This window comes from Aythya marila, assembly GCF_965140915.1.
Source record: "Aythya marila genome assembly, chromosome: 1".
NCBI classification, from domain to species: Eukaryota; Metazoa; Chordata; class Aves; order Anseriformes; family Anatidae; genus Aythya; species Aythya marila.
The window spans coordinates 192119388-192230313 of NC_139042.1; the positions used below are offsets into that span (position 1 = coordinate 192119388).

The following is a 110926-nucleotide window of genomic DNA, read 5'->3' on the forward strand; positions in this document are numbered from 1 at the left end:
TCAGATCATAAGCTATAAAGAGTGACCTCTAAAAATCTTTTGCTTAAGTCTCATAGCAGCTACAGCTTTGCAGATACTGGAAGAAGTCAATATAAACTGAGACTATTTGCATTCATTTTGCAAGAAAAAAAAAAAAAACTTTACATCAAGAAAAAAAAAACATTTTTCAGTCATTCTTTGTGCTTGCATTAGTGGTTCTGCAGGAAATAAAAACATATTTCAAGTGCAACCAATCCATTTAATTCAACTCATTTTTGCTTCAGCCCAGATGTAATGTGTTCCACACATCATAAACTATGAGTCACTATTTCATAACGCTATCTCACATTCATGTTTGTTTTCCAGTGCTTTAGAGAGGGAAATACTAGCTCATCATTTAACAAATGCAGTCCTAGTTAGTAGACTATAATTGGGATGCCAAGACAATAGTTTCTTTGTGCAAAAAAAAAAAAAAAAAAAAAAAAAGCCTGAACTATTAAGGCAGCCATGTCCAAGCTTTTCAGGACCGATACACCAAGAGGCCAGGGACAGTTCAACCAGCTCTGTGTGGATTCATGGGCATTACTGAACACTTTCTTAAAGCTTATTTTGAGAAGCTAGCACTGTGGAAGTGCTGTTCAATGAACGACATGGATTTCTAACAAAACACTGTAAACTAAACAGAAGCTCCAAGTAAATCCATACTCCTACCATGATCCTCCAAACTGAACTTTTGTCTAATGAAGTCCAATTTAACTGGAAAGTTTATTCCCTTAATTAATACTTAGGTATTACAAAGGGCATGCCAACTTCTGTATAGCATATCCTACTGGCATTGACTTTCTAACCAAGTATTTAAAGAGGTGTCTGGCAACCTCAAACCCACATACCACTCTCTCAGAAGAGCAGTGAGGTCCCACAAGCATTGCCAGGTTACAGGAAGATTGCATCAACCACAAGTGAAGCAATGCACCCGCAGAGCGGGAGAACTTTCGTATCTCAGAACAGCAACCTCTCACTGTATGGCTTGGAGTGAAATTTTACTTCCAAATACAACACAGGTCTGTTTTAAGCAAACCCACAAAGCTATCAGAGCCCGTAAGGCCAAAACACTCATGAGCATGGAGCAAGGGTCTTCCTTGGGCGAGGTTAACCCAAAGCTGGTGACCCCAAAACTGGTGATCCTTCAGCTTCACCTCAGCTGCCTCAACCCTCGGGAGAGGACACAGCTCCTTCTCCACCTTCCCTGGCCCACCACAGCAGGAAAAAGGACCCTACATCATGCAAGTAGACCTCAGGCCCTACTGTCTGCCCAGAAAGCCTCACACATCAGCTACATATGCTCCCTTTTTTTTTTTTTTTTTTTTTTTTTTTTTTTAAGGAAGAAGAAAATCACACCCCAACTTTGCTTCCCACCACCCTCACCTTAGGCGTAAGGGTCCCCTCCAGGCCCTATTTATACCCTAGGCACACTAGTGGGCGGACCCCCCGCTGCACCTCTGCCATCCTATTGGGTGTCAGCGCTGTCAATCTCCACAAGCGGGCGCTCTGCCAGCGAACCGCGCGCGAGTGCCGCGGGCGCCCCCTAATGGCGGCGGGTGGGGGGGCTGAGGGAGGGGGGGGTTCCACGCCCGGCCGCGACCGCGTCCCGGGGCGGGAGGCAGCAGCGGCGGGGAGGGCGGCTCAGGGCGGCTCGGAGCGGCTGGGCGGCGCTGCCAGCGGCTGCGGGACGGGCCCGCGTCGTCTGCTCCTCGTCCCCGCGGCGGATGGGGTGAGGCGAGGCGAGGAGAGGCGAAGCGGCCGCCGCGGAGGGCAGCGGGGCCGCCATGGCCAGCGCCGGCCCTGCCGAGGAGGAGGAGGCGGCGGCGGCTGCGGCGAGGGAGGAACAAGCCCTGAGGAAGCTGGTGGTCCGGCTCCAAAACGTCCAGGAGAGGAAGCGGCTGGAGACGCTGGTGCAGACCCTGAGCGACCTGCTGGAGCTGGCGGCCCGGCAGAGCGGTAAGGGACGGCCGCCCTGTCCAGCCCTGCCCGGCCCTGTCCATCCCGGGCCGCCTCACGCGCCTTTAACGCGGCTTTTCTGTGTCCCTCCCCTTCCAGCTCCACGGCTCTTCAGCGGCAAAAACATCCACGTCCCCGTGCTGCTGGTGGTGGACATGTACGCGGGGGCAGCAGGCGTGCAGCAGGTAAGCGGCCCCGAGCCCCCCCTGCCCTTCCAGGGGGCTGTGTGAAGGAAAACGCTGCTCCCCGGCAAAAGGACAGGACAGGGGTTGGGGCTGGGAGTCCCAGGTCTCTGCAGATGCAAGCAGCAGCTCTGAACGGCAAAAGAAAGTGGAGTGATGAGCGTAAACGCAGTGGCGTGGATGCAGCGTGTCCCACGCTTCTGAGGTACAAGTAATGCTGTTTAATATAGCTCTGACGTGACAACGTGAAATCCTGCCATTCAATAGAGTTCCGACATATCGACATTAAATCCGGCCTTTAATATAACTCCAGCATATCAACATTAAATCCTGCTGTTTAATGTAACTCCAGCATATCGACATCAAATCCTGCCATGCAAACATGAGGAGCGGCACCATTTAAGACACCTTCATCCATACATAGCCCCATCCTGTGAGAGTTGCACGAGGCCACTTTTTAGGGGAAAACAGTGCTGTAACTCAGTGCAGCTTCTGCAATTTGAGGCTCTGCCTGGCTGCTCCTGTGACAGCACTGGCCCACTTCAAGGAGGTGCGGCGCTTGCACAACTCGTTGCTGTGCTTATGGTACAGCTGCCAGGCTTGTCGTATGAAAGAGCTCCTTCCTGGCAGGCATAGATTAAGTTTCTGACTACGTTATGCTCAAAGGATGTTTATGAAGTCCAAGTTCGCGTGCCACTTGCTTGCTTTCTTTATTAAGCAATTTTGTATCATTACAAGCTTTTTGGCATCTTTTTTTTTTTTTGGAGTCACTAGAAAGCAAAACATAAATGATGTCACATAAATAATAGTGTTTTTTAAGATTTTTTTAATCTACTGGATCTTAAACTGTAGATCACAACCATAAGATTCAGATTAAAACATGAAAGTTTCCTTTGAAGACTAAGTAACTTGTACAGAGTCTGAACTTTTAAGTTATTTTACTATTGAATTGCCATCAAGAAATACAAAAGCATTGTTCATTAAGAAATACGAAAGGATAAATCAGTATTTTTTTTCAGAATAAAGCATATTACGTATGTAACAATTTACAAAACCACTGCCCAGAAATTAAGTCTAGGAAGTAAAAAATATGAAATCCAACCACAACCAGAAGCAGGTCTGAAGTGATTGCACAGGGCTCCAAGACGCGTGTAAGAGGACTGTGATCGTTTAATTTTTATTTTAGTAATGTTAAAAATCCTCACTTTGACTTAATACAGAATTTAAAAATTAGTTTTAATCTTCTCTCTGCCTACATTTGCAGTCGTACAGTGCTTCAGTTTAGAAGTTTGGGATTTCCTTTGCAGTACTACATTGTATTCATGTGTCAAATTCACAGTCAGTGCAAAGCTCTAATCCAGTTCCTCACAAAGTGCCATAGGCAGCTTGTCCTTCATATTTTGTTATGATATTTACCAACATCCCCAGCGTGTTAGTAGACCTCTGTCTTCCTTGCTTCATCCACAGCAGTTGGTTTACAGTCTTTGTGAACACACAGCTCTCCCTGGCAGCAGTGAAGTGACATAGTCCTGACTTCGGTGTAGTCTCTCTCTACTACTAAAGAATTTTCATTGAATAAATTGATTAACCAACCAGTTGCCTCCTTGGCTTTTGGCATTGGAATAAAACTGACCCATATAAGAAAAAAAACTGAGTAGGAGCCATACCTGAAATGAAGATTTACTTTTTTGTCCTATGCTTGCTCAGAATAAATTAGCTTAATAGGTCAATATTGCGAGTACCAGTGCAAGTTGGACTACAGGCAAACTTCTTTATAAATAGGAAGATGCTGAGCTGCAAAGTCAGTAGTGCCGCAACAGTAAAATAGGCATCTTTTAAGTAAATTTGATAGTGTGGTGTTTTGTTTTTTTTTCAGTTGCTGGCTGACAGTGATTGGAGCAGGTTAGAAACAGTAGAGCAGAACTTGTTTACAGTTCAGGAAAGAGCAGGGAGCAGTCAGTAGAGCTTTGTCTCATGCAGAAGGTGTGAGCTAATGTAATATAAATTCATTGCATGCCAGAAATGAAAAGGGGCTGACAAAAATAACAGGGTTTCAGTGCTGCCGCCAACTGTCCCTGTGTGTCAGGACATGTTAAGTGTTTATAAGAACATCTTTGTTTACTGCATTATTTTTTTCCTTTCCCTGTAGCCTTTAGTATCTCTGTTATTTAAAAGACCCTTACTTTCTTACGTAATTATTAAAAGGATAACAAGGTCTTTGTTACCCCAGGCTTTGCTTTTAATATTATAAAACAAACTACATTATCAGCAGGTCAGATACCTGCTTCTGTCTTTGCTGGCTCCACAGTCCTTACAAATGTTTGTCAGTGCTTGGAGTCACAACAATCCAAATAGAATCTTTAACAGAAATATCAGTTTCATCAGAGACAGTAAAAAAGTGACTTTTCTAAAGTCATTAAGCTAATTTTAATTGGGTTCTAAGTTTTACAATTAGCATGGTGGGAAGTGGCAGTTCAAAATCTTATTTTTAGCAATAAATAGTGTTTGAATTAATGGTCACCTCTACAATGTCCTTGCCGTGCGGATTGGAAATTTGCTGCTTGAACATGGAAAATTAGGTAATGCATAACCCCATCTTTGGGGGATTTGGTGGTCACTAAGGCTGTTCTTTGAAATTATGCTTGATCAGGAGTTGATCCCACAGCCCAGACTCATCTTTCTGAATGTCCATAGTAGTTGGTTTGCACTCTCACGTAGGACAAGTCAGCTCGCTGTCTAAGCAAGGAAATTGTCTTCTGGTCAAGCTCAGTCTGCTGATTGAGGGTATAATGGGCTTAAAACATTTAAGATTCTGGAAATCTGCACTGCAAGAAAAGCAAAGCTACCGCGGATAGCGTGAACGTAGTGCCTGTGACCTGTGAAATATAAAAGCAGAATTCCAGTTTCTGGGGATTTACATCACCTTTTCCATAGACTTGCCAAAGCTATCATAAAAGCTGCCTGCTCTCTAGTCAGTGCTGTTCCTTTGGGTGGCTCTGTGCTACCCAACTTCCAATTTCATTCACGTCTCTCCTCTGTCACGCTGCAGGGTTAGAGGTCATGCAATTTCTATGAACTTTGCAGTGAAGCTCCTTCGAAGCAGCTGTTTACATTCCTGGTGGTGGTGGCTGTCCTCTGCTGACCCCTTAGCTTTGCATAACTCTTTCCTGAAATGGGATCTCATTATGCTTGTGGTTTTTGAGCTACACCTAGGTTATCTTCTGTCTTGACCCTATTCCTACAGCACCCAGGCCATCTTCCTCCTTTTGTTCTTTTTTTATTAATATGGCCAGGGAGAGTTTTATGCTTTGTTTTAATTTTTGTAAAATCTACTTTGTCTTGAACTTTTGACATTTCTCAGATTACTTCCTCTCTTTCAGTACAGCGAGGTTTTCTTCTCATCAGTTAATTCTTTCTACATTTTTTCCTCTCTGCTCTCATTCACACTGCAGCACATTCAATTTTATCAGCCTGCGGGCCGCTACGCCCAGCAAGCTCTCATAATAATAAAGAACATTGTTCTAGGGAACATGGGGGAACAGATTTCTCCAGTATGGACATTTTTCATTTTTGGTATTATTTACAGATATCTAAAAATCAAGGCACTTGCATAGGCTGGAGCAGGTAGTTATTAGAATAAATATATTTTCAGTTTGTCTTTCATCCCTTGTGCTCTCAAGACTTTCACTGCCCTTTTTGCATTTTGCAAGCACGCAGACACTGAGGATTGATGGCAAGAATATGAAATATATAATATCATTTAGGTATCTCATGCTATTTAGAACATTTACACTTTTAACATGACCACCTTTGAAAACTACCCTTTCTCATTTGCAATTAAATAGCAAATTCTTATGGAGACAGCAATGCTTCGGTGAAGTTGGACTAGCTGTAATAGTGCAGTGGTCTTCCATGGCCCATGATGGCATATTATTGATCTCATCTTATTTTTCTCACTGTCAGCATCTCTTTTAACTGTAAGTATGTCCCCTATCCTCAAGCGGTGCTGGAACACATTGTAGGTGATACAATGCTACAAGAAATGATAATCATTGGCATGTTTTAGTTCCACCTCTTAACTTTTTATATCCCTTGTCTTGTGTAATTATCCCTCATTTAGCTAGATAACTATTGAGAACATCCATCTTCTGGTTGCCATGAATATTGGAAGACAACGTTTAAGTTCCAAATAGAACATCTGTTCTGAAATAGCTATATTTTTATTTTACAGATGGGTTGGTCACTTCTTTGTAAATTGATAGAAATTTGTCCAAGTACGCTACAGAACATAGCTCCTAGGGATGTTGGGAAGGACTGGGAAGCCCTGGCTGTTCACCAGTAAGTATGTTGTGTGCCAAGAGTCTTCTGGATATCATGGCAGCATATTTATGCAATAAAATGTATTTATATACTTATTACATCAGCTTCTACATGGTTAAAGATCTTTTGTGGGTTTCTTCAGCTTCCAGAATAAAAGGCGCATACAAGCAGGGATCTTAGAGGTATCCATAAATACCTGATAGGAGAATAAAGAAAACTGAGCCAGGCTCTTCTCAGTGGCACCCAGTGACAGGACAGGAAACAAAATGAAATACAGCAAATTCCACATAAGGATTTAAAAAAAAAAATGATTTTTTAAAAATTATTTTAAGGTTGATCAAACACTGGAACAGGTTGCCCAGAGAGGCTGTGAAGTCTCCAGCCTTGGAGATACTCAGAACCTGACTGGACGTGACCCTGAACAATCAGGTATAATTGGCCTTTCTTTGAGCAGGGAAATTGAATTAAGAGAACTTCAAAGGTCCCTGCCAAACTCAGTGATTCTGGGACTCTGTGGTTAGGAAGATGTTTTCTTTTAATAGACAGATGCAATATAATAGACCTGGCAGGTTTTGTGTGTGTGTGTTCTTTATGCTGTATTAAATCCACAAGCCTAAAGTGGAATCAAGAGAAGGGGTATTTCTTAGTTGTCTAAAAATTAAGTATTTAAAGTAGTCACCTTAACTACCTGTGCAGTCAGTGGACACAATTACCTTCAGAAGGTGGTTCTTTCCTTCTTTTTAGTAAGCCTGGAACTAAGTGTAGTTTGATTTGACTATGCCTATCTCTCCCGTTGAGGGAGCCTAAGTAAATGGCTTCTGCATGGCTGTGGTTAGATGGGACAAAGACTGGCAGAGGGTAACTCCAAAGCTGTTCTGTAGCACAAATGCTAGCTGCAGATGTAAGTATAATATGAATAGGAGAGAAGGGCTTGGTTGGAAGTTCTCTCTCTTGGACAGATTGCCTCATTCAGGGCTGATAATGACAGCAAGGAGCTACAGCTTAATAACTCTACTAGTAAGTCTGCCTCTGCTTTTATAGTCCTAACCTGCCCTTCCTTAGAAAGGTTGCCATTATGAGATCACTTGCGTGAAGATGCAGTATGTTTGTGATTTTGGTTGCTTTTCATGAGCAAGGAATGACTGAGCTGTACAAGCTAGTTAAGATTTCTTTGGCAGTTTAAAGGCTTGCTAATTGACTGATGCTTATTCTTAGGTCCCAGAAAATTACTCCCATTTGGGGTGATATTTCCCGTAGTTTCCCGTTGTGGGTGTGTGAGATAAAAACGGTTTCATAAGTAAAAGAAACAAAAATCAGCAAAACAAAGCAAGGGATGCAAAAGCTCTCATTTACAACCAGCCAAACAATGCTCAGCCAGTCCCTGAGCAACCCTGGTAAACTTCCCCCTGGTTTTATTGCTGAGCATGACATTACGTGGCATGGAATATCCCTTTGGTCAGTCCAGGTGAGCTGTTCTGGCTGCATTCCCTCCCAGCCTGTTGTCCACAGCTGCTGATGGAGCAAATAGGTGGAGGAATCTGCATCCCAGGTACAGTTTCTACACGTGCATGCATGTGCACACACACCTGCAACCACACAATAAAGTGCATTAGGAAGGCTTAAAACTAAAACATTTTAATCAGGACATTAAAGAAGTGCATCTAAGGGTGTCTGTTTAGCTACTCTACCAGCTTGGTTAGGGTGGCTCCCTGTTTTCTTTGATTCATCACCCTACTACTTAGTCCATACATCTGGGCTGTGTGCTGGGCCAAGAATTAGCCTGGGGACTGAAATGCCAGTGCCTGTCCTTGTCTGTGGACTTACTGGTCCAAAGCGTTCATACAGAAGTTTCAGGGAGGTATCTATTCTCAGTTTAAAATAATAAGAAAGAATTAATAATAATAAATACATTTCTCCTAGTTTATAAAGCTAGACCTTAGCAAGGCACACAACATCATTGCTCTATCTTGGGAATGAAATTTGGATGAAGCTTTCAGTGCTGTTTTTGTTTTTCTAGACAGGTCAAGAATGTCTGTTAACATTGCCAGTTACTTCACGATCCCTTTTGATTAGATATCTGTACAAAGACACTCTCATTTGAAGATCATTAAGACTGCAGAGTCTGGCTCTCCAAAGTTATGAGTATCAACAATGAAAGTTTCTTGATTTATTTTTTTTTTGAGCCTCTCTATTTTTATTTAGTTTTTAATTACACGGTTTTGGTTTTCCCCCATTTTAGGATATGCTTCATTAAATACAAAGTCAATGCTCATTTATTTTCTGCCATCATCGAATGTGGGGCCCACCGCCTTATTTACTGTACATTATTGATACCTTATCTGAAAATTGGCCTATTAATTTCTTCTCAGTTTTTCTTAGTGCTTTTCAGTATTGTCTAGAGATTTAAAAAAATTGTTTAATGAGAAGGCATTACAGATTTCAGGTCACTGTCTTAGAAGATCACGTTAAAAGTACCAACAGATCTTTGGGCACACAGCTGGGTACATTCAGTGGATTTTTCAGAGCACCTAGCATTGTTTGGCTCTCCTTGTGTTTAAGAATTCAACTTTGTTTGACTCTGCTTGCAACATTTCAGAGGTTACTATCCCTGGGTCTTCTTTTCAGTGATTTGTCCAACATCCAACATTTGTCCAACATCCAACATTTGTCCAACATTTGTCTGTAAGTGCTACATGGTGGAACTTACGATAGGATAGAGGCCTTCAAGGTGCTGTTCAAGTTCTTTAGCCTGGAAACTGCTTTGTGTCTTCCAGCAGACACTTGATTGTTCACTGTAACTTCACTCTTGCAACAAGCAGTACACTGCCTTACCACCTGCAGACTGCTGCACGCCCCAGCCCTGGTTTCTGTAGAGTAATTCCAGCCTGGATGTAAGACTTGCCTCCTGTAGAATTAATATATGCATATAAAATTAATTTAAATTTAAATTGGTAAATTACACATCATTACTTTCATGTAATCTAAAAATTGTTAGAGTAAGTAATTTAATTAAAAAGTAATTTAATTGCTAACTTGAAAAAAACATAAGCTGAAAGAAAAGTGAAAAATGAATGGAGAAATGACAAAAATGGCTTTAGAAAGCTTTTACTAATTTCTGTAGCTACTTTGTATTTTTTTGTTTTTTTAAAGTAATGTTTGAAAAAAAATTAGTTTTGTTAGTATTTACTTAGCCCTAACTCTTGTTTTCCATCTTTTAATTTTTTAGGCTGATCCTTAAAATGCTCACAGTTCACAAAGGAAACATAAATCTCTCAGTAATAGGACTGAAAACATTAAATCTTCTCCTCATGTCAGGTATTGTCTGTTTCATTTTGAGCCTTTAAAAAAAAAAAAGAACTGTGATACAAAGTGCATGACCATACATTTTGGACCCTATTTGTCTCTCCGTTTTATTCTGTAAAGTCATTTGTGCTTGTATACAAAGGTGCAGTACTGTTTTACACCTTTTTCTATCCAGGTAGAAAGGAGTCTCCAAACTTCAAGGCTATTAACAACACGGCCCAATAATTTTGCCAACTTGTTATTAGCATAGGCACAAATACTTGCTGTACAGTAAGTTAAATAAGTGCTGTGCTGTGCTGTAAGTTAAATAAGTAAGAGCTTTTTCTTAGCAAGGTATAAAATTGGTCACATTCTGACTTGCTTCTTTAGTACTGGTTTATATATTTGAAAAGAGTGAATTGTCTCTGATATATTTCTGTTATTCTGCTCTCTAGAGACTTGATCTTATCAGGTACTGAGAATGTTTTTCTCGATCTTTTGTTGAAATTAAAGAGACGGTAAGGGAAATATCTGCTAGCTTGGTTCAAGGTAGCATATAATAACTAGTACTAAATTACTGTCGAAATAGGAGAGTTTCCACTGGCTTTGAAAGGCCTTGTAATCAACCTTACAAAATAAGGCTTAGACTTTAGGTAGTTAAAGCTGATCTGGCTGTCCAACTTCCTGCTATAGGCAATAGAGTGAAACAGGAACTTTAAGAAGATGGTTCATGCTATTTATTTGTCTATTTTATAAGATCAATTACCTCTTGAATCTGCTTTCTTCTCCCTTTTAATTATTTGTTTAATTATTTAATTATATAAAGTATTTGAAACTGTACCTTGTCAGAAAAATCTCTTGGTATTCTTTATGTCTGTATGTCCAAAAGCTTAAATTGCACTACAGCTGGAGGTGGTAGGCCACTGTGAATGCAGAGTGGTAGCCATACAGAAAGATCCTTTCGTTAAAAGAAAAAGAAAAAAAAAACAGCTGCAGCTTAAATACCAGATCAGGCACTATTAATTTTACTGTTACTGATGTAAGCTTGAAAAATTGTCATGAATATGATTTTCTTCCTTATACATGACATAGAGACAGCAACTTTTTTCAGATTTTTTTAATTATTATTTTAAGAGCAACAGTGACATTGGCTTTTTAGTTCATTTTCAGGTAGCAAATCTTTCCAGGCTGAAAGAATGGCCAACAGAGTGAGAATAGCATTTCATGATACAGATGGGTTAATTTCATGGTTCACCATAGCTGAAAGGTAGATTTCAACTCCCCCTGTGCTTTCTTCTGGCAGTGTAGTCCTATCTTTTTTCTTTTTTTTTTTTTTTTTTCCACAAGTTTAGTTTCTTAGTGAAATTCTTCAGTTTGCAAAAAGTGCAGTTTTTTTGCATTGATTATTTTTCCACTGGTTTAGTGAGGTGAGCTGTCTCTGAGAAGTCAGACAAGTACCAAAGCCAGTGGGAGCAGGAGTGGAGAGAGGAAACTGTCTTTTTGCCAGTAATCTTTTAGAACACCTCATTTGTCTTCTGAAATACTACCTTAAGAGATAACAGCCTCATAATTTATATAAAAGCCTGGGTGTGAGCCACCAGAGTAAATTTGAAGGACAATATTAAAGACTTTGGGATTTTAATAGTTAAGTACAGTGCTCCAATTAACATGTTGAGAACACCTCAGCACAACATGTAATCTCTTCTGCTTTTTAGATGTAGTTGCTTTCCTGCTCCTGGAGGAAGAGGTGGATGTGTTTTCTTTGATATTTAATGCCATGCACACCTTCCCTAAAAATGAAGAGATCCAGCAACACGGATGCACAGCATTATACAAGCTTTTTGAAAAAGGTATTATATCATGTGGGCTCTTAAGTTAGAAAAAAAATAAAAGATTGGGAGGGGACTACAGATATTTATTTAACTGCAAAAACATGAATTCTTGCATTCCTTTTTTTCTTTTTTTTTTTTTGTATTATATCTGTTCTCAAAACCCATTAGCACAAAACAGGTTTTCCAAGCAGTATCATAAATTTTCTGAATCAGATAAATGAATGTGGAAAATGTCACTACATTTCTGACTAGAGTTAACGGGAAAGATGGGATTCAAAGTTAGTCAGTAACACTGGGACAAAGAGTAGTGACACTTGATTTTAATTCTCAATAACCAAAGCTGCGTCTTGAAAGACTGGTATATTTTAGGATTGCCAGGAAGTTGTGAGCAAGTCTAAAATCAAGCAAAATGTTTGCACTTTCAAAAAAGTATACGATTCAGCTATTGATCCTGACAACACTGAAAGGCTAAGATTGTATCTCTACAATATCCCTGTGTTTCTTTTGTGGAATGATGTCACCATGTATTAAATTTCTGCAACATTTTTAGGAACTGTCTGTGTATAATGGCCAAAAATCCCAGTATTGTGACAGTTTATCTTTGCATTGAGTTTCTTGCTTCAGAATAACTATTGAGAAATTCTAGTACTCCTAGAAAGTCCACTATACTCCTTTGCTTCAAAGATAGTCTCCAGTTCTTCAGATTCGTTCTTCCTGGCACCATTTTATATTGCTTTTTTTTCTAAGTCTTCCTACCACACGTGTGCCTGGAACTATTGTCTGCTTTTCTTTCCCTTTTCCTCTCTCCCTAAATACTTTTGTCCTGCCATGTTTTCTCTTCAGTCTCCACAAGTGTCTCAGCTTCTTGCATTTTCTGTGTATGCCTTTTATAAAAAGTGCCTGATTTTTACAGATTCACAGACATTTCAGGTACAGACCTGCATGCCTTCTTCTTGACGGCAGCATAACAAGTTCCTAGGCTGTCCCTGGATATGTTTTTCTTGCCTTTGAGAAACCTTCTCAGCTACTGCAATGTGAATTTTTGTACCCTTATCATGAACCAAATTCAGATGATCCTGCTTACAAAATTTGAAGTGTGGGATTCGTGCTCAAGCTGGATCAGTTCCTTTATCTGGTTCACTGCACAACTGCAGTGATGTCAGCACAAATGACGGGGGACAGTGATTGAAAAACCTTATGCTATTATTACAGTGAAGGTAGGGTATTATTAAAGCATGGCTGTAGTCTTTATGAAAAGAACTCTATTATCAAAAAAGTTGAGAAGTAAAATAAAATAATGGAGTATGTGAAATGCATTCCATCAAATTGTTTTCACTGTGTTCTTAGCTTTTCCTTCACTTATATGCTGTCTTGGTGAAGAATACCTGAAGGTTGTTCTGTGGAAAAGACTAAAAGACTTTTTTAAAAAAAAATACTCGTTTTAAAAAAAAATACTCATTCACAGGAAGGCACTTGAAAGTCAGAATTCATTTACAGAAAATGTGGGCTAGAAAAAGGTTTCTGTAAAGTAGCTCGGTTTTTGGTATAAGAAGTCTTAACTGTGGAATATGATCTCGGTGGAGGAGACTACCTTAGTTTCTGTGGAATATACAAAATAAATATAAGGAAACTTCATTAAAATAACTGTATTTTCTCACATTTTATCAGGATATGAATTACTTCCTCAAAACTTACTGTCTTTGTCTTTCTTTTTAATTTAGTTCCAGAAGAGCAGCTGACTGAATTTGTTGAAAGCAAAGATCATATGATCATACTGGAAGTATTTAAAGAGTTTCCAGAGAGAGAAGAGGTGATTCTTCCTGCACTTTACTCATTACATTCCTTAGCTGGACCATGTAAGTGCACTACTGGAAATCATTTTCAATTCTTCACCTCCCACAGCTTGCGTCAGCTCACCCGAGTGCATGGTAATCTTTCAGTGACTGTGAAAGCAAACAAAACTTCAGAGTCTCTCTAGGGAAAAACAGTTGGTAGTGCTGCAAAAATAGTGACACATTTTGACAGAGGGAACAGTTTTGAAATGAGAATTGGTTGGGAGCTGCTAAACAAATCACTTTTCTGTTTTCTGTGGGAAATACTGACTTGTAATTTTTTATGGGAAATTTTCCTATTCGGTCATACTTACAAGACTGGAATCTCTCATAAAGTAGGTAAAGAGTCTTTCTTCTGCTCAGAGTAAGTGTTAACTAAGATGCTTATCGTGGCTGCAGAGGTCAGATTTCACGTCCTTGCTCTTCCTTTTTAAAAGTTTGAATAATAAGTTATATTTATTGACTAAATGAACATTCAGTGAGTTTGGGTAGCTGGTTAAGAACATCGTTGGCAGAGGCTGTTCCACAAGGGGAAAATTTCCCATGCAAATCCAATGGCCAGAGCTAAGACAAGGTGTTAGGGCTCAAGCACCCCACTCTGACCAGTCAGTGGTGGCTGCAGTGAGGAGCACAGGTAGTATTGAGCACATTTTGGAGCCTCATGGTGTCCTCAGGTGTTGTGCAATAGGGCAGAAGAAAATCTCATTGTGTCTCGTTCTCTCATCACAGCAGTCCCTATTATGGGCAAAATCAGGCTCCAAGAAGAGTCCCTGGTAATTGGTGTCCCTTTATTGACTTGGTGCATGATGCTGTTGACACAGAGGCAGCTCTTGCACCTTACTGTTGGCAAATTCAGCAGGCATCAAGCTCTTTGTCTCTTCCACAAGATCACAGAATCATCTAGGTTGGAAGAGACCTCCAAGGTCACCGAATCTAACCTCTGACCTAACACTAACCAGTCCTTCAGTAAACCATATCACTAAGCTCTACATCTAAACGTCCAGGGATGGTGACTCCACCACTTCCCTGGGCAGCCCATTCCAATGCTTCACAACCCTCTCAGTAAAGAAGTCCTTCCTAATATCCAACCTAAACCTCCCGTGGCGCAACTTTAGCCCATTCCCCCTCATCCTGTCACCAGGCACGAGGGAGAATAGAGCAACCCCACCTCACTACAGCTTCCTTTAAGGTACCTGTAGAGAGCAATAAGGTCGCCCCTGAGCCTCCTCTTCTCCAGGCTGAGCAATGGTTGTAATCTTGCAGAAGTGTTTCCTCACAAAGCCTACCTCATACGTCCTGTCCATTCGTATAGGAAACGTGCTGGCCAAGGGTGTGCCACAAAACAGGAACTAGACTGCAGTTTTCCAAATTTCATCATTCTCCAAGCTATTTAATTTCCCTTTCACAAGCTTCTTGCTGTTCCAGTTTGTCTTTAAAAATAAAGCATTCCTTGAGACAGAAATAATTTTACCATAGCCTATTTCCATTTTCTAAAGCAGAGAGTGCTAAGTGCTTTTTTTTTTTTTTTCTGAAGAAGAGAGTGCACTTCAGAGAGAGCCTGAAGTGCTCTTTAAAGAAAGTAATTAGAGAATGTGTAACAGATCCAAGAGGAAGCCATGACAAAGACTTGCTCTACAGCAGGCGTTGTTTTTGGAGTTTGCACTTCCCTTTCTGATGTGAAGTATTGAAAATAGGGAAACAAAGATAGTTTCAGCGTAGTTTGAGTAGTGTCCCCATATCCTGAAGTCTACATACATCATGGATTTGTGCCTCAGGATGCCTTCTTACACTAATACATACGTAGACTTTGCTCTGGCTCATATGTCGTGAGAAATCATGGGCGGGCAGTTTATCCCAGTGCAGGACAAGAACTCTCTTAAATTTCAGTAGTCTTGAGTGAATGAGAAAATGTTTTGCTGACAACTGTCCTTCAAAGTCCCCGGGGAAGCGATGTATCACATGATGTTTGCCATCTAAGTGTTAGTCATAGGCAGTGATCCAGGCTTCTCCTATATTTAATGGGGAGAAACAGGCACCTCCAGAGGCAATTTCACCTCACCCTGAGAGAGGTACCTGTTATTCCATGAATTACAGAGTGCTCAGATCTCCTCATCAGTTTCTGTGAGAAGCTGGATGTCCGAGTTCTAGTGGTAAATATTAAATGAGAGCCATTCCACAGCACTGCTTCGTTCTTGCAGGATCTAAATATACATTTGATTGCGCTCTCTCTGTAATCAACAATTTTAGAATGATCTGAATATTTTAATATGTTGATAATTATCACCTGTGAAGTGTGCAAACCTTTACAATGAAAGGTGTTTTCAGTAGTGAGTGACATTAATAAATCACTGTCATCTTAAAGCATTGTGAAAAGAACCGTCCTACACGAACAAACAGAATGATTCAGAAACGCTTCCCACTCACAGCTTGCTTTTTCAACTTAATATCTTTGTATACAGGACAGCCAAGCTGTTGAAAAGAATATTAAGAAAGTTTATAGACCTCAGTAGAATAGTGCTGAACCTCTTGGAGGCAGTGACAGGACTTTCATTCACTGGAACCAAGATTCTGTCCAAGATTTTTGGGGTTCTGTATCACGCCCTGTATAGACACGTACTGCAAAGATGCTTTCAAGCACTGTGTTTCTAACTACCATGATACTATTTTGTTTTAAATTACTGGGTGTGGGATCTCTGATCTCAGTAGGAAAGGTTGCATTCTGTCTTTTTACTGACTAATGTGAATGCCTGTTAGTTTCAGTATCTGACCTGCATAATATACAGTGAATAGGGTGAAGGTGACCGAGCCCTGGCACAGATTGCCCAGAGAGGCTGTGGAGTCTCCATCCTTGGAAATACTCAGAAGCCACCTGGTCGTGGTTCTGGACAACTCGCTCTGCTTGTGCAGGGGAGGTTGTTCAAGATGACCCCCAAGGTCCCTTCCAACCTCATCCATTCTGTGATTCTGTGAAAAATTTCAGGATCATGAGGTGAACCTTTCTATACCCTCAATATGTAATAGTCATAGAGGAGAACTAGTTTAAACCAAATGATTAACTTGCTAACTTGCACCCTAAAAAAGAAGAAAAACACGATTTTTTTATTTGAATTTAATTACTTTAATTATTATAAATTATTACCAAGTGTTGGTAGTCATTAATATTAGAACCCAATTACCATGCTTCTTTTTGTGTTTTCTTTTTATTTTAATCTTAAGTAATTTTTGTTTCTGTTTCCCTCTTTAGCCAGCAATGTGGAAGTGCTGATGTCTGGAAATGTTCGCTGCTACAATGTTATAGTGGAAACCATGAAAAGATTCCCCAGTAGTGAAACCGTTCAGGAAGCCTGTTGCTGTTTGTTGCATAAGCTTACATTGGGTAAGTTCACAAAGCTGGTGTTAGTCAGCTTACTTTGTGTAAGAACTGGAGGTACTGACGTGAAATGTTAGGCCAATTAGAGAGCTACTGTTCCAGTGAATCCTCAGGACAGCGTATAGCTCAATTTTTCTACTGATATAAAGGTCTGGAGGCAACACTGGCAACAACCAGCATGGAATCCTTTCGTGATAAAGGCTAGCAACAATGACAGAAACAGTCATAAAAAACGAGAGTGAAAAAGTGAGAAAAAAGGAGTATATCAATAGATCTCCCATTCTTTGTGATGTTATTAAAGAATGGAAGAAAATTCCTTCTAAATTTCTTCTCTGAAGTGGTGGTGCTGGATGTGTGAGGTCCTGTTGGTGCTACTGAATTATCTGGGGCATGCTCTCCAAGACTGTGTTTTTCCTCCTTGCAATGCATCTACCCAAAGGCCTGTGCTGCATTCCTGCTCAGGTATGGTGCCAGCCTTGGGGGCCCTGGCCTGCAGCAGTGAAAGAACCAGTTTGCTGGACTTCCCTTGGCTTGGGTAATAGTACTTCCATTGTCTGAGTTGACATGGGCTAATGCCACGTCAAGCCAAATAATGGCAATGTCTACAAGGATTTTGTTGTGCCTCTTCCCAGCTCTGTGCTCTTACCACTATAAGAATATGATCTGAGCAGTTGCAGTGGACCAGGTAATAGCAAATTCTAATGAAAATAAATACATTTTTTCCCCCGTTGTGTGAAAAAAAGGCTGTGAGTAGAGTAGCTGGAATAACCCACACTACATGGCAGGTTTTTCATCACTCCGCCAAGGTCTTTCTCATGAGTTAGACTTCCCAGTTCTTGCAGGTGGTGGCCTGAAGCTGCTGCAGATGCTGGTGCCATTGCATGACTCCTCTTAATCAAATCAGTCTCGTCCTGTCACCATCTGTGTCCGCTCCTTCATGCAGATATTGTAGAGAATACAGATCAACCTTGAGTGCAATGGAGTGCAACTTCCAGTTCCCCTTCAAAAAGCCAAACAAACATTTAAAGAAAATGTGGCTTCTGAGGTGGTATTTGCAGTTATTTGGCAAGAGGTGGTGTTAAGCTTCAACAGCTTCCTCTGCAAGGCCGACGGAAGGCATGGTAACCAAGCACTTGTGGGGACACAGCAACTTTGTTGGCATGCTTCAATCCTGCCCTGTGTGCAACCAGCCTGACTTCATGGCCTCAGAACATGCTTTTGTGATTTGTGTTTACTGACCAACAAGTAATAGTGGCAGTTAAACAGACATGAGATCTATTAATTCTTTTTTCAGCTCCACAGGTCCCTTTCATCTTGATAAGCAGACACTTTAGGAGGAGATTGGGAAGGTGTGCCCAGAGCACCAGACAGTTAGGTAGAACAGGTGTGAAATTGCTAGGTTGTCCATCCTGTCCTTCCATGTGAGACTGGAAATAGTCTGGAAGATTTTCTTATAGCCAGTGTGGGTTCACAAATTATTCTGATGGACACTGTTTTCCTAAACCCAAGTTAATCGGTAGTGAAATTGTAAAGTCAACATCTATTAGCTTCCAAAATCACTGTCATGTGTTCTTGCTAATCTGGTAATGACTATTCAAGATGAGAATGTCATCTGAATTTTAACTGACTGCAACCTGTTTAAGCAGCCACAAGTCCAGCATAATTACTAGTTGCATAGCCTAAATTTCTTACTTTCTGTGAGATAAGTGGCATATTTACACAAACATGTCATTTTCAGTAAAATACAGCAAGAAACAGCTACGCTGCTACAACATGACAACACTAGTACAGACTAAGAAGAAAAATGCTGTTTCCATTTGCACTTGTGTGGGTGGTAAGGCCAAAGTTTTAGAATGAGGGATCTGGAAAGGACTTGCCTTAAAGTCTGTTCTTCAGAGTTCTGTTGACTTGGACTAACCAGGCTTAATCATCAAACACTGGGAGAGGTACTTATTTCCCAGTGAACAACCTAGACATTGCAGGTAGCCAGCACCTATATGGCTCAGGACCAGAACTGAGGTAAAGAAATTAAGTTAGCTTTTCTTCTGCTTCTAATTTTATTTTTCATGCCCACAAATCATACAATTCTTAATTTTGTACCTTATCTCAAGCGCTTGAGAAACATCAATACAGATTTGAATTTCACTTTTCATGTGGTTAGTATGATTCTCATTTTTAGTAATTGAGAATTAAATAAAATTAAATATCAGAATAGAAACTGTATCTATCAGACTATATTTTACAAAGTGAGAATAGCCATATTATTGTATGCATAATTCTTGTTTGCACAACAAATGGAGAAGTTATCTTCTTTTGCTTGCTTTCATTTGTAGAATTTCTTACATTCAACCTTATATTCAAGTACATGTAATGTATAGCCTTTGATAAAAGCTGTCCTTTAAATAATACATTTATCATCAAAAGCTAGTTCTTTCTACTGTTCCAAAATGTATGTATTCTGTATTTATAAGGCTGACTTTGATCTTCTGAACAAGGAGGACAAAACTAGAGGGCAAAACAGGTTTTAAACACTTGCTTGGCAGGATAAATCAAATCATTGCAAGAATTCAAGACCAGCACTGCTTTGGTTTCCTGGCAGGAAGTCTGCAAATGATATATAGATGGTATCTTATTTTGCTGACACTGTGTATGTCATGTTGCATTAAACCTCAGTCTTCATATTAAAAATAAAGAACCTACATGTAGATCCCAGATGCTTTTTATCCTTGTCCTCTTCTTTCCACAAATAAAATACCGTTGTGTGAAGCCCCCTAATAACAAATCTAATGTTTACTACAAACAAAGCTTATGCATTATGTGCTGAGAAATCTATGCTAAATGTGTTTAAAGCTATAGATGTGTGTTTACATTCATTTAATACCTTTATCTATTTTCAGGAAATTTTTTCAATATCCTTGTGTTACATAAGGTTCCAGAAGTCATTGTGAAGGCTGTGAAAACGTATTCTAAAAATGCAAAGTTACAGGCTGCAGGTCTCAGCTGTTTAGCTCTTCTCAGTAAGTAAATTCATTCTTAAACACATAAATAAATTACTTATGAAATAAACCAGTAAATGTTTTCATACTGGTGATTTCCTGTAATTATTCTTAATTCTGTTTCTGTTTTTAATGTGGAAGCCTCAAGTAAGGTAGCTTTGACAGAGCTAGATTTCCTGCACATTTATGGTTTAGTATGACAATCCTGTGTTCATACCAGATTCCCAGATACTCAGAGCTGGGACGTTATGTTGATAGATCTTAACAAAGCAACCTGTTTGTTCATAGGCAAATATTGGATAATCCCTGATAAATATAAAATGTCTGCAGACAGCAACATGTATTTGATGCCATGTTTGCCATGTGTGGCAGTACTCATTATGTACTGCCAGTAGATTGCAACACCAAGTTAATGCTTGTGCCTGAGTTCTGAAATCAAATAAAAGGTTTAACCTTTTCCTTGAGTACGCTCCAGTTGTTATTTTTAAACAGAAATTAGTTACCTAGTGGCACAAAGCTAAAGATCAGATCCTGTTAGTCTTTGAGTAGTACAAATGTCAGTAGAAAGGCTGTGTAACAGTCCTCACAACAGCAAATGTTAGTAATCAGCATACACTCCAGTAGACTTCAGATACTATGGTCAGTGTTGATACTTAAACTGTTTTCTTAAATGCTGAAAAACACAGGTATGACATGATTTGTTTTACATTTCAATGCACTTTCTGGGACCTACTGTTTCTCTCAGCAATTGCAATTTATATTTTTAAATGTCATATCTTCAGAGTGAAGATGGCTCAGCGATAAGTGGTTACGTGCAAATGAACCACAGTTATATTTTATGTGTGTGATGTTCTGTATGTAAATGCATAACAGAACAAGTATGTGCTGCTCTTTTCAGAACCTGACCATTGACTGATCTGTAACTATCTATATAACTGGCTACACTAAAGTACTACATAGCAAGGGGTTTTCTTATTCCTTTTATAACCTTGAAGACATCTCAGTTCTGTCACAGAGCAAAAGACTTCTCCCTTCCCAGAAAAGACTAATCCTCCAGCTGACTTTCCTACACAGGCAATGGGAGCACCTCCATGACTACAGTTAAGACATAAGTGTTTTGTCTTTGCAATAAGAATTGATTGTAAATATTTTGTATTTCAAGCTGAAACAATATTCCTAAACCGAGACTTAGAGGAAAGAAAAGAAGAGGAGGAGGAAGAAAAATTATGCTGGTTGGAAGCATGCTACAGAGCATTAGAACTACACCGAAAAAACACAGATGTACTGGTGAGAATTTCTGGATGATGGGGGTGTAGAAAGACAGCATTACACGTTAAATAAAACATTTAGCAGCATAATTTTCTCTCATATATCCTCAGACAAACTAGGTCTGAGGGACTGTATTAGCCTTGGAAAAAAATTCCCTTTCATTCCATCCTTACCTTTGTTCACCCCAAGCAGTTTCAGTCACTCCTTTGGATCAAATGTGGTTAGGTAGTTGAGACTTAGTGCCTGGAACTTCGGCCACCCAAAAGCTTGTTGCTTTGTATACAAAAGCTCAGCTGCTCTGTATACAGCAGCAAAACACAGGCTCATCAGCTGAAGAATTAATGTTGGCCTAATGTAGGTAACAAAATGAAAATCAAATAATAAGAACGTGGCACATGCTTGTAACTGAGTTCTATCCCAGATATAAAAACGCAGCAGTCCATACTTTGTTGTATTTCTACATAAAGCAACTAACACCTTTATCATGGACAGAACAAGTCTCAAACTTTTTTTTTTTTTTTTTTCTATTCTGAAGGTTTATTTCTTCAATCCTTTTGTTTCCTCTTTTTTTGTATTTAGGAGGCTGCATGCTGGGCTTTGAAAAATCTGTTCCTGTATCAACGCAACCTTCATGAAAAGATTGGAGATGGAGATAATCAGTCAGTATTAATACCTTTTACTGTATTTTTGGAAATGAAAAAAAAAAAAGTGGCCTACTATTTGGCCATTTGGGGGTCTCATGTTTCAGTTATTTTTATTTCTTGTTTTCTAATACATGATGAATTGCATGACAATCAACATAGAAAGTTTCTTTCTTGAAAAGTATTCTAATCTCCACATAGACCAAATTGTTAGTGTTTTAATAAAGAGTCAGGACACAGTCTTAATAGAGTGAATTTATACAGTTTACAAGGAATTTCATTTTCAGTTGAAAAAAAGGATAGGGGGGATTAAAGAATGTAAGAGTAGGGAAAATAGAGGAGATTCAGATTAAGTAGGTAGGAAGAATAGAAAAGCAGCACACGTTTTCCCACAAGTCAGATGAAAGGGCATAGCAGAGGGAGCACTGGCCATCAAGGAGAATCTAGGCATGGATAAAACAGAATTTCCCTTAAACTCTTTCTCAGAGTTGTTTAAAATTTTAGTCATGCAAATTTTGGTAAGACTGTTTTTTTTACTCATTTCTGCACCTCAAGTCACTTGGAAGTCATGACTCCAAGTGAATTCGGTAAGATTCAGAGTTGGCTTACACACATAGTATGCAAAGATGTTGCTGTAGTGAAATAGCCAAGTTCAGTCATCTAAAAAATTAACTATGTCACTTAGTGGGTTTTTAGTAAACTGAACTATGGTTACGAAGTAACTGCTGTAGTGTGGTCCCTGTGCAGTGATTCGTTTCTCTCTGTGAAAGGTTCCCAATAGACAGAGCGGTGATGCTGTCCATGCTGATGCACTCCTCTTCAAAAGAAGTGTTTCAGGCAGCTGCTAGTGCCTTGGCAATTTTGTCACAGCAGAATGGTAAGGGAATGTAACTGTCTTTGCTTTCTGATTCTGCAGTCGTTGCTATAATATTAAATATTGATATTAAAGAACATACAAAATGTGCTAGGGTATGGATACCGTATTCCCTGTGATTAGAACATTGTAAAGTTGTGCTCAATAGGAGGTTTATTCCTTGCTTTGAAAAAGGTATTGTTAGCTAGGAGCTAGACCGACCGATGTCATCTACTTGGAGCTGGGGATGTTCAGCCTGGAAAAGGGAAGGCTCCAGGGAGGCTTCATTGTGGCATTTCGCTACTTAAAGGGGGCTTATATAAAAGAGGGAGAGCGACTCTTTGCTCAGTCAGATAATGACAGGACAAGGGGGAATGGTGTTAAATTAAAAGACAGGAGATTTAGATTAGATGTTAGGAGGAAATTCTTCATTGTTAGGAGGGTGGTGAGGCCCTGGCACAGGCTGCCCAGAGAAGCTGTGGATGCCCCATCCCTGGAGGTGTCCAAGGCCAGGCTGGATGGGGCTTTGGGCAACCTGGGCTGGTGGGAGGTGTCCCTGCCCATGGCAGGGGGGTGGGACTGGGTGAGCTTTAAGGCCCCTTCCAACCCAAGCCATTCTGTGATTCTAGTACTGAAGAATTCATGTCCAAGGAAAGAGATCTTTGCCAGTTTATATGCTTTAATTGCTGTTTTTTTTGGAGCAGGAGACATGAGAAGAGTCTGTTCTCTCTGTGTGCTTGTTTAAATGTTTATCACATTTAAATTTCATCAAGACGGGGATTTGTCAAAACTCACATGAGTAAGGATTACAGCCTGACAAATAACATTTTGTTAATAATACAGGGGATCTGAACAGCCATGTTTACTTCAGTAAATCAAATCTTATGTTGAAAGTTAAGCATGTGCATAACAATTTTCAAGATTGCTTTAGTCCTGATTGTGTCCCATAGCTTTTCCTAAAATTTTTCTATTTGTGGACCCCTTCAACATTTTTCAGTGGCAGTGTGGACCTCTGGCTAGACTATTTAAGCCTACTTTGGCCTTCTTTTGTCAGATAATTTTCCCAGAATCCTTTGAAATGGTTATGGATCTCAAGTGGTTTGTACACTGTGCATTGAAAACCACTGGCTTGATATGAAGATAAGGACTAACTTAATTACCATTCTCTAGGTGAGAAAGCTGTGGTTTATCACTAGGTTACTGAGCCAACCAAGAAAATGACAAAAAAAATGGTGCTAGTTACCATGATAATATAGAATATTTGTATAGCATTCGGAGCTGTATTAGCTACACTTAGAGCTCTAACATATATTTGGGTATTTGAATTTTTAAAAATGTGTGAACAAAGTAATTAGACTGGGTTAATATTTCATTTTTGAAGTCTTATTTTGGAATTTAGAAGGTTTTTTGAAAGGTAAATTCTCACTTTCCTACTGAATCACAGAGTGCAATTCAGAGAAAAAAATGTTTAAAAATAAATATTTTTCAAAAATAAAATTAAAGTGGTATATTCTCCTTCCCCTAAGCTAAAGGTGCTAGTAAAAATACAGATGTATTTAAACTTATTAGGCACTTCAGGAATTTTAATGCTTTTGATTAAGATATGGAAATAAAGTCAGCTTCAGCTTGAATCATTTCCTATTTTAATTTACAATGCTATAACACTTATGATTTTGAGGGAAAAAATCAAAATGAGAAAAAAAAAGTTAGTTCTGTTGTTTTTTTAGAACTCTTTATATAGGGAGAAAGAGATCTGCTTATGGGATGCTTGCTGTTTTGTCTTGTAGGAAATATTAGGAAGACACTTCTGTCTAAAGGAATACACATGAATGTTTTGGATATAATGAGGAAACATCCGCATTCCCCTGAAGTGGCTGAAAGCGCCTGCAGAATTCTGAATCACGTTTTCAAAGGAAGGTAATACACTTAGAAATACGTGACCACTTTCAAAGCGAAGGTTTGTGAGATTCAGTGCTGTTAATTGATTACATTTAAATTACTGACTGTTTCACTTATGTTAAAATTGACCACAGTCTGACAGCTCTATTCAAGACACTGAATCATATCTAGCCCCTCCTGTTAGCCACACTGATTTCCATTGAGAGCTAAGAATTTTCACACAATATTAACAATAATTATATATATATATATATATATATAAAAGTTTATTTTGTAATGGCTTTTGCAAATGCTCTAGGACATGGGTGGAAAACAAACTTGCGACTCAGAAAGAAGATCTCAAAATTCCATAAACATGTTTACAGGAATAAAATGTATTATAAAATAAAATAAGAAAGTGACCTTAGAAATAAATTAGTAGCCTTTGGCTACTACCATTTCTAAGTTAATGTCGTTGTGCTGTAGTTGTTTTTTTTCCTTCAAGATTAGAAACTGACACGATTGATATTTTTCTGTTTTTTCTGCAAGTATCTGGCAATTCATCAATATTTTATGGCGACTATGGAACAGTAAATTAGAGAAGATCTATCTTCTCATATGTCTGCACTAGAATCAAAGAGAAATACATGAATCCACCATTCACCCTGAGTGAAGTACTATACTGCGTACCAGCGTTCTGGACTGAATTGAAAATTACCTCTCAGTAGTGTCAAATTGGATTAATTACATACTCTACATTCATGAAATGACATGAAAATAACATGTTTGCTATGCTAAAAAAAAGAACCATAGTTGAGTTTATATTTTGTAACTAAAACAGATTTGCATTGTAATAAAGGGATGTCACACCGTACTAATGAAAGAAGCAAATGTATAAAATCTATAAATGTTTTTTTTTTTTTAATTTAAATTATTTAAATTTTATAAATAATATTTTCAGTTTCCCTCATCTGGATATAATGACAGTAGCTGCATCAGAAGTTGTAAAAGCCATGAGGAAACATGAAAAATCACTCTCTGTACAACTGGAAGCACTTCGAGTCCTTTTACACTTCATGATGCCTGGTAAGTCATTTAAAAATATAATTGGTGTGACTTCATATGTCAAATCAGAGAATTTAATTAGATAGCTTGGTTTTAGTCTTATCTAATGAGACAGCCTTTAATAGGACTTAAAAAAATACCAAAATTCTGTATTTGACAGAGCAACTGTAACTTTAGAATGTACAAGATGGAGAGTCCATTGAAAATAACAAGCCAAAATTATCACTGCTGATATCCCTTTGATTTCATCAGTAATGATTTAGCTCTGCTGCTTCTGTGGAGCCACTACTGTGGTTGCATACTCCTACCATGATTTCATGATTTTTAAGTGAGAGCAAGCAGTGATAATGATATCAGCATGGTTTTACCACAAAATACAATTGTTTTGATAGTATCTCTTGGAAGAAACATCAAAACTAGACCTCTGACACTAAGAAAGTGATTCAAAGATATGAAAGCTACTATTACATGCTATTTTCTCCAGCAAAGGAGAAACCAAACTGACTAGCTTAGGAATTCCTTTTCCCCCCAAAAAAAAACTCTTTAAAAGCAATCTACATTATGAAAAAAGTGTGTGTTTGTTTTTTTTTTTTTATTTCCATACCTTTAATAGAGTATGGGGGAAGTTTTATCTCTTCTTTATCAGTTTACTGCTGTATATCCCATTTTTCTTTCCCCAGTGTTAAATGTGAGAGTATAAACATGCTGATTTTTTTCCAAACAGGTTTTTGCAAGTATCTTTCATGAATTTTAGTTGCATATTACAAAACCAATAGTTTCTAATCTAGTCACTCCACTAGCATGCAGATTGATTATAGATTTCCTTTTTTTTCCTATCCATTTAATTATAATTCCAATTCTTTCCTACTTTTTCAATAAACAAGAGGATTAAGACTTTATACATATATTCTAACATGTAGGCAAGAGTATTTTTTGGTGAGAATCCTTAAAGTGAGGCCCTTCTAGAGTGCAATGAAACAAACAATACACAGAGCGGATGTTAAAATATGCATGTTAATTAGGGAATAAATAGTCATTTATGGGAAAATAGTAATCAGAAAAATACGAATGCTGAATTGACATTTAAAGGATATCTAAGTACTTTCTGTAGTGCCATTTGCCTGCAAGTGCTAATAGCTACTGGAAAGGTAAATCTGAAAGACCATTCTGTGTTCTTTAATTTGTACTCACCTTTCACTTATTTCATCTGTTGGTAAAAGTCAGCCTCTGATGTACTGCCAAGTGAAAAGGAACAAATAGTTTATGGCTTCCTTATAGAGTCTCCTTCCCAGAAGGAAGAAGCATTCTGAAGTGGTTATCTGGAACACCAAGAAACCATATAGCTCAAGGAAGTACTAATGTATTGCAGTGTACCTTAAGCAAAATTCTTTGGCATGATTTTGCATTTTCACAGTAAGTAGCGAGCAAACATATGGTGAAATTATCATTTCAAACACGATGTACCCAATGCTGCATTGTAAATCTGGAAGAACTTCAGTCTCTATCACTGCAGCGTTCTGAAAATGTCCTAAGATTAGAAGTATGCCTGCAGAGTCATTTAGCCTGTGTGTTCAATCTGATTGTAATACTGTGTTAATAATACTGGGTTAATAATGGGGAGAATATTAAATCTGTTCTTCTGAAGAAGCCTGTTTTCCATTGTTTCAGATACAAAGAATGACCAGAATGGTTCTTTGGGAGATATGGGAGATGCTGCTTTCACACTTACTGTAAAAGTCATTAAAAGCCAGTGTCTGTTGGAGGGAACTCATTCGTTGGTGCTTGGTGCTTTGAACAGGGTATGGTTAAAGATTTATCCTAATGAATATTATCACTATTTTACATGTGCAGTGAGGAATCATTAATAATTCTTAGTTCCATGATGATTTTCCTATTGATTGGATAAAATCAATCTCAACCTTGAGTTTCATTTATTATTGGGTGTTTCTTTTCTACTTTATAGTCTAGAGTACATTAGATCATCTTTTACATAGTTTTACATAGTAATTCTAGGGGATACTTATACAGTGCTGATTTTTTTTCAAGCATTTTATTTGTGATTTTGTTATGGACCATTTATACATGAAAGGTATTCTTGTGTCTTTGCCTCAGCTATGCATAGAGCCAAGTGGTTCTTTAGTATAGCTTTCATTGATACATACTTCTTTGTTTTCAACAGAACAGTGTTTCTCACTTGTCTCCATTCTTTGCATTGTTCAGTTCCATGACTTTCTCCAGCCACTGGAAGGCAAAATGATCACAGTGCCTTAAAGTGGAATCTGAAAAGTGAAAGGCATCACTGCCAAAGCAGGCCCAGGCTAAGCAGAGATAGTACTTGGCACTTTGCACAGCAAATTAATCTTAAATCCTGGTGACAGGAAATTTTTAACTTCCTGGCCTTCAGAAGATTCCCACTGGTTTACAGGTTTCACATGACCACAGTCAAAATGGATACAGCACTTCATGATTTTCTAGAAGTCCGTCAACAGTTTTAGACTTGGCAAAAACCTTCAGTCAAGGAGATATGTCTTGAACATCTGTTATAAAAGAAATGTCCTTGAGACTTCAGCATTTTTTTGCTGATACATCATTTGCTCTTTCTTGACCTGAAGTTCTAGGATACAGGAGTTAACAAGGCAAACAAAATAATTTTTTACTTCAGACTGCACCAAAGTTTTCAGTGCTCTTTTACCACCTCGATGACTTTTTTGAACTTGCTGGTTTGTGATTTGGGGTACTACATAATCAAGCAGAAGGGCTAGAAATTAACATATTTTTATGAAAAAGTAGAGAAGGAATAAGGAAGGAGATGGGCACAACTCCACTAAAACAATATTGCAGCTTTGCAAGTCACTGTGATGTCCACACACACTTTCAGATCTAGGCCTTATCTAGGTTTCCTCCACCTAAAAGTGGGGAAAAATTGTGACAGATAATAACAAATAAGCTATTGAATTACTTTGTGATGGAAAAGAAAACTTAAAAACTTGATGTGGTGTGGCAATAGGTATCCTGCTTCATACCTTTTTCCTATCCTAACTTTATCAACAGCCACCACATTTGTCACTTGTCTCTTGCTTCACAAAACCTCATTTGGTTACATTGAACCACAAAGGAAACACATTTCCCCACCCTCCTTTTCCTGGCAAGATCATGTAAACTTGAGTGGTTGTAATGAAAATTAGAAAAAAAAAAATCATAGAATGATTTGGGTTGGAAGGGACCTTAAATATCACCCAGTCCCACCCCCCTGCCATGGGCAGGGACACCTCCCACCAGCCCAGGTTGCCCAAAGCCCCTTCCAGCCTGGCCTTGAGCACCTCCAGGGATGGGGCAGCCACAGCTTCTCTGGGCAGCCTGTGCCAGGGCCTCACCACCCTGAATGAAGAATTTCCTCCTAACCTCTAATCTAAATCTTCCCTTTTTTAGTTTAAAAGTATTCTCCCTTGTCCTGCCATTATCTGATTGAGCAAAGAGTCACTGTCCACCTTTTTTATAAGTTCCCTTTAAATAGTGAAATGCCACTGTAAGGTCTCCCCAGAGCTTTCTCCAGACTGAACATCCCCAGCTCTCTCAGCCTTTCTTCATCGGAGAGGTGCTCCAGCCCCTTGATCATCTTTATAGCCTTTCTGTGGACTCACTCGAACGTGTCCATATTATTTTTATGCTGGGGGCCCCAGAGCTGAACGCAGTGCTGCAGGTGGGGTCTCACGAGAGCAGAGCAGAGGGGGACAATCCCTTCCCTGGACCTCCAACTCCTCTGTTGATGCAGCCCAGGACACGGTTGGCTTTCTGGGCTGCAGGTTCACATTGCTGGCTCATGTTGAGCTTCTCATCCACCGACAGCCCCAGGTCCTTCTCCCCAGGGCTGGCCTCATTTAGTTCTCTGCCCAGCCTGTGTTTGTGCTTGGGGCTGAACTTCATGAGGTTTGCACGGGCCCACCTTTCAAACCTCTCAAGGTCTGTCTGGATGGCATTTCTAGTCAGCAGAAACTTCACTGGACTGCCAGAGCTTCTCAAACATGATGAATAGTGGCTTAGCAAGTACATCTGCCAGTTCCCTCAGGACCTGTGGATGTATCTCATCAGGTCCCACGGACTTGTACGCCTTTAGGTTCCTTAGATGCTCTCAAACCTGATCTTCCTACTCTCTGGTAGAAATCTGAGGGTATGAGCAACTGAAACTTTGATTGAAAAGGAAAACTTTTTGAAATTGTAATTATTGTTATTTGTTGTTACATCGGCTTTAACTTGACATACTTCTTTGAAAAATTATCACTATCAACTCTTCTATTGCCATTGTACCAAAGCAAAGTGTTGATCTGATTTTATATTCATTTCTCTGTTAGTTTATTGGAAATCCTAGCATTCAGAGGTGTGGATTGAAACTGCTTACTTCTGTAGCTGAGTGCACTGGTGCATTAGAAATTTTAACCCAACAAGGAGCTACTGACACCGTGCTTCACACCCTGCAGATGTATCCAGATACACAAGGTATGGAAGTTATTTTGTTAGTTCAACTTGAATGATATAGTAGAAGGGGTTGATTAACCATATAATCTGTAGCCTATTGCACTCTTTAGTGCTCGATGTGAAGTAGGTTACATGGCAATAAAAGGCAGCAGTACTGTGTAGTCCCCAGGTTTATCCAATTTCTAGTTATGCTTGGCCCTGTAATAGGTGATGCAGATAACTTTCTAGCACATTAGCTATATGACACTCTATTTAGGTCATGGGTTTATCCTACTCAGAATGTCTGAATAATCAACATTATTATTTTTTCTTTATTCTTCAAGACATACAGTGTTTGGGTTTGAGTCTTCTGCGCTCTTTGATTACAAGGAGGAGTTTGTGTATTGCAACTATGCATGTCCTGGCAACAGTTCTGGTTTCTACTCTGCGGCGATTTAAAGAGGTCACTGAAATCCAGATGCATGTATGTGTTATTTCTACTTACAAAGATAAAAGTGAAAGGCAAAAGTTTATGAAATTATTTTAATGTAGCTGTATTTGAAGTATAATTCTTTATTTTAATCACTTCATTTTTATTTTGTTGCAGTTACTAGGTATAAGCCTTTAAAATTAAACCAATATGATTGCCAGAGAGATGGGTTTCTTGGAAGCATATATTCAATTCAGTCCAAAATATAAAAGCACAAGTTTGGTTGTTTATCTAGCAAACTAGAACAAATTTTTTGGTCACAGTCCATTATTCAGTCAATCCAGAATCATGTAGTGAAGCAACCATCATTATAGTATAAATCACTCTTTTTTTTAAAAAGTGAGGGAAAATACCCTAGTTCACAGCCCTGTCACTAGCAATAGGCTCTGTTTAAGAATTTTTTATTTAAGAAAGACATCTGTGTCAGAGTGACAGATTTTGAATCTACTTCTGAACATGGAAGTAGAGTTCTCCTTATTCTGTCAGAGAAATCATGTTCAGACTTCCTCATGTGAAAGTTCTGTTATCTCTGCTCTGGAAGCTTTCCCTGTTTGTTGCCAGTTTCACTTTCTGGTGGAATGAAGCTTGCCTGTGAGATCAGCTTCTTGTCAGAGTTTCTGCACTTCTGTTTCAGATCAGTCAGAACTATCACAAGTACAGCCTCCTATTTTTACTTCTGTTTTTTCCACAGTGCTTCTAAGTTTTGCTTAGGAACCAATATAAACTAGCATAAAGAGAGATCAAAATAATGTGGAGGAATAAGGAAGTTGCATAAAATCATTTAGTCTTAATGACATTTGGACAAGAGTCCATGATTTACCCAGTTCACCCTTCTGTGTGAACTTTACTTGTGGAATCACAGGATAATTTTGTATTATTTTTTTTTTTAGTTTCTAGATATTCTGTTTTTCGTTTAGCCTATATATATATTTTATTATTATTATTATTTTTTAATTCAAGGATTCTGGAGCAACACACTGGGTCAGGCAATGCATCGTCATCCCATATCCTTAGGAGCAGATTGTTTCCTCTGTAAATTTTCAGGAAATCACAAGTACATGTGCCAGGCAGGATGCTGTCAGATATTACTGTTCATAACTGCGCTTTTCAAAATGTCAGTTCATACCTGCTTTCGTGGGTCAGCTATGCAAGCATGAGATTACAACTGTATTAAACACTGAAACACCAGGGTGTCTTCCTTCTTTCCTAATGTGTTATAATTTGCGAATTATTGAATGTTTAAAAGCAAAACAAAAAATGAAATTGCAGTTTAATTTGTTTCATAACTTGTTTTAAAATGACCTTGTACTTACAGTCTTTTCATTGTGCTTGTAGGGATTTCATGCAATCTTGTCAATTCTTAGTTTGTCACCTTGCTTTGCCAAGCTGCTGGTACACGAATCCTTTGACACAGTCATTTTCCACCAAATGTCTATGTGCTTCACTGACCAGCGAGATCGACAGGTATCTTCTTTCTTTTAACAGCTCAATATCTGAAAAACTTTGGTGCTTTTTCAGTCCTAACTTGGATTGTTTGTGTTCCCTTTCAGTTTCAAAGCCTGTGTTGTAAATGCTTTGCTAAAATAGCAGAAAATGATGATTTAAAAAGTATGATGCTTGAAAAAGCATGTATGGAGTGCAATAGTATTATGGCTGAATGTTTAATTCTACTGGGAGCTGATATTAATAAGAAGACAAAGACAAGCTCTTTGATCTATCAGGTAATACATGGGAAGATATGTAGTTTCATTGCTATAAAATACCAGCATTTGGGTTCCTTTCTCTTTTTGTGTATAGCTGTATAAGCCAGAACACAGTTGTACTCTCTAGGGCAATCTAACTGTGACTTAAGTGTTGACAACCATTGCTATTCTTGGTGATTTCAGGCACAGTCTGATACTTTTTTGAAACACCCTTCACTTCATTGAGGCTCATAGTTATTGTCACGTAGATCACGCCTGCGCTGCTAGTTTGGTTCTGATGCAAGATTGTTCACCCTGCTCATGTTCAAACCAGGGTTCACTCAAGTACTGACTTTGCCTTAGCTTTAGAGTAGTTTTGAGGAAGAAGACTTAAGCTCAGGCATTGCAACCTCACAGCTGTTTCTTCTGAACTGAACAGGCATAGATAGCATCAAGCCCATTAGAGCTCAGTCCTTGAACATTCAATCTTCCGATTCAGCTTTTCCCAAGCACTCTGAAGTCAAAATGCAGACAGACCTGCATGCAAAACTGTCCATAAATAAGTTTCAGTGTGCCACTGAAAAATACCACTCTATCCTAGACCTTGCAATGAAGACTTTGCCTAAAATGCCTGCCCTGGAGTGGTGGATCTTTTTTACTTTCTGTTGTTATTACAGATCAATACAGTCATCATTTTTTTGTGCTGTTTTAACTATTAAGCTAGGGTTCTGACTTTCTATCAACATAACCAAAATAATACATGTAAGAATGACGAGCTGCAATGAGTTTGATCCAAACAGTGGCCACATTCAGAGCTTGAACTATCTGAAATACATTTTACGACAGCCACAGGCAAACATCCCATCTGGATTCAAGTGTGCCAACAGATGAGATTCATACCTGATCATAAGTATTCCCTGCTAAATGTGCCTGTCTTTAAAACATTTGGAGAAACTGTTTGTATGAGTGCTTCTTAATTTTGCTTCAGTGTCACAATTTTAAATGCTTGGTCTGAGATAACCCTACCAAGTACTGCTTGAAGTAAATTTGGAAGTGAAGAATGAAGATTTCTGCCAGCAGAGCTGGCTGGGTGATAAAGCACAGATGGATTTGGAACAGGCCGTGAAGTCTGAGGCAGGCAAATCAGTGTTAGTGAACCCCAGTGGAAATACTGAAGTAACTGGAAGTATTTCTAAAAAATATTTGTAATATTCGTAATCAACTCTGCTGTGTTTAGCAATGCAAGTTGAGAGACTGAAAGGAGTGGAGCTGACTGAAACCAGTGGACTTGAGCTCCCTAGCACTAAGCAGAGCTAAATGAGTCAGTGTTATTGGCTTTTCATCTGGTATCCTGATAACATGGCAAAATAACCACAAAGTGTTTTTTCCACTGAACCACAGACCACATGCAATAACCAAATTACATAAATTACCATTCATTTTTGTCTAAAAATTGGGTGTACTCATGGCAGAAATTGCAATTACAGAACTCAGGCATTTGCTATATTTTGGTAAAGACTTAATGAAAGTGGGAGTTGGTACTCAAATGCCTTAAGCAGGCATGTGCCCTGAGGTGTAGGGAATTGTGTAATTGAAAAGGGGGCATGAGCCTAAAAATGTCATGAATCTGAATTTGAGAATGTCTGACTGCAGTCTCAGCTATTGTTTGAGTCCCTCACATAAACTTGTTTGTTTTTCTATGTTAGGTTTGTGAAAAAGGAAGTAGTCCTAAATTGGTGGAATTGCTGTTAGCCAATGGTGCTCGGGAGCAAGATGTTCGGAGTGCTTTGGCCATCAGCATAAAGAGAGGAGATAGCCAAATCATCAGCTTGCTCTTAAAGAAGCTTAGCCTTGATGTTGCCAACAGCAGTATATGTCTTGGAGGATTTGGTATAGGGAGACTCGAACCTTCCTGGCTCATTCCTTTGTTCCCAGATAAACTTACTCCGTTAAGGAAACAAAGTGAGTATACACAGAATTTGCTATACTTCATGTGTTTATATCTATTGATGGTATTAATTAAGTGTTTTTTATCACGACTTTCAGTTGAGAATCTCTTTATGGTGCTTAGCTGGTTGTAGAAAGATTGCCAAGCCTTGAAAATGCACCAAGTATTTCTGTTACTATTGTAAGCTATATGAATTTCTTGGAGAACATGTTACCATCTCGATTTCTTCTTCATATAGATGCAGGTTCTGTACTGGCAAGAATGGTGCTTAGATACCAGATGAAGAATATTTCAGAGGATAGATCAGGAGCCTGCTCTGATTTAAACTTCTCTGAAGATGGAATGGATAAAAACTACGATTGGAATTTCATTCCTGACCCACTAGTGGACAGTGTTTTTCCTTTGAATGATGATATTGATAGTGAAGGTAAATGTTTTCTTTTTTTAATTTTTTTCCTATTATAGTCACAGTGTAGCTTACTGGGGTTTGGCAATAACTATGAATTCCTTCAAATTATATAGGAAATTATGAAACCATCAGCTGAGGAATAAATAATGTGCAAAAAAGAAATCATAAATCAGGTCCACTGGAAAATTGTTTATGGTTAGTACATTCTATATCTGTGAAATTAGCACCTTATTTTTTTTCAATTATCCATTTAAAATCAGTTCTTTCTGAACTGAAATGCATTCAGTTGCTTTCTTGTAGAAAGGGTGGAATTCATCTAACCATATTCAGATAATGAGTATTTTACTATTTTGATGCCTGTTTCTGGGCTAAGCTTACATCAACTGTTTTGATGTCTGTTTCTTAGCAATTCTTGTATTCTCCCTTTATAGTCAATGGCAAAAAGCAAGTGCTTCAAAAGCACATTGTCTCATCATGAAGTCAGATGAATTGTGATTCAGAAATGCCCTGTTCCCACTGTTGTCAGTAAATGAAGAAAACACAACTAAATTCGGTACAGAGGACTATATTATTAACAAATAAATAAAGTGAAATAAGCTTCCCAAAGATATCTCAAAGATATCTAACTGATGAGAAAGTGTAAGTGACAAGTCTATGTTCAGTCCAACATTGTTCTTGGTAGCCATGTCAAGAAATCTGAATGCCTTTAACATATGAAAAACAGCATTTCTGTCTGCAGCATCAGTAACTTAATAGCAACAGTAAGTGTTCTTATCTTATAATGTGCCTTTTATTTATTCAGGAGTCACTGTTGTATTTTAGAAGTGTTAGATACTTAAAATCATCACAGATGAAGAATTTGAATTTTGGAATCAGAGAACCATAATGATTTTTTTTGGTTGGCTTTTGTTCTTTTCGTTCAGCACCATTTTCATTTCTGTAGGACCGTGGCACAGACCTATGACACTGATAGGTACTATTTTCACATAGAAAAGCTGTTAAGTCTTACATAAATTATGGTAAAAAAAAACATAGGTTTCACTAACAGGAGTGCTTTTAGGAGTTAAAAAACTAGCTTTGAAAGGAAGAATACTAAATGAGTCTAGATGACCCTAAATCACCAAAGCCAGAGAAGTATTTGATGTTTGATTTTCAGTAAGGGTGTGAGTGCAAAAGTATCTATTCAAATACATTTTCTTTATTAAAAAGTTACTGATGCTGCAGTAGTACAAAGGTGTGTCATAAAACATGTATAATAATACAAACCTGATGGAAATTTTAAGCAATAAAGCACCAATGTAACAACCTACAGTTTATATGTAGAACATACCACGTAAGTATGTTAATATCATTGGCCTATTGCACACACAATTAACCATTTAGTTCCTGCTGTTATTGATGCTTTTGAAATATATCTCTCCTTTGTGTGTCAGCATCTACGTTACAGTTGAATTCAGCTTTAAATATATTTCCTTATTTACCTGTCTTCCTGTGTTGTTGCTTTGTACTAGGAAGTGAAGGTTCACTTTTTACAAAAAAGAAGTCCAATTCCATTGCAGTTGCGGACTTATATTGTAGGGAAAATGCCTTTCAAAGAGGTTCTTCTGCTTTGCCGCGACATTCCTACTCTCTGGTAAGTCAGATCCTTATTCGTACCAGGTTCCTTATAAATCCATCTGTGTTGCCTACTGTGAAACTGTTAATAATCAAGTGTAAGGATAGGTCTTGAAATTACATGGGCTCTTGCCTGAATGTTGCTATTTAATGCTCCCTTCTATTGCTGTGTAATTACTGTGCTCCAGATTACCTGTATAGATGAGAGTTTATTTCAGCAAAAATTTATGATCAATAAAAAAATGTGTTCTTCCAAGTTGCTCAGATTTCCGGTTGGATGTTCTGGTACTGTTCAAATACAAACACAAAAAATAAGGTTCTGTTCACAAAGACTTAACTATCCTGTAGCGAAGCTGATCTCTGGAGTGCCTCTGTGGTCAATGCAGAGACAGATTTCTCAGGATGACAAATCAGTGAAGTCAAAGTCAAGTTCCCTTGAAAGGAGTGTGTCTCTTTCCATTGTCTGCAAAACCAGAGAGACTGGCTTCCTTGGAAAAAATTAGTTTTTGCAATATATTGCTTCACCCTCTCAGCCTACCCAGGTGGAAGTCATTTTAGGTTGTTAAAAAACACACTATATCCATTGCACATCAAAATCTGCTCTTGTTTTATATTGCATGGATCAGTAATTTTCATAAAAATGTGGCCTGGTGGTATTTTTAGAGTTTAAAAATTCAGTCTCTGTGTTACCGTTGGGAAATCTGATAAAAAGAAATGACAAAAAGAAATCTACTGTATTTAGATCATTTCATATGTCCACAGCTGTTATTTCTTTTTTGTTCTATTTTGGGGTTTTCCAGGGACCTGGCACAGAGTATGAACCATCAGTGAAACAAAGAAGGAAACTATTGCCTTCAGATGAATCTCCCAGTAAGTAAACTGTACAGTTTAGGATATATATATGATGTTTCATCTTTAATGCTTTCATAAGCATAGCACACAAAGGTTTTAGTTAGATTATATGTTTGTTTACAAAGAGGAAGATACATATTGAAATACTACCATGGAGTACAAATACAGTATATATAGTGAAATATTTTTTCCTAGGCTTCACAAGTAATTTATGTAGAGTTTTACAAACAATGTAATTTCATGGGTGCCATTACTGGCTTTCAAAACCCACTTTTGTTGTGTAATGCATAAACCTATTTCTCTTCCCTACTGTCTTACAAATTTGTCTTCTGAAAGAAATATTCATGGATTTTGGATCTTGTTTGGATCTTGAACCAAACATTCACTGTCTTCTGCTTCTTTAGATCCTAAGTTGATTCATCGTAATTTATGCATTCAATTAAATCATGCTATTTTTCCCATGTTTTTGTTTTAATAGAAGGAATCTCAAAATTCTCACCATATTTAAGACCATCAGACAGTCTTTCTTCATTGATCTCAGAGAAAGAATATATTAAATCACTAGATCTTTCATCAAACGAGCTGGAGAACATAGATGCCATCAGCCAGAATAGCAGCTTAACTAGTCATTTGGAACATCTTGAGAAACTGGAGCTCCACCAAAATGCTCTTACAAACATTCCAGAACAACTGTGTGAAGTAATTCTGCATAATTTTATATAACACAAGTCAAGATTAGTTACAATTAGTTGTTTGTCTCTAACTCATAACAGTAGGAGTCTACTATTAACAGTACTACTCTTGAGTGTATCTTTGCATGCTTCATCCATTCTATTTGTTTTCATTTTAGATTTATGTGCAGCTAGAAATAAAAATATTTTCATGGGACTGTTTTAAAGCATTAACTTCAGAGAACTGCTCTAGAACATGTTATATTCAGTAACATAGTAACATAAATGGAAGGGAGAACTGCAGGCAATTCATAACTTAGATTTTATGAAACTGAGTTAATTAATTTTAAAGAATGCTTTATATTTTAATCTTTAAGAGAAATATTACAGCTTACATTATTATGAATAATATTTTCTGCTATTTTTCCTAGTAAGACAAATACAAGTAAATTGTATAAAACATAACTCAGCTTAAAAGATATGGATTGGTATTTTCATTACATTCTTTTTTGAAACAAGCCTTTTTTCTTTCAGAACTTGAAATGCTTGAATTATTTGGATTTGCACAGTAACCGATTTACTTCTTTTCCTACTTATTTATTGAAAATGAATTGTATTGCAAACCTTGATATCTCTCGAAATGACATTGGACCTTCCTTTGCTTTGGATCCATGCTTCAGATGTCCAACTCTAAAACAGCTTAATCTTTCATACAATCAACTGGTGTGCACTCCTGAATTTCTTGCAAATGTCGCTGAAAACCTGGAACAGCTGTTGCTAGAAGGGTGAGAGTAACATTTGTAAATAGACTGTAGCATAACAAAAATAGCAGAAATAATGCATTTGTTATCCAGAATGGTGACTGCTGTAGCATGGAAAGGATCATTTGATCAGCAATGAAACATTGACATTGTTTTACAAATGTGTAAATTGCTACAATTTTCAATGTTGTGTTACAAAGTACATTACAACATCTGGGAACCTTGATAGAATCTAATAACATTGCATTTTCAGTAATGTACTAAAAGTGTTGTAGTTCAGCGTTTTTATTTTGTCACACTCCATATCCACAGGACTGTCCATGTTGTCTGATATATTTAGGTAGCTTTTCAGTATGAGAATACAGTTTCCACCGTATTTTATATTAACCAAAGTTTTTTCTTTTGAAATATGATGCTTGTTATGGATATATTTCAAATAACAGAAGAGAAAATAGGTATTTTTTTAGTTTACCATCATTTTTATTATATTTGTTAGTGAATGAAATAATTCGTACCTATTGGGAATTTGTAGAAATGATAATGTTGATAGTTCTGTAAACTGCAGGTGCTGTCTCATACGTTTCCCACGATTTACATAAGGGTATGATATTTCTTACACAGAAATCCACACAGACTTAGTAGTAGCAAGATACAAATCTAAACCAGGCAGTATTAAGTATTTGAAGCAAAATCACAAAAGCGGTATTTTGAATTCAAAATCCTGTACTACTTTATTTTAAACTTTATTAGCTTTATTTTTGTCAGCTTTATTTTCAGCTTTACTAGCAACATTACCCTTACAACACATTGCTACGTGGTTCTTATATCAATGTATTTTCAGTATCATTGTCTTTTTCTCTTTCCTATATTTTTCTTTTTGGAATACGTTGTCTGTAGCATCAAATACCACCTACATTATATCTCCTATGTGGAATTTCTGTTGTGTTTTTTGTTTGTTTGTTTGTTTTTGTTTTGTTTTTGTTGTGTTTTTTTTTAACAGTTTTTTCTGTGATTGTAATCACAGAAACAAATACACATCTTTAGTAAACAGAACTATTTGCAAACATGGCAATTCTCTTTGGGTGGGACTGAGCTTACATAATCAGGAAATTATGCCTAGAGTATACTCTGACATCTGCTTTCCACATTAATTAAAGTAAATTTAAGTCAATCATGTTATTGCATGTTGCTACATGTACCAGTATTTTTGCTGACTGGTCAATCTAGATAAGATATGTATTTTTTTTCTTTACCAGCGTAAGGATAACAAAGTCAGATTAATACTCTTTACATTCACTTTTTAGCTAACAGTTTCTGAATAACACGTTTTGTTTTTTTTTATTCTTGTTACTACAGAAATAAAATTTCATGCATATGTTCACCCATATGCTTGAAAGAGCTGAAAATTTTAAACATCAGTAAGAACAGTATTTCCTCCCTTGCTGAGAACATCTTCGTGGGCTGTACAAAACTGGAGCTGTTCAATGCTAGGATGAATGCTCTTGGTAAGTATCTATGAAAGTAAGACCCACCTTCTAGAAACCACTCCGAGTCACAAAATGCCTCAGCCACTGGCATTTGGAGTCTTGGGAGAAGAGTCAAGGAGAACATCTTATATGCTTGTCCTTATTTATATTGTCCCTAAGCAGCTTTTGATCAATGTTGGAAGCACTATACTTCCAGTAGAGCTTCATGGACATTTGATCTGACTTTGTAACTGATACTACTCTTATGTTTGTAATGGAAGCTATGAAAAAGGTTGAATGAAGCTGGGATGTTATATCCTGTTGGGGAAGGCTCAGGGCAGAGGAAGTTCTTCAAAGTTAGCTTGAAAATCTGTTAGTAATACAGGTCTGACTATGTACAGAGAGGCATGTCAAGTATTACCACATTATATCCAGCATAGTGTTCTGAATAAAACAGGGTATTTGATTAACTTGCCTAAACACAGGTGACATTTCAGTTGCCCTGAAGTATTCCACTTAGCCTACAGCTTCAGATCCAGGACAAGCAGGTCTTCCATAGCTCCAGTGTGCATCTCCAAGTTGTGCAGATAGCTAAGGTACCACAGAGTAGCTCACCTTCTCTGGACCTGTGTCTAAGGAATTTAATTCAATCCAGAATGTGTTTCTGTGGCTAAGTATATTTTATGCAAAGGTTCCAAAGTTATTTTATGAAAAAAAAAAAACAAATTACATAAGTGCACTTTTAGTGATATTGCAGGATTTCATAAATTACTGCTAGCATTTATTTCCATCTTCAAAATACAAAATTTCCATTTTGAAATAATTGACACAGTACTTCAGGAAGTAGCTCTTATACTTTCATTAAATACAGCTGCAACATTAGAGTCATTTTTGAATGTGTAAGACCTACCACTCATATGGTGAGTGGTGTGAACGTCATGTGTACTGGCAATACAGTTAAGTGTAAGTAAGATTATTTCAGTGTTTAATGCCAATATGAAATAAAGTTTAATAGAATGCAATGTGATAGAAGCAAATACATGAACTATTGTTCTACACTTCTTTTATTTGGGAAAGTTAGTTTTAAATAAGCCTTAAAAAAAGGATACAGTTTCCGTCCAGAGCAGTTTATTTAAGTATGTGTGTATAGATGATAGACTGACATTTTAGTCTCTGTCTGATTTTAGAAAATTCCAATATTAAAAATAATGTCAATAGTTCTGAAAAATAATGGTATCAACCTCTTTTTCTATTCCAGAGATAATGCCTGACTTGTCATCCAGCATAACAACCTTAAAATTATCCCAAAATAATTTTATTAATGTTCCAGAAACAATTCTTCTTTTACCACAGTAAGTTAATGTTTTTCTTATTAAAGTTAGTGACTAGTTTTTGATGAAGAAGATCTTGTGTCAAGACCTTTGTTAAGCAGAACATTCAGCATGTTTTAATGATTTTCAGGAAATCCTTTCTCAAAGGTTAAATGTTTAGTAGTATCTTTCAACGGAAGACAAATCAGTAACATTTCCTTCATTATCTTGAGAAGCATTATTCCTCAGATTCAAATAGAATCACAGAATCACAGAATCACAGAATCACAGAATTTCTAGGTTGGAAGAGACCTCAAGATCATCGAGTCCAACCTCTGACCTAACGCTAGCAGTCCCCACTAAACCATATCCCTAAGCTCTACATCTAAACGTCTTTTGAAGACTTCCAGGGATGGTGACTCCACCACTTCCCTGGGCAGCCTGTTCCAATGCCTCACAACCCTTTCAGTAAAGAAGTTCTTCCTAACATCTAACCTAAAACTCCCCTGGTGCAACTTAAGCCCATTCCCCCTCGTCCTGTCACCAGGCACGTGGGAGAACAGGCCAACTCCCACCTCACTACAGCCTCCTTTAAGGTATCTGTAGAGAGCAATAAGGTCGCCCCTGAGCCTCCTTTTCTCCAGGCTGAACAAGCCCAGCTCCCTCAGCCGCTCCTCGGCTAAGAAATAGTTATTATTAAAAATGTGTTGCTTGACTGCTGAAGCTGACAGTTCTGAGAAGACTAGAATTAATTTATTACTTCCTTGAAACCAACATAGTAAAAAGATACTGGCAGTTTTCTTCCTTTTCAAGAAGTTCCGCAGCTTCTTCAGCACAAGGCTACTGAAATGAGTTTTTCACTTCCCAAATATCACAAGATGTTTATTCTCAAAGAGTGATACTTCCGCTGTATGGAACTGTGATGAAGATGCATGTGACATTTCTTTTGCTATACCTTCAAAGCATTACTCACGTGAAAGTCAGGACTCCCCCTTTTTCTATAGAAGTTATTGACCTTCACAGGTCAGCAGAATCAGATGGTGGAGGGAGCACTGGGAGGGGTGATGGATCAGGTGTCTGATAGATGTGGGTAGGTGTGAGTGCTGAAGGCACTGTGGCAAGGGAGTAAATCATTAAAGAGCACTGATGCCTACAAGGTAATGAAAGGTGAGATGGAGGGGTAGGAGGAAAGAATAAACAAACTCTTGTGCTCATAGAAACAATCAGATGTAAAAAATGTTGCTAGGCTACGTATGTAGCAACTCTAGTACTTAAGGAAAACACTTTTGGACTTGCATTAATCAAATTTACATACAGCATGTCATTATTAATATGGTGTTACACTGTGTCAGCATGCTGATGTTTGAATTCACAACAGCAGATTTAATGGATGGAGTGAAAAAGATGCATCCTTCAGGTTCCACATCTCCCAGTCCTAATGAGTCAACAAGGAGTTTCATGGATTTATTGTATGGTTCATGCTTCACAATGACATAAACAGCATATTTGTCCAACAGATGACTTAGAGAAATTAAATGTTCTTTATTATATGGTTCTTAAATACACACACAGTTGAACTACATAATTTATGCATGTACTTTTATATACAAGCATATATTCATAGAAACATTCTGATAAAAGGGTAAAGTATCAGAATCATCGATGTTAATCTCCTAAATTAGGAGCAAGAAAGAAAGCAGTTCAGATTACTTGTGTTAACTAATCTCTATAGTTTGTAAATGGAATTGTGGTTTCTAGAATGTTGATAATACCAGAAGCTCCCCTATTACACTTTTTTAATTAATATTTTGAAAATTATAAAACACATGAATATGTATATTACTGGTATGTTAGACTGCACTTAACTTTTAAAATACATTTATTCTAATAAGTTCAATGTTGTACTCTGTAGTCCTGCACTCAGCTGTTACTGGCACCCTGAGCCTAATCCTATTCTCTGTTGCCTGGGTGTAAATCATAGTATCACAGAATCATTTAGGTTGGAAAAGACCTCTGAGATCATCTAGTCCAACCTTTAACCTAGCAATGCAAAATCTACCACCAAACTAGATCCCTAAGCTCTACATCTACACATTTTTTGAAGACCTCCAGGGATGGTGACTCAACCACTTCCCCGGGCAGCCTTTGCCAATGCCACACAACCCTCTAAGTGAAGAAATTTTCCTAATATCTAACCGAAACCTCCCCTGGCGCAACTTAAGCCCATTTCTTCTCATCTTATCACCTGGCGATCACTTGGAGCCTGGGAGAAGAGACCAATCCCTACCTTGCTATAGCCTTCTTTAAGGTAAATGTAGAGCATGAAAAGGTCTCCCAAGCCTTCTTTTCTGCAGGCTAAATGAACATTGACTGTACTGTTTACAATTGAATTACAGAATACATGCACTACAAGAGTGTGAACCATATTTATCTGTCTCCTACTAATCTGAATAGAGCCATGCACATCTGCACATCACAGAAAAAGGAAATAGTGTAATGTTATCCCAATATACACGCTTATTTAAGTTGACTAAATTAAACTCTTTAATTAGAATAGGTCCAGAGGTGGGCCATGAAGATAATCAGAGGACTAGAGCACCTGTCTGATGAAAACAGACTGAGAGAGCTGGGGGTGTTCAGCCTGGAGAAAGCTCCAGAGAGACTTCATTATGGCATTTTACTACTTGAAGACGACTTATAAAAAAGATGGAGAGCAACTTTTCACATGGACAGATATTGATAGCACTAGGCAGAATAGTTTTAAATTAAAAGAGGGGAGATTTGGATTACACGTTAGGAGGAAATTCTTTACTCAGAGATGGTGAGGCCCTGGCACAGGCTGCCCAGAGAAGCTGTGGATGGCCCATCCCTGGGGGTGTTCAAGGCTAGGCTGGATGGGGCTTTGGGCAACCTGGTCTAGTAGAAAGTCTCCGTTCCCATGGCAGGAGGGTTCAAACTAGGTGATCTTTAAGGTCCCTTCTGACCTAAACCATTCTATGGTTCTCTCTTTTACTATCTGAAACATATGTGCACAGTATAATGTGAATGTTTATTTTCATGACCAGGAAAATTCATTCACTGGCAATTACATTGAAAACATATGATACTGTATTAATCATATGTATTTTTGTATTATTATTTTCTGATATTAATTACTTTTGATCATGATAGTAATTCTCTATCTTCCCATCTAGATTCCAGACCATAGAAACCGTCCATTCTGATATCTAATCTGTTTGTTCATTGAAAATTCATACTGTTCTAGTTAATCTCAGTTTTATTTATTGCATTTTCTAACTTTTCTCTTTTGTTTATTCATGTCTTTAGTTTGCGATCAGTAGATTTAAGCCAAAACAAGATCATAAGCCTGCCGGGGCCAGTGCACTGGAAATCATTAAACTTAAGGGAGCTGTTATTTAATCATAATCAAATCAGCATCTTGGACTTGAGTGAAAAGGCATGTGCGTGGTCTAGGCTAGAAAAGCTACACCTGTCCCACAACAAGTTAAAGGAGGTAAAGTACAAGACTCTGCCTAAAGAAAATGAACTCACTTTTTAACTGAATACAGTTTTTCAATGTTCAATTGATTTTCATGTCACTGCCTCATATCACTGAAAATTCTATTAGTGACATGGTATTTAACTAGAAATAGTATTTCCTGTGAAGGAGAATCCCCATATTCTATTAAGCTTTTCTGTCTGGAATGTGACATATAATCAATTTTTATAATTAATTCATTATGAGGTTCTTTGTCTATTAGTGAAGGATATTAGATCTGTTTATTTAAAAAAAAAAAAAACTACAGCTGTAAAAATTACACCTATTTTTATCTTTTGTTAAATACTTATGGTATTCTTGTTTATACAACATTATGTTTTTATGTTCAGTCATCCATTGATATTTTTTTTATTTTTTTTAGATTCCACCTCAGATTGGCTTCCTAGAAAATTTGACTTCTCTGGATGTAAGTTATAATCCCGATTTGAGATTCTTTCCAGATGAAATGGGAAGGCTATCCAAAATCTGGGATCTTCCTTTGGAAGGACTCCATCTTAATTTTGACTTCAAACATGTGGGATGCAAAGCCAGAGACATTATCAGGTTTGTTGCCCTTTAATATTCTTGGTTTGTTTTCTTGGGATATGTGGTGAGCAGTAAGAAAACAACATATCCTTTTGAAAAGAAGTGCTGGTTTGTCATATGACATCCATATGATATGCTTCTCTATTGAAGGTAGGCTTTATCTCATACACATAAAACAGATTATAGTCATAAAAATATGATTTGAATGCTTCTTGAATTTGACATTTCTATAAACAATGCAATAAATTGTATGGTTTTAGATTTCTGCTTGGTCTTGAGTTCTGGTGGTGTTTTAATTTACTACACATTTCTGTGAGTTCTGAAAATTTATTTCATGCCAGATTTCTTCAGCAACGACTGAAGAAGGCGGTTCCTTATAACAGAATGAAGCTAATGATTGTTGGAAACACGGGTAGTGGGAAAACTACACTATTACAACAGCTAATGAAATGCAAACGATCGGAATTTTGTTGCCCAAAAGCTACAGTAGGCATTGATGTAAAAGACTGGATTATTCAAGGGAAAGGCAAAATGAAGAAAGAGCTTATATTAAATGTCTGGGATTTCGGAGGTATGTTTAGAGCTAATTGTCCTTTATTGTTGTCTTCTCTAACACATGAATGCATTGCTTATTCTTAGAGTCAGCCTGTGAAATTTCAAGCTGTAGACAGTAAAATCATACAAACTTACTCCAAGAGTCATGTGGCCACCGAAGTGGCAGTGAATTCTGCAAATTGGCAGTAAATGCTTCAAATTTAATGTAAAGCTTCAGGAATTTTTCATCACCAAATGCAGCCTAATCATTCATTTCAGCCATTGCACTCTAGAACTGTAATTTCAGAATAATACGAAATTACTTTTAATCACCAGAAAAATCATCTTCCACTTAACTCTGTTTTTCCCTTTTGCAATCTGGGTCTCTCTAGGCTGCACAGTATCACGATTTTGTAAGATCACAAAACAAAGCACTTAGGGAGAGACTTGGGACTTTAGAAGGTAAAATTTTCTAAGTCTGGGGATTCCAGAAGCACTTCTAAAACTTAGGGGTGTTTTAAAATATAGAAGCATTATTTTTAAGCATTGGTCTGTGATCAGCTTAATAGAATCTATATCACAGTGTATATACACAGAACAGCATTCATGTTCAATGTCCGGCTTTATCTGAGACACCTTGAGATTTTAGGTGCTTAAGCGTGTGAACATGACTGTTTTGAAGTTGCTGAAATGATGGGAGAAAGGGAGGGAAGAAGGACAGAAAGGAAAAAAGAAGGGAAGGAGCATGGAAGAAAGGAGTTAAAATTTTGGTGATTAGGAATATTCAGTATTGGATTTTTAAAAGAATCATGACCTTTCAAGTTCTGTTTGCAGCAACTGTATTTATCTCCTTACACTTCTTGATTTAAAACTACCTTACATGTTTCAACACTATACTTCAGTCAGTGAGATACCACAGAATACCTACTTAAAATGCATAGTTTTTACAGATTTCCTGTCAATATAGACGATTTTATGTGAGTGTTAATTTCATTTGTGGATTAGTGATGTGAGAATAAGTGTTCTGCTGCCTTTTTTGTGATCTGAGTTGCTCAGTGAAGGAAGTACTAACAGTGGGATTTTTTTATCATTAGGACAAGAAGAGTTCTACAGTACCCATCCTCACTTTATGACCCAAAGAGCTTTATATCTGGCTGTTTATGATCTCAGCAAAGGACAAGCAGAGGTGGATGCTATGAAGCCGTGGCTTTTTAACATCAAGGTATTAAGCCATAGATATGTACAGAATGGATTGCCACTTTCAGGGGTCTGTTGTTGAACACAAATTATCCACAAGTGTTTTTTAGAGAGGGGAATAAAAAGGAAGCTCTTCAGCAAATAAAATGATACATAAGATGAGATGTGCTGAAATACATAATAAATTGCATATGAAAGATTAGCACCATTTTGCACTTGAAATGGTTCACTGATGTGCAGAACAGTTTGCATGTTCTGGCAATATTTTGTGTTGACTGATAAAAATAAGAAAGGGGTGGTATTAAAGGATAACAAGAGTTAAGCACGCTTTTTCATCCACACCATTGTAAATTCTGGGCAGATCAGAATTTCACTAATTTAAAACTGACTAGATGTTGGTTTGAAATCATGCTTGTAAGTTAATGTTTAGCATCCTGTTAATAGGAATGATCCCAGGACTGTATTGGGAAATTGGTTTCAGAATCTGCCTGTGGATTTTTCTTTTGCTGAAAGTGTTTTGTTTGCCCTGGGTGGAATCACCCCATGTTGAATATTGCTTGTCTTTCAGCTTTCAGTCTGATAGTTAGCCATATCTGGGCTCACATCAAGATTTTACATGCTGTTTGTTAAACTTTTTTTTTTTTTTTTTACTCCTTTTACCTTGAGCAGTGGTGCAGGACAGAGGGTTATGGTCAGTTAAGTGTTGTTGAAGCTGATTTCTGATGTATTCTCTTCTGCTATGCGGTGCTTGCTGGTGTTCCACTGATGCACTGTTCCTATGACAACTGACATAGTACCCTTTGCTTTTCCTCTTTGTTGGGCTCTGTTACTGCTGATACTATTAATCTACAAAGAATGAAATCCAGATCTAAACTACTTCCTTTAAAAAGCGTAATGTTTAGATTTCTGTTTTGATTTAGACTTCTGTCTTTATGTTAAAAAATATGTTTCGTGTTTGTAGGCTGATGCATTTTTATTGCCTTGTCCAGTCAAGACTATTGGATGGGTTTGCAGCTTAAAGTTACTCTGAATATCAAAGGCTTGAAGTAGTATTTCAGATTTAGATCTATCCACTGCTCAAATGTACTTAAAAGAAGTATATTTAAGAAGAAAGAGGAAGAAACAGTTGCTCTTTTCATTGTATTGGTTGTTTTAACTAAATTGTTCACATTTTATGCACATGTAAAATAAAATCAACGTTCACTGTTGAATTAATGGGTTATATGGATCTTGCTGACAGGCTCGAGCTTCAACATCCCCCGTCATTCTGGTTGGCACTCATTTAGATGTTTCTGATGAAAAGCAACATAAGGCCTGCATGAGTAAAATTACTAGAGAGCTGTTAAATAAGCGAGGCTTCCCAGCTATCCAAAATTACCACTTTGTGAATGCTACAGAAGAATCGGATTCCATTATCAGACTTCGGAAAATCATAATAAAGGAGAGTCTTCACTTCAAAGTAAGCTGCATACAGTTTGTAACATTGAAAACATCCTAATTTTAGTGAAGTAAATGTATTTTGAAATGTTTTTAAACACATAATTACATTTTTAGTTTGATAGTATACTCATTGTGACTTCTCTAAAGCATTAGACAGAACGAGTCACCAGTTTTGTATTCGTTTCTTTTTCTATCAAAAAATCAACTTAGTAAAAAGCTCAGCTAAGTTTAATTTTCAAACACTAATATCATACACAGAATATTTAATTTAAAATAGGCTGTTCTTTTTTTGTATGAAGAAATCTGGTCAAAAACCGCCCGTTTTTGTTGGTTTGAGATCAAGAAATGAGATTTTGTAATTTCTGAAAGCCCACTAATTCTCCATTTACTGATTTCATTTTACATTGTGTGATACTAATCTTAGAAAGAGGAAAGTGAGTGAAAGCAGGAAAAGAAGACACCATGGTCTGAATGATCTTCCTAAACTGGATAGTCTCACTATCCAGTAAGTAAGACTTTCTGAACTGGAGTACTGATAGTTCTGTTGTCTCCAAAGTCATCACTACCACTCATCATCTGCTGTCTACTTGGCCACAGCATCCAAGTGTGAACAACTGCAAAGAGACTAGCCCAAACATGGAGCTTGTCCACTCAAGACAGAATCCAATGTATAGCAGAAAGAATATATTTGCTTTTATTTTTCTATTTATGCAATATTGATCATGCATTCAGTGTCATAAGATGTTGAAGGGAAAAGGTGATGTTTTATGCTACTAAAGTCAATGTCACAACTCCGTAAGTCACAGCATAGTCAAAATTTCTTCTGAATTACTGCTCTGATGACCTTAAAAAGCAAATGCTGTGTTTACGACTCGCCTCACACTGTTGTGCTACAAAGGAAGGGAAGAGTGCACACTTCTCTTTTTTCTCTCTGAGAAACCACCCGCTCAGCCATATCCATGGTCTGCCTAACTTCATTCCACAGTTCAAGGGATAGTTAACCAGTGCTAAGTGGCAGTGAGGTGGCCTTAATTAATTTTGTTTATAATACATCCAGTAGGCATGAACAGAGCTGGCATTATAAAGGTATATGTACTCTTGTACTCGCCATATGTGTTCAGCACTCAGGAGAAATACTGCTTTTTCAGAACATTTTGCTCTTAGATAACTAAAAATTGTTCCTGTAACACCCACATCTCTTGCGACTATGATTTAAACCAGTATTTGAACTTACACACAAAAGTAAGGTAGCCTGAAGGAACGGAGGTAGTTTCCCTAAATAATGCAGACACTTTGTGAAAGGAGAGTTACAAGGTACCTGCTTAGAAGTTAGTCATAGTGAATTAAGTATTGAACATGGTCATCAAATGCTCTGAGTCTTTGAACTTAAACAAGGTAGTGATTACATTTTTGACAAATAAAAATACCGCAGTGCATTGGTATTTATCTTCTTGGAGAAACTTGAGAAGCCAATTTAGAAATGTTGGGAAAATCATTTCCCATTTCCTCCACAAAATGGCTAGCTCAGCCTCCTCAGTGGAGAACGACAAATCTGACTGGTTGCTAGCCAGTACCGAAGGTCAAAACATGTCTCCAGGAAGAAACTCAGTCTACAGGAAACGGGGACAAAGCTCCTGGCTGTGTTTCCATTAAGTCTCACTAGCTCTGCTAGAATTATTCCTTCCCCTCCTCTCATCCACTGACTAGCACTACCAGTTGACTGTGGAGTCTTACTTGAGCTACTACCCTTTTCTCCCTAGCTTGTCTAATGATATCTGGACATTACAGATTACAAGGAGCATTTTTTTTAAATTTATTCTTTTATTTACTTATTGTTCTCTGTTAACCTGAGGCGTGTGGCATCATCTGTTCATATAGTGAACATTTTCCTTTTACTTCAAATCAAAGCTTCTCTTTGTACTTCTCAGATGTCATTTTGTATTTTTCTGTAGATGTACACGCATATAATATGGAAATATTCTCTTTTATGAGTATTAATTTATAGAAAAACATGCAAACTTTAGTTCTGAAAGAATTAGTCCCATCGACATTTCAGAAGCCATGTTATACAATAAATGAGTGTTCTTGTTCCTTATTGCCATTACTATTGAGTGGTTATACCCATCTTACATCCTAGTTGCATTATTGTTTGCACTTCACATGAATAGATTAATATATTTTATACTATCATCCCTAATTATACAGATCCGAGATCAGCCTGTGGTGGGTCAGCTAATTCCTGACAGCTATTTGGAGCTAGAGAAGAGAATTTTGCTGGAACGTAAAAACGTCCCCGTTGAATTTCCTGTGATTGACCAGAAACGATTACTAGAACTGGTACAAGAAAGCCAGTTGCAATTGGATGAAAATGAACTCCCTCATGCGATTCACTTTCTGAATGAATCAGGTAAGATACTACCTTTAATGTATGTTGTTAGCATTTTGTTGCACATCTGCAGCAGACAGGACTTGTATGGATTTTTAAATTTCAGACAAAGTTTTTGTGGAGCTGAAATGCTAACCTTGGGCGATACTACAGTTGGATAATCCAGATATTTATTTCATAAAGGAATTTCATGGTATAAAGGATCACTGCTGTAACAATTCACGTCCTGACTTACTGACATAAAATCAATGACTGTAGTTATTACTCAAATTGCTTATATCAAGTCACATAAGGAAGACAGCCCAGAGTGGGGTGTATAGTTTGTTTAATACAGAGCTTGAAGAATACGTTGCTAATTATAGTGTTCTCCATGCAGGTGTACTGCTTCATTTTCAAGACCCAGCACTACAGCTCAGAGATCTCTATTTTGTAGATCCTAAGTGGCTGTGTAAAATCATGGCACAGGTTAGTCTCTGATTACTTTCTGCATCTACATTCATGAAACTTTTTCCCCTGTTCCAAACAACTGTAACAACTGATTCTTTTTCACAAGTTATTTAGAGTTTTGTGATCTAGTATTTTCTCAGGGCCCAGGTTGATTGACCTGGCTCTTTCTGTTTTTGCGTTCTAGACAAGTGTCTGATTCAGTTGTTCCAACGATTGAGAAACATTTTCAGACTTTTTGATATATATTCATATAACCTAATCTCTGAAACTTTACCTTTCATTCAGTAGAAGAAATGGGATGGCAAAATATGTTTGAGCATACAAACCTGATGGGAGTAAGAGTGAGAAAAGACCTGGAAAGGTCTTTCTTCTGTGCCAGTCTGCATGTGTCAAGTGCTGATCTGAAAAATCACTGTGCTCATAGGTTCTTTTCAGACAATATTTTCACAAATTAACTTACAGAATAATTTTCCATAGAAGATGAAACAGTGGAAGCTACTGAAGAATGTGTGGCAAACTAATGTCTTGGACAGGTTACATGTTTGCACTGCTCTCTTCTTGCTAGCTAGCATTGTGGAAGTGTTTGGTTTCACTGTGATATGGAGTCCTTTTTTCTCTCTAAACAATAGGCTACCAAATATTTCAGGGAACAAAGTTTGTCAGGAAAATGCAGTCTAATGGTGACTCTATACCTCAGGTTGTTTTTCTTTTTTGGAAAGATTCTGACGGTGAAAATGGAAGGCTTTTCTAAGTATCCTAAGGGGATTGTAAAGCGCTCAGATGTGGAAAAGTTCCTTTTAAAGAAGAGCAAGTTTCCCAAGATCTACATGTCACAGTACTTCAAGCTTCTGGAAAAGTTTCAGATTGCTTTGCCATTAGGAGAGGATCAGCTCCTAATCCCAAGCAGGTAAGCAGAGCCCACAAATATGCCACAGAGATCAATCAAAATAAAAACCTCCCATCAGGCTACCTAGCTTAACTGATCACCAGAGCAATTTGGGATATGAAAGCATGATACAGACTTAGTACAGTACATTTTAGTAATTGCTTTTGGAGACATGTTAAACTGATCTTATAGCAGATAAAGCTTACCATTATAAATAATGAAAGGCTTTATGGGAAAAATACTTCTTTTACAGTTATCATGCCCTCCAGCAGAAGATTATAACGTAGCCTTACATTGTGGGCCAACATTACAGATATTTACTGCAAATTGTAACCATGAATTCTTACAGCCTATTTGCTTGGAGTCAGAACAGCTGTCACATTACTTGGAGGTAGAATCTCCTCCAAACAGTCCAATGATTAAATGTGTAAAAAAAAAAAAGCGTTCTGAATGTGAATGTGGTCTTTTTGGTTTATATGAAGCCAGTAAGTTTCTCTGCTTCAGTTACAGATTTCCCAAACGTGTTTAATAATACTTATTTTTGTAATGAATGAGAGTACTACATAGCTGAATTGATAGGAGTTTATACAATAAACTTCTAAGTGCTGAATAAGTAGATTTTTTCTGAATGCCTGTTGGTTGCCTTATATATATTTCTTTTTTTTTTCACACATTATCTAATGATTGTTAGTGAGGTTGTGATGGGTTTAAACTACAGCAGAACTTTACTTTAGCACAAACAAACAGAATAAGCAAATATACTGTCTGTTCCCTGATTGTTTGAATCATTCAGTAATAAATAATACATTTTATATAGTAAATAATGTATGCCATCAGTCATTTGAATAAAGTAAATCATTAAATGCTGTCTAATGTTTTTATTCTTTCAGTTTGTCTGATCACAGACCGGTTATAGAGCTTCCTCACTGTGAAAATTCAGAAATTATCATCAGGCTCTATGAGATGCCATACTTTCCTATGGGATTTTGGTCCAGGCTGATCAACAGGTTGCTTGAAATATCACCTTACATGCTGTCAGGAAGAGGTACAAATCTTTGACTTCAAAAGCAATAATGAGCATGTTTGCTGTGAACACAAACACCTGTGTGTTAAAGCTCTTATCTGTGATATTGTTTTGCTTTAGCTATTTTCTGGCCACTTCATAAATGTGAGAAAAAGAACAGTGGTCATTTTTGTAATTTAGAAATATCCTGGAGCAATTGGTGCCAGGTCTTCACAGTGATGTGCAAAAGAAAGTGAAGGTGTAAGCAGCCTATTCACATGCCAGAGAGGTAGAGGAACTCCTTGTACTTATGCAATATTGCTGTTTGGTCCTGTATTCTGAAGGGAATACAGGAAAGGATAAGTCATCCACAAAGAAAGACGGGTTTGTCTGTTCTCCCTTTATGAAAATCCGAAAGCTGTGCTTTGGTCAGAAGTGGAGATTTTTCTCTTACTTTTTTTCTACCATTTACATGTTTTGACATGAGATCTATCTCCTGAACTTTGCAGTTTCATTCATCTTTGTTTTTTTAATGTGTGATTTATGAATACTGGTGACAGGTGAAGTATGCAAAATATGCATTGCCAATGTACAAATGTGATTTATAGCTATCTCCTTGGTATAGAATTCCAGTCGCATTCTATATCATGATTGTGTGATAGAAGGAAAATATAAATCACTGAGTTTTTTTTCACACAGGTCTTATGTAATCTATATTTGAAGCCAAGTGTACTTAAGCACTTGGGTAATCCCTACATGCATCACCTGCTGCATTACTTAGCATCTCATGAAATACTTAGTTTATGGATTTGCCTTGTAGAACTGATGACCAGTTGATACGTTTTCAGCTTTTGTGGGGCTGTTCCGACTGCAAAGTTGTAGCACTCAATTTGTTTGTTGTTTGGGTAGGCATAAATGTACAATAATACTACTGATTATTCCAAAATTTTAAAAAATAATACATTCATATTTGAGATCAGATTTTTAATCAAATGTTTTATTTTCTAGCACGAGCTCTTCGTCCTAACAGAATGTATTGGAGACAAGGCATCTACTTGAACTGGTCTCCTGAAGCTTATTGTCTAGTGGAATCAGCAGTATTTGACAACAACCCGGACAGTTTTTTGAAAATTACGGCACCTTCTTGCAGAAAAGGTTAATTATTCCTGAACCTGATTTGTGCTCCAGTTTGATTGCAGCTTGGCATTTTGGTTTGTTGTGCTTTTGCCTTTTGGAATGTAGACTTCAGCTTTGTAATTGTAGCTATAGCAGGTAGAGGCTGTAACTTTCCTCCTTTGTTTTGTTAAAGGTTGCATCCTTCTGGGACAAGTTGTGGATCATATAGATTCTCTCATGGAAGAATGGTTTCCAGGTTTGCTGGATATAGATGTATGTGGTGAAGGGGAGACACTGTTGAAGAAATGGGCTCTGTACAGCTTTGAGGATGGTGAAGAACACCAAAAAATACTACTTGATGACTTGCTTAAAAAAGCTGAAGAAGGTATATATATTTGTGCTATTTGAGCGAGATAGATAAGTTTTACATCCAAGGAATCGATTTTATAATATTTGAATACTTCATGTTATTTAAAAATAATTACAGCATGAGTCAAAAGCAACTTGTTCTTTTTTTTCTCCAAGAGAAAAAAAAATAACTGTATAACTATATATAATATGGGTCAGTTTGCAGCTGCCTAGTATATTCTTGTATAAATGACAGTAATGAAGAGTTTTTCTGTCATGGTACTGGTAATGCAACTTCATTCATGTAGTCAAACCCAACACGTAATAAAATTGATATTAGATATTTTTGTTAGGACCATGTACAACAGTAATTTAAACGGCAATATTCGTGATGACATAGCGCATAATAAGCAAATTCTTTATTTTTGTAGACAGAAAACTGATCTCTGGGTTAGTTTGGTACTGTGACATAGCAACAGTTGCTGTCATGTTTGATTGGTACACATACAGAACCTTGAAAATATTTAAATATGTCAGATACTGTAGAAATTGAATAGGATAGTTAATTAGTGTTCTGTTGTGTATGTATGCACACACATATATATGGGAATTTCACTTTAGCTATATTCATCATGTGCACTCACAGAGATTCATGCCTTTTTTCTGCATCTTTCAGTACTGTCTCATTTATTTTTTGCAGGTGACCTCTTAGTAAATCCGGAGCAACCCAGACATACCATCCCAATAGCTCAGATTGCTCCTGATCTGATACTGGCTGATTTGCCTAGAAATATTATGTTGAACAATGATGACCTGGAATTTGACAAAGCTCCTGAATTTCTCTTGGGTAATCATTATTTTGTAGGTTTTTTTAAAAGAGGTTATATAAACAAATCTATTGAAATCAGTTTGGCAACATGGAAACATTGGGAAAAGATATTAGAGATTTCTCCTTATTGAAAATGTATTTTTAAGGTACTCTGAATTTCAGGTTATTGAGTTTTGAATTTTCCATTAACTTTTATATTAGGACACTGCTTTTTATGTGGTTAGATTGCTGTTGATAAAGTTTGACACAGTGGATGATCCACATGTTTTAGAATTGGACCCTTTTGGCAATATTTGAGAAATGGTTGATATCCCTTTGTTTTTAATATTCTTTTCAATTTTATCTTTGAAAAGGTGATGGTGGCTTTGGATCTGTGTACCGTGCATCCTATGGTGGAGAAGAAGTTGCAGTAAAGATTTTCAATAAACATACTTCCCTCAGGCTTCTAAGACAAGTAAGAAAAGTTGCTTTTTCTGCTGTAATGCTGCTTGTGGAATATCACCAGCCCTAGAGCTGGTGAAGAGCTTAAAAACTTAAGTATTGTGCAATGCTTTACTTCAAAACATTTCGTAGTTCACCTCAGAGCTACAGAGGTTATGCTACTTGTAGTGTTTCATCTGATTTTACAATTTACAGGAGCTTGCAGTGCTTTGTCACCTCCATCACCCCAGTTTAGTGTCTTTGCTGGCTGCTGCAGTCCGTCCCCGAATGCTGGTGATGGAATTGGCCCTTAAAGGATCTCTTGATCGCTTGCTTCAACAAGACAAAGCAAGTTTAACTAGAACACTTCAGCACAGGATAGCTCTACATGTAGCTGATGGCTTAAGGTAAATGTGACTGGTATAGAAAACAAGATTTTGTTACCTGTTGTGTTTTTTTTTGCGTTAACAAGTGGTGCCTATATAAGTAGAGAAGTAGCAAAAACGCTGCTTGGAATTTGAAAAGTGGCTGCTGATTCCTTGTAAAAGTGTCAAATAAAAGAGTTTACTGTGTTTTTAAAGTTCTGCAAGTCCGTGAATGTCTTCAGGAGCTATCACAGTGTGACTATAGAGCCACAAAATCTTCAGAGGAGCTCAGGGACAAATGAACCTTCAGCTTGAAATTCAGTTATCGAACAGCCAGTGACACTTCAGATAAGAGCTGGCACTAAAATTGCAGTGTATGAGTGCTGGTAAATAGTATGTCAGAACAATTCTGAAGTCATTATTCAGTAAGGCAGTATCATGTTGTTAATATGTGGCTTGTTACCCAGTATATAACACTTGAAAGCACAATTTACTGTTGTGGGAATAGAATATTTACCACTTGTGTGCACATGCATCCCTTAATTATGAGTGCTTTTAATAAATACCTTTTTGCTTAACAGGTACCTGCATTCAGCAATGATCATTTACCGTGATTTAAAGCCTCACAATGTGTTGCTCTTTACCCTATATCCCAATTCAGCTGTCATTGCAAAAATAGCTGACTATGGCATCGCCCAGTATTGTTGCCGAATGGGAATAAAAACCTCTGAAGGCACACCAGGTAGGGAAAAATGCTTTGTTCTACATTGTGTCAAAAAAAAAAAAGTAGCTAATACTTTTTTGAGTTAGTGTATAAGAAGTAACTCCAATGTATGCTTCAGTTGAAATCCTAAAATGTAGTCGTAATCATATTATACATTGTGATGCCAAATTAATACCCCTAGGCCTTTCTTCCTATTCGTGCTTTAACCCCTTTTAGAAGAATTGAGAAGTATACTGAGGGGCTAAAAGGAGAACAAATTGAATTACATGCACTAATTTTGATTTTTTTTCCCTGTCTTGTTTTAGTATGGTTATTGTGGTAGTGAAATTAAACTGCTGAAAGTGTTTGTTGTTTTAATTTTCAGTAATGCATAGGTAGGTCTTTTTTTTTAAAGGCAATGAATACTTGCACTGTTCCCTGACCTGAGAGAAAACTTGTTAGTATCCATTTTAAAGCACTACACACTTCTTGAACTTCACAGAGAGCCTTTAGGTCTTTGAAATTGTGTGTAAGCGTGTGACTACAAGTGTTAAATATTAGGCCTTCAGTAAAGACTGTAGAATTGTGTAGAATTGTTCTTCATTTTCAGTATTCATTTATAAATGAATTATTTATGTGTAATGGTGCAGGAGCTTTGTAACTAACGTACTGTACCCTTCCTTTGCACTGATTGCTGATATTTTTGGTAGTCTGCCACATGCCCAGAAGTAGTGTGCCATTTTTGGTTCACTTCCTGTGATATTTTCATCAGTAAGTGGTTATTCTTAAAAGGATAAAGATGGCTTCAGCTTGGTATGAATCATAATAACTATTAATGATTTATTTGCAGGATTTCGAGCACCAGAAGTTGCCAGAGGAAATGTTATTTACAATCAGCAAGCTGATGTTTATTCATTTGGCTTGCTCCTGTATGACATTTTAACAGGAGGAGGTAGAATAATGGAAGGCTTGAAGTTTCCAAATGAGTTTGATGAGTTAGCAATACAAGGAAAGTTACCAGGTATGCCTTGTTTCTTCCAGTTTTAACATGAAAGCGGACAATTTGTCCTGCCTCCTCTAAAAATAGCACCTCCTGTTTTGTGTTGTAATCTGACAGTGATCAGGGGAAGAGGCTAAATAATAGCAATTTTTAGAAACTTTTAATTTCACACAGTCTTCAAATTGTGAGAAATAGGCATCTATTCATCATTATGTTGGTTATAATTTCAAGGGAACAAGCTGGTTCATTTTATAAAGAAGTAGAGATTTTGTGTACTTGGGATTTTGTCCCAAATGAATATTGTCCTAAAATGAATATTGCTGGAAGTACCTTCTAAGACAATGTCTGGCCTTGACCCTTGTGTATTGCTTTGATTATGCTTATCATGTACCAAATTTATATATAAAAAAAAAAAAAGCTGCTTTTAATTAAAAAGACTGTAGCCCTGTGACTCGCATTATCCTGTAATGGCAGACGAGAAATTCCAAGCTGATCATACTGACATTTTACCTAAGACTATAGTATTTCTTAGAGCAGCTTCATAAGAAGTTAGATAAATTCTTAAAATACAGAGAAAGTTATTCAGAACTTACAGTTCTCCATTATGGTAAACATTGGCTAAGAAGTTGTGTGATTTTACATTTTAGATCCTGTCAAAGAATATGGGTGTGCCCCCTGGCCTAAAGTTGAAAATTTGATTAAAAAGTGCTTGAAGGAAAATCCTCAGGAACGACCAACATCTTCCCAGGTACTGCTTAGTGTATTTATTAGTATTTTTGTCATAAATGATACCGTGAACTTATTGTGCTTTCTAAAAAGAAACGGCAAGATTATATTAGTAAAGGCATGGTGTTTTTTCTGTTGTTTTCTTTTTCTGGAGCAGAAACAGCCATGGAATATTGCCTGGATTTGCTATCCAGAATAAATGTTTCCATTCACATTTCCCAACCATTTATTGGTAACCTTCTGTTTTTCTCTGTGTGATGGTATGCAGTGATGGTATTGAAACAGAATGCAGATCACTTTGTCTTTTTTACTAGAGTTATGCAGAAAGGACATTTTTGTGTATCAGTGAAGCTACCTTACACTGTTCCATGCACATGAGAGGAGGAACAGTGGGGTGGATGTGAAACCTACTGGTATCACACATCATACTACTCTTTGCATTGGGTGAAATTTTGAAATCTGCCTTAATCCCAGTGATTTCTGGAAATTTTAATTGAAAAATAAGAAGAGTGAACTTAAAATTGCTCAGTGAACAAAAGTGGTATACAAGTTTGCAGATCTGCTGAGAACCTGTGCTGGTATTCCATAAAACATTGGTATCCATTCCTTGTCATAAATGTATCACTGTAAAAGCCATTTTTATTACCATGAGCATTTTGTGGCTTTCTTTGCAGGTGTATGAGATTTTGAATTCTGCAGAGCTTATCTGTTTGATGAGGTACGTTTCAATACCCAGCACTTCCACAGCAGAGTGCATGGTAGCTGCCAATCAAAGCTGCAAGAAGGCAGGAGTCTGGATAGGCAATGGGAACACAGAAAAAGCACAACTCTCATTTGTGAACCTAAATACAGATGGACATACTTGTGAGGTATGTGTGGAACTTGTCATTTATTCTAAATTTTTCACACCCAGATGTATTTCAGAAGAATAAACTGTATCTGAACAGTAGGATATTGCTTTGGAAAGCTCAGCTTTGGGAGACTTTTTGAGAGAACAAAGATTACTTATGTGTCAGTCTTCCTTCTCTTCCTGCTGTCCAGCCTGAAATTTTGACTAACACTTTGTCTTTCCACTACTGTGGTTCTTCCTTACACTCAGATAGAAGCTGTTTCTGACATGGAGGCTAGGACAAGAAATAATAGTTATACAACCCTTTGTATCTCTGCCTCCCGTAACAATCCAGCTAGTCTCTTATCAGTTCTCTTCCTGTGGATGCCACCTCCTTCTCCCACTGCAGGCAGGTTTGCTTGTTGTTCATCCCAGTCCTGGGCCATCAGAAAAGGGAAAGTTTTACTCAGGCTTGAAGTGCTGTGATGTAACGTGTTTCTCTTTGGCTGCCAGGGCTGAGTATGACTCAACATCAAAGCTATTTAAATTGTATTTCCACAGAGTATCTGCCATCTGTTGACCATGATACATTTGAATTAGTGGATTTGGTTTAAATTTTATGGCTTGTTTTTCTAAAACTAAAATGGAAAAAAGGTTTTTAGACCAGTAGTTTTACTGTTAGCAATTAAACTGAACCTATACTGTGTAGTTCCATTTGCTTAATGCTCTGACGGCTTTGAGACCTTCATTAAAATAGATAAATTTTTTTTATAGTATTCATCTTAAAGATTTTCCAGTGTACTGTTTGAGGGGCCCTTCACAGCATGCTGAAGATAGATGGTACCTCTGAAGATAAGTTCTGCTCATCAGGGATTAGATTTCATGGAGAAGATCTTCATGGGAAGATCCAAGGCCCAGGGTCTTCCCCAGTACAAGACTGTAGTTTGTTTTTATTACCAGCTATTTGCTAGTATTTACCATTGTTGAAAATATAACCATATCACTGGGGTTTTTTTGTTTGTTTGTTTGCTTTGTTTCTGATTCAGGATATTGCAGACAGTAAAATTTTAAGTTTGGCATTAGTGACCCTTACTACTGAGAAAGAAAACTGGATTGTAGCAGGAACCCAGTCTGGTTCTCTGTGGGCAGTTAACACAGAAGATGAAACAAGAAGGCATCGTCTGCAGAAAATGTCAGATTCTATCACCTGTTTATACTGTAATTCCCTTTCAAAGCAAAGGTATGCATGATTTTTAAATATTTTGGGTTACGCTTTGAAAATACCACTAACGGGGATGTGCAGAAAATAACAGCTGTACATTCATGCAGACAGCTTTCTTCACACAGCTGGTTATTTTGCTTATGTTTTCACTTAGTTTTGCACCCAAGGTAGCTGGAGACTCTACTCCTGACCACAGCTGGTTGTTTTTGCTCTTAGTGTTCAGTGAAACTCTTGAAATAGCAGAGTACAAATTTAATTTTTTCTTACCTGATCAGGGCATTTCTGGAATTAATTATTTTATTTTATTTCAGCAAACAGAAGAATTTCTTTCTGGTTGGCACAGCTGATGGCAAACTGGCAGTGTTTGAAGACAGAGCAGTAAAGGTAGAATTGTTCTTTGCTGTCCATTCTACAAAAAACTATCAGCAATATGGATACAGCTACTGGCAGTGGCTTTATTTCATACATCTTATTATTTGTAAATTACATCTCTAAAATTAAAAATCACTTTCTGTGCAGTCTTAGAGGAAATGCATATGTTTTACAGTAAATGTTTTACAACAGACTTAAGAGGGGGAAATAATTTATAATGAGAAAATAAGTCTTTGACAGGCGTGGCTAGAGAGTGACATTAATGGCTACTATTTAACAGATATTCTTTTATAGAATATATATAATATTCTAACAGAATCTCCTTTATTTATTGCTGCTATAGCTCCTTTTTCCTTTCAATCACACTACTCTGTAGAACAAATACCTGCAAAAAATACATTTATTGTTTAGGTTCCCTCTAGGTCAGAGTTCTGCTCCCAGAACAAAGAAATGCCAGTAGCTGTTTGTATCAACTGGTTCCTGAGGGTTAGCTCCTGACCATATGTACCTTAGAGCAGTTACACAGTTGCAATCCATTGCAGAACTAGGATATAGTCTAGTGTGGGATGTCTTTAGGATATTGATGTGACTTTCTTCTCAGTTCTTGAACTGGGCCTCTGGTTGCAAAAAGTAGGAGTCTGAGCTCCATACAGTTTCTGCTCACACAGCCTGTTTTTTTGGGGGCGTTTATAATGATAGTACAGTGCTTCTTGGTCCCTAACTTTCTCGAAAGAGACCACAATGGTTCAGAAAATCTAGCTGGGTAAATATTCTGCAGGTTGTGTGGCCTTGTTTTAACAGTTTCTACTTCATGTGTCTGCATACTCCTTGTTTCTAATGGAGAGTCTATTTCTTTTTGCAGTGTAAGGGCGCAACACCTTTGAAGATACTAACTATAGGAAATGTTAACACACCACTAATGTGCTTAAATGAATCCTCACACTTATCTGAAAAAAATATAATCTGGGGAGGCTGTGGAACAAAGCTCATAGCCTTATCTAGTGATTTCTCTGTCCAAAAGCTGATTGAAACAAAAACAAGTCAACTGTAAGTTTATTTTTATGTAATGCTACTTGGCTCTTTTCTTGTTTTTATTAAAGATTTCTAACAGTAATTTTATATAATATCTTGTTCTAGAGTTGTTTTTTTTTTTAATTTTGTTTCCATTATTTTCCTTCCATAATACTGATGAACTATAATGTGCATTAAAATAAGAGCACTGAGTAATGTTTGAAATATTCATGACTGCTTTTAAAGAAGGGATGTGCCTTTTTACTATATAAAGGATTTATGAAGTCAGTATAATGAAGTCAGAAAATGTATAAATGCTACTGCTCAGTTTTTCTCCCTTGATGACATTTGTCCAAGCTCTGGTTACTTTATTAAGAGCTACACGTGCATGCTTTGCACAGCATTTGTCGTTACGTGTTTGCTTGCACAGTATGTGTGCACATCTTTGCTGACCTCATTATATAGAAATCAGAGACTGAAGTGTTTGGAACACTTCCTGTAATTCATACCTGGGTAAATCCTGCTCTGAAGTTAAGGGGAGTTTTTCCTGAGCAGGTGATACAGTGTTTGATTTTATACTCATAGAGGTCATTATTTCAGGAAATGAATCTGCTTTGGAAAATAACAAGTTAATATAAAGCAAGAAACTAAAGCTTCAGTAAAATTCAGTTCAGTGGCAAGATGAAAAGCCAATGCTATTAAATTGCAGAGCCAGTAGTACTTTGATATGTACAGGCACAGATCTGGCAGGAGAGACGTTCAGATGTAGAGAAAACCAGACAAAACGGCTGTCAGCTGCAGTGAAACGAGCAGAGCAAGATGAGCTAAATCTCACTGCTGCTTTTTAGGCTTAGTCATCTTTGTTGAGTGACCCTTTACGGTCCTGTGGGCCCTGTAGGAACTGTCGGGTGTCTGCAGACACCAAAAGGTGGGGTTTGCCCTGCTGTGATGTGAGTGTGTGTGATCTGAGCAGATAGATGGCAAAGATTTCTGAGCAGACTTGGGGCATCGATACATCTCCGGGGATAACGTAACTCCAGCTCCACTACTGTGAGAATTCAGGTCAAACTGCAGGAAGATCACAGCAAACCTTCTCAGTTGTATCCTAGCCCACATAGGTGTCTCAAGGCTGAATCTCTTAACAGTTACAGAGAACCTCACTCATAATATTCAAGTTTTTTCTACTGGATATTGCCTGGGATTCTAACTGGAGTTCTTCTCCCTTCTAGGTTCTGCCATAAGGCTTACAGTGATGCAAACATAATTTCAATAGCAGTAGATAAATCCATCTACTTGGCGAAGAAAAACAGTCATTTTGTGGAAATCTGGGACAAGAAGACAGAGAAGCTTTCTGAACTCATTGACTGTGCACATTTCCTTAAGTAAGTATCCTGTTTCAGATTGCTGACCTGATGCACGGAGAGCTGGCTAACAGATCGCCTTCCCTAGCACAGCACCTCAGCCCTCTGGGGAGAGGGAGATAAGAGACCTGCCCAGCTCTTTGGGCAAATGCGGAATTCCTCTCTTCTGGCCCAGAACTTCAAAACATCCCGTGCAGAATCTCAGTTCTTTAAGACCCTTACTGTATTTCACAGTTTGGGATTATGAGAGGATTCATTAAATAAAGAAGAAAGTATTTTGCTGGCCTTACCTGATGCGATAAGGTACTGCTGCTTTTGCATCCAGTTACTTCCTGCATCCCCTGATTAAGAATGCCTCATCTCTGCATCAGAGTTTTAGTAACAGTGACAGTGATTTACATTTAAATTGTTCTTCCTTCATGTGCTACGTCCATTTCATTTTTATGGTGAAGCTAGGAGCAGCTCTAGCTGTGCTCCTCCCACTTGGCAGTGACATTATTCTCCTGCATACTGGGAGAAAACAGAGAAATGTACCTGTCTACTATTTAAAGGTCTTTCCAAGCATGCCAGCAAGTCTTAGAAGTCCAATAGTTTTCATCCCAGATTCTCTAAAGTAAGACAACTTATTTGCATGATTTTTTTTGCACTTTGTCATGATGAATGATCATTTAAAAGGCTGGTATTGCGGGAGTCATTTTAGCAGCTGTTGAATAGTGTGTCACCAAAACTTAATGCAAGTTCTCTCCATGCTTTTAGGGAGGAAGTAGAAAAACTAGATAAAGAACTAAAACAGAAAGTTGCTTATTCTGGAAGAGTGAAGACAATTTGCCTGCAGAAAAACACTGCGCTGTGGATAGGGACAGGAGGAGGACATATTCTGCTGCTCGATTTATCAACGCGTCGCCCTGTACGAGTTATAGATAAATTTTGTGATTCTGTTCGAGTCATGCTAACAGCTCAGCTAGGTAAGTAAAGCCATTGGTGAAATCAGCGCCAAGTTTAGGATTGCTGGCTTCTGTTTGACACGGTGTGCCAGGCACAGATTAGCATTTTCCACATCCTGTTCCTTCATTCTATTCTACTGCTGTCATCTCCCCTCAGTGTCAGACAGGCCAGTGTTAGCTGAACACCAGCAGCCTGTCCTAGCCGTGCCCACGTAAAACAACAGCTCTTCTCTGGCTCCTCACTGATCAGCACGTGAATGCTCCCCACCCTCACCTCGTGCAATGCTTCAGCACAGCTCTCACTGTCCTCTGTCTGATAGTCTTTATCTTGACCTGTGTCTGCCTGTGTTCTTTCTCCATCTTGTTTTATGCTTTTGGCTTCTCTCTCCATGGAGCTCGCTAGGTTTGAATTATTTTTCCTTAATTGCTAATTTTCTAGTCTTCTCCCAGCCTTATTCAGGAAAAATAGAACCACAGAATTATTTAAGTTGGAAAAGACCTTCAAGATCACCAGGTCCAACCACCAGCCTGACCTACCAAGTCCCGTCACTAAACCTGTCCCTTAGAGACGTGTCCACAGGTCTCTTGAATACCTCCAGGGATGGGGACTCCACCACTTCCCTGGGCAGCCCAGTCCAGTGCTTGATCACCTTCTCCATGAAGAAATTTTTCATAATGCCCAATCTAAACCTCCCCTGGTGCAATTTCAGACCATTTCCTTACATCCTATCACTTGTCACCTGAGAAAAGAGACAGACATCCTCCTTGCTGCAACCTCCCAGGGAAGTTGTGGAGTGAAATGAGGTCTCCCCTGAGCCTCCTCTTCTCCAGACTAAACAACCCCAGTTCCCTCGGTCACTCCTTATGAGACTTGTTCTCTAGTCTCTAGTCTCGATAGTTTTCTCATTACCATTGTAAACCAAATTTGGGGGCTGCTTTTGCCTTTTTGGCACCAGGAGTGTCTGTAGACTAGCTCACGGTGCTGACAGTCAAAAACCCCTCCATCTTCCCGTGATTTGCTTCTGCCCGAGACAGCAAGTTTGTGGAGTCTGTTCAACCCCCAGCTGTTGGAGAGCCAGCTGTAGAGCCCGGCTGCCCACGCACAGCACTTTGAGTCCTTCTGGTCCTGATAGCTGCAGTGTTAGTGCTGTAAAGGGACTGTTTTGTTTTCTAGTATTTTGTAAAGAATAGTTACTTCGAAAATAAGATTTCTGCCTCACATTATTGTCACTGATAGGCAAAATGTGTTGGATAAAATAATAGAGAGTGACTTAGAAAGGCGTGAGTCTCATAGCCTCAGTTTCCAGCCAACACAGCATTTTTAATCAAAATGTTTTATACAGAAAAGTTAGTGCTCCCTGAGAAATAGATGAGTTGTGTTTGCACAGAACTCACGGATGGCAAGTGAGACTGATGCATGCAGTTTGATGTGTGCATCGTCTTTTGATCATTTTCTCCCGGTAATTATTTATAAGGGTTGGGTTTTTTTCCTAAATTTGGGCTTTGGTTCCACTGGTATATTCACAGAATTACTGAAAATGGCACAGAGGCTGCTGAACACGTCTTTAATAGTAACACACTGCATCTCTGAGGGGAGAGAAGATAGAGGGAAATATTTTTGCATTAAAAAGTTTCAGTTTGAGATTAAAACATATAACGTCAATCAAATGTAAATGCTTTAGGGAAAAGAGATTACTGATAAAACTGATGTCTCAAAATCTGGCAGTTTGTGTATGAATATATGAATATAATGTCTTTTTCTAATTCTCTCACCTAACAGTTGACATATAATCGACAAGACATCATATGTAGAGAATCATTAACGCGTAAATACATGTAGTTCATTCTGCAAGGGGAAAGGCAGAGCTTTCAAAGCAAGGGCCCTACTCTGAATAAGAAACATTGCACTTGAGTTCCAATCCATTTGGTACAGAGCTAGAGCTGGTTGCAGAAAAAAAGGTAAAGCAATGAAACATCTGATCAGGAAGGATGCACGGGGTTCCCACCAGGCCTCTGTGATCCATCCACTTGTGTCTTCCCACTCTGTTTTTTTGTGTTATTTGGGATTTACCTCATTATGTTTCTACATCCCTGCTAACTCTCCTTCCCTACCTACGTGCCGTGGTTACTGCAGAACACTTTTAATTAGTTTGTACCACACTTGGTTGTTTTATTTGTTTGTTTTTTATAACCAGACTGACTGCTGGCACTTTCTGCTGTGCACTGGGACTCCGTTCGCAACCTATCCCTTCGCTGTGACATCTGTTTTCCATGACTCTGCTACCTCTGCATGTGGTAAATAATAGGGTGCTTTGTTCTTTGGCTTGTTCAACAGGCTGGCCGGCTGATCCCATGCTTACAGCTTTGAACTCTGGCAAACCCCTGCATTAAATGGAGACGTGAACTGTATTGTTTTTGTGTCCTTTTTTTCATGGTTAATGACTATGAATAAAGATAAAAACTCCGGTTTTTATCCTGTTAATGGCATCATGTAAGCTACTCTTTCTTCCTTAAATTACCAAGTTCCTGTTACAATTAAAATGTGACATTTTGTTTCTTTGAAAAAGGGAGTCTGAAGAATGTGGTGCTGGTTTTGGGATACTGGTATAAGAGTGACACCGAAGACGACAAATCTCACAAAGGTACCTCAACTGTCTTTTATTAATTTAGATTATTAGTGGAGTAGACACTATTGTGCTTGACTACCCACTGAGATATGTTTGGAGAGGTGGTGATTAGCAAAATATTGTCACTAGTTTTTGTAGTCTGTTGCATTTCTGGGCTCCATACAAGCTAACAGGAACTTCCAAAAATGGATCGGATGAAGCTACTCTTTGAAGGGCATGTAATTTGGTGGAAAACTGTATTTAAAGAGTAATAGCCCTTGTCTAATGGGAGAATGCATCGGATGGATTTCCAGAGGGGTTTGTGCTAAACCAGGAATGCTCAGTGTTTTCATGAGTGATGTGGAGGAAGGAAAGGTGAATGTGCTTTTCAGACAACACTCAGCTAAGAGAAGCCACGCTGGAGGACAGGATTAGCATTTGAAATAACCTTGACAAATAGAATAAATGGTCCCAAAGGAAATAGCATACAGTTCCCTAAGGACAGATGCGAGACCTTTTGCTTAATTAGGAGTGATCCGTTGTACCAACATGAGGAAATGGCCAGCTTAAACAGCAATGCTGCAGCAAAAGGTTTATAATTGATCACTGGCTGAACATGAGGTAACAGCATCATGTTCCTGTGGAAGAGGCAAACACCTTCTCACACCAGTAGAAAAGTGGCTTCTCTAAGATGTGTGAATTCCTGTGCTCTGCTGAGCTCTGGTGAAGCCTCTGTGGGAGGAGCATTTCCATCTGGGACACTGCCGAATGATCTGAACTGCTAGGAACAGCCCAGAGGAGTGAAATGCAGCCTGTGGGGAAATACTGAAGACAAAGTGGTTAATATAAAGAAAGCATAGAAAGGACGTGATGATAGGCTCCAAATATGTAAATAAAGGGGAAGGGAATAAATACTTCAACACATTCCCTGTGGGTAGGATAAAAGCTAAGCAGTTTCTGTTACAATAAGGGAGATTTAGTTCAGGCATCAGGAAGAGCTTCCTGACAATTAGGATGAGGAAGTGTTGGAATAGGAAGATATGAAATCACCATCTTTGTGTGTTTTTTTCATAGTGCAGTTACATTTGATGCTCTGATGGATGCTCTTTTTCACATTTCTTTGATCCCAATTTCTGAGTTTCTTGATAATATGGCAGTAATAGTAAAAAGTTAAAGGTGGCAAGCGTAGGTGAGCCGACTGGACTAAAATAAGAACCAGACTTACAGCTGTGTTTTTTACATTATGATAGTTCCTGATTGTTACCATAAGAGCACCTATTGCCTTTTTAGTTTTCTAATTGTATTTGAGAATGCCATAAATTATACAAAGAGTAATCAGACTCTCAGGAACCTTCAGGACCTTAGTTTATGAGTCCCTGCTCATGTAAGTGTTCTCCATTTTTCATTAAACATAATGTTTTTCCAGGAGCAGAGTTGTTTGCTTGAGTGGAGATTGAAGAAGTGACCTTTTTTCAGTATACTTACTACCTTATGAAATCAATTTTCATTTCTGGTTTGTAGTGAATGGGTTTTGAGTCTTGTAAGCATTTAGGGTATATCTGCTCTGGAAAATAAAGATGAAATTTTATGCAGGCACCTCACTACTAGCATTGGCTGCAGCTCAGGTAAACACCGTATGGTCTACAGGCACCAGAAATGTTTTTTTGAAGTGCTTTTAAATGGTTTGGGAAGTGGAATCCAAACTACTGTGCAAGTAGAAATGGCTTGTAACCCGTATCTTCATCACCTCACACATACGGTGTCACACAACTTGGCCTCCAGGTCCTAAACACTATGCCTCTGAGAGGCAATTTATGAGTAATTAAAAAAAAAAAAAAAAAAAAAAAAAGCAGATAAGCAAAACCGCTTCTAATTATGCAATAATAATTCTCACTGTTACCATTTTCTTTTTCTTTTTCTTTTTTTTTTTTCAGAATTACAATCCTGTTTGTCAGTGTGGGACATTAACCTCCCCCACGAAGTGCAAAACCTGAAAAAACATGTAGAAATGAGACAGGAGCTAGCAGAAAAAATGAAGAGCTTTCCTTTGGACTGAAAAAAAAAACCACCCTGCAAGTGCTATTCCCTTTTCTAGACTGCTATCCTAACTCACTGTGCAATATTTACTGCTTCTTGTTGCTGGGCTTTTTAACCCAAAACCAGGAAAAAAAAGTGCCATGGGACAAGATCTTCCCAAATCATGGTATACCAAGCAGAAAGAAGGTTGTTAGTTTGTAGTATTTCAAAGGACAGAAAATCGTTGAGAAATTAAGAAACTGAAGTGTTCTCACGTGTCTGTTTACTTGTTAAATCCTGTTCTGAGCAACTCTGGCTCAGCTTCAGGATAACTTTGTTCATCCGGTTTTTGATCCCTGTCAAACTGGTAATAAGCCAGGAGCCTGGAAATGGCTCTTGTTTACTTTATTATCTCTGTTGAGTTGATGCTGTAATAAGGAGCAAAATCTAAGCCTCTGTGTGCTTATTGCCGTTTGCATGTGTGAGTTTTCTCTGATGATTCATATTTTCTTAGCAAGTCAGAGCTCATGACCTTGGGCCTGTGAAAGAAAACATTCTGTTTTATATAAAGAGCAGTGTTTGAGGGAACGTGTCGTGGCTGCATTACTGCTGCTGAAAACAGCGGGCAGAAGTGAGGCATTGCTGAACAGTAATGAATAATTCCATGAATAATTGACATTTTTCATTGTGATCAGGAAAAAAAAATTATGCTAAAATAATAAAATAATAAATAATAATAGTATTTAATAATAATAATAAAAAAAAATCTCAGAATTCAGCATTTAAATACATTAGAGATACAGACCAGCTTCTGCAAGGTGGAGTCCTCTTGCAGTGCTGCAGTCTGCCCTGTTCCAAGATGCAGTCACAGCTCCGAGCATTACCAGTCGTCTGTGTCTGTTGTACAGGTGTAAAAGCCGAGAGAAAACAGACAGCGAAAACTCTTGATCTAAATGCTGCTGCAACTCGTACCACGAAGAAAGAAGCACGCTGCTGCATCCAGACTGCTAGTCCTTAGTACGATGTGCTGCTTTGATTTAGTCTTGTTTTAATTTATATCATTATTTTGGCGGTAAGCAGTGAAACCTTGAGGAGTGGAAGAGTTCGCTACCTCTTGTAACTCCACAAGAATTTGTTGCCACACGTCTTCATTCAGGAGCTGTATCTCGTTGTTCCCTGGCTATTAGTCCAAGCTGCTGCTTACAGCCTTCGCTCACCTGCTCTAAGTGCCTTCTTTCTGTCCACCAGAAGACAGAGCTCATTTTCTTATTGTCATACCAAAAGAATCTATAGAGTGCTCCTGAAATCTCAAGCAGTACCCAGAGCCACTCCTGAGTTTATTTCTATGGAGCTGAACGAGGGTTAGTGCCACCAGAAGGTTCTTGGTTCCAATTCTACAGTTTTGGAGAATTTGTATATATATCCAACCACTGCTCCCTTCTTCTGTTTTCTGCCCATGGTTGTGTGTACTCAGGATTCCTTTCAGAGATGTACCCCGGTTTTGTTTGTTTGTGTTTAATGTATTCTTGTATTCTTCATACTGAGAATAATTTGCTATTTATATGGGATTTTATAACTCAGAAAATATATATTATTGTATAATCAATACTTTTTTAAAAAGACAGAATACATGTAATGTGATTATGTTTATTTGTAAATCATTTTGACATGTAACTCATATCTTTTTATTAAAACCCTGCTTTGTTAATATCATTGTTTACTTTCTCATTACTGAATTTCCAAGGAGGAGCTTTTGTGTGCAGCTTTTGTTGAGCTTAATCCCTTACATTAAGATCACAGAACAGTAGGGGTTGGAAGGGACCTCCAGAGATGAGGGCAGACACTATTCCTTCATCAAGGTCATCGATGAAGATGTTGAACAAGACCGGACCCAGCACAGACCCCCCCCAGGGAACACTGCTAGCCGCAAGTCTGCAGTCCAACTCTGTGCCGCCAATCACCACCCTCTGAGCTCAGCCAGTCAGCCAGTTTGCAACCCACCTTGCTGTCCACTCCTCTATCCCACACTTTCTCAGCTTTGCGAGCAGGATGTCGAGGGAAACAGTATCGAAAGCCTTGCTAAAGTCAAGGTAGATGACACCCACTGCTCTCCTCCCATCTACCCAGCTGGTGATGCCATCATAGTAGGCAACGAGGTTGGTCAAGCACAATTTCCCCTTTGGTGAAATTTTTCCACATTTCATAGACCTTCTTCCTTTTGGTCTTGTCAATGAGCTCCTTGCTCATCCATGCAGGTCTCCTGTCCTCCTTCCCCGGTTTCCTACGTTTAGGGATGCATCGATCCCAAGCTTGGAAGAAGTGCTGTTTGAATGGTGCCCAGCTCTACCACCTGTGTCAGAAAATTATCTCCAAGGTATTGTAGGAACTGCTTGGACTGCATGTGCCTGGCCGAGTTGCTAACCCAACAGCTGTCTGGATAAATAAAGTGCCCCATGAGACCCAGTGCCCAGGATCTTGCTGCTAGTGGCCTTCCTAAAGAGGCCATAGCCCTCAATGCTCAATGCCAGCGTTCTAGTCATGAGAGCTGTTCCACCACATCTCCATGATCACAATGAGATTGTGGCCCCATGACCGTACACAGATCTCGAGCTCATCCTGTTTATTCCCCATGCTTCGTGCATGGGAATACAGGGACTTCAGGGAAGCAGCAGGAGCAGTTGCCCCTAGAGAGATGCAAGAGGCCAGACGGCATATCAGGAACATAACACAGACGTACCCAGAGCTAATGAGACAATCTACGTTATGATGAACTCTTCAGATACAAGAGGCATCAGAAAGCAGCAAGAAAAGGGAAAAAAAAAAAAAAAAAGTTATTGGCCTAGGAAACGGAGAAGGGCTCAGTGAGTGAGTGACTAAAAGATGACATTCATATTTTTCTATCAGACTTCAGTTAGACAATTTTACAAACAATTCCCCTTGTTACTTTTTTCCTCGCCTGTCAGTCATTAAAAAGCTGAAGACAACTTCCATTACTTGTCTTAAGAGGATGAATTTTTCTGCTCAGAAAACTGTTGTTTTTGGTTTTTTTCTGTCTGAGTTAGTTATGCAGCTGTACTATGAACTAATCTCAAGACTACTTATTTTCTGCCTTTTAAATAAAACCTTCTCCAAGTCATTTCAACAAGTGTAAAAAAAAAAAAGTTCACCTCTATTGACTGTCCACTGTGGCCCTTTTGTGACCTTACCAAATCACTTTTAGTTAGATGGGTGCCTATCTTTTTAATAATTTTGTTTATAAGTACATTGACACAGCAAGGTGAGATCTGAGAGTCATACTTATCGCATATTTGTATTTTTAAATCCATGATTTTTAAGAAAAAAGCACAAACAACTGCTGTTGTATTAGCAAAGTGAAACTTGGTTTAGCAAATATTTAGAAGAAAATGCAAGTAAAATTTCCAGTATTACCCTTCAAGAATTTCTTCTCTATATTTATGGACTGTACACCTACAGTATGAAGACAGCAGTGCCCGTATGTGCACAGACTCTTTAACACAAACTAGTTCCTATTAGATTAAATAACAGAATTACAAGAATAATCAAATTATGATTTATTTTTTTTTTTGCCTGCAGAGTACACTGTGATGAATTTATGGCTCCTGGTATCTACCATTTATTTGTACTGGGGCAGTAAACTGGAAATATTTTTGGAAGTTATTAAACATTACAATATACCCCAGCTTGACTGCCCTGGCTGCAGCGTGCGACAGCTCCTGCCTGCCCTCCTGCAGCAGGACATCACATCACGGACTCGAAGGACAGGCTTTGGGCTCACCCACAGGTCCTGGGTCCCCAACATGGTGACAGGAGCGCAGTGACCCAGACTTCCGGCATCGCCCCCTCTTCTGCTGCCCTTCATTTCGACAGCTCCCGCCAAGCTCTGCCCACGCAGGATCATAGTAGGGAACAACTGAGCTGCAAATAAATGAACTTTGGGTACATTAATGCTTGGTCCTGCTGCTTTTCATTGCCTTGACATCTCTGCAGTCACCTTGATGGCATCTGTTCACCCTCACCGCTCCCCAGCGGGGCTGAGCAGCGCTCCCGGGCTTTGCAACTGAAGCCTTAAAGCAAATGAGCTAAGGCCAAGGGGCTTAGAAAACAGTTGGTTTCACGCTGTCACCTTCAAAAGTCACAGTAAATACATAATAGCTGCAGAGCACCTGCCGAAGCACAAGTAACAGAGGCTCAGCAGAGGGTTGGGGTGGCTTCGTGTGGTGAAGCCCCTGGAAGACATATGGTGGCGGTAAATGTTGGACATCAACCCAGCCACCTCTCCCCCATGCAATGGGCTGGGGGCACAGGCAGCAAAAATAGTAGCTCCTGTCATCATCCCACACCCGTGCCTCCATCCCAGGACAGTGCTGTGGGTGTGGGGACAGGGATGAATCCCTGATATCCCTGCATGATCCTCCCTGGGGGGCTGACAGCGCTCTGGGCTGCAAAAGGCAATCACCACATGAGCAGTGTGAGGTGGCGGCCATCTTGTGAAGGGAGCCCCATATGTTCCCAGCACCTGCCTCAGGCCTCTCCTCTGGGCCGGGACAGCAGCAAAAGTGGGGTCCAAAGCCAGAAAACACCCCTAAATCCTGCCGGGCTTGGGCAAAACCTTACACAAATGTCTGGGGAAGCTAATTACACACAGTACCTGTTATATTACTGTAAGCATTTCCTGCTGAGCACTTGCATAAAGCAATGCAAACATTGCCGTTTTTAAGCCCTCTACCTTGATGCCTAGAGCAGGGCTGACCCTTCTCCACCTTGTCCTGACCAGACCTCTCTGGGAAGAAGGGCTCTTGGTCTTCCTTCAGAGCTCCAGCTGCTCGTGGTGCTGCTGGCCAGCTGAAGGGAGATGTTCCCTCCTGCCCGATGGCCATGGGCTGCTGCGGCCACAACTTTCTGCATTAGTCTAACACTGTTGGGTTTAGGCAGCTGGTGTATCTCAAAGGAAGCTGTTAAAACGTGTTGCACAAGGTTCAGTGAGTTTGATAGCACTTGGAAGAGGTCTGACTTTGAAAGGTGCAACGGCAGCCCCAGCTGGGTGGAGACAGCCAGGCCCAACTACCACAGTTGGTCACACTTGTTCTTAATAGCTAACTGCTAGCCAGATAATTAAGCTTTGGTAATCAGTAATTCTCAAATATTTTCCATGCATCAAAACTTATTTTTTTTACCCCCTCCCCTCCATAATAATTAGATGTGCTGAGCATTCACACTTCATTTTCCTTGCAAATAATAATAGTAATTAAAAAAACCCTTTCAATTCCCAGATATTACAGCTAGATCCAGGAGGGGATGCAAACACCTGAGCCCTGCAGGGGCTCAGAAGTGCAACTCTCTGGTCCAGCATCATGAAGCCTGAAGTCCCCATAGCTGAAGCTGGAAAAAAAATAAAAGATAAGAGGGATGCCCAAGGTGGGTGGTTTTGCAAGCAATGTCACTCTTAGGTGACACCAGCACTGAGAAGAGCCCTTGGAAAAGGCAGATGCAGACAGGGTATCAGGGTACAGGGGGAGACACCTGCTTACAGGATGCTGGTGGCCTTGGTCCTGGAGACAAGCAGGGATGGTCCTTCCTGAAGGAAGCTCAGAAAGCCTCTGGCTTCCATAAATCCAAGCCTAGAGATAAGCACACAGGCAGGGAATCTGCACAGTCTTGCCCAATTTGCCTTGTCCACGGTGAGGCTCCTGGGTAGTTACTACAGCCCACAACACCTCTGGTGCTGGCAGAGCAAAGCTGAAACAGCTTCTTCCTGGGACAGCGGGGACCTGAGCATGGCTGCCCCCAGGGCCTCTGCTCACCCAGAGCCTGCCAGGCACCCACTTGCAATTGCCTCTTGCCCCTAATACCAGGAGGGTCATCCTCAACGCAAGCCAGACGTGCTGTTTCACACCTCAAATGGCTGGCTCTCAGACTCTGAGCATCTCTCCCTTTACATTTAAAGAAAAAAAGTCACAAAACCAGATTTTGCTGCAGACAACACGTGTAAGAGAGCAGCTGTGGCTTGAGCCACACAGCAGAAGAAGGAAGCACACCCCATGCCACTGCTCTACTCTGTTTGTCACCACAAGGACACTTGGGATGTCCTCCCTTTGTGCCCAGGTCCATCTCCTCCCCAGCCCCTGCACCAGCACCCAAGGTGCCCCTGCACTGGGCAGCCAGGACAGGATTTTCACAGTTAAAGCACCCAGAGCAGGTAATTAAGCCTTAGCTGAAGGCCTGACGCAGCAGCGTTTCGTTTCTGTCCTTAGCAGGACTTTGGTCGAGACCTTAGGAGGGCAGAACAAAAACACCACGCACTTGGGGTCAGCCAGCATCACCCCCTGAATTCAGCACAGCTGCATCCATCCCTGCCAGTGAGGGACCCCCTGCTGCTGGGGAGAGGAAATGGTCTCAAGGGTAAAACTGAGTAAAAACTGGGTAAAACTGAGTAGTGGAGACATTGCTCTAAGCTTGCTCCCTTAGCAAAACTGTCTTGTAAGGGCCAAAAAGGGAAACTTCTGCTTACCAAAGCAGACAAATGTACAGGGACAGGAATGGTGCTACCACCTCAAAGCACCTCAGACTCACAGAAGACTGATCTGGAAAGACAGGAAAAGGTGACACTGCCTTGCTCCTGTGCCAGGAGGAACTAGAAATGCTCAGGAAAGGACACCGAGCCACGGCAGAAGAAAAACATGAAGCACCTCAGAATGCTGACCTGCGGCACCAAGCCTCCTAGGGCACAGGAGGCAGCGGGCAGAGTCCCGTAGGGCTTCGAGAAGCGTTAGCAGCTCAACACCAGCTGCATATGCAGGCAGGGACATTTCCTCTAGCCAAGAGACAACCACCAAGTCCAAAACACCAGACATGGCTTGCACGAACCAAGTGCTGGTAGGAAAAGCATCTTTACAAAAACGAGGTAGAACAGATGCACGTAACAGATGTAGCCCGGATACTCCCACCTTCTGCGATACCTTTTAAAAAGAGGCCAAGGTCTTTGCAGGCATTCAACCAGGCTCTTCAAATTTCACATCTTCGCAAAAAAAAAAAAAAAAAAAAAAAAAAAGCCAAATTTATCCCCAATGCGTGTCTGCCTCTGACAGTTCCTAGGCAACGGTGCTGGCTGCTCAGAGCTCAGCTCATCACATTGCTCCCTGAAGAGCTCAAAGGGATCTCCGTGAGCCACCTCCCGGCACAGGAGGCACCCAGGGCAGAGCCAGTGGCTGCAGAGATGCTGCAGGAAACCAGGTGGGTGCTTTTCGGGATGGGAAGAGTTGAATATAGAGTTCAAATTACTCAGCCATTTCTAGTATGAGAATTTCAAGGGGAGCATCATCTTGTTTTTTTTTTTTTCCTAAGAAAATCTCCTGCTTAGGTTAACACAATCCCTCTTCTACTTCTGAGCATGAATTCATCTTTATTCATATCTACTCCGGAGTGTGAATTCATCCTCCTCAATTCCACGCCAGCAAGAGCCCCAAAACATCTGCCAGGAAAGCCAGAAACAAAGGGAAGGAGCCCAGGGAAGGGAAGTTTCCTTCCCCATTCTCACACCCACTCTACTCGCATTTCACCGCCTGTCCTGCTACAGGCGCTGCACGCCACAGAAGGTGGTGAGAATGATGGATCAACACCCAGTGCTCCAGCTGTAGCCACAACAGGCAGCAGGAGGCTGTCGCAGGAACCTCTGTGGGTTCCCTGTCACATCACCTACCTGCACACATCCTGCTCCTCTTGTGCTCCCACGATGCGGGGAACACATCCACGAGCCGAGTGATGTGCTCTTACCACGATTTCACGAATTTACTCCCTGTATCAGCTCACAATCAATCCTCCCTCCCCAAAGAACTCTCAATCGTGGATTGTAATGTTTAAAAAACAGCTCCCTGCATGTTTTGTGGGCCTCCCCCTGCCCCTTCACACATCTGCTTCCCAGCGCTGTACCATAAAGCAAACAGGCCCCCAGACTGAGCTCCTGCAGGTAACAGGGCACGCTACATCCTCACCTTCTGCCTTTCTTTGAAGTCTTTTTGTGAAATGTATCAAGAAGCACAATAGTGAAGTGTGACATCCCAAATTAGAGATTTTATAGTGATTTTTCAATGCTGTGCCAATCTGTGCAAGGTGATGGGACCTGAAGGTACTCTTCTCTCTTGATTTAAAAAAAAAAAAAAATAAGCTTGTTGTTTTATCTTGAGCCCTAAAACCAACAGGTTACTTGAGAAATACCTGCTCACATTGCTTCCCCACTTTCTCTTTTTGATCATTGTTCCTCACCCAGAAAATGATCATATTAACTTACTACCCCACACACACCACCATCAGGATTTTATTTCCCTTGGGAAGCCCATTCCTTTCCTTTCTTTCCATATTCCACTCACTGTTTGCCCACAACATAGATAAACACAACCAAAAAAAATCATTTCAACGAACTGTTTTCTCGGGAACCCCCTTGCACATCCTGGCTAAGGTAATTAAAATGTGTGGCACCAGCTGTAACGACCAAACCCTCTGCAGGGTGATGGCAAACAGCACCAAACAGCGAAGTTGAGCTGATCCTGCACTCAGCCTGCAACACAGTGCCTCAGCCCTGGAAGTCAACCCCAAATCCTCTCCCGCTAGCAGCCAGCTGTCACGCGAGCTCTGCTCTAGACAGAACACCACAAATACGCCACACGAGGATTTAAGACACACCAAGCCACTTGGCTGTTTTATGTGAGAATAGAAAATAACATTTACATTCTGATACAGAGTCAACTGAGATCAAAACCTCCGCCGGTGCCGTCTGTTCCACACAGCTGAGAAATGAGTGTTAGGACAGAGCCCAGAGCAGAACCAGCCTGGGAAGTAGGCAAAAAGCCTCGGAGGGAAATGCCAAAGAGATTCGGGAACCCAGAACTTACAGCTTCTGACCTTCTTGCTCACTAAGAACGAGATTTTGTTTCTCAAGTTGCTGGAGTTTTAATTAGTGTTAAAAAAAAAAAAAAAAAAGTGAAAACCATAAACTCACAAAATATAAAAAGACCAAACTTGGCTGCCAACCCCAAGGACCTGCCCTCCTGTCTTTCTCAAGAGGGAAACTGGACAAAGGTCTTTCCTCATGTCCCGCATTTTATTTTAGCATTTCGTGTAATTTCTCAATTTCAGAAGCCCTTTGCTTTGCATAGCAAATCAGCTAAATTATTTGTACTGTGCTCATCACCAATACCCAAGTGTCCAGTAAATTACGCTAACAGAAGTCAGCAAAAATCTGACAACACCAGAGATTTTTATTTTCCATAGTCGGTCCTCTTTTTTTTTTTTTTTTTTTGTTAATATCCAATATGGTGAATAAGGCCAGGATCAGCATCATCTCCTAACGCATTATTAAACCAACTTTGCTGAGAAGGAATCACACTGATACCACTTTTCACCCTGGTGGAGTAACTGTTTAACCACAGGTGTGTGCCAGTAGCTCAGCAGTAAGCGGGTGTTCTTCAGTTTCTCCAAGCACCGTCTCCATTAACAACATTCACTCTCAGTGGCGTATTTACAATATAAAACTGATATTGCTCTTTTCATTTATTTTACAAAAACCTTCATGAACAACCAGGATTAACTCCACGTCATCACTTCTCATCATTTTTCCACAGCTAAATGGTTCAGATTCCTCAAAGTTGGGCCTAATTTGGGGACTACCTCCACTGCTCCCTGTCTGGACTAGCAGCCTGGCCAGCTGGCCTGAATCCTGTGTTTTTGCAGTATTTAAGTGAACCAAAGCAAGGCAGTTTCTTGCTCTTGCTCTTTTTCCTTACATGCTAGCAGCAGGGGTACAATGAAGATTGTATCAAAGCAACTTCTTTATTTAAGAAAGGGGTGTATGAAGAGTTTTCCCGATCTTTTGCTAGGGAGCCAAGACTATGTTCAGAAACCTTATTTAAAAGGTTTCTGATTCCACCTCAAAAACCAGCACCAGGCACACAGGAACCCATTCTCAGAGGCCTCGAGAACATCCCACTAAGCACCAGGAGCAATATTGTCACTGCTGGCTAAGCGGTCGTGTGAGAACACAGAGGCACAAACCTGCTCTGCGTTAAGGAACGGGGAGACCGCAAAGGCAGCGGATACAACCAACGTTATGGCTTGGGCTCCATCTTACTCCCTGAGTTCTCTCTCAAGCAGGACTTCCCAAAATCACTCCCAGCCTGTAAGAATGGCATCTCAGCCCCCACCCTCAGCCATCGAAGAAGAACAAGAAAACCCAGAGCCCTAGAAGAAAAAAACAGCTTTGCTACTGTCCATCTTTGCCTACTGCCCGGCTCTTCCACACATCCCACGTGGTCTCTGTCTTCCCCGGAGCCTGCTAGCCTTCCCCGGCACAGAATCAAGGCCCTGAGCAGACACTCCAGTGGCTGATGGCAGTCATCACAAAGACATTCAGCTCGACCATGAATACTGTACTGGCAGGAACACTCCTTTAATCCCCAGCTGGTCCACGGCACCACTCCCAGACCTTCCTATGACTCCATACGTGCTTAAAAAGACAAGAAGTTACAGAAATTTTGTTGGTTTTGTTGTTTGCTTTTTTTTTTTTTGTAGAGGCTTCATTTTTTTCTGCCGCCCATCAGTACTGTCTCTGCATATTGCACAATGTTTTCTTTATTATAAAAAAAAGTCTTCTGTATCAGGCAGGACGAAAGAAAATTCTCTCAGGAGGCGCTAATGCGTGTTATTGTCTGTACTTAGAGGTAAGTGGTTGCTTGTGTGGCCATCGGGAAGTGGGACCTAGTTAAACGAAAACCAAACATGATTAGCGGCTTGTCTGGGAACATTAATCCCCCACTGCCACCCCAAAACCACATTTCTTCTCCAAAAGTTGTACAATTTTTATTCTACGAGCCTATTTACCTCCCTTTATTCTCCTCCCACTCACGTAACTTTACCAGCTGGCAAACTTGAACAAAATTTGAAGACAAGGCTCCCTACAGGCTACATGGAAAAAATACAATTAAAATGGAATCAAGTCGTTTCGAGAGGAACATCACTACTAATGTCCAACGTAAAAGACTGCTCAGTTCTTCCACACTGCGTAACAGTAGCCCACAGGCTGACCAGCAGTAGCACTGGATACTTATTTAATACCTATCAAGTAGTTTTTCTTACCGCCGTAGATTTGTAAGAGCCCAGTCTGAACCGGCAAAAAATAACTTCTGCTACAAATCTTCCAAAACCGTGTAAAATTCCTGCAACGTCAAACAAGATTTAAATCGTCACAAGAAGTAAGACTGAAGTACTTATGGCAATATTACAGCAAAGCTCTACAATACCTAGATACAGTGCAGTGCAATAGACCAGTATGTGAAATGCTAAGAAAAGAACTACCAAAATAAAAGTGGAAACATCAAGGAAGGAAACAAAGTTCTTGCATTCTGAAATGCATCAATAAAAACAAAAACAAGGCTATCCAAACAAATTTAATACCCCTGCCTGGCTTTAACAGGTGAAAATACACTCCAAGAAAAAAAACTACTTTGAAAGACAGCTCTTTTACAACACCCTCTTCAAGTGAAAGCTAGAGAACAAATAACAGGGCACCTTGGTTACAAGTTATGTTGTGACTAACAAAGCGAATTGTGCCCTCTGACTTGGTTTATTTCCTCTGAAGACCAAATCCTGCAGTACGTTGATAAGTTGCATAAGGAAAATCCTCCCAGCGACTTCAGATGGAAATGTTATCTCAATTTTTGGCACTGATTTAGCACAAGAATCCAGCTACAGAAAATACACAGAACATCAGAAGAAAACAGCAGCCCCCTCCAGACAAAGCATTCTGGAACACTGACAAGGAGTAGCTTTTATTGCATATTTCTGGACTCCCTGTTATTTATCCAAAACATACTCACAGTAACCTATAAAAAAGGATCTAATAGGGTGTAAGAAAAAGGGAGAGTACTGACAGTTACCTGTAGTTGAAAAAATTCCCCCAATAATGCCACAGAGACGTACTAAGAACTGCCAAAAAGGCATGTGCTCTTCTGTCACTGTCACCATAAGTGAACTGATATCGTATTTCATGAATATTCCTGACACCCCGTGGCTGCCAGCTGCGTGGTTAATTACTCTTTCCTGAGAGATCGGAGAGAAACCCAAGTTAGTTGCACCTTATTAGTCACAAGGAAAACTATCTGAATAGATGTGATGACAAAACTACTTCATCAGAGAGATGAGGGTCGCAGTCCTGGTCTAGGCTGTGAAATCAGGAGCATGCAGTGGCGTAACGCAGTGCCCCAGCTCTTTATGCACTGCTGTTAACCACTTAACTCAGGATGAGAACTTCAGGAAAACATTTATGTTGTTGAACAGCCTGAGCTATTGAAGTTATCTCTAGAGGTACATGCAAATCTGCAAACAGCATCTACAACTTGTTAGGCTTCATCCTTCTTCCTTTGAAGCACATCTCTGGATTTACGTGCCACAGAGGATTTAAGTGCTGGTTCTTAGAAAGCATCAGGGAAGATCCTAAGCTTGAATATACCATAAAAATTCAGAAGCTTTACTTAAATTAGACCAACACTTTTTTTTTTTTTTTTTTGCTCATTGTGTGCTTGCTCTGCTTCCTATGATGCTCACCACTGGCTTCTTGCTGCGTTCACATTTTAGCCATGGCTAGCTGGCCACCTTTCTCTGGGTCTGCACACGTGCCTACTCTTATGCAATAAATGTGTTGATTTGTCCAGTGAATAACTGCTCTGAACAGCTTTTTGTTAATAGCTCATCTGCTGGGGAGTTGGTTTCCAAAGGTAAACACAAGCAAACTGTACAAGCAACAGGACTACCTCCTGAGAGAGACTGAGCAAGTACATAATGCCACTTCGCCTCCTCTATTGACAAGTTTTTCTCCCTCCCAACTTGAAAGTGTGGCAACCTTCCTACTGAAAAAAACTGCCATCCGAATCTCTGAACTTCCTTTTAACCCAAGGCTTCCTCCACAACCTTCGCTTTAGCTGCTGGTTTTAATTCAGCTTTTTCACAAATATATTTTTTTTTCTTGGCTTGTGAATAAAAGATCAAAATGTAGTTCAGAGCCTGGAAATGATGAGACACGTAGCTGGTACATGCATGGCCTTTTACAGAAGTCTTTTAAATTGGTATCTTATGATCTGCTCATGCACCATACTGCAGTAATTACTTCCTTTACAGATTCATCACTACAAGTTTCTCCAAGCTCAGAAGAACTGGAAGCTCTCCAGTCTGAAGAATAATTAAAGTCAGTGGTTCAACAAAGGCTAAACAAGACAGCTGAGAGACAGAAATGCTGTGTTTTGTTTCATACACATTGCTTCCATTTCTAACACTCCACAAACAAGTTCATGACATCCTGACATGCAATTTTCATCCTATTTCCTCCACAGACAAATTTTAGAGATGCAAAATATTAATGCAAGAAGTTACCATGCATCAGCAAGCATATGCATTTGAACATCAGAATCACAGTATAAATAATAGTGCACTATTATTTAGTGGATAAATCCAGTGCACTGGAAAATTGTATAGGCTACATTTGTACTAGAGGAGTTTTCAAAAACTAAGCCTCAGTTCTCACATTTGAGCTTTTAAGACCAATCACTGCTAGATTTTCCCCTGCAGGGTTCTCTCTTATTTCCACTTACCCTTTCTGTCACTGAAAATTGATGAGTTTCTGCTGAAATTTTGTATGTATGAAGTTTGGTTGGCACAACTGTGATAAAATACTGGAACATCTGGTTGTCTGGAAGAAAACAAATCTCACTGTTCAGTTAAGTACGGAGTAAAAAGATTATCTGAGACACAGTCATAAAGAAGTCAAACAAAAACAGTTTAAGACAGTTAACCAACTACACCATTTGCAGCAGGGACGTTCTTCAAGGGATACCAGAACTGCCCAGACCACTTCAGCACAATCTATGTGAACAAAGTTTACAAGGGACAAAGCCTACATCAGATTTGTACTCAGAAATTCACATTTTACCTATGTAACAAAAAGATTCATTAAAGTCAAGCCACTCAGATCTGTAAATGAAATGCACAGTTTCCCAGGGCAGTAGAATGAGTTTCACAGTCACATTTTACATGATACAAACTGCCACAGGCATATCTATCTTGACTTGACAATGGTTTGAATAGATTTTAGGCATTTAATCATCTATGTAAAGCCAGAATCCCTTCTAAACTCGTTATAGTTTCCTCTCCTGATTAGAGAGTCTTCTAGAGACTTCTTCTAAAGCAATCAGTAGGCTTATGCATTTATGATTGCTCTGTCTTCATTCAATTTTCTTAGAGAACAAACATTGATAAATTGAAGCAATTTATTTCAATTACACAAAATCATTCTGGCTGGAACAGCCAATGCACCAAGGGCTGACTTTGAAGCAACAGCAGCTTTAGCAGATCCTGGGGATCCCTTGCATGGGGAATAGGAGAAGTCAGAAGATGAGACAGTTATCTCTGTAAAGTAGGTTACTACTTTTTTTTTTTATACATGAGAAAACAGCAATATACTAAGACTCCTGATGCCAGATATTTTACTTTGTGTGTGTCTGTGTGTGTCGTGGAGGTAGGTTTAGGGATTTTGTTTGGTTTCGATCTTTTTTTGTTGTTGTTTTATTGCTTTTTTTTTATTATTATTTTTAAACCAAAAGAGTTTTACAGACCCTCCTCTGTAGCACACAGTTGCAAAACTCTTTACAACTAGTGCAGGCATACAGTAACTTCAATACAAGCCTGGACTAAACTGCAAAACATCTTCAGCAAAACACTGAGGTCCAACAGTACCGATCTTAAAAAGAAGATGTCTAAGATGCCATGTCAGTAATCAAACAGTGCAATGTTCACTATCAAATGTAATAAAGCATATTATTTTAAGTCACACAAATCATGAAATGTGATAATGTTTTACATGTAATTATTGGAAGAATATACAAAACAAGATGCTTTTTTTGAACACACAACACTTACGATCTGATGCTATTTTTTCTGTTCCATCCAAGGGATTGATAATTCCTGGAATAAGCTCTCCAAATGACAGATGATCTATTCTGTGTGAGAAGTTGTAGGCTGAAAAACAATACAGAAAAATGAAACAACATTTTTGAACTATGAGCTTCTGTACTTTTCTCAGAGGAAAAAAAACACACATTGGAGAACATATAATTAGAAAACTTAGAACATTAGTGTGCATTTCATTGCATTTGTGCTTGTAATTGTAATAAATCCACATACATATCTCAAATACAATTCAAATTATTTTGAAAGAAATTCAGTTTCTGTGCAAAAGAAATTCTAAAACAAATTACATCTGTATTTGAACCACCCTAGAAGCTGGAAAGAGTCAAAACTTCATGACAGGAAACTTCTTGTTCATCAAATACTGAAGTTCTACAATTCAGGTTGTTGCGCATAACAGTATTAAAAAGACTAAAATTTCATAAATTTAATGTACAGAGGAAACATAAGGCACCTGTCAAGTTATTACATTGCCTGATTTTGCAGATATCTGAGCTTCACAATATTAAACACCTGCGCTAATGTACATTCACAGGCAGACATGGAGATTTAAACCAATTAAATATCAAGTTAATTTTTCAAAGTAAGTCACCCTTGCCTGTCAGTAAGTGTTGCAACAATACACATTTAGCACCCAGACTCATAACCTAAAAAATGAAGGGTCTAGGGACAGAGGTCAAACATTTTTAACCTTTTGAAAAACAGATTTTGCAGGAAATTGGTACTTTGGACTGAAATGCAAGAATTTAATCTTTAATCCAAGATTCCTGAGTTACCATTATGTTATCATTACTATAGAAGCAACTTATTAGCATTACCTTTAGGTATAGAAGCAACACTACTAGTGTTACCTATAGGTAACACTAATAGTGTTAAGGTGAAATCCCTACTGAGTTACAACACTGAAAAGAATATTCTGCACTCTCTTCTGCAATGCAGTTGCCCAGCTAGACGATCTCTGCAGCAACAAGCTATGTTAACATCTAAAACAGATGACAGCAGTCTGAAAGAAACAATACTGGTTCATAAGGAGATATCAAAGGACTTACACTCATGGCTTACAAGGGCTGCCAAGTGTGCATGGCCTCGAGGGTGTGGTATTGCCCTAAAGAAAGTAAGATACGTTTTATGGAAAACTTGTTCGATTAAGCCACACACACAGTTCTCCTAAACAGGATTATGCAGAAAAATTTCCTCTCCCTCTCTATTTCAATACTATATAGGGAGAGAATGTCTTTTCATTTATTCATACATGAGGACTATAACAACTAACCAGGTGGTGACTCTGAACAATGAGGTATGAAGCAGGCTAGGGAAGAAAGCAATTTAAAAAAAAAAAAAGTAGCAGAAGAGGAGCAGACTTAACAGCAATAGAATGTAATGATGAGCAAAAGGAAGCAAGGGAAAGCAAAAGATTATTCTGGGTTTAAAAACTGGAGACAGGAAGAGAGAAGTTAAGATAGTCCATGTGAAAGGCCAAAGCAACTGGTTTTGAAAAGGGCTTAAGAAGCCATCTAGGTACAAGTCAGAGAGGTGGTTCAAGACCATACGGAAGAGACACCTGGAGAAACATCCACACAAAGGCAGCAGTTGGAATTACACGTGGATACAATAGAGTACGGACTGTGTGTTAAGGTCTCTGCTGAAAGTGATGACAGGGAAGTGAGGACAGCACAGTTGGAGAGCACAAAAAAACGTAACACAAATTCGCATGAGATGTACATAAGCTAATACCACTACAGAAGCAGATTAGGAAGTGTCTCTTCAAATCAAGATGAATGGGAATTCAGCTCCCTCACTATGGTTCTGTTACTACATCTCAGCTTTGAAAAGTCCAGACAGGCCCAGAGATGGAAAGCCAGTAGAAGCAATCCATTCCGTATCATATATTTACAGAGGGCCTATTTTCAAGAGTTTCCATCCTCTAAGTCATTGGAATTCATAACCACTACACTGAACGCAAGAAAGAAATTGCAAACTTATTTTAATAGCTTATAAGAAATTTGTTTTAACTGCTCCAGGAAATACACCATATGGAAAATGCATGTGTATGTCACAGTTAATGAAAAAAGTAACTATTTTAAGAGCATACACAAACGTACATGCACGTACTACACACAATGTAGAAGTCTTTTTTTTTTTATTTTCAGAGACTGAACAGAACATACTTGCCCACAGTTATGTGAAAATTCCCTGCCACTTTATTGACATACAGATGGCCATGAATTCTGCATGCATCTGGAGACTGTAATGAATTATCTTCCCTGTTTAAACAAAACCAACATAAAGAGTACTTGAGAATATTTGTTAACAGAAGTAACAGTAGTAGAGTTAGATTTTCTTTTTCCTGGCATAAAGATAAAGCACTATCATCTACCTCTCCTTATCATATACTCCTGGAGCTATATTGGGGATGGTAGAAGGGAGATAAATTAATAAAGCTCAGCCTGAGGAAACCAATAAGCTTCTGTTTATACTTATATTCAGAGATGTGGCCTACAAAGCTAATGTACAACACTTGAACAACTGAACAGTAAACATTCCAAGACCTTACATATATCTTGCTGCCCTGTGATTTTTTTTTTTCAATTATTTCTACCAGATACAGATTATTCTGAAAGTTTTCTTCCTACAATGAACAGAGCAAAACGTGAGTCACTTAACACTGTAGCAACGAGAGCTCTCAACTTTTTTTTTTTTTTTTACAAAGCCTTCCCCTTCCCACACTGTACTATGTAATACTCCCCTTCCCACGCTGTACTATACTGTACTGTATAATGCTGTCTGTATCATGTGTGTGTGTGTAAACACATGTATGTACATATTTTTTACATTTACACACACACACCAAAGCCTGTAAGCCTTTTCCACGTTGGAAGACCCAGAGATTTTCATAAAACTACAGCCCTCCAAAACAAGCATCAAATACACTATTTTAAAATGCAATTAAAAGCCCTAACGCCTTCGTTTCTTCCAAACTTATCTTCAAGAAAAAATAATAAGCCTACAAAAAATGAAGTGTAATTAAAGGGGGCTGGGGGAGCAACACCCCAACTTTTTCTTACCGCGGTGGCAATGCTGTAGAAGCACTTTTAAAAGCACTTTTGAATATCACATCTTGAAGAGAGTGTTCTTCCTGCAGCCTACTCTGAATTAGCTGCAGCATCCTAAAGGTTATACAGACAAGTGTGAAAGCATGCAATATAGAAACAGAAAATAAATTCACAATTATCAGCTTCAATTGCAGGTTATATATAGAAAAGTTAGCAAGACTTTCCGAAGTCTTGCAGTCTTAGCAAAGACATGTCAGCATCCAAGCACTGTATTAAATATTGACAATCACATTTCATACAATCAAAAAAATAAAAGTAAATATAGCTTAAGTTCTGCTGTTAATAGCAGTGCATTATGAAAATACCAAAGCTAGACAGACTCACAAATAAGCTCTTTTTTTTTTGCACAGTTATCAGCATAATGATCACACATAACCAAGCTATTCCAATTTCAGTGATAAACACTGTGTCAACTGCCATACACAAAAGATTCAAATTCGTTTGCTTTGCCTGAATGTGCAATCTGTTATTATGGCTCCGCTTTGACATTCAGATGTCAAGCTGTCTGTGTCACACATCCGAAGCCCCAATTAAAACCTGTGCTACTGAGTGTTTGTTGGTAATGTAGGCTGAGTGAGTCTATGTACTTATCTTGTCTTGCAACAGCATGACCCAATTCCACAAACCAGTCCAAGCCCAGGGGAGGAATTCTTATCAAAGTCAACTACTAGAGCAGTCTGCAGGCCTCACATAAAAGCACGTTGTGCATTATATGCCCAGCCTTGTGTAAAACAGTACAAAGAATGTTCCCCCTCCCCTTTTTTTCAGATATCTCATCTTTTGGAATAGTATAGCTCAATTAGTAACACATCTGTCAACAGAAGATGAGCTACTCTGGCATCAATTCGTATTTCTTCTAATGACAGCAAACTAACAGTTATATAAAGAAATATAACGTTGCATACATTATCATATAAAATTAAACAAAACCCTAAGTATGCTTATAGTAAATCCATTACAAATGCCTGAAATGACAGCATTTCATTGAAAATAGGGAAAATTTTGACACAGTGAAGATCACAAATGATGAGAAAAGCAAAGTAAATTTTTTCTCATAGGTTTGCACTCAAATGACAAGCAGGAGCTGTCAGACCCAAGACATGGCTCTGTTACGTGACTCAGGTATACCTCAAGGTTGCTTCCACTACAAGTAACACAAGCATGCATCTCAGTACTTCAGAGTTACCTTTGCCATTCTTTTTGTTGTGGGCTGAGTTCAAATACTACCTGAAACAGAAGTAACACACCTAATAAAACATCCAGAAAGCACCGGTCCCCTCCCCAAAACCTAGAAGAGACCTGGTGGGGTGGGAAGTTCTGAGAGGCTACAAACAAGCTCCCATTTGGTACCCCATACTGGAGTTTATGAAAGGATTTTGCATTTTAAATCCTCAACACCTCCTCCCCCCCCCCCCAAAATTATTCACTTGCTTTCATTTCTAACTTCAGAATCTTTTCCTAAAGCTCCACTAACTTGAGATAGCAGTCCCTGCCCTTCTAACCTTTGACTAATACAAGCTAGAAGCAATAAGCAGCAATTTAATTCTAAGTGATACAATTGACATGCACGATTTTGATGAAAAAAGCAATGAAATGAGCAGAGAAGCAATCACTGGAAGACAAGGGTTCAGGTGCAGCTTATTTCTAAGGTCATTCCTCACTGAGGATGTAAGACAAACCACCAGACTTCCCCTACTTCAATCTGGCAGTTCAGTTTTCTGTAAGTGATAAATTACTTATATACAATGTAATTACTTCAAAGGTTATCACATTATGCAAGTCCACTTCAGGAGCATAGGCTTACACATTTCCAGCACTTTTGGTTTGCAATACAGAAATTAAAAGGATCTTTTTAAATTGATCTTGCCATTCCATACTATAAGGATATCATGGTGACTTTTCACTTTCTTAGGATCACAATATTCTTCTAGTTAAGAAGCAGTTAGATCAATTCTTTTTAGAGCTCTGACAGTTTCCTTCCACATCAGATATTGGCATTTATCCCAAGAATTTAAGAATGTAAAAATAACTAGCTGTAGGAATCTGTAGCTTGTTAAGTAGCACTGACTTGGGGTGTCTGCTGTGTTTGAATCTTGTTATTTGCAGAGAGTGAGCAAACAGAAATCGCAGTGTTAGCCTACTTCCTTAGGTGATTCCTGCAGTGAGCACTGCAGACCTCACTCCAAGATCAGACAATACTTGGGGAGGCTCTATGCAGCCCAGCTGTGGTAAAAAAAAAAAAAAGAGGTACAAGACTGCAAGCCAACCCAGCATGACAGAATACACTTACTGGTTCATAGATGAGGCCATCTGCAGAGGCAACCATTGTTTCTGCTAAGTCCAGAACATCGGCCCCCACATCTGGTTTAAAAAGGGAGAAAAATATTGAGGCATATAGATGATCATAAACAAAAAAAAACGTTCAAGGTAGGATGAAGTTTCACAGCACTGTGATAAACCTTCAGTGTAAGTTACTGTGGAGAAGAATGGGAGAGGGGTAGGACAACCCAACTCTGCATTTCTTGTTAACAAAGTCCAAACCAAAAGAGAAGCAAAGCTGTCAAGAAGTAGATTACTATGGGGTGGGGTGTGTGTGTGTTCAACCTATTAAACCTCAAAATATCATGAACTGATGCACTGTGACCAGAAGTGTGAAGTTTCTTTGTGGTATTTCCCCCCAATGTAACACCTTCGTAGATATTGGATGCACCAAACATATACAAGCTTTCTAGGATCTGTTATGTGCAAGTGAGCATTTTTGTTGTTGTTGTTTCACAAGCACGGAATCCAAACCAAGACTAGCCAAAGCATAGGATAGTTTTGCTTATCAAATTTGAACAAAACAAAAAACCTTGTGATTTCAGAATTTTCCAACTTCTGATGCTAACTAGAAAATGTTTTAAAAAACAAGTTTCCAGAGGAGGTATGACTTCTGAATTAATATTCATGAAATAAACGTAAGTACCATATGATTACACTAGTCAAAAAAAAAAAAAAAAAAGATTTGAAGATTTGGCTTGCGTTCCTGGTAGAAGCAGTACTCCCTCAGTCCAGGACAATTAAGATCACTGCATAGAACTAATGGTTCTTTACCTAACTGTTGTCAAAAGAACAGCAAGCACTGCTTTTAAATGGGAAGGCATTCATGTTATAACCTAGTGGTTCCAGTATTGTTCAACATTAGGCCAGGTTAATATTTGCAAAGTTCATGACTGTGATAAATGCCTGCTGCTAAGTTGTGTCTCACAATCAACTTTTAGAATATTCCGGCTACAGACAGACTGGAACAACAAACCATTTTCTTTCTGAAAGACAAACCAAAGTTCTGCCAGATGTGAATGACACAGCATAAATGCTTTTTTCTTATCTCATACCAATTCTTTCAATGAGTCATATCAGTACACTACATGCCATCAAGAACAGAATAAATCCCAGCGTTAAAATAAATACTTTGAACAATATCCAGCCATACTGCAAGCAAAAGCACACACTAAAGAGTCCTCACAATGCTTTTAACCTTTCACCGTTGGATACTTACACTGACACCTCATGGCAACTGTAATATCAATATTGATTCTTAGCTTACTGGAAAAAAAGGCAAAAAAAAGTAACAATTAACAGTGAGTTCAAGTATCAAGAGAAATATTACTAAACTTTGCAGATTACTTGCAGAAAGACAGTCCAATGACAAAATTCACACCAACAAATATAAACCATTTGAAATTTGGGTGAACCAATACAGTTTCCATTATTAAAGCACTGAGCACTGTTCATAACTTAAGAGATAACAACTCTCCCTACAGTCATAGGGTTCTATCATCTCTAGGGATCTATTTCTGGGAACTCAACTAACCACAGGTAAATCACATACATAAGTGATTCAACGTTGGCTCAGCTCAGGATCAGGCACGGTCGGAAGCTGAGCAAATACAGTGATACCAATTTACAGCGGTTTAAATTGTCACAGAACCACAGGCTTAGTGATAAGCCTGCACGATCTAACTGCAAAGTCTGCAGCAGAAAGTCTCCCAAGTCTCTTAATAGTTTAAGCACTGGACTTTCCTTCCCTTCTGCAGTAACTTCACCAGGGAAGGAGCCTGTTTTAGAAAGACCTAAGTGTGAAACTCCTGTCTGTCTGAACGGATTTTCTCTAAGGAAAAAATACTTGATTTTGATGCTTCTCCCTTACGTTTCTCCCATTTTTTATTCTTTTTATTACAGCGCCCTTTGGTATTTCTGACGTACAAGACATCCAATTAATATACACATATTTAGCTTGTTACCACAGCAACCAAGTCAAGTCAAACAGCTTTTAAAGTTATTTCAATTCCAGGCGTGTGACATTTAGAGGTGCTCAGTATATGAGATCTCTAACTTCACACAGAATCAAGGGTACCTGGCATCACCTTGGGAAGAAAGGCAAACGCAATCCTGAGGAGCACATGAAATCAACTGCAAACGTAGCCTCAATGATCTTCGGAACCATAACAACAGACAAGATCAGAAGCAACCTCTAGATAACCCAGTTCTGAGTGCTGAAGTTTCACCTCCAGCAGCATGAAGTATAATGGCAATATACCAACTGTAAAAACTACCATCATGCAGCCTTGGTGGGCTTACGTAGCTGATGGGGAGCTACATATTAGTGTCCTCTGAATCATTAGCAAATGGATCCTCGCAGGTCCCCTTCACCACCACACCCACACTATTTTGACTTCTTCATTGCAGTAATCTCAGTTTCTCTTCTTCGCAGATTCCAGGAAAAAAGCCACAAGTTGATCAACAGAAGATAAATTACCCCCCCTTAGTATTTCACTTTTCAACCAGTATTTTCAGTATTTCAACCATAAATTGCTTGCAAGTCACAAGAATATCTCACATCTATTCTTTCCTGAAAGGCAGACAACTTCACTTTTAAAATTATAATGAATAAAAATTACCTAGTAAAATCCTTGTCTACTTCATATTCGTACTTCATCCACGTGTCCCGATACACCATAAATTCCATGACAGTCAGGAAAGCTATTGTTGTAAATGCTATCAGGGAAACTGAATAATTAAAAGAAAATTAGATTGTGACAAACATTTAGGAACAAAAGCAGGCCAAAATTACACAATCTGAGTATTACCAGTACAATACTGATGTCTTTGATTGATTTACAAATCCATAGGCTGCTCATAGAAAACTGTTTTCATACCTACAGTATTTTCTTTTGCATAGGATAGGAAAAGAAAAAGTCATACCTTTGCATTAAGAAAGGACTTTTCATATTAAGTAGTCAAATACTAGAATAATGGGGATGTTATGAAATCCCCTCTAGGGATTTCATAACAGGTTAGATACTCCTGAGCATAAAACGCAGACGAATCACTGTCAGAGTTGGGCTAGACAAAGATAATCCTTATTTCAAGTATGAAAGAAGGAAAAGGTGAACTCGAAAGTCCCTTCAATCCTCCACTTCTCTACAACTTATGTTTTAATGTTTATGTATATATATTTTTTAATATCTAGCTTTTAAGCTGGCAGGTAACAGAAATAATACGCACTGCATACACTGTCCAGTAAGGAGAAGGTGCCCTTACATTACTTGTGGATAGGAACAGTCAGGACTGCCAGCCCCATTACTTTGACCAAGTCCATCTCTGGGGATAAGCAGCATGTAGCTATCCCTTCTACCAACAGCTAAGTGCAGAACTGATTTTAAGGTATTTTTAGGGAAGAAAACTAAATGGCACATTTTAATACCGTAAGTGCCTCACTTATCTCCACAATACCACACCTGCAAAGTCGTGCAATGCAAAGGGAAGACCACCCAACCACACACAGAAACATGGCAAACGCACCAAAGTGCTCCCTATGCACCTTTTATTAAATTAAGGCTTTTGTTAAGTTAGAAAACCTTCAGCCACGCAGCACAGTAGTGATCTGTACAGCTTATTTACAGCACACGTTTTCCACCTGTGTTCTGTGGAGTGTGTGAATGGCAGCCTGAGCAAAACAAGCCCGCTGTTCACAGGCTTCAATTCATTATATTGTGGTCTACAGCCAAGGGTGGCAGCAGGGGAGTAAAGCCACTGTGCTATAGGACCAGAAAAGAAACCACTGGTTGTTTTCAGATCAGTAACATTTCAAGTTCAAGCTTTCACTTGATGCTACGCAATGATCATATATAAGACCTTCATGTCAAGGCACACCATGAAAGCAGACGCACTCATCAGTTAATTCTGCTGGCCGTGTTTCCTCTTGGAGGCCAGTAGCCCAGCAACGCACTGTGAAAGCTGGAGCCATACTGCCTACCCAAACCCACCAGGAAACAATCACAGCAGCACATGCCTTCTGGGTTAATTCAGAGCAAGGAAAATCGTGGAATTGAGTATGTGAAGTTAAAGTCTTTTAGACTAGACTCTCTTTTCAGAAGGTTCTCCCAGCACAGAGCCAGTCAAACTGCAGCCTTAGACTAGTCCTTCTTTTACAACAGGTTTTAAGACGCTGAAAGACTGCGAATAGAGTCCTGAGATGTGATGCATCCCTGTCACACCAGAAAACGAGCCTGGGACTTTAATTCTGAATGAAGTGGAAACACTACAGTCTGTCTGATTCAGACTTTATAGCGGCATAATCATATACTGTTGTAAGGCTATTGGTATAAACCATATAAAGAATGTTACAGTTACTGTTGGTGCTGAGAAATCCTTAAGGCGCCCTTCAATAAAGTGAAGTTCTCATGAAGCACGATGCTACACCAGAAGAGATTTTTAGCCATTTATTTTATGTTGTAATTTGCAGGGTGGGGAAAAAAAAAAAAAAAAAAAAAAAAGGATCTCACTTGCTTCATCTGGAATGGGGCTTTTTAAAATTAACAAAGAATTATTTCATTACCTCTTAGAGGTTGTTTTACATTCAAGAACCCTTTAATTATTAACAGTGCAATTCAGGAAACAGCAAATACAGATCCTTGTGGTATTTACTTCTGCACTATAAATCGTGTAATGACTTCAAAGGCTTATCCGCAGATTGCAATTGCTTCTTGTACTTTTTATTCAACTGCGTTTCCAAAATAATTACACATGAGAGGATTTTTGTTCTCTATTTCAAACCGCTAGCAGTTTCCTATCTAACCGTGAACTATTCCAACAGTCCAACAGATGAAGTCACTATTTCTGTATCAGGCTGCCTCTAACCCAACCCAACTACAGGCAAAAATTTCTGGTCAGATACAAATAGAAAAGGTTCTTCTTATAGCTACAGTATTCTGAGAGAAGCTCAAGTGACAGCATAAGCGCATGCCCTGGAGTAAAGTGGTTAGCTCTTCAAAGGGCTTTCCTCACTCTTAAAATAAATACATCTTCAAGACAAGAAGCATTAGAAAGCTGCTCTTCATCCTGATGTTCAATTCTGCCAGCTCTGAGAATGGAGAATTCTAAAAGGTCGAGATTTTTTCCTTCTTTTTTATAAGAGCATAAGCACTGAATCCAATCTGTATTTCACTCTGTGCTGACACAGGCTTAGCCAGAAACTTTACGCAGAGAAAAGGAAAGGGCTTAGTGGAACTCCACGAGTTACAAAGTTTTTTTTATGGCTGTGGCACACTGCGCTTCCAGTCCTAATCATTTCAAAGTATTTACAGGGAATGTTTGCATTTGTTTGAATCTTTCATCAGTTTTACACAAAAAACACCCTCGAGATGAGCGCTAACTACATCTATTAGGAGACGATACTACATCTTTATGTGAAGGAGATCAGCTCTGTCAGCCCACAAAAGAAATCAGGACACCAATTTTAGCTAGTTTAAAACAAACAGAGATGCCTGCCTTCAGCCAACTGAAGGTGCTATCCTCAGAGCATCACACCAGCATCCCAGGAAGGCCTACCTGTTCCTCCGCTTGCTGAAGTCTCCACATAGCTTTCAGGAACCTTTGGGAAGGCATCCAGTTCTTTCATCAAATTCAACGTCTTCTTCCGATTCAGTCGCCTCATCTTCAGCACACTCCTCCACTTCCTCCTTCATATATTCCCTCTGAATTGAGAGTAAATTGTTGTGATTAAAAGATGCAAACAATTTCACTCCGTCTCAAAACCAACTGACAGTAACATGGCAATTAAAACCTAAGAAATGTGCTTTCCAAAAACACACACTACACAACAGGATGGCCATTTTTGCTTCAAAAGAACGACTGAAATTGTCTCGTACACCACTACATACCTTCCAGCCACAATCAGCACACTTAGCATTTAATTACTATGATTCATTGACTTCTCAATGAAATTCCTGCTCATATCGGATATACAGAATTTTCATTTAAAAAACAAACTTAGTTCTGAAGTAAGCTTGCTAAACAGATCTGACAGTGCATGGAAGTCATCTATTTAGCAAAAAACATAGAATTGGCTGCATAAACTCAGGAGGATTTCAAACTGCTCTGGGCTCCTGTATCCAGCCAACGTGGACACATTATATATTGAAGGGAAAAAAAAGAATGCATTTTGCATTTTTACTTTCACAGCTTTAGAATTTTATGATCATAACAGGATTTTCTTCCTATAAAAATGCCCCCAAAGCAAATTAAGTATCAAATCCTAGCTCCGTCCTTCAGAATCCTTTTTGTCCGTGACACAAACTCATTTCTTTGGAGTCCCCGATACATTAAGCAGCACAATGCTGAGAGAAGCAGCCTGCCCAAGAAGCGGTTTTAAACTGTTTCCAAACTCTGCAAATGCACTCACAACCCCGTCCTGCCAACACACCGCATGTTTTAACAAGCTGGCACTGCTGCCTTCCTCCTGAGGAAGTGCCGCACTTTGCCCAGAACCTGAAGCTGAGAAAATGTGCATCTACTAGATTTGGAAAATATGTCATATTACCATACCTTATTTAAAGACACCAAGGCAGGCAGGCTAAGCTACCAAGTTAACACGTGAGACACTCATCATTGTCTCGTAGAAAAATCTGCTAATTTCTCTCCCCCATTCCAAGGGCACATCATGCCTCCAATGTGGCCTAGTGAAATTACTTAAGAATTATTCCCTCTTTTGCCCCTCACCGGTGCTATGTAGCCTTTGCTACCATGAAATAAGGAATAGGCTTAAGTGGAAATGGAAGTTAACAGCTCAAGAGTCACGATCTACATCTGCCATTTCCTCACTACGGAAGTTTGCTTTGGATCTTAGTGAGAAGGTGCAGGCCCTGCGCTTGGGAGCAGCAGCCAAACCAGCCTGCAGGGACCAAGAAAATAATACTGGGTGTTACAGGGAATTTGAGGAAAATGCAGTTAAAGCAGGAAGAAGAGATGGATGCTGGAACAGAAGTTTGGTTATGCAGAGAAAAAAAAAAAAAAAAAAAAAAGGAAAAAAAAAGGTGATCTGGGAAGGAAGGTTTGGAAAGTCCTGTCCTTACTACACCACATAGTTGTGGTTTATGGGATCACCTCAACTGCACTCCAAGTAATTCAGGGAAAAGCTGGGAAACTTGGGCACGAAGATACGGCTGGGCTGCTGCTTTGCTGTAGTGACTGGAGCCATAACATTTGTTAGCACAGAGGAAACACTGGATGGGGTCGCCTGCTGCCCTACACACAGCCCTGGCGTCGGTTCAGCCCCACTTCACATTCTCCACACTTTCTGTACCGTGCGTGGAAACACACCAAAGTCGGAGAATTTGGAAGCGCATCAATACAAAACTTTGTAACCCACCTTGTGCGGGTGGGCACGGGCATTTCTGTCATCTCCAACACCGCGTTTGCCGACGTGCCTTTAATCCTACACACACACCCCATGTAACATCCCCCTGAGGGCCATCACCTTCCTCCAGGCCCCCTCAGCTCACTGGGCTCACTACACCCCCACACACACACCCCACGACCCCACAGCCGCCTGCACCCACCCCACCCCCCCGGCGCCCACACCCCGCAAACCCAAGGACCGGCTCAGCCCCGCTTGGAACCGAGCCGAGCCGTGCCGAGCCTCCTCCCCGTACCTCAGGCGGCTCCGTGAAGCGGGCGAGGCCGGGGGCAGGCGGGGGGCGGCCCCGCTCACCATGGCAGCGCAGCGCAGCGCGGCCCGGCACGGCCCGGCCCGGCCCCGCTCCCCGCCCGCCCGCCCAGCGCGCGCATGCTCGCCCCTCACACGGGCATGCGCCGCCGCTGACGGGGCTGAGGGAGGGCGGCCGCGGGAAGCGAGAAATAAATATAAAAAATACATACGCACATATAGAGTTCTCTCATATATAAAGAGATTTCCCTTCCAACGTGTATATATATTAGTTTCAGAGGTTACAAGGGGTTTAGGACCTCCCCTTGTCGTGAGGGACTGCCCCGAGTGCGGAGCTGTGCCCGGGCTCCCCGTGCTCACAGTCAAGGATCAGCCCAAGGGCTGAGGTAAATTTCACGTAGTCACGGTGAATTTGGGGTTGGCAGCGTGGGAAGGTTCCCCCACTGTGAATCCTTGGGGTTTCTGAGGTTCCTGAGGGCTGTTAATTCCCTGCTGCATCAGGATCCAAAGCCAGCAACGCGCCAACTGAGGAATGAAGAAGATTGTGCTCCAAAGGGGGAAGAACAGATACCACAAATTTGTTAAGTTCGGAATTAAAGTGATCAGTTAGAGAAGAGCTGTTTAATGAGTCATAGAATCATTAAGGTTGGAAAGCCCTCCAAGATCACCTGGTCCAACCACCCCCTACCACCAATGCCACCACTAACCCATGTCCCCAAGCACCACGTCCAACCTCTCCTTGAACACCCCCAGGGACGGTGACTCCACCACCTCCCTGGGCAACCCGTCCCAGTGCCTGACTGCTCTTTCTGAGCAGAAATGGCTCCTCATTGCCAGCCTGAACCTCCCCTGGCACAACTCGAGGCCATTCCCTCTGGTCCTGTCACCAGTTCCCTGTGAGAAGAGGCCGACCCCCAGCTCCCCACAGCTTCCTTTCAGGTAGCTGCAGAGAGCAGTAAGGTCTGCCCTGATCAGCTGAAGTGGCTGAGCCCCACTGAGCTGGGGTAAATTTCATGTAGTGTAGGTGAATTAGGGGCTGCCAGTGCGGAAAGGCTCCCCCCTCCATAAATTCTTTGAGTTTCTGAGGTTCTTGAAGACCATAACTCACTGCTGCATCAGGATCCACAGCCAGCAATGCCCCCACTGGAGGAACATCGTGCTCCAAACAGGGGTGAGCAGATACCAACAATTTGTAAAGTTTAGAAGTAACGTGATCAGTTAGAGAAAAGCTGTTACACCAGGTGTCTTTAAAAGCAAACTAGAGAAAGCACTAATAACTTGGTCTGTGGTAGCAATGCTATTTTAGACACTAGGGGTCTATGGATATGAAAGGAGGCAACATCTATCAGATATTCTGTTTGCTGTCAGGGGGGAGTATAAGACAAATAGTGGGGAAACGAACAAATTTTGAGCTCACAAGCACATTTTCTGACTGGAATTAAGGCTGAGCTAATAAAAAGGTCCTACCTCCCACCACAAACCTTATGGCCTTAGTAACAGCAACGCTTATTTAACTCCAGAATTCCCCTAAAACCACAACATTTCCTTCTCCTTAACCCTGATGTCCTCTACAGCCTTTCCAACAGTGCTGCTACCAAAACACTCACAAAGCCAAACTGAACGGGGCTACTTTGTGCTACTGCCACAGCGCCTCAGTTCACAAGAGGCTGAACAGATACAGACATCTCCCTAGAGCCAAAAGGGGAGATCTTGGATATCTTTGGGGAAATACTAATACCTTACTCAAGATCAACATTACATAAAGGAGAAGTACAGTTTTTAAGATTTTTAACAAGTTAAAAAACATTTTACCAAATATTAACCATAACACCAAACCATTATACGAAACATTTATACTGACAGATCAGAAATGAGACTGAAGACCGCTGTATTTTTTGATGACACAAGCAAATAAAATCCACGCATAACCCCAGAAACACACAGAAAGCGATAGCTTCACAGCACGAGTACAGATTTGCCCTTTTTAATAGTTTAGAGGAAAAAAGCAGATCTACCACAAAGCTGTTTCACCTAGCCTGTTAAAGTATACTGCAACTTGAAGAAGACAACTAAGGCAACTCAGGCACAACAGCAGGCAGCTTTAGCCAGAGGACTTTAAGCTCCTGTATTGCAGTGCCAGCGTTCATGAGTATTATTCAGCAGCCAGGGATTTCACTGGCTAAGCCCTGCTTTCCTTTGAAATGCTCTCAACACTATGGACTGGAAAGAGCAACGGAGGGATCTGGTTATTAGCTCTGCAATCAGAGATGCTCAACAGATGTTCTCAGAGGCTACGAGCTACAGCAATCCCATCTGCTCACAGGCTTGGGCACTACTGCTCCACAACACACTGAGCCGCTTCTTATAGAGGAAAAAAGAAGTAGCATGGGGAAAAATGCTTTCAGCTTTGCACCATTATAGCTGTATTTTTATCTATAGATGTCTCTATAGGATTTTATAGGGGAAAACACAGTGTTTTCCAGAATGTAAGAAAAATGGAGAAAATGAGCATTATGCCAACATTGTCTATGTGAGTATACTACTCCTGCACTACCAGCCCGCTCTGACTCAAACCGTGCTCCTTTCCTGGTGCACCTGCATGCAGCTTTCTGCTCTCCTGCTCCCGTTGGTGCCTACCTGCACCTGCCGAGTTACCTTCGGGAGCCTGAGGACAGGAGGAAGAAACCCGGTTATCGACCAGTGGCTGCCCCACAGCTACTGTTGGGCACACTTTTATTTCAGTGCGGCATTTAACAAGCTCCCAAAGCACTCTGATTCCCAAGTGTGGCCACACACATAGAAATGTAATTGATTTAAAAGGAAAAGAGAAAGTACTTGCTAGCCCTAGCGATTTATGAAGTACCTTGGTGCTTGCAAAGAGGGGAAAACCCCACAAAACGCCGCACAGTTTAGCAGAACAGGAGAATAAGGACAAAAAGCAGCACCTGCAGGCTGCGGAGCTCGCCTGAGGCGGGGGAGAGCGGCTGAGGGGAGGGAACCGCGGGAGAAAAAGGAGAAAAGAGCCGCTTTACCGCAACGTGGAAGCACCGAGGTGGCATTTGAGGAGGAGGAAGCGCAGGTGCAGGAGGGCGAGCGTGGCGATAAGGGCTGGGAGTGGCCGGGGAGAGGAGGGGGGGGAGGAAAATGGCAGCGGGGCGCCGCGCCTCAGGGGCGGGGAAATGGCGGCCCTGGAGGACCCGGGAGCAGCGAGTGGCGGCACAGAGCGGCAGCGGCACGGGCGGGGCTGGGAGGGGGGAGCTCTGCGCAGCCAATCAGAAGGAGCCGAGGAGGCAGGAAGCGGGCTTGTCTGGGCTTGTCTAGCCCCACCCTGAGGCAAACTCGGTGGTTCCCCCAGGAGGGCTGAGGGGGAGGTGGGGTTTTCCTTCAGATCCCCTCAGCATCAAGTGCTCCCCGGGTCTCATTCCTCACACTGGCTTCTTTTATTGTTAGTCTGATGTGAAACAATGTCCTCAGTAGTGTTTTTTATTATTATTATTATTTTTTTTTTTTTAATGCACGTACATAATGATGGGGTCATACCCAGTAATTCCAGTAGCCCTTCTCCCCTTATCCTGGGGTATCAGCAACCCAGTTATGAGGAAAAATGTCTCAAGTGGGTAATAAATCAGCTTGCCGTTACTACCTACACCGCCCCAATCGTTAGCTGCTGAATTTGGGTGGTGGGCAGAACCTTTTCTAGGGGTGTGTTGGTATCAAGTTGGCATACACACCTTAAATCATCAATAGCAGTTTTTCAAAGCACATTCATATGGCCCACAGCATAAATTAAACTTTATTGGGAAAATAAGCAGCCAAAATTGCACCTTTCATTTCAATCCCACCCAAGCATGATTTCCATGCAATAAAATACAAGTTTGGGTGGATTCTGACCTAAGAACCCCGTGGACCTGTAATAATGAGCCAACAACTACAAACGGTGATTTTTTGATAGTCTAGAGCTCAGGAGTCTTCATTAATAATGTGAATTGCCAACGATATTGTAATTTCACTGTTTGTTTTTTTTTTGTGTGTGTGTGTTTTTTTGTTTTTTGTTTTTTGTTTTTTTGTGTGTGTGTGTGTGTGCGTCTGTCCCTCTGTCTTGCAATCCCTCTTTGTTAAAGAACTCAGTCGGATGGAGGGGAGAGCGGTGCGAGGCTGAGGAGCAGAGGAGCGATGGACAGGAGAGCTGTGAGAAGCTGAGGAACAGAGGAACACATCCTGCCTTCCTTGTGGGCAAAGCAGTGAGCCTGGCTCTGCTGGCAGGCACCAGGGAATCGATACAAGGAGAGCTGTGGAGACTGCATGAGGACATTGTCATTAATGGAATTGCTTCTCTTTCCCTATTAACTTTACTTCCTATCTTTATCAGAATAATTTTTTATTGGGAAGCCATTGCAGGCTCACAGCTTGCAAAATCAGTCTCCCAATGTGCTTGTTAGACTGCCAAATATCTGAAAGCACCCTCTGAAAAGGAAGAGTTGATGGGGCATCTCAGAATGAGGTATTTTAGCATGTGTCAAAGACCTCAGCCTGCATTCCCTCCAGGCTTCTGACTGTTGGCACAGTACTGACTCCTATGGAAGCCCTCTCTTACAAACAGTATGGTCAGGAAACATTTCTGGATGCTCTTCTTCCCTTTGGGTGCAGGAATCTACAATTCTGTAATCCTGTCATTTTATTTAAATCACTGAAGCAAGTGCATAGCGTGTGTATTCTGGCATTACGTGGCCAGAAGCAGTTTCTTTGCCTAAAACCTTGATGGAAATCCTCATTCCTCCATACAGGAACTGCAAATGCTGCGATACAAATAGCAGTCATTATTGTAGTCTTATTTCTTTACAGCCTTCTAAGTATTCCATTTTCTCGGTGCATCTGTAGCTACTTTAAATAAAAACAAGTGGCGATTAAAGGAGACCTTTATCTCTATTTTTCACAACATTTTTCCAGTTCAGTGCCACTTCTGTTTTTTTTGAGAGATCACTTTAAAAATTGTCATTACGAGCATTTATTTTCACAGGGTCTCACAATGCACAAGAGTCCAATTACCGAAAAGAAAAAATGTGTTACAGCTACTTAAGCTATCTGAAAAAATCCCAGTTAAAGTGAATTCATCACATAAATAGGTTGACTCCGTTCTCTGGAATCTGAAATTATTAACCACTACAAATCTTTTTAAGGAAAATTAATCCTAATTCTTCTTTTCAGTATTTCTGTGCCTTGGCTAGCATTTTAAATGCAATTTAATACAGCTGCTACTGAGGCTTGTACTTCGCTCACATGGAAGCTGGGATAAGTATTGCCCTTGAGTGAAGTACTCTGAAAGCTGCAGTTAAAGATGTTATAGTGTGGTCTTGTTTTTTTCCTTTCCCCAAGAATTTAAATTGTTTGGTGTAGACTGATAACTCATTTGGAGCCACGTCTTTCATTCAGCAGAGATTTGCCATACGTTGTTGATAGATGGTGTGGCATGTGGCAGGGAGGAAGGTAACATAAGTCACTGAGCTGAATTCCTGTCTGGATTACAAATGTCAGTTTGCGAGATGACGATCATCTGGTTGGTAATAAATCCTGATCTATCACCACTCGGCTATTTTTAGTAATTAGATCGTGATTACAAAACAGTAATATTCTGATAATTGATAAAGTTACATAAAAACACTAATCCTTTGGCATAAAGGCTTCTTGAATTGTCTAAACACTCAGCACAAGGCCAGCAACTACCAGGAGACAAAGATATTTACACTAGTGTAAATTGTGAGACCTTCTGTATTTCTTTGATTTTAATGTTTTGTCTTCCATTCTGTGGAACACAATTTTACTGGAGAGAAAAACAAATAAACAAGCAAAAACCTCATAGCCATTAATAAATAGTTTTCTCAAAGTTTATTTGAAGTTTTTCTCAAATCATCATAAACTGTTTTTATTTTTCTTCTTTGCCGCCTCCCAGCAAACACTGTAGTCTTAAAAAGCACCTCTGGTTGTAAAAGCAGTGCCCTGGGTGGTTGGAAGGATCTGGGCTTCTGCAGAGCGACCTGGTCGAGAACTGTGTCAGAAGGTATGGTGGAGGGATAGGAATGATTTTCCTTTAATAGGGGAAAAGGCATTTCTGTTTGTTAATTGCATAAAAGACACTGACGTCTGTTTCAGGGATCAAGGGGAGGTTTTGGTAAGCACATGTGAGTGGATGTTGACAGTGAATATTCAAAAACATTAATAATTTTGCTTTAATCTTACCAGTCTTTTATCAAAATGTTTCAGGTTTTTGTGATGCATGTGACGTTACAAATATACAAGGAACATAAATGCACATAAATTGATGCTTAATCAGTAGAATGAGGTTCCCCAAATTTCTTGTGCAAGCTGTGTAGGTAAGTGTGCACATTTGATTGTTGGGTTCTATAAGCAATATATCTGTAGAGATTTCTTGAAAATTATTCCCTTGATGTTCTGCCAACCCAACAAGGTTGTAAGAAAATCTCGACAAATCACTAAAAAGGTTTTGCTTTATAAGAAGCAAAATTTGGTTTAGTTTTAACAATGAAGAGCGTTAACTCCATCTTTGTTGTTTTGGTTTGCTTTGTTTTACTCTGCCTGTTATTTTCTCTACCGTTTTAAATATGATTGGTGAGAGCTGAACCTAGCACAGATAGCAGCTGTTAATTAAGCTTTCTCTAGTCTAAGTGTCATCTGGCAATCAGCACGGAGCACGGTTTTAGTTAATTTGCAGAGCACTTCTGCGAGGCAGTCTGAAGGGGTCAGGATACTCTTACGGGAGCACCACAACATGCCCAGTAGGTCTCATGCACCCGGCTCTTTTAACAAACGTTGTATTTCTGCACAGGTCTGCCAGGCAGTGAATGGAGGTCCTGTAACCATGCCTGTGGATAGCCCTGTTTTTTTTTTTCCACCCCCGTTCCTGGATGACTGCATTTTTTCCTGACTCCTAACATGCAGCACTTCTTACATATCCATCTGACTAAGCCACGACTTCCAACACCTCGGTAATTCCCTGCCCAGCTCTTGCTGTGGCCAGTTTATGTCCCTGTGAGTACCTGTGGTCCTTCTCAAAACATTAAATCTTTTCCCTGATGGGATTCCTGGGTCAGCCTGTTTTCTTTCCCACCCTCTCAGCTTCAAACTGACCTTGGCTTCCTCACAGCTCTGGTCCTTTTTTTCCCTGTTTTCTGTTGCAGGTTGCCTACCCCTCAAGATATAGCAGGCTCTGAAGTGCCATCTGCTCTGTGTTCATAGACTGCCACCCCCTTGACTCCAAAGGATGGTCAGCATGCAAGCAAACCAACTGTTGAAGTGTTCTCCTCACAGATGGTCAGCAAAGGAGAATTTTTTCCTACCTTCTTTTGCCAAAAAGGAGCTGCCTCGATGATGGCATTTGAAATCAGGAGGGCTTTCCTTCTCTCTGGGTTTGCTGCTGGCATTTGTTGAGCTTGGCTGGGTTTCCGACCGCCTGGCAGTGACAACGCTTCCCCTCCGTGTGACAAAGAGAGAGCAGGAAAGTGAAGGGACACGTTAATTTTCCTACTGTCTCCATCTGGAATAATTAAGTACTTGAGAGAAAGATGAAGTAGAGGTTATATATTCTTGACCCTGGGCAAATCATATAATTATATGCACCAGTTTGCAGCTTGCTAGCCTGCTGTGTTACTGCTGTGCTGCTGTTACATCAGTTACATCGCTGAGGTCCATGACAAAACCTAATCCTTCTCCTCACTTATTTTGTGCATGACTTATCTGTGATGCGTCTTTGTTTGTACAGATTCCAGATGTTACAGGACAGACACAGATACAACCGAACAGCTGACAGTCAGCCAGCCATCAGTCTATCATGCTTTTAGGTAATTGGCATGTATATGTTGAGAGATTTAAATACTCCCCAGAAGCCTTCGTGTTAAATTTCACTTGCAACCGAGAAATGGAAAATCTCCCAAATGTCAGTTTAGCTGCGTATATTGCCAAGTTAGGCAACAGAAGGTATACGTAGCAGTTGGAATCGGTGGTTTACCATGGAATGTATTTCATCTTCTGTTTGTCAAAATATGGCTTGATGTTTTGAGACAAGTTATGATTAACTATATGTTTTAAGAGCATATAGGTAAATCCAATTCAATTAACTCGTATGCAGGGACTGAATAAAGCCAAGAGTTTGCTTGAGAGGGTAAATTTCCTTGTACTGAAGGCATTCAGAGGACCTAGAAGTTTGGATTTACCACGTGGCTATGCTGATCTTCCAGTTCTCTGCTGGAAAGCTGTTCTCTCCAGCCTTTTTCCACACCTCTGGCCTTAACACTAGTGTGTCCAATCCCATGTAGTGCCACGTCACCAGTGGGCACAGTCCCGCAGGATCTGGACATGGTGGCCAGAGCTGGGTACTAGTAGTGGGGTTCTTCAAAACCCTCAAACATGATAAGGGCTGAAGCAGTCTTAGGGTTCATCTTGGAGGTCTGGTTGAGGGCAAAGATTGGTGCCAGAGGCAGAACTGAAACCAAGGTGCAACATGGGTCCAAGGGCCACCTTCCAAGGTCCTTCCAGGACACAGGGCCAGAGCCAAGTACACCTGTAGCATCTCTGGGACAGGGAATGATGGCCGCAGGCTGAGCTGTGGGCAAGGCTGGGGGATCCCAGGTAATGCTGGTGTGGGGCATTCAGGTGTATTGGGGTATTCAGGGCCCAAACATGGTGGTAGTTCAGGGAGTTAAACTGCCAAAAATAACAAAGGAAAACAACAACAACAAAACACAGGTGAAATAGATACCTGGAACTCATATGTTTCCCTTGACTGTGGAGGGAGGATACATAGATTAACTTCCAGATGCCTCTGCTTTTGCTTTACTTGCAACAGAAAATTAATTTTTAGACTTCAATTCAGTCAACTTCTCCTTGTGCCTCAAGTGTTAAGCATATGGAGGCCAAAAAAGCTCTGTTGCTTCCTCTTCCTTATGCGTTTCTTCAGTTGTTTCTTCCTGAGCATATCCCTTTCTTTTTGCATATTTGTCATTTCTATTGTGTATTCACGCACAAGAGTTCTCTTGGATTTAGGAGGAATAATTGTTTCTGGTTAACAGGCCGTTAAGCAGTGAAAAGAAAAGTGAAAAATGTCAAGTACTTTGTTTCATCGATGGTCAAAGGCTTCTAGAATTAGCATCATCCCGTTGTGCATGAACCCACGGATTCCAAGTAAACTAATATAAAATCAGGCTATGTGCCAGACTTTTCATCCTGCCAATTGAACTGTCAGCTTGGAAGTGTCAGGACCTCATGAAACATTAAATCTCAAATACATACATATCTTGAATAGCACTTTGAAAATTACACTGATAATTTAAAACAATACAGTTCATCACCCTCTTTTTTTCTCCTTAGTGTTGATCACAACCATCAGCAATGCTGTGCCTGCCAGGGAGATAACATTCAAGTTGAAACTGGACTTTTTGCTTGTGGAGGAGAAACCAAAGGCTTCAAATACCAGACTTGCACACAAAAGGTGCAGGGCACTTCTGGTGCTGTGACTGTTAAAAACTGAAGAAACATCTCAAAACGTAGAAGTATGGTTTACATCCTTTTGAAATGTTGAAAAGTTTATTCAAGTAACAATTAAATAAAATTTTAACAGTAACTATTTGCTCCAGGATGCAGAATTTGCCTCGCAGAGGAGCAGTGCACAAACTGCTGAGTTTAGCCTCTTGGTCAGTTGTTTGATTTTTGCTGTGCCATACTCTGCGTCACGGCAAAGTTACTTCTGCCTGTGCCCTGGACTCTTTCACAAAGTTCATTTCTATTTTTCAGAGCAAATGAAAACACGTGTTGTCCTGCTGTCCCCAGTGCTCTACTGATCAAATCTGTCAAATAAAATATTTCTCTTATTTTACTGTGAGCTTATGCTTTGCTCTGTTTTTATTATTCAGTGCTGCATTCTGTCAATATGTGGAAAATCAAAAAAATACACACTCTTACCTTTGAGAAATGACACTTTAAACAAAATGGAAGAAATAAGAGCAGAAACAAAAGGGGAAAGATAGAAATGTAGCAAGAAATTTTTGCTTTTCAGACCATTAGATTTCATTTATGATTTTGGCTAGTTCTTTATGGATGGGATTCATCTAAGTACACTTTAGGTGCTTAAAATGCAGGCATCTGGTCTAAGGTAGGGAAAGGGGCTGTCCGTACCCAAAGGAAAGCAGTGGATACCTCCAGAAGGTGATTTGTCCCATTAGATAAGCATCTAAAAACATGGTAGGATGGATCTGCAGGGGTCCTTGTCTTTCTCCAAGGACTTCATGAAGCCCAGGTAACTTGATTAGATTAAGTACTTATTTTTCACAAGGCAGCAATAATCCCAGGCTCAAATTATTTTATTTCTCATCTTTTTTTTTATTATTTTTATTTTTTTAGATAAATTATTTGTATCCTTTCTCTGATGTTTTCGAAATTTTCATTAAAGGGAAAAAAATCCATATACCCACAGAGATATGTTTATTCAACATGTTCTTCAGAGGAAAGCATGCACCTGCAGGGGCTGGTGCCGCACTCTGAAGCGTGGCTGGTGTACAGAGGCTGTCAGGGCTGGTGCCTCTCCTCATCCCTCTTTCCTCACTGCTGGTTGGTGCCTATGAAGGGAAAATATGCTGAAGTGCTAGTAATTCCTGTCCTTCGTCTGTGTTAAGGATATGCCTTGGGCCTAAGAAATGACGCCCATAGGATCTGTGATGACTTGAAAAATCATGCACCAGTGCTATCTACCCTCCAGCCAACATGGGATGAGTGATGCATTATAAATCCAGATCCTTTACCCGGGGAGAGATTAAAGAAGCAAGAAAAAAGTTTCTTAATCCCTGCCTCAAGCAGTTTAAAACCTCCTTTTTGTTTGGGATCCTACATAAATCAAAACACAGGACCAGCTATATTCTGGAAATAAATCTTCCTTCATATTCGCTCCTCACATAGCTTGTCTGTAACACAATCTGAATTCCCTACCAAATATGCTAATAAAACATCAACCATTCTATAATTTAGTAGCATTACGATAACAATACTTTCTTCAGTTAAATGTCATTCTTTCAGAGTGCACTTGACATCCCTCTTACACATAAAAAGCAGAATATCTTAATTTATCACTTAGTTGATTATTTCTTAACATTGAAACTCACTAAATAAAAATAATAATCACTATAATATATAGAAAATTAAATAAATAATTGATCATGTATGAATACTAAAAAAATGCAGATTAAATTAGCCTGAAAAGTGTCTCATAAGTATTTTCCACATGAACTTGTGGAAGATAATTTCCAAAAATGTAAGCATATGCATTATTTCTGCTAGAGTGAACACTCAAAGTAAAGGCAGAAGATGCATAGCACTGAACAGTACAATATGATTAAAGAGCAATTACCTGATTTTTGTTTGTTTGTTTTTCTGTTGTTTTGTTGTTGATTTTTTTTTGAAAGAATAGAAACTACCAAAAGAAAAGAAATGATTATTATATAAAAATTATATTTTTCACTTTTAGAAAATCTTTTATTTGAAGATGTGATGCTTTACAGGCAACAATGAATTAGGCCTTAGAAGCAGTCAGAAGAAAACTGATTAAAAAAAAAATCAAAACCAAATATATGTATCCAAGGTCTGCTGTTCTGAAAATTGAACTTAAAGTGCCACAGATTTTGTCAAAGCCATCAGAACATGGTTCAGAGCACAAGCAGGTGAGTGCCATCTTGGAGCTGCTTCATCACAGCGCTTCTCATGATGGCAGGGTAGGCCTCACCACCCTGCCCATGCTTGCTGGTGAGGTACTCACAGGCAAAACATGCTGAAATTCAATGCTGTGACTGTACCTCAAGCTGCTGTGGTGTCTTTATCTTTAAATTGATAATAATAATAATAATAATAAAAAAAGATAGTGTTCATGGCATTGATCCAGAGCTTGAGCTAATTCGAAGCTGGCTTGATATGTCCACATGGGCTTTGATCACATCTTTTGGGTGGGGACATTTACAGTCACCTCAAAACCAAAACCTGGCCCTTTCAGACACCTTGCACCCGTGCTGTGAGGAGGAGTCCTTTAGACCACGCTCAGTTAAACCAGTGCCATTGGACCTCTGGTGCAAAGCAAAGGTGAAGACTTAAAGGTATGGGTGCAAAACAGAGCAATTTAACAGTTGTTCAATCATACAACAATTAAAGGGTTGTTTTTTAAGAACCCCACTCTTCTCTCCTGAGTTGCGTGAACTTTTTCTGCCTGTCACTGTGTTCATTCACTGCTCGTACTTGCTAAAGCCAGAAGCCCCGGCAGAATGACTTCACAAATCACCCCTTGGCAGGTTGCAGGCCAGGTCTCATTCGCACCTACACCTCGGTGCCTGGGGGGACGCATGATCTTGTTCAGCTGAAGTGCACAGGTATGCCTTTACTTGCTTCCCTCATTCTGGGCTGTTCACTTGGAGCTGAAACACTTGGCTGTCTGAAAGACAGGTAAGACATCTCCACTATTTAATTTTCCTGCTAAGCGTGGAACTGAAGTATTGTTGGGGTTTTGCTGCTCCTTGTTTATCTGTTAAAGCGAGCCGTGTATAAAGAATATCATTGGTGTGGAGCGTGACTGGGACATGTAACCACCGCGATGGGTAGATTACTTCTGCTGTGGGTACCTGTGTTGTACTGCAGTGCTGTCACAATGGTTGCATTTAGGGTCATCTCTGGGTTTGTTCATTATTCTCACCGACTATGAAATTTGAAGTCCATCTTGGCAGGACATTTTCTTTGTTCTGCCTGATACTGCCTTAGCTGCCAGTTCTCTCTGTAGACAGGGGAAAAGGTGCAGCTGCATGATGCTAGCCAGCATCATCTCACTGTAGCACACGAGGCTCTCCGTGGTTGTGGCAAATGAGAGAAACTGAAGGAGCATGAAAGTCTGGTGGCCCCTTATAGCTTTCTCTACCTATGGCTGCTGAAACAGGGGGCTATTCTCCCGTGTTCTGAATGGGACTGTGTGAAACAAGCCTATGTGGAGGCTGTAAAATCTGAAATGCTCTGAATGCCTTTGTTTCTTAAGTGACGAGTTCCTCTAGTCTGCCACACTGGGGTATTTCATCTTAGCTCATGCAGGGAGGGTAGTGACAGTCGCATGAAGGTGAGGAACAAGAACAGATCCAAGAAGCAGCACATTGGTGTGCTTGCATGGGGACACCTCGGGAAACAGCTGCATCAGGACATGCTGGTCCCGCTGATGCCTACAGATGAAGAAATAGATGGAAGGCACAGATCTGGAGTCAGGCTGGGGTTTGGGAGCTCTACTTGGTGACTAAATGCTGGGTCATCTTTCCATCCATGTCTGCCTTCTCTTTACCCAATAGAGTTTTTGTGTTGGCAAATGATATCTTCCTCCATGTGAGTGGTAAGAGGAAGGATGTGAAGTAAAAACCACAATCAACCTGCCTTGGGTTCCAGCTGAGCACTCCTCTATACAAGTATTTTGCACTGATACTGACATTACCCGTTTTTCCTCACTTCACTTAAAGATTAATTTTATAATTTCTAATTATAATTTTGTTACAATTCTGTCTCTGATGAGGCCAAAATTCGTAGCACCCGACTTCAGGCATTTCTTGGTAGCATCTACATTAGGACCACTGGCTTTGTTTGAAGTCAGTGCAAAGAAACAAGAAACAAGAGAAGGAGTTAGGTGTCTTCAAACAGCCCTGTTGAATCTAGTTAGGATTAAGTAGCTGATATTCAAACACTAACATGTTTTTGCTGATAGCATTTTTTTTATTATTATTTCAAACTATCT

General features: G+C 39.5%; 2 protein-coding genes across 4 annotated transcripts; one reads left to right on the forward strand and one right to left on the reverse strand.

The window, feature by feature from the left end:
* Nucleotides 1–206: 206 nt before the first annotated feature.
* Nucleotides 207–70699, forward strand: LRRK2 (leucine rich repeat kinase 2). 2 transcript variants are annotated; one of them, XM_082774531.1, is made up of 51 exons: nt 207–1977; nt 2077–2162; nt 6391–6497; nt 9706–9794; nt 11477–11611; nt 13315–13449; nt 16670–16801; nt 19693–19812; nt 20954–21078; nt 21640–21719; nt 22472–22578; nt 24342–24471; nt 25394–25518; nt 27166–27296; nt 29847–29991; nt 30294–30433; nt 31775–31903; nt 31990–32160; nt 33828–34083; nt 34308–34496; nt 35990–36111; nt 36893–36962; nt 37423–37643; nt 38150–38400; nt 39733–39881; nt 41101–41194; nt 44480–44666; nt 45073–45254; nt 45578–45807; nt 46865–46992; nt 48208–48426; nt 50613–50814; nt 51170–51258; nt 51960–52147; nt 53017–53171; nt 54138–54284; nt 54439–54630; nt 55294–55440; nt 55776–55876; nt 56059–56249; nt 56789–56949; nt 57761–57931; nt 58558–58658; nt 59311–59505; nt 60512–60705; nt 60999–61071; nt 61922–62106; nt 63300–63452; nt 64188–64396; nt 66943–67017; nt 68916–70699. In XM_082774531.1, the coding sequence occupies exons 1-51, from the start codon at nt 1806–1808 to the stop codon at nt 69035–69037; spliced, it is 7608 nt and encodes a 2535-aa protein (XP_082630657.1). In that variant the 5' UTR covers nt 207–1805; the 3' UTR covers nt 69038–70699. The 2 variants fall into 2 exon arrangements, with proteins under 2 accessions (XP_082630657.1, XP_082630658.1); XM_082774532.1 differs by lacking the exons at nt 61922–62106; nt 64188–64396; nt 66943–67017; nt 68916–70699 and having other exon boundaries at nt 63300–63441.
* Nucleotides 70700–78911: 8212 nt separating this feature from the next.
* On the reverse strand, nt 78912–100290 carry ERGIC2 (ERGIC and golgi 2). Of its 2 annotated transcripts, none has more exons than XM_082784654.1 (14): nt 100155–100290; nt 95007–95152; nt 92075–92183; nt 90673–90719; nt 89425–89495; nt 88321–88361; nt 87087–87188; nt 86190–86285; nt 85071–85126; nt 83974–84072; nt 82650–82747; nt 80943–81105; nt 80143–80222; nt 78912–79764 (listed from the first exon to the last, which is right to left on the reverse strand). In XM_082784654.1, the coding sequence occupies exons 2-14, from the start codon at nt 95110–95112 to the stop codon at nt 79699–79701; spliced, it is 1134 nt and encodes a 377-aa protein (XP_082640780.1). In that variant the 5' UTR covers nt 95113–95152; nt 100155–100290; the 3' UTR covers nt 78912–79698. The 2 variants fall into 2 exon arrangements, with proteins under 2 accessions (XP_082640780.1, XP_082640781.1); XM_082784655.1 differs by lacking the exon at nt 100155–100290 and adding an exon at nt 97109–97207.
* Nucleotides 100291–110926: the final 10636 nt, after the last annotated feature.

Excerpts from the sequence above, each read along its gene's own strand:
- LRRK2 (XM_082774531.1), top strand. The coding sequence starts at position 1,806 with ATGGCCAGCGCCGGCCCTGCCGAGGAGGAGGAGGCGGCGGCGGCTGCG. Across the intron at positions 30,434-31,774 it reads TCACTGAAATCCAGATGCAT|GGATTTCATGCAATCTTGTC; the intron begins GTATGTGTTATT and ends TTGTGCTTGTAG. Across the intron at positions 36,112-36,892 it reads CGCGACATTCCTACTCTCTG|GGACCTGGCACAGAGTATGA; the intron begins GTAAGTCAGATC and ends GGGGTTTTCCAG.
- ERGIC2 (XM_082784654.1), bottom strand. The coding sequence starts at position 95,112 with ATGAGGCGACTGAATCGGAAGAAGACGTTGAATTTGATGAAAGAACTG. Across the intron at positions 88,362-89,424 it reads ATGGCCTCATCTATGAACCA|GTAGTATTTGAACTCAGCCC; the intron begins GTAAGTGTATTC and ends CTTCTGTTTCAG. Across the intron at positions 81,106-82,649 it reads AATTTTCAGTGACAGAAAGG|GAAAGAGTAATTAACCACGC; the intron begins GTAAGTGGAAAT and ends CCGATCTCTCAG.